Source organism: Megalobrama amblycephala, linkage group LG15 (genome assembly GCF_018812025.1).
Source record: "Megalobrama amblycephala isolate DHTTF-2021 linkage group LG15, ASM1881202v1, whole genome shotgun sequence".
Classification (NCBI taxonomy): domain Eukaryota; kingdom Metazoa; phylum Chordata; class Actinopteri; order Cypriniformes; family Xenocyprididae; genus Megalobrama; species Megalobrama amblycephala.
In genome coordinates this window covers 17,275,997-17,406,284 of record NC_063058.1, presented here as the reverse complement: position 1 = coordinate 17,406,284, position 130,288 = coordinate 17,275,997, and the positions used below count along the sequence as shown (strand labels likewise).

At 36.8% G+C, this 130,288-nt stretch overlaps 1 protein-coding gene across 2 annotated transcripts; it reads right to left on the bottom strand.

Moving 5' to 3' along the window:
- Positions 1-17,901: 17,901 nt before the first annotated feature.
- Positions 17,902-130,082, bottom strand: spon1b (spondin 1b). 2 transcript variants are annotated; one of them, XM_048157700.1, is made up of 16 exons: positions 130,037-130,082; positions 109,541-109,647; positions 99,467-99,600; positions 93,559-93,632; positions 93,161-93,277; positions 89,629-89,777; positions 43,095-43,159; positions 39,119-39,320; positions 37,575-37,715; positions 35,295-35,370; positions 34,528-34,713; positions 26,319-26,489; positions 26,043-26,210; positions 22,845-23,009; positions 22,488-22,751; positions 17,902-19,297 (listed from the first exon to the last, which is right to left on the bottom strand). In XM_048157700.1, exons 1-16 carry the CDS (start codon positions 130,065-130,067, stop codon positions 19,134-19,136), a joined length of 2,214 nt encoding a protein of 737 aa, XP_048013657.1. In that variant the 5' UTR covers positions 130,068-130,082; the 3' UTR covers positions 17,902-19,133. The 2 variants fall into 2 exon arrangements, with proteins under 2 accessions (XP_048013657.1, XP_048013656.1); XM_048157699.1 differs by lacking the exon at positions 130,037-130,082 and adding an exon at positions 111,061-111,812.
- Between the last annotated feature and the right edge of the window lie 206 nt (positions 130,083-130,288).

Here is a 130,288-nt window from a genome sequence, read left to right as displayed (position 1 = left end):
CCGGTATTTTTCCGTAGAAACAACAGGATTTTTTTTACAGTGTACTAGTTCATTTATAACATCAAATAAACATGAATGAACATGAGAAGGAATGTTGTTTCTAACACGGAAAGACGTCAGTACACACCATTTTTCAAGTTCAAGTCCACCAAGGTTAATCTTCTAACTCCTGACTGCTTTGTCGGACAAAATTACAGATTCTGCGTTCTGATTGGTTAGCTCGCTTGTCAATCAAACTCCCGGAGAAGGGTCAATTGAGTTAGCATGACTGCACTCCAAAACAAATTTGAAAGTTTTTAGAATACAATTTTTAATATCTGTTTTATTATTTTATTCTGTTGTGAATATGTTAAACCCCTCAGTAAATAGATTTAAATCTAATTTAAATATCAAAGATTGCTGCGTAACACACAAGAATGAACCTCATTGGTTCTCGCACATCAAGCAAGCACGGTTGAGTTTCCGTTTACCACAACTTATGTGTGCGTTGATGAATGTTAAAGCCTAAATTCAATCTGTTCATCATATAAAGTGGTCGTGTCTCTTCAGAATATAAAGACTCAATTCATATGGATTAGTTTTACAATCTCTTTATGAACATTTTGAAGTGTGAAAATGGTAGTTGCATAGACTGTCAATGGAGAGACACAAATCTCTCAGATTTCATTAAAAATATCTTAATTCGTGTTCTGAAGATGACTGAAAGTCTTACATGTTTGGAACGACACGAGGGTGAGTAAATGATGGCAGAATCGTCATTTTTGGGTGAACTAACCCTTTAATGCAACCTCATAAAATGATATCTGAAACCAGATATTACGCACATATTTTCCATACTCTTTGGAGTATAAATTAGTGATGGAAACATTTTGTTTTGTTGCATTTGAAACTTTTTAAACTTAGTTTGGAGCCCTGACTAATGGTGTTTTGCAGGACGGTATTAAAAATGAATACATTGCTGTCTGTGTTTGTTAATGAGAAAGTTTGGAATGACTGTCTGGAGATATGCTTAAAAGTGCTTCAAGATCAAGTCGATTTCTTTAAAACGGCATACATTACTGAACACATTTTGATCTTAAAGTATGACAAAAACTATTCTGAGCTGTGATTTCATGAACGTTGGCAGCAGCAGGCTATTCCTCCACTATTCCCCTATACCATCAATAGTATGAAGCAATACCAACCATGGGGTCCTTGGAGGTTCAAATAAGTCTCTAATGTTGGACATGTTGATGCCAATGGGCATTACATATTATTCAAGTGAGTTATATGCTGGCTGAAGCAAAAAGTGGCCTCACAGCCATTGCGTATTTATCAGTGGCCACAAGACGTAATATCGGGGCTTGATTAGATTCGCTTTTATTAAAGAGCGTTCAAAAAGGGCTTTGACAGAACACACTTACGTAACATGAAATGCTCTACTTGTTTGAAGACTATGTGGAATGTTCTGGCAGCATCACCTTGACCATTATATTGATAGATGTTGTATAAGCACAGTGAAATACTGTGATTTCCTCTTTTATTTCACTTGATGTTTTCAGCCTTGCTTGTACAGTAATGTTCGTAAAGTTGTTAAGACAGATCATCTATTCCGTCTTAGTTCCGTTTTTGTTTTTATTTCCATTTAGTAATTTTATTGCTTTGATTTAAACTAATAAGCATATTTTATTTCAGCTTTATTTGAATTAATACAAATGTTTTTAATAGTTTTAGTTAGCCCTTCTTTTACACTGTAAAAAGTAATGCTCTATATCTACTCCATAAAATTTTGGCAACCGATTACAAGCAAAATTATTAACTAAATTCAACAAATAGAATTGAGTTAGAATTAATCAAATTAATTCCTTAAATGTCAACCATTTAAAACGAGTAAAATTTAAACAAAAATATCTGAATAACAGACAGACGTCAAAGATGAATTAAGAACTCTTTATTTTTTATTGCCAGCATTGAAGACACCTGATGATAACAAGCAGAATCACTGACGGAAAGAGAAACACAAGAAATAACAGAGGTTGAAAATATGTGGTCACCACTATGGTGATCAGTGTTGCATTTAGTTGGGCGGTTTGACTCTTTGCTTTTTATGCCAGTTTGTGGTTTTTGTAATGTTGTTTGCTAATTTACACATTTTAAATGGTTGACTTTTAAGGAATTCATTTGATTAATTCTAACTCAATTCTTATATGTTGAATTTAATTAATAATATTGCTTGTAATCTGTTGCTACAATTTTATTGAGTAGATAGAGCTTATTACTTTTTACAGAGTAGCGCAACAGTGAACTTGTAAACCATGTATGTTTATGTAATGCTTTGAATCAGATAGCAATCCAATCAAAATGCATGAAGTGACCAAGTGTAAACATTCACTAAAGTTCAATCAAGGCCAGTCATTACTGCTCATTCCCACACACACACAGTCAGCAAATCCCTGTATTGGACAACGCCCTGTGAACTCCAATATGCTACTTTCTCACACACAGAGCACTGTGGGATATATTTGATGAAGTCTTCTGTGTTTGTCATGTGCTACAATCACATTTGTTCCTTTGGTACTATTCACTCACTGAATAACAGTGAGTTGTCAATGATAAAGCTGAAATACAAGGACAAAACCTAGAAGTGTTGGATGGAAAGTGTCATTTCAGTTTTATGTGGTTTGCACTTTCTCCTGTTTCTTATTCTGAATAAAATACTTTGTTTGCTGAATTCTATCGTTGAGCGTGCTACACATATAAATAACCTATAGAAAAATATATGTTCAGCTATTTCATCAGCATCTGTGACAAGATTACCACAGAGAAAAATGTATGACTCCTCCCTCAGTTATACATGGTTATGGTTTATTTCTTACACGTTAAGTAGTATTTTTGAAAAATATGTTTAAAATGATGTAAACTCATGTCATACAGTATACTCCACTCACACTGTATCAATAGTCTAATAAATCCTGTGGCTTGCTTATTTGGGGATACTTAATATTCAGCAGTATTATTGATTTACTGACACTATCAGAGGAGAATGGAGCTGGATAATGACGTCACTGCTTTATAGCTGTACTGAACTCAGTTGATCTCGCATCCACATTGACTACAATAGTAGGAAAACAAATACTATGGTTGTCAATGGGGGCGAGATCTGTTTGGTTACAAACATTCTTCCAAATATCTTCCTTTGTGATCAGCAGAACAAAGAAATTTATACAGGTTTGGAACAACTTGAGGGGGACTAAATGATGACAGAACTTTCATTTTTGGGCGAACTATCCCTTTAAGGGTGCCATCGAACGTTTTTTTACAAGATGTAATATAAGTCTAAGGTGTCCCCTGAATGTGTCTGTGAAGTTTCAGCTCAAAATACCCCATAGATTTTTTTAAATTCATTTTTTAACTCCCTATTTTGGGGCATCATTAACTATGCACCGATTCAGGGGCTGCTGGCCCTTTAAATCTCATGCTCCCTGCCCATCGAGCTCGCGACTCTATAATACAGTGCATTTACAAAGTTCACACAGCTAATATAACCCTCAAATGGATCTTTGCAAGATGTTCGTCATGCATACTGCATGCATGCTTCGGATCATGTGAGTATAGTATTTATTTGGGTATTTACATTTGATTCTGAATGAGTTTGAGACTAAAGCTAACATTACACACTGTTGGAGAGATTTATAAAGACTGAAGTTGTGTTTATGAATTATACAGACTGCAAGTGTTTAAAAATGAAAATAGCGACGGCTCTCTTGTCTCCGTGAATACAGTAAGAAACGATGGTAACTTTAACCACATTTAACAGTACATTAGCAACATGCTAATGAAACATTTAGAAAGACAATTTACAAATATCACTAAAAATATCATGATATCATGGATCATGTCAGTTATTATTGCTCCATCTGTCATTTTTCGCTGTTGTTCTTGCTTGCTTACCTTGTCTGATGATTCAGCTGTGCACATCCAGACGTTAATACTGGCTGCCCTTGTCTAATGCCTTTCATAATGTTGGGAACATGGGCTGGCATATGCAAATATTGCGGCGTACACCCCGACTGTTACGTAACAGTCGGTGTTATGTTGAGATTCGCCTGTTCTTCGGAGGTCTTTTAAACAAATGAGATTTACATAAGAAGGAGGAAACAATGGAGTTTGAGACTCATATGTCATTTCCATATACTGAACTCTTGTTATTTTCTTATGCCAATATAAATTGAATTTTTAATTCTAGGGCACCTTTAAGAGCTGGTAGCCTCATGGTGGCCGCCATATTGAGATCACATGACTTAATTGGTAACTGGAATTGGACACTTTTGCTCGCATTTTGATTGATAACGACAGTTATACGTAACAGTTATACGACAGACCTAACATGACATTGTCATTATTTTTACACCCGCTAAAGGGCGCATGACTTTAAATATAAGCCGTAATAGAGTGCCTCAGGGATGACGCATTTTTGTAGGCCAACCTGGAAGTTAGCGGCGCACAGGTTCCCTCGGTTGAAAGCCTATGCATTTTTCCCATAGACTTTTGGAAAATCGCAGAAAATAAGCTCTGTGTTTAACAAAGTGTTATGACACTTACACGTTTTGTCTATCAAGATAATCTTTACAAGTTAAAGCAACATAAATACATTTTGAAGCCTAAATAAAGTGGTCAGATATAAAAAGCTAACAGTAGGCTATAAACAGACTACAGCACACCATGGTCGCGGATCAACGTCACCACCACCACCTTCCTCAAACTTTATTTAGAAAACAACTTTATTTAAAAACATGCTCGCTGATTATTATCTGCGCTGTGTATGAATACTTATACACTTTTTTTCATGAGAAATGCTGTCCAAATGTCCTGTTTGTCATGATGACGTCTAAAGTCCCCGCCAAAGGAAGTAGTCCATTTTAGCAACTTGTTAGCAACCGCCGTTTTTAAGACACGGTAAAGGTTTAAAAAATCACAAGCGGGTTATAACTGGTGTGTTTTATGTCATAGATCAAAACGTGAAAATATTTAGAGGCTTTGTTAACCACAGACCTTATTTCAGGCGATTTAGCAAAAACCCATTCAAAAAACCCATAGACTTTACGGCGTTGGAACTCGCTTCCGAGTTTTGCCTACAAAAATGCGTCATCCCTGGGGTACTCTATAAGGTGCTTGAAAAACGACCTATAGGGTTGTTTTTTTTCTGAAGGACAGTCATATTGGCCATACTTACAACTACCATATTTCACTTGTATTGAACCCAAAACCTTCCTGATTTTCTTTCACAATTTACAACTTTTAGCACAATTGTTGATTTTTATTTCCAGGGAGGAAAGATTTCTTTCTCTTGAAAGATTTCACATATATGACACTGATTGAGTCAAACGCTCAGTAGTGCTCCTCTGATCTCTGTGCGCTTGATCATCTTTCATAGCACAGTACGTCCAAATGGAATTTATGATGTAATTGAGATTTCTTTGAGATTGCAGCTCCACAGGCACAAATGCAGTAGGCTTAAGAAACACTGTGTGAGTTTATGGCACAGTATCCCATCAATCCACTGCAGTAAATAATATGCTTACTCTGTTGTATCAAGGCTTAAGTGAGCAGTTACAGGAATTTCAGTTGAGCTTTGTTAAACTCAATTGGATTAATAACACTTTTTTTCACTTTTAAAGGGATAGTTCACTCAAAAATGAAAACTCTGTCCTGTTCCAAACCTTAGTTCTTTTATTCATATCTTTTATTTTAATTTAACCCTAAAACACAACACAGTATTAGCACAATATTAGCACAATTCAAAATATGGGTAATACACCAGGTTTGTGTGAAAGGATTAGTTCACTCTAAAATGAAAATTTTGTCATTAATTACCCTTTCCTCAAGTCTTTGTGAGATTTTTGTTAATCTTCAAAACACAAATGAAGATATTTTAATGAAATCTGAGCGCTTTCTGTCCCTCCATTGACAGTATACGCAACTACCAATTTGACACTTCAAAAAGTTCATAGAGAGGTTGTAAAACTTGAATTGAGTGGTTTAGTAAAAATTTTTTGAAGAGACACAATCACTTTATTTGATGAACAGATTGGATTTAGGCTTTTATTCACAAACATTCATCAGCTCATCATGTTCGCATGACGTGTGAGAACCAATGAGGTTCATTCTCATTTGTTAAAGGGTTAGTTCACCCAAAAATTAAAATTCTGTCATTAATTACTCACCCTCACGCCGTTCCACACCTGTAAGACCTTCGCTGATCTTCAGAACACAAATTAAGATATTTTAGTTGAAATCCGATGGCTCTGTGAGGCCTCCATAGGGAGCAATGACATTTCCTCTCTCAAGATCCATTAATGTACTAAAACATATTTAAATCGGTTCATGTGAGTACAGTGGTTCAATATTAATATTATAAAGCGACGAGAATATTTTTGGAGCACCAAAAAAACAAAATAACGACTTATTTAGTGATGGCCGATTTCAAATCACTGCTTCAGAAAGATTCAGAGCACAAATGAATCAGTGTATCGAATCTGCGGAGCGCCAAATTCATGTGATTTCAGCAGTTGCCGGTTTGACACGCGATCCAAATCATTATTCGACACACTGATACATTTACGCTCCGAATCTTCATGAAGCAGTGTTTTGAAATCGGCCATCACTAAATAAGTCGTTATTTCGTTTTTTTTGGCACACCAAAAATATTCTCGTCGCTTTATAATATTAATATTGTACGGAAGAGGATAATAAACTTGTTAAATTATGAGAAAAAAGTCGTTAAATTTCGAGAAAAAAGTCGAGATAAAATGTTGAGAATAAAGTCAATAAATTACGAGAAAAAAGTCGTTAAATTACGATAACAAATTCATTAAATTATGAGAAAAATTTTAAATTTCGAGAAAAAAAAACGAGATAAAATGTTGAGAATAAACTCTTTAAATTACGAGAACAAAGTCGAATTTGTTCTGGTAATTTAATTACATTTTCTCATATTTTAATGAATTTGTTCTCGTAATTTAACGAATTTGTTCTGGTAATTTAACAACATTTTTCTCATAATTTAATGAGTTTATTCTCAATATTTTATCTCAACTTTTTTCTCGAAATTTAACAACTTTAATCTCGAGATGGTTTTATTTTTTTATTATTGCTTGGCCCTAATCCTCTTCCGTAATATTGAACCACTGTACTCACATGAACCGATTTAAATATGTTTTTAGTACCTTTATGGATCTTGAGAGAGAGGAAGTGTCATTGCTCCCTATCGAGGCCTCACTGAGCCATCGGATTTCAACTAAAATATCTTAATTTGTGTTCCGAAGATCAACGAAGGTCTTACAGGTGTAGAACGACATGAGGGTGAGTAATTAATGACAGAATTTCATTTTTGGGTGAACCCTTTAAGCAGGACGTTTGAGCTTCCGCAAGAACCAATGAGGTTTGTTCTCACGCATCAAGCAGGTTCGGTTGAGCTTCTAGTCATGTTCGCTGATCAATATTTAAATGTGAATAAAAGCCTAAATTCAATCTGTTCATCAAATAAAGTGATTGAGTCTCTTCAGAAAATTTGTACTAAACCGCTCAATTCATATGGATTAGTTTTACGATCTCTTTATAAACTTTTTGAAGCGCCAAAGTGTCAGTTGTGTAGCTGTCAAAGGAGGGACAGAAAGCTCTCAGATATCTTTAAAAATACCTTAATTTGTGTTCCGAAGGCAAAGAGCATTTTATACATTCCCCTAAAAATGGCTTCCTTTGTAGAAAAAGAACTTCAAATGATGGTGCGTAAAAGATAATTGAATTTTCATTTTTGGATGAACTGTCCCTTTGAGGTTCTTCTACTGGAACAGTTATCAGATTATAAGCAGGTCCAGATCAATCTTTATCTTGGTCAAAAGTACTTTTAAATGAACAACAGGAGCCACACTTTTCTCAGAATGCCAGCGGGCTCCTTGTTTATCATCACTAAAATCCAAGGTGCCTGACTGTCACACGATTATGGCCTTTGGCTCTGTCTTGAAACTCGCCACACTGTTTCTCATTACAGTCGCGCCCCCTGAAGAACAAATAAAGATGGTAACACTGTGTCTGTATATTCCATCACTTGATGAATCACACATGCCAGAGCGAACGGTTTCTCAGGCAGCAGTCCCTCGAAGAGCAAATTCTGTCTTTCTGCTATCACTGACCAATGACATCATGTCGCCGATACCCTGACATATTACATCACGTAGGCCGCTTGTCCACGGTGATTGGTTGACCATGTGTATAACGGAATAAAAACTTAGAAAGGGCATGTCCCATAAGGGGTCAATGTGCCACTGCTGCACTCTGTTACTATGGCAACAGCCCCTCTGCTGAAGGAGACGTTTGTGTCATCCGTAATGAGGTTAAAAAATAAATAATCACTGCTGAAATCTGTCAGAGCAGCTGGGTTTACTCAGGTGGGAGGCTGTGTCCACTGCAATATGACATAATTAATATAAGCTTTTGTAGGAGTCAATATGTCGATGCTTGTATGGTTTGTTTTCGAAATAAAATGCTAAAAATAATTATTTTGAAAGAGACTTCTAGGAGTACTTATGAGGAATGATGATTTTTCTCCTCTTGTTCCTATAGGAGAATTGTCATTGTCTCTAAAAATGGTGTAACTATTAAAAGATTTAATGTACCTATGACTACAATTCTTTACAGTATATTTCTATGGCAACTTGTTAAATATGCTCTGAGATTCTTACCTTGGTTCCTCAAAAACAACCCCTCTTTAATTGTGTGTCCTAAAATATCAATTTTTCAAACCGATGCGGTTCCCTTTTAAAATGTCACCTCAGCATCAGTACTGTGGCATATGTTGGCATTTGCAAAATCTTTCAAGGATGCGGCATAGAATGCATGCTATTTTTGGTTACACTGTTATGGCTTAGTCAACAAAAATGAGTGATAGAATAATTTACGAAGCTACCAGGTGATGATTGCATTAATTAAAAAAAATAAATAAAAAATAGTATGGTTGATAATGTGGTATGAACAAAAAAAATCTAATTGGAAAAGAAGAAAAACAGCCAGACTGACTTGGAAATGTAATCTCCAAATATCCCCATACAAATCCATCTTGATGCATTTGAGGTGAGGACCAAACCACATTTATATTAAAATTCAGCCTTGAGTTCAACTTACTCTAAATTCACTCAGACCATAAGTGAGAGTTTTGTGACTTTTAGTCAATTTCTGTTAGCTTCAAGGTCATCTTTCTGTTTTGAGTTTGCATTTTCTCTGTGTCTGTGATGCAAAACATGCAGTAGGGTGAATTCAGGTTGATTGGGACATTTTTTTCCCAGTCATCTCAATGGCAAAATGTGTCCCAATCACCCTGAATTCACCCTATATGTGAATTAGAGATGCTAAATTGCGCATAGGTGTGGGTCCGTGTACAAATCCCAAGCCATGTAATGGGGAGGGCTAGGGAAAGATCTGGCGACCCACCCTGGAAAAAATAATTGCCAAGAAAATTCATGGACAGTCTCTTGCGCATGGCGATTGAATCACCAGGGCCCGGTTTTTCAAAAGTAATCTGATCGGATTTCGGCCATTGGATTGGATCAAATCTTGAAAATGGCTTGTTCGAAAGGAAAAAGGGATTCTGAAATCAGATTAGATCACGGAATCCAATCCTAGTTTTAATCTGGATCAAACCTTCAGTTTGTGTTGTTCAAAACTTGTCAGTAGGATTTGGATAACTTTGATCCAAGAAAACAGGATTATCCTGATCCCAACAGGGGGTAGGATTTCAAGGTGGATTCCAGGAGGAAAATGTAGTAAAACTTTAAAACTGGTCAAAAATACAACATTTATATCATGCAATATACATACACATTTTTTTTTATTTTGCTCTTGATTAGTTTAACTGTTAAATAAATTAGAAGTAGACATTAACCTACATATTTAGCCTTTCGGTAACCTGCTGTAAAGTAAAAAAAAGATTTTGGTGCCATAAAACAATCCCCAAACAGCTGTAAATATCCAACAAAAATATTATATTTAATTCAAAACCCATATTCTCTCTATCATCATGTCCCTTTAGGGGCTCCGTAGAGCACTGGTAATCCAGATTTGGTAATCTGGAAAAGTGTGTATCTGGATCATGACGATCCACTCCAATTTGTCTTTGAAAAACCAGCACAAAAGTAAGATGGATTACCTGATCCTGGATAGCAAAACATGGGATTTCCAAATCCAGATCATTCTGATCCAGATTAAACTTTTTGAACAACTGGCCCCAGAGAATCACCAAGAGTTGGATACAACTGAAATGGCTAATGAATGAATGATACGCTAACATGCTCATGAAAGTTGACAAAATTCAAACATTCAAAAATGTGTGATGCAGGGCAGTGTAATGACCGCAAAGGTCTAGAGGTGCGTTTTTTAAAAGTTAAACTTTTTTAAAAGTACTTTTGTCCATTCAGTATAGTACAGTCGGCAATACAAGGATGCGCAATGCTTCACATAATGTGAAAAGCACTTGTGTCATGCGTGAGATGTTGAAATATAGACGAGAGACACAAGAGCAATGGTCAAACACACCCGTATAGTGCATTTTTACATAGAAAAACAATGGAAAAGCACTGCAATGGTATGCAGAAAAGTGTTCTGTGTGAACAGCAATTTTCTCTTCTGGGAAAATGAAGCAAAAATGTTGATGACTCATCCTGTACTAAATGGCTTTTGTTCAGTCAAATGCTCTAAAATGAGAAAGTCCCTCCATCAAGCAGCATGTTGCATATCATAGTAAAAAACAGGCCCTTTGATAAGTCCTCCTCTTTATATATGTTTATGACAGTTTAACAGTAAATCTGAATCTTGAGTGGAGTAGCCGGTGATGGTGAGGCTCAGTGGGATTTGATATAATGGAGTACAAAGAAGCGCTAGAAAAGTCAACGCATGAATAAAAGATGCATAACTACGGTGGCATTCACAGAGAAGAGCAGCAGGAAGACTTGATTGTCCCCCGCCTCCTTTAGAACACTTACTTATTAAACTTTAATAGAGGGCAATGCCATACAGTGACCTGTAAAAACACGAGGATGTGTCGATGATAGAAATGCACGGTTACACATGCACATTTAAACACGTGGGTCTTTATGTAGGCTATACACCAATCAGATATAACATTATGACCACCTTCCTAATATTGTGTTGGTCCAAAACAGCACCCGGCCATCCACGTGATGTCAAAGGAAACGTGATTCATCAGACCAGGCCACCTTCTCTTCCATTGCAGGACAAAAGAACATCAACAAAAAAAAAAAAAGCAAACAAAACCAAAACAAAAATAGAAAATAAAAACCAAAAAACTGAGCCAAAATAAAGTAGAATAGAATGGAACGAACAAAATTGGAACATAATGGAACAAAATGGAACGTGTCATAACTACACATAGAATAAAACAAAGTGTAATGGAACAAATGGAACCGGAAAAAACTAACAAACCCAGAACAGAACAAAGAATGTTAATATTCAGAAATATATGTGTAATTTGTTGTATAGCTCCTATGGTGCAATTACACTCACAGTGCTTAAGATATAATGATGTTCTGTGCCTTTGATCAAGGATGCAACTGAAGCCACTAAAATCACTTAAGTGTAAATATCACTGGCCATGTGGGAGACGGATTGTATGCATATGAATTTGAATAAACAAAAACACAAAGAAAGATTTGCAGTCATCTTAAAGTGAGAATATCCCCCTTCTGCTTTCCTGTGCCAAAAATAAATGTCCTCCTCTGTGCTTGATTCAAAGGCCAGCAGCTGGTTGAGGGAAATAAAACAGCTGAGTCCTGCACCAGCAAACATGTCTCGCCATGTCTGGACATGACATTGATTTTTCTGCATTTCTTATCAGATTTGTAAAGACTGAAGTCTTCAAGAGCATCAGCTTGAGATCCAAGGACAAGATAGAACAATGAAGGTTAACTGACTTATAAATCATGGAGTAGAATACAGGAGACTAGAGAATTTATACCACAAAGACCTTATTAGATGTTCATGTTCAGATCTTTTTAATAAACGACTCGATCAGATTCACAAAAAAAGTTTTATTGATTAATTCACTCAAGTCATTCTAAGCGGGTTTTGGGTTACCAATTATTGATGTTACGCTCGACTTGGAAACTTGTGTTGTGTCAATAATGTATTAGGCTAGAGCTTCATATGTTTTGGGCAAAAACATGTGATGTCCAAAGCTTGATTTGCCTAAGTGTGGTCAAATTAGTGCTATTTAGTTGACATTTTGTGTCATATATTAAGCCCACATTTATTTTGTTTGTTTGACCTAGGCTATTTTAGTGCCATTACACTTAAATGACTTAAAGGATTAGTTCACTTTCTAATTAAAATTTCCTGATAATTTACTCACCCCCATGTCATCCAAAATGTTCATGTCTTTCTTTCTTCAGTCGAAAAGAAATTAAGGTTTTTGATGAAAACATTCCAGGATTTTTCTCCATATAGTGGACTTCAGTGGAGCCCCAACAGTTGAAGGTCAAAATTACAGTTTACAGCGATCCCAGATGAGGAATAAGGGTCTTATCTAGAGAAACCATCGCTCATTTTCTAAAAAAAATTACAATTTTATACATTTTAACCATAAATGCTTATCTTGAACTAGCTCTCTTCTTCTTCTCTATTAGAATTCCTGTATAATAGTATTACTGCCCTCCAAAGGTCAAATTTTGAACTAAATTGTCATATATAATATTCTAGTGCAAGTATATAACAACTAGTTCAAATTTGAACAGTAATTCACTTAGCAGTGTCTACACTGCTGGAATTCAAATAGAAGAAGAAGAAGAAGAAGAAGAAGAAGAGAGCTAGTTCAAGATGAGCATTTATTGTTGAAACTTATTTAATTAATAAATTTATTTTTAAGAAAATGAGCGATGGTTTGTCTAGATAAGACCCTTATTCCTTGTCTGGGATCATGTAGAACCTTTGAAGCTGCACTGAAACTGTAATTTTGACCTTCAACCATTTTGGCTCCACTGAAGTCCACTATATGGAGAAAAATCCTGGAATGTTTTCATCAAAAACCTTAATTTCTTTTCGACTGAAGAAAGAAAGACATGAACATCTTGGATGACATGGGGGTGAGTAAATTATCCGAAAATTTTAATTTGAAAGTGAACTAATCCTTTAAGGCCTGTTCACAGCAAGGACGATAACTATAATGATATATTTCTAAAAATCGTTCCATAACTATAAAGATAACAGCAAAGAGAAACTATATCGTTGAAATCACTTTCAGAGCAATTTTTTTTACAGCTAATGAACGATAAATACATTGACAGCCAATCAGAATCCATCCTGCTTTAAAGAGCTTGAACATATAAAGTTGCAGATGACAAAAAATACAGTGCATGCTTATAATAAACAGAATGATATCATAAGTTGGTGTGGACACTAGTTATCATTCTGGGTGTGAACATGCCTTTAGTCTCATCAATAATACCTTTTATTGCTTCTTTATAAAACGGTTAGTTCCTGTCCTTGATTCTGATTGGCCGATAGCTGTGTTTTATTCATGATAAAACATGGCTATGACCGCTTCACCCAACGGTTCTGTGTATCACTACACAACACCCTTAGCAACCACTCTTAGCAACGTAAACTGTATGTTCTCAATTGATATTGTTCATTGAAGCTTATTGTATTATGTAGAAAAGTGTTGTGAGAAAAAGATTGAGTGAGCAAGTTTATTACCTGCATTCAGATTTTGCTTTTTTCTTCAGGTCAGTCCTGTGTTCATAATAAAAAATCTGTTTTATGCCCGATGTATTATCCTGTCCTTTAAACAGTTAACAGCGCTAGTCAAAGCATTTGTCAGTTGCGTCTTGTTCCGTGTTCACAACAATTCAGTCTTTTCAATTTAAAAGTCTTCGCTACTGACTGACACACCTATAAAGACAGTCTTTGCCGCCATCTAATGCCGCAATAATGTAACTTCTGTTGCTGTTCACGGTCAGGGACTATTTTTTCCAGCGGAAGGAAGGCTTTTAGTGAAAGTTTACTTCATGAAAGTTGCATTGATACATATTTGTGGCTTTAATATTTGTTTTGTGTGGTAACCGTTTTATAAAAGCAATAAGGTACTCGAGGCTAGTGCTGTATCGTGAATAAGTCACGGCTGAAGGGGTTGCTTCGCTTCGCGTCGTGCCTAACAACACCCTTCAGCTGTGACTTATTCACGGTACAGCACAACCTCGAGTACCTTATTGCTTACAAATAAAATAATATATTCACGAAGAACCAGTTAAACTAGACCACCAGATGGCTACAACAGTACACAGTATTGAAAAGCTTTGTGTAATGAACTAGTTACGATTCAGTTGAAAAGAGCCCCAGTGCTTCACAAAGGACAAAGAGTCATCAGCTTACTGACTCACTGAACATAAACGTCTATGTTCATTAAATGTTCCTTTTGTAGTTCTCAAGAGAAACTAAAACCAAAAGAGCCTGAATTCCCCTCACACATGATCACAGAACATAAAGCTGTCAGCATTGTTTTACTGGCCACTTTCATCACAGGTAAAGGCGCAAACATTCAAGGATAGTTTGTGCAGAATACAAAGAAAAATCAACCTGAATAGTCAACATCCATATATTTAAAGACAAAATCCACATAATTTCCTTTTTCGCTTTGGGCTGTTTGTGGCACTTATGAATTGCTTAAAAGCAGAAATGCATTTTGTTGTTCTCAAGAGATTGAACGGCCTTCTATCCAACGTCTGAAAGATTAACATTTCAAATTCTCTTTTTGTGAAATGCGTTGTGACATTTGAAAACCCACAATACTAATTGTGCTATTCTCTATTCCTTGCAATTGAGCATTCACTTCACAAAAGGCTCTAGGAAACATCTTTTATGTACATACAGATGCACATAATGTCTTTCTAAAATGTGTTTCATTGGTTACCAACATCTGAAAACCTTGTACCCAGCACATTATTCACTGCTTCATGGTCTTCCAAAGTAGGACCATTATGTTACCATGGTTTCCACCACTGACAGTAACATGCTCTTTAATGTTAGGGTCGCAACCTCTGGAAAACCTTTAAGAAAAAATCGAATGTAGAGGAGGCATCGCTGAAAGAAATCAGTTTCACCGAAAACCTTGTAAAGAATGTGTAGCATTTAACAATGTCAGGCAACCTGAACTGACTCACCTTAAGAGACAATAGAGCGGACATTGTTCTCCTGACATCATAGTGCATGATGTCAAAACATCTGTGAAGTAAAAGTACACTTGAGTGCTTCATTAAACATGTAGGCTACAAATATAGTTTCCCAAAAGTTCTGCTGTACTTCTAAAGTTGAGAATCTTATTCAGAATGGGTTTTCAGGGCAACCATGTCAAGATTCACCAGGGTTAAAACTGTGAATCCGAAATGTGAATGTGAAAACCGTTTTGTGGCTCTTTAATGTGTCCTGACAGATCGCCTCAGCTCAAGCGGCTCGTGAACCGATCATCTCTTCTTACTGGTTAATTTATAGCATCAAATAAACATGAATGAACATGTTAAGGAATGTTGTTTAAAACGCGGAAAGACGTCAGTACACACCATTTTTCAAGTTCAAGTCCACCGAGGTTAATCTTTTAACTCCTGACTGCTTTGACGGACAAAATGGTGGATTCGGTGTTATGACTGGTTAGAACGCTTGTCAATCAAACTCCCAGCGAAGGGTCAATTTAATGAATCGCCTCATTAACTGAACCTATCTTTGCAGACAGTGATTATTATTACAGTAGGCATATATTATTTGCAATAGACTATTATAATATTTTTACAAAAAATATATATATTAAAGGTGCCCTAGAATCAAAAATTGAAATTACCTCAGCATAGTTGAATAATAAGAGTTCAGTACATGGAAAAAACATACGTTGAGTTTCAAACTCCATTGTTTCCTCCTTCTTATATAAATCTCATTTGTTAAAAAGGCCTCCAGAAAACAGGCGAATCTCAACATAACACCGACTGTTACGTAACAGTCGGGATCATTAATATGTATGACCCCAATATTTGCATATGCCAGCTCATGATCGAGGCATTACACAAGGGCAGCCAGTATTAATGTCTGGATCTGTGCACAGCTGAATCATCAGAGTAGGTAAGCAAGCAAGAACAATAGCGGCAGATGGAGCGATAATAACTGACATGATCCATGATTACATGATATTTTTTGTGATATTTGTAAATTGTCTTTCTAAATGTTTCGTTAGCATGTTGCTAATGTACTGTTAAATGTGGTTAAAGTTACCATCGTTTCTTACTGTATTCGCGGAGACAAGAGCCGTCGCTATTTTCATTTTTAAACACTTGCAGTCTGTATAATGCATAAACACAACTTCATTCTTTGTAAATCTCCACGGAGCATATAGCCTCAAACTCATTCAGAATCAAATGTAAACATCCAAATAAATACTATACTCACAGGAATCGATGCATGCATGCAGCATGAATGACAAACATCTTGTAAAGATCCAGTTGAGGGTTTTATTAGCTGTGTGAACTTTGTTTATGCACTATATATCTGCACTTATAGTCGAGAGCTCGGGGGGGCAGGGAGCGAGAGATTTAAAGGGGCCGCGCAGCCTGAATCGGTGCATAGTTAATGATGCCCCAAAATAGGCAGTAAAAAAATTAATTAAAAAAAATCTATGGGGTATTTTGAGCTGAAACTTCACAGACACATTCAGGGGACACCTTAGACTTATATTACATCTTTTGAAAAGACGTTCTACGGCACATTTAAAAATTTTACCTGAAAGCTGCTGTTCACATCTAGGGCCTGTGTTTTTGTCCCATAGAGTATGGAATTATTTTACTGATAAACTAGACTACTTCAAATCTTTGAGATGAAAACTGTGAAAACGTCACACAGTCGTATTAATATTCATATGCCAAACTTTCATTGTAGGATTCTTAAATCCACTGCCCGGTCCTTCTTTCATCAGCACGTGTTACCATGACTACCAAGCTGCTGTGTTTGGCCCAGTTTAATTAATTTCTGTGCTCAGCGCTAGCCGAGACATGATGCGTTCTAACAATAAATTGCTCCTATCATGTTTAGGAAGAGAGGAAAATCTCCTGTGTTTGAAGTATAATGCCTCTGGGCCGTTTACCCCACACTTGTCAAGCCAAATAACCGTGGGAGTTTTCATAAAAGGTTTAAAAGGCACGCGGTGTAAAGTTCAAAGCTAAATAAAAGTATGATATGCGATCGCCGTGTAACAGCTCAGCACTTGAGCTCGATGCTTGTGCTTTTACCAGTGTAATAGGCTACACCTCCCTAAAACATTTTACTAAAAATGACATACCCTTGCTTGATAGAGTCATCAAACTATTTCAGGCAGCTGTCCATGGCTACAAACTACTTTAATCCAGTAAAACACTCAAGACATTTCTTAAAATCCTAAGATAAGAAAAGATATAGCCTACACAGAAAGTGTACTTCAATATTAAGAATGTTCCAAACCCACATAGCTTTCTTTCATCTGTGAAACACAATAAAGACTAGGATTCAGTGAAAAAAAAGACAGGCCTACAATGAAAGTGAATGGACTGTCAGTCCCCAATTCTGCCCAACAACATGAGGGTGATAAATTATGACAGAATTTTCATTTTTTGGCTGACCTATTCCTCATCCTGCAGCCGAGTTTGTCGAGAAACTGAAATGTAAAGGCACGATGCCACTTGGTGACGAACTGTGGCATTTACGACTTAATTATGTAGAGCAACTCCAGTCTCTGTCTCCCCCTAGTGGTTACACAAAATAACTGTCCTAAATCAACAAAGAATATGTTCATAAAAAAAAAAAAAAGATTTTTTTTTTTTTTTTTCCAATAAGAAATCCAAAATATGTAGTCACATAAACTTTTATTGTAAAGATTTATTCCAAAATAGCAGAATATTGCAGAGGAAGGGATGAGTGAAAAGAAAAAAAGAGGGGAGAGAGAGAGTGAGAGAGAAATGAAAATCCACACTTGACTTTGGCAAGACTTTTTGAAGCTAAATATACCAAAATTCCACAATAAAAGTAAGAAAATGTCTAATTTAAATGCCTTCTGTCCCTACAGATGAGTTAATATTTCACATTAGCCTCTTATACATCTAATAATGCAATGAAAAGTCACAATCTATTTTCAACTCCAAGTTAATATATAACGATTTATAAAATAAAACCAAAAAAAAGTTGAATGGTTATGCTTACCTGTGCTTTTTAGTTCAGGAATACAATGTTAAACTATCCATAGGCCATCCCTAAGCCTGTATTCACCTAGATTTTCCGACTAATCGAGGGAAAAAAATCCTCCGTCCTCGCCAAACACTTGCTGTCTGAATCAATTGGGCATTGATTGTGGGTGACCCACCTTGATATCGTTCAATAGAGGTGGCCTCGGATAAGAAACTGTAATGCTGGCTGTAAACTCCCTGTTTTCCTTTATAAACTAATATGAGATTTCATCCAAATGCTTAATTGGATGCAGAAAACCATGGCTGTGTCAGAAATCACATGCTCTCTTGAGTAGGTACTTATTTTGAACAAGTACACTCTTGTGTAGGTGTTTTTGCAGCAATGCCACAGAAGAACCATTTTTAGTTCCCAAAATTTGGAATACTTCTTTTGTCACATACTGTTTTCGCCTACTATAAAGTAGGGAAGTATGCGATTTCGGATGCAGCCCATGTTTTTTTTTTGTTTTTTTTTACAGGAATGCTACATATCTGTTTTGACATCTGACCTTTACCCCAAAAGAATTTGGTTGTGCATAATGAATGAAAGGAAAATGAAATTATTGTTAAAAAAGAAGTGCACACTGATGTTTTAGTGAAGTGTCGGTTATACATTGATACAGTATATACGCCCGCTAAGAAGGCATCTAAAACTAATCACGGATAACAGGCCTGGTCCACGTGTGTGTTACTCTAAAATCCTACAAGCTGTAACTGGAACACACATCCCTCTCTGGTCCCGCTTCTGGAAACCCTGGGTTAAAACTACTCTGTTTCTGCCCTATTCAGCCTCTTTAAAGGCCGAGTCTGTGTGTGTTGGGGGGTGTGTGTGTGTATTACAGTGATAGAGAGTCTCTTCTAGCACGGGTGCACGTTGCACGCGCGAATCTCCCTCTTGTTTTTGCAGTTGTTGGGCTGTGAGGATTTGCCTTTCTTCTTTACGTTCATTACACGTTCTTGGACCCCCCCGCCGCACGACTTGGTACACTCCGTCCAGCTGGACCACGGGCGTATCGGACAGGCTGTTGGAAGAGAATAAAAGAAAATCAAGGTGGGGTTTTAAACAACGGCCCTTAACTGATAACTGTCAGTGTCCTGGTAGCGGGACACTTTGTACGCTCTGCATTTATTGCCTTTTTTCCCCTAACACCAGTGTTTGGGTAACGCATTACAAGTAATGCGAGTTATGTAATCAGATTACTTTTTTCAAGTAACTAGTAAAGTAACACATTACTTTGAAATTTACAGAACTTTTTTTTGCTATAAAACAAACAAACAGCCCAGCCCAGATGAGAAAAAGTAATGCAAAAGTAACGTAATGCATTACTTTCCATAAAAGTAACTAAGTAACGCAATTAGTTACTTTTTTAGGGAGTAATGCAATATTGTAATGCATTACTTTTAAAAGTAACTTTCCCCAACATTGCATATCACATATTTTAAGGGGCTTTCACACCGAATAGTTCTAGGAACTTAGTTATAGGAACTAGCCACTAGGATAGTTCCTCGAGAACTAATGTTCCTGGTTGCATTCGCACCGGGAATAGAAACTCTGAAGCAGGCGACATCTTTTAGCACAGCATTTACAAACGCTAAAAAGCGGTGGATGGAGGATGCCGTGATCGGAGCTGTGTTTGTTGTGTGTCGTGGGTTTCACGATAACGGAGATAGAATGTAAACGCACAATTTACGCGACTAGAAGCAAAAAGTGGGGGTAAGAGACAAAATCTCCTACGACAACTTTCAGTCTTACATATCATCGAGGCGGAGAAAAGAACAAAAGGCTGTTATTGCCGTTTTCCACAGATTTTTAAAAATGGCAGGTGCCGGTGTTTGACGTGTTTGACCAATCAATGTACACTCGTGTCACTAATAGTTCCTATAGTGCTGGTTTAGACCCTACTCTGAAGTAGGAGCTAATTTAGTTCCCCTAAAAGGAGTTCCTAGAACTAAAATCGTTCCTTGTTCCTGCAGTGCAAACACGGCAAAATCCGGGTACTTCAGCCAATAGTTCTAGGAACTATGAAAAGGTTCCTCCGGTGCAAAAGCCTCTCTGGTGATCATCATAAATTAGGTATCATTCGAAATCTTGAACACTCAAATTCATCCTGTGAAAACCATTTTAAAATTAGACATTGTGTTACAATGGAAACAGTACTTTAAATCCTTTTAGTGGCCTCCTCCCCCTAGTAGGCAGTCTCATGTTTCAAATTGTACAAAATTTACTGCAATATTTCATAATCAAATCTTTTTCTAATCTTGACAAAACACATATTTTTGAAAGGTATAAGACTCAAGGTTTCACCTGTTTTGTGATAGGAGTGATATTGTGACAGAAAAGTATTACTTTGCAACAGGAGAACGCATCCTAAAAATTTCAATGGACTGTGAGTGTCACATGGTGTCATTTTTGGTATAGCGCCTAAACAAAATGTCACATCAACCTCAATTTTTGTGATATCAACTTCAAATTTGGAACACAACTTGGTAAGACATTTTCTAGCAATTGTAGAGTCCAAATAGTTTTGTAAAATATATATTTTGTATTAAGTACAAAATGTGTAGTGCAGTATATTTGCTTTACAGCAAACAAACTAATCTAACTTTTTTTATACTTTCTGCTTTGACTTTAGCAATAATCTGCTGAGTTAATTTGCTTCTTTAAAAAGAGACCAACCTTAGGTCTGTATTCCAAAGCATTCATGAATTACAACCATTTAAGTTTGGATAGTGCATTTTCAAGTCTATGCCCAAAAAGGGGAGGTGGCAGTTATCAAGAACGCTTAACTTCCTCTTGAGAAGGTGGCGACTAAAATAAAGTGTCAAGAATGAAGATTACCAGTGTCCTCCACAGATCATGGGGACAGCACAGTTAAAGGTGATGTATGAGTGTGTGTGTGTGTGTTAGAAATAAGCAGCAAGACCAGAGAGACTTTCCTTGTACAATGAGCCTGGGACATCCTCTACATCACCATCTGTGGCTGTACTGAATCACTTCATCATATGCTGACAATACGACGTGTGTGTGCGTGTATGTGTGTGTGTGTAAGAGATACTCTGGCTCAGAGAGAGTGGCAGAGCTTTAAAATATGTGATGTGTTGATTGCTTCATGTAGGAGCAATACGGAGGATTTACAGGGAGCTTAGGAGAACAATTTGATCAAAAACAAAAATAGTAGCTCTGTTCCCTGCCTTAATGTCTACATACAGCATTTTAAGATACATCCTATTTGTCATGGCACCTCATGAGTGACTGTTTTGGAACATTGTTCAAATATCATTGGGGTGAGTACGTTTTTTTTTTTTTAATTAATACTTTCATTATTCAGCAATGTGTATTAAATTGATCAAAAGTGACAGTAAAGACATTTTGTTACAAAAGGTTTCTATTTCAAATAAATGCTGATCTTTTGAACTTTCTATTCTATTCTTGATTAAATCAGCATATTACAATGATTTCTGATGCTAAGTAATGAGTAATGATGCTGAAAATTTCGCTTTGCCGTCAGGAATCAATTACATTTTAAAATATATTACAATTTAATAATTAATTTTAAATTCTAATAATATTTACAAAATTATTGTGCATTATTATTAATCTGCCTTTTGGAACAGGCCTTTGAATTAAGAGTGCATTTAGGATGCCTTAAAATACTAACTCTGTGTAGGGAGCTTACTAGGTTTTGGAACAGAGGAATTACCAGTTTCCAGGAACAATATACAAAGGAAATTAACATTTAGTTAAGATGGCAACAAGAAATGACATTTGCAACTCATTTTACTACCATAATGTAACATATTTCTGTGTAAAATGGAATATTTAAATGAAAAAAAAAAATTAGGTCGAGACTTGATTTTATTCTTTGGTAATAGATTAGATTAGAAAAAAACTGGCATTTCATATCATCTTTACGTATTCATATGGTAACTTTAAAAACAAAACTTATCTGAAAATGAGATGAGACAAAAACGATTTTCAATACTTTTGATCACAAAATTTTGGCATTCCCCAGAGAAACTCTGCGTTCACTTGCAAAAGCATTAAAAACAGTTTCTCTACCCACCTCATATCAGCTATTAGCACTTCAGGTTGACTTTAAAGTCAGATTCAGTTGCACAATCTATGTGCAATTAACATAAATCCTGCTTCCAGGAATGATCTGTTGACAGAGAGCTAAATTTGCAACAAGTAAATACTAAATAATTCTAGACCTGAGCTCTCCTCTGCCACAGACTCCCTGCTCTGTTTTGCTCTCCTCCTGTCTGAAGCTTCCTGTCTCTTCCTCTTGTCGCTGGCGCGGGATCCTCTCGTGCATTTGCGGATTTTGCATTTCTTCCTCTGGACCGTCTCGGGGCAGGGCAGGCCCCCGAACTGAGGCTCTAGCTTGACCATTCGTGAGCGGATCATGTGACCCTTCCCGCAAGACTTATTGCATTCGGACCACCCTGACCACTCCGACAGCATGCAGTCTGTGGCTAGAGGAGGATTGGAATTCATTAAAAAGACAGCTTTTCACCAATCTGTGTATTTCTGTGTATTTTCTGTGTGTGTGTGTGTGTGTTACTTACGGCATTCAGGAAGCATGCACTTTTCAACCTGCTCGAGCTCATCTGGGCACAGGCTGGGCTCTACGGGCGTCTTCAGCATGCGCTGACGGGAACGCATGCCTACACCGCAGGACACACTGCATTCTCCCCAGTCTGACCACGGAGACAGCATACACACCACTGCGTCTACACACACATGGTTAATAGAGTCTTACTACTTTTTTATATTTTTATTAGTGCTGTCAATCGATTAAAATTTTTTTACTACTTAATTGCAAATTTTTCTGTAATTAATTGCACCTAACATTAAAGACCTGCTGCACATGACGCAGTCACACAGATCTGCATCCTATTTTCTCACAACATTTTTTAACTTTAGTTAGTGTGTAATGTTGCTGTTAGAGCATAAACAACATCTGCAAAGTTACGACACTCAAAGTTTAATGCAAAGGGAGAAATTTTCTTTTAAGGAATTCCCTGTATAAGGACTACAACAAACAGCTGCTAGGGACTACAACAAGCTTCTTACCAGGTTAATGACTTCACTAACCCTAAAATTTACATAAAATGCTGGATTTGCACAAAAGATGGCACATGCTAGTCGATGAGTTGAATCGACTCCACAGCAACTACATAAATTTATCCACTAACCGTTCAGAAACGTCCAGTTGCATTCTAAACGTTGTAACTTCTTCCTGAATCTCTCCATTAGTGTCTGACTCCAGTTTGAACAATGTCAGGTTGAATACCACTACTGACAATTGTCATTTTGACTGCGTGAGATTGTTCTGCTTTGTTGTTGTTGAGCAACCAAAGCGCGAGCTGTTAAAGCTCCGCCCTCTCCTGGAAAGGGGGCAGGGAGCAGCAGCTCATTTGCATTTAAAGAAACACACAAAAACAGTGTGTTTTTGCTCACATCCAAATAGGGGCAAATTTGATAAGCTATACTGATCTGTGTGGTATTTTGAGCTGAAACATTACAGACACATTTTGGAGACACCAGAGACTTATATTACATCTTGTAAAAGGGGCATTATAGAAACCCTTTAAGACTTTATTGAACTCATTTAAGAATGTGCTTATGAGGATACTCTACAAAATGGGCATTTTGGCATAATTTTGTGTGTTTTTGTGAACTCAATGCGGATGTTGTTAGTAGGAAGTACAAAAAATGACAGCAAAAAATGCTACTGTACCTATCAGATTGTGCTACCAGCATCGTAATTATTATGTGGTTTGAGGCTTTATTAACATCCTTATCTGCCCCTACCCTAAACCTGCCCTTAAAACAATGCAAATATAGTGTTGCTAGCACAACCTAATAGGTAGCATTATTTGTCAGAACACCAGCGAAGTGGCTTTCTGTGCGCACGAGTTGTGTGTCACAGACAGGAGATTCACAGACAGCTTGTGCCAGAACCGCACTGCCTTATCGCACTTGAATGGTTTAAAAGCATAAGAGTGTGATCATATAATGTAACGCTAGCTAAAGGATGACGGGAAAAAAAGGATGCTGTGTTAATTGTGTTAAATATTTTTAACAAGTACTGAATTTTTTATCTGAACTGATAAGTATATTAAATGTATTTTAGAGCATATTTTACATTTTTACTGTATAGCCAAAGAAATTATATTTAAAATATTTCTAAAACTAAGAGCATTCAATACAAAACTTTTCCATGATGCTTACTTTTTCTCACCCACTACAGATCAATAATATATAGGTAAAAAACAATTTTGATTCGCCAGTTACATTTACCACTCAGAAAAATTATTATTATTATTGTTGTTGTTGTGGTTGTAAAATTATACAATATTATAATTAACATCAAATCTAATATTTAATATGTAATTTATAAAAGGGTTAGTTCACCCAAAAATGAAAATTCTGTCATTTATTACTCACCCTCATGCCGTTCCACACCCGTAAGACCTTCGTTAATCTTCAGAACACAAATTGAGATATTTTTGTTGAAATCCGATGGCTCAGTGAGGCCTCCATAGGGAGCAATGACATTTCCTCTCTCAAGATCCATAAAGGTACTAAAAACATATTTAAATCAGTTCATGTAAGTACAGTGGTTCAATATTAATATTATAAAGCAACGAGAATATTTTTGTTGCGCCAAAAAACAAAACAAAATAACGACTTATTTAGTGATGGCCGATTTCAAAACACTGCTTCAGGAAGCTTCGGAGCACAAATGAATCAGTGTATTGAATCATGATTCAGATCGCGTGTCAAACAGCCAAACTGCTGAAATCACGTGACTGGTGCTCTGAACTGCTGATTCGACACGCTGATTCATAACGCTCCAAAGCTTCCTGAAGCAGTGTTTTGAAATCGGCCATCACTAAATAAGTCGTTATTTTGTTTTTTTTGGTGCACCAAAAATATTCTTGTCGCTTTATAATATTAATATTGAACCACTGTACTCACATGAACTGATTTAAATATGTTTTTAGTACATTAATGGATCTTGATAGAGGAAGTGACATTGCTCCCTATGGGGGCCTCACTGAGCCATCAGATTTCAACAAAAATATCTTAATTTGCGTTCCGAAGATTAATGAAGGTCCTATGGGTGTGGAACGGCATGAGGGTGAGTAATAAATTACATTATTTTCATTTTTGGGTGAACTAACCCTTTAATAAAAGTGAATGAATGAATGAAACATCTTTCCAGTCTGTTGTATTGGTATTGTCCCAATTTAACATATTTAAATCTACTATTTATTATATTTTATTTATGATTACTTATTATAATATTTATTTATTATTCCAGTTTGAATTATGTTCAGTTTGAAGCATCAACCGTTACGAGTTAAATCTAAAATATACAGCCTTTAACTTATTCTATGTACAAATTTGACGTATTGATTATTGCATGAATAAAAGTCACATAATGTGACTATTCATTACTTTACAGAGAATTTACAACCTGCTATATCTTGCCTTAAGAACAAATGATGCAGCCAAATGAAGTACTGACTTAACAAAGAGTCGTTTCTTGACGCCTCAATTTAAATGAGACTTTATGAACGGCTGGTGCAGCCCGACTCGGGGCAAGTGACAAGCAAGTCTAATTAGAAATCGACTAGCACCAAAGAGGAATTCTGGTAATGAATCAAGCTTGGTGAAGCAGGGCATCTTGCCTGGCCCATAAGAGGTTGTTGGATTGAGTTGACTGAATTGACATTTCGTGGCTTCATACTTACTGCACTCAGGCATCATGCACTTCTCTGCCTCAGCCAGCTGCGCTCGACAGGGCGAGCCGTCCGAGGCTTCCATCTTCATCATGCGCTCTCTCCTCCTCATCCCCACTCCACAGCTCACGCTGCAGGGCTCCCACTCACCCCACTCGGTCACCACACAGCTACTGGGTGCTAAAACACACACATACATGTGTCTAATATTACTGGTGTAGATTTTAGGATAGTTATTTGACACTGAATGTCCATAAAACATGAACACAACATATATGTATAACTTACAACAGTCCTCGTTGACAGCACACTTCTCGGTCTCCTCAGTTGGCAGTGTACAGCTGGAGCCGTCCTCTGGGAACTGCTTGACATATCTCTCTCTGGATCTCATGCCCATGCCACATGAGGCACTGCACGGAGACCAGCTGATCCACTCTGACATCATACATGTGGAAGCCTCTAGAGAACAGAACGCAGCCATATGCTATAGTGAGGTACAGTATGTCACAAAACTTTCTTAAAAGTATACTCTGAGATCTGGTGATGAATGAATGGACACATTTGACTCAATGTACTGAATTTTTACACAATTGACTGACTTTAAAAAGCTTTTGATTGAAAGATGTATATGCTTTAATATTTGTTATTTATTTTGTGGACAAAAATTATTAGTAATTCAATCGTTTTTACATGGATGAGCCAAAAGGTGCCAAACATACAGTAAAATTATAAATGATATGCAACAGGCTAATAAACTAAATTACTTGTCAACAAATTTGCTTTATTATAATAATAATAATAATAATAATAATAATAATAATAATAATTATTATTGTTACATTATACACAACATTTGATGTTAAATAATAATAAATTATATTACTGTGTCAGGAAAATGTTTTATTGTGGTTATCATTTTTATTTTTTTTATATACAATATTTATAATTAACATCAAATTAAGTCTTTAATGTGTATAATTTATTAATAATAATAATGAACTATATTATTTGCCACATTTGTTTATTGTATTTATTGTGTAATAATAATAAATTACACAATACTATAATTAACAACCAATTTAATATCTAATGTGCAGAATGTAATAATAATATACTTAGCCTATTAAGTTTGCAATATAGTAATGAACTATATTGTCAGAAAAACTGCTTATTGTAATTTTTATTATTATTATCATTAAATTATACAATATTATAATTAACATAAAATTTAATATTTGATGTGTAGAATTAAATATAAAAAATACAAACCCGATTCCAAAAAAGTTGGGACACTGTACAAATTGTGAATAAAAACAGAATGCAATGATGTGGAAGTTTCAAATTTCAATATTTTATTCAGAATACAACATAGATGACATATCAAATGTTTAAACTGAGAAAATGTATAATTTTAAGGGAAAAATAAGTTGATTTTAAATTTCATGGCATCAACACATCTCAAAAAAGTTGGGACAAGGCCATGTTTACCACTGTGTGGCATCCCCTCTTCTTTTTATAACAGTCTGCAAACGTCTGGGGACTGAGGAGACAAGTTGCTCAAGTTTAGGAACAGGAATGTTGTCCCATTCTTGTCTAATACAGGCTTCTAGTTGCTCAGCTGTCTTAGGTCTTCTTTGTCGCATCTTCCTCTTTATGATGCGCCAAATGTTTTCTGGACTGGATCTGGACTGCAGGCTGGCCATTTCAGTACCCGGATCCTTCTTCTACACAGCCATGATGTTGTAATTGATGCAGTATGTGGTCTGGCATTGTCATGTTGGAAAATGCAAGGTCTTCCCTGAAAGAGACGACGTCTGGATGGGAGCATATGTTGTTCTAGAACTTGGATGTACCTTTCAGCATTGATGGTGCCTTTCCAGATGTGTAAGCTGCCCATGCCACACGCACTCATGAAACCCCATACCATCAGAGATGCAGGCTTCTGAACTGAGCGCTGATAACAACTTGGGTTGTCCTTGTCCTCTTTAGTCCGGATGATATGGCGTCCCAGTTTTCCAAAAAGAACTTCAAATTTTGATTCGTCTGACCACAGAACAGTTTTCCACTTTGCCACAGTCCATTTTAAATGAGCCTTGGCCCAGAGAAAACGCCTGCGCTTCTGGATCATGTTTAGATAATGCTTCTTTTTTGACCTATAGAGTTTTAGCCAACAACGGCGAATGGCACAGTGGATTGTGTTCACCGACAGTGTTTTCTGGAAGTATTCCTGAGCCCATGTTGTGATTTCCATTACAGTAGCATTCCTGTATGTGATGCAGTGCTGTCTAAGGGCCCGAAGATCACGGGCATCCAGTATGGTTTTCCGGCCTTGACCCTTACGCACAGAGATTGTTCCAGATTCTCTGAATCTTTGGATGATATTATTATGCACTGTAGATGATGATAACTTCAAACTCTTTGCAATTTTTCTCTGAGAAACTCCTTTCTGATGTTGCTCCACTATTTTTTCGCCACAGCATTGGGGGAATTGGTGATCCTCTGCCCATCTTGACTTCTGAGAGACACTGCCACTCTGAGAGGCTCTTTTTATACCCAATCATGTTGCCAATTGACCTAATAAGTTGCAAATTGGTCCTCCAGCTGTTCCTTATATGTACATTTAACTTTTCCGGCCTCTTATTGCTACCTGTCCCAACTTTTTTGGAATGTGTAGCTCTCATGAAATCCAAAATGAGCCAATATTTGGCATGACATTTCAAAATGTCTCACTTTCAACATTTGATATGTTATCTATATTCTATTGTGAATAAAATATAAGTTTATGAGATTTGTAAATTATTGCATTCCTTTTTTATTCACAATTTGTACAGTGTCCCAACTTTTTTGAAATCGGGTTTGTAATAATAATAATGAACTATAGTACTTGCCACAAATTTGTTTATTGTGATTATTATTATTATTATTATTAATAATACATTATGCAATATTATAATTAACAACAAATTTAATATCTAAAGAATCTAATAATATACTTAGTCTATTAAGTTTGCAATAAGGTAATGAACTATATTGTCAGAAAAACTGTTCTGATATATTTTTTCATTATTATTATTATTAATAAAATATACAATATTATAATTAACATAAAATATAATATTTAATGTGTAGAATGTAATAATAATAATTAAGCATATTGTGATTATTATTATTAAATTGTACAATATTATAATAAACATCAAATATAATAATTAATTTGCTGAATTTAATACTAATATTCATTATATTAATAATAATAGGACTATTAATAATAATTTAAGTTTTGAAAACTGGAGTCTCTGATATTGCTGGCCACGACTTACAAACAGCCCACGTCCAGCAGCCCAGACCTTTTTATTTTATTATGATAAAGAAAAAATATGTAAAATATTCAATCTTCACTATATACAACAATATGATGCAGTGAGCTTCTCCTATAATCCTCTTTCTTTATGTATGACGGACTGTAAGATTACAATCCTCCTTCAATGCTGCTGTGCTCTACAGTTCATCTTTCATATCTTCCACCTTTCTCCCCTTATAAAGTGCTGACAGATGTGATCAAATTGACCGATCCAGCCATGCTTTATCTCACCTCAGCCGTTCCAATTATCTCTAAGGCAGAGCTTGTAAATAGATTTGTTATCAGACGGGATGGATGAACTTGGGGCGACTCTCCATAGATTTGTCTCCAGTGCAGAATTGCAGACCCCATTTGGGACGAGCATCGAGCACTACCTAATAAAGCAGAACTAAGTGAATCATTAATAAGAGCTGTAAATAAACGTGGCCCTGATGGGGCCCCCAGAGGCCCCAGTGCCAGCCTGTCAACGGGATGGTGGATTATCAATCAATGCAGGCCCTTAACGGCCTATTAATTAAAAACAAAGGAGCGTCTACGCAAAGCAATGCTGGTTCTATTAATCAATAGCAAGCACTGGCGAGAAACAACAGCCTTCAGAGTCTTTAAAAGCCTCACGTCAGGGTTGACAGGATGAAGACGTGATGTGGAAAAACAGACAGATCAGAGGATGGAGAGGTACAGATGAAGTAGATGGATGGGTTGATGCAGATATGTTGACAGACAGAGGGAAAAAAAGAGAGAAAGTCACCATCAAGCCAGATGGCGAGACAGAGCGACAGATAAAAAACATCACAGGTGCTGCACAACTTAGTCTAAGAATCTTATTGTGGTCATTTTTGCGTATTGATATTGCGATTTTAACTGCAATGTGTTAGAACATCTCACATTTCTGTTTGATATCAAGATTAAAAGAACAAGAATAACTCAAACTAAAACAGCAGCTCTCATGCAGAACAACAAAAACTACAAACTATGCCTTTTGTCTCCAAGTTAAAATAGTTTTGCAAAACAAAACGTTCTGCTGCTAATAGAAAAAGTTAGTCTTGAAGGACATCCATGCTTCTTCTCTTTAAAAGTATCAAAATACAGACCTTTTTTAGAGCCAAAAATGAATGGATTTCAAAGCAATCTGGTTCTCATTGGATTCACATTGTACTTCAAAGTGGACTCAGACCTATTTTTGATCCATTTTAAGGCTAATTCTCACCGCACAGACAAACAACAACAAACACGTTTGTTGTGTTTTGTCGGATCAGTGTGTTAAAGGGTTAGTTCACCCAAAAATGAACACAAATTCCACCCATCTTCGGAACACAAATTAAGATATTTTTGATAAAATCCGATGGCTCAACACTTCCAAATGCCCAAAAAGCTACTAAAAGCATTTTTAAAACAGTTCATGTGACTACAGTGGTTCAACCCCACACAGCAAAAGGACTCTGCGATTAAAACCTTACCTCTGCGCGGGTCCGTTTGGGACCCGTAAATTGATACAACTGTTACAGTAAAGGCGCGTGCGCGTCCACGGATCCGACATGGGTCTGCTCAGGATCCGCTGATTGACAGTAGAATTTATAGCGCCGCCCGGAGGCGCCCATCCTCTGGGCGGCACCAAAACGAATGTGACAGTCACGCGGGTTTGGCGACTTGAATGCGGATCCGCCTAGGAGTCTCCTGCTGTGTGGGACCTTAATGTTTTGAAGTGACGAGAATACTTTTGTGCGCCAAAAAACAAAACAAAATAACGACTTTATTCAACATTACCTAGTGATGGGCGATTTCAAACACTGCTTCATGAAGCTTCGAAGCTTTACAAATCTTTTTTTTTGAATCAGTGGTTCAGAGCGTGTATCAAACTGCCAAAGTCACGTGATTTCAGTAAATGAGGCTTTGTTACGTCAAGTGTTTCGAATTGTTTCGAAATTTCAATGGTTCACCACTGGAGGGCATGACTTTGGTAGTTTGATACACACTCTGATCCACTGATTTGAAACAAAAGATTTGTAAAGCTTCGAAGCTTCATGAAGCAGTGTTTTGAAATCGCCCATCACTAGATATTGTTCAATAAAGTCGTTATTTTGTTTTTTTTTGGCACACAAAAAGTATTCTCTTCACTTCATAACATTAAAGTTGAAACACAAAGCTTGTGTAAAAAATTTCCCATTTCGCTGCGTTCCAAAGTTAAAGTTTGGTGAACTCTGACCTGCGAATTCACATCACGTGAAGACGTGTGACTAGTAGAAGATCGATATGTCACAGCATGACCTCTTGGCTGAATTAAAAGAATAATATTTTTGCGGTAAAGTTAAGCAGGTTGTATATTTTTACATTTTGAATGTATTACTATATGTTATATGTTAAATTCATGTTTACAAAAAAAGACGCTGTAGACTATTACGACTGTTCCGCGATAGCTCGTACATCTTGGAGACGTCTATTTGATATTCGTGTTTACATCTAGAAGACGTATTTTTTAGAGTGTTTGCTCATCTGCAATATGTCTAAAGGATGTTTCCTGTCAGATGTCAAATAGACGTTTAGAAAATGTCTTTAAGATGTTTATGATTTAGAATGTATGTAAAACTGACACCTTAAAGACATCTATCAGATGTTTGTAAACAGCAGATGCTTTCTCCAGATGAAGTGATCTTTAACAGACATCTTGCAGATGAACGTGTGCTATCTGGGTTGCAGCATCCAATGAAATTTTCGTAAAGTCTAGTGTGACCGCGGCTTCACCCCGTCGGCGTCTGTTGGCACTGGTCGGGGTTTGTTTTCACTCAACTGAACATGTTGAGTCAGTGTTTGTTGGTGTCTGTTGGGGCAGTGTGAAAATGACAGCTATTTTTCATAAAATTCTAAATCCAGTGGCCAGCTTGTTTGTTGGCGTTTGTCTGTGTGGTGTGAATCGGCCTTTAGTTGTGATTATTTTCATTCAGATTGATTTTTTGCAACTCTGTCTACTTGAACATCATATTATTTTTACATATTACTACTACTAATATTAATAGTTGTTAAATTAGATATTTTAAATTATTATAAAACTACAATTTTTTTTTTTTAAATAGTACATCATACAGTGCTTCCCACAGGTTTGAAATATACTTGCGGTGGTAGCCGGGCGAAAAATCCTCCTATTTCCCACGGCACAAAAATGGTCTACTACATGTGACAAACAAATAATGTGTGATTTTTAACAGTATTTTTATTTATTGAAATTCATTTTAATTACATATTACATTTAATTACATACTAATATTATGCATTATTATGCATTGTAAATTATGCAAAATTACAGCATTTAAATGGTTCACCTTTTCCTATGTTCTCCTTGCTGTCATATAGTGTCTCTCTCAGTGAATGGGACACAGATTTTACTAGTAAAATTTATAAAATGAATAATATGTGTCAAATAATGTTCTTAGTCTTTTCTTCCTGTGGGGGAGACTACAATAATTTACTATGAATTAAATGGAAATCAAATTAAATACAATTTGTGTAACCAAAATACCAATAATGCCCAAAAGAAAAAGAAAAAACTTAGCGTGTGACTTTTCATTATAAACAAATACACCGGGGCTCTTATTTTGAAATGTCTGTACTATTGCAGGCTGATCCTTCAGATTCTTACAATCGTCTAAAACATTTTATATAAAGGCCATGAAGTAGACATTGTAATAATTCATCAACTTGAGTTCATTAGCAATCGCTTGGCATAAATCTGCGCTTTTCATTGTTTGAGAATAACTTTGAAGCAGTCTGAAGCGCTGTCGCGTGAGCTTGTAGAACGTGCAACAGCGCCCCCTTGTGACTTTGCAAAATGCAGCGCCCGTTTGAATGTCAGCGGGAGTAAACAATTCTGACGCACACATAATGAGCAGGTACGAAACAACTAGTTAATCGATCGCGGATGGTTTCATAATCTTGCGCGGATATAAAAGTGTAAGAGGATAAAAATAATAAAAGCAAAAATGTGTCTCCGAATATACTTGGGCGGCCGTTATTATATGTGGGCGGCCCGCCCAAGTAAAGTCTATGTGTGGGAAGCACTGTCATATATTAAACACATTGGGATATTTTGACTATTTAGAACATTTTAATACTGTATATTAAAAAATATTTTAAAATATTAAAAAATAAAATATGTATATATGATAGTATATTGTATCTTATACAAAATAATTGAATATTTAGAATATTTTAGAAATTAAATTTTTTCAATAGTATAAAAATTATACCAAAAACATAAACATGAATATTTTAGAACATTTTAATATATTGTAAAATTTGATTATTTGACACTATTTTAAAATTGAATGCAAATTTTTTTAAATTTGATATTCGATTAAAAATATTTTTTCATCATAAAGTTTCCATCACGCCGCAAAGTGGTTTGTTAAACATTCAAATGTAGCCTTTATTTTGCGGAAAAGTAAAGACCTGTTTCTGCCACACTGAAGAATAATGCCTATTGTAGAGCATCCAGCACATGGAGACTATATTTATTTAATTAAAGTCACAGAAGGCCATACAGCAATTTTGACTTTAATTTGATTAATTCTGCAGCCATACATACACAGACCTAAGTAAAGACAGCCAACAACTCAAACGTGAAGATATTATTTGCAGTTTAACTTACCAAGATTTTACACTCTGACCCAAATGGCCAACCAACCAAAGTGCAAATGTCCTATTGATTCTTTTAAACGATAAACCGCAATTTATAGTTTACGGTTATGGTTTATAGCGTCTACCTCTCCAACGAGAGAATCGATACCTTGGTCTGCTCAAGCAGATTGCGGGCATAAAACTCCACAGCAGCAGTTTGAGGTCGGATAAGATTTTCTTAACCTTGAAATCAGAGGCCTTGCATTTCTCTACTCTACTCTCTGTAACAAGACTATCAATTAATAATGTGCTCCACTCAGACCTGACTAAAAGAAAAGAAAAATCAATGCTTTTTATGCATGGATTTCAGCACAACATTTTTATTCCTTACTCCTCCATTTTTTTGTCTTTCCCTTATTCCATGCACCTTCCTTCCTGGCACGCTCTGAGATAGCGATCTCTAAATCCGTCAGCCTCAAAGGCTTTTATATGCACTGGAGAGCTGGAGACCAGCATTATCTTGCTCACCCTCCTCGCTGCAGCCCGGACCCATGCAGGGCTCAAAGTCTTGGGTGTGCAGACAGGGCATGATGGGGTCCAGCTGCGCTTTTAGCATCCTCTGCCTCATCCTCCGACCCTTATCGCAGGTGGAGGAGCTACAGGCCGACCACGGAGACCAGTTTGAGTAGATGCACGTCTCTGGAGTGTTGTCTCCTGCAGAAAAATAAGCAGACAGACTCATTAGGGGAAATGGCATGGTCAATGAAAAGCAGAGACACTTTAGCAGGGCATTTAATGGGGAAGACATTGACTTTTCTTTGTGTCTTCGTATCTTTCTGTCCTTGTCTCTTTTTTATTCCTCTCAGTAGTGCTATCAAAACATTCCCTGACCAGCCAGACAGTAACACTGGTTAAGTTCTGGACTAATGGCTGCTAGTAGTGCAGAAATGATGCTCTTTAGCTTCAAAAAAAAAAAAAAGAAGTAAGTCTAGCACCGCTCCACATTGTTCATTCCAGTCCTCACCTCCCAATCCTGAAACTCACAAAAAAACCAGAGGGAAACCACAGGTAATTATCTGGCGCGGTGCATTAGCCAACAAACATAATTGAAGTGCACCATGATAAAGCATATTGTTCTTCTTCATCTTCCTGTTGTTTGACTTAACCATGACAGAAGGGACATTGGGAGGTTTACTCTAAGATACCTGCTGGCCGCCTTGTTCATTAAACTGTCCTGTGGCTATGTTTTTAAATGAGGTGCTACAAATTGGATAAGATAGCGTAGCCATACGCACCTTCCTCCTTCTCCTCCTGAGCAATATCAGCGACGATATCGTCTATGGTGTCGGGCACGGTATTGCACTGCTCTCCCTGCAGATTGGAAGAACATGGATCAACATCACAGCGCCTGATAAGATCCACCATTTGCCATCTGATCACTATCATGCTAAGCCCGGCGAAAAAAAAAATTCTCCAGGGGCAGATGATTGTAAACTAGCTGGCTGGAGGCAATCCCACGCTTTACCCCACTCAAAAGCCTTGAGATGAGATTCTTCCCAGCTGTGAGATAGAGATGAAACATCTGGTGTGGAATATTAAGTGTTCTGGATCATGCCGATAAGTTCCAGAATGGATTATTTTAGAATCGAATCCTCCAAACACTGTCATTTGAAGAATAACAGATGTGTTATGAGCGTTGCTGTGCTTTTTTGCATCACGACTCTTTGCCTTGACATATTTTTGTAAGCAATTGCTTTAGTTTGTTTAGCAAATGGGTTTTTATGATTCAGCAATTCAGGGTCAGTTACTATATTAAATAACACAGCTGTTCATGGTGAATGTTTAAAAAAAAAAAAAAAAAACGGTCCCATTTTGCTAAAAAAACAGGGAATAGACATGAATACATCCTTAAAAAAACATACGGCCAATAACCAACAAAAAAAATGGCCAATAGTAAAATGTTATATTATTTTGTCTAAATAAATTACATATAAAACAGTTTAGGCATCACAATTTACACTATGACAAATAAATATTTATTTTGATATTTGCTAATGATTACATTTAACAGTATTAGTGTTATAAAACAAATACAAGTGTTTTAAAGATTAATTAACAAGTTAAAATAATTGCTTTCTATTTTAATCTATTTTAAAATGTAATTTATTCTTGTGATGGCAAAGCTGAATTTTCAGCATCATTACTCCAGTCTTCAGTGTCACATGATCCTTCAGAAATCATTCTAATATGCTGATTTCCTGCTCAAGTAACATTTCTTATTATTATCAATGTAGAAAACGGTTGTGCTGCTTAATATTTTTAACATTTTTACAGGATTCTTTGATGAATAGAAAGTTCAAAAGGATAGCATTTATTTATTTGTGTAACAATGTAAAAACTTTTTCTGTCACATTTGATCAATTTAATGAATAAAAGTATTAATTTCTTTAAACTTTGATGAAATTATTTTCATTTGATTTTTAGGACTTTTAAGACAGATGTGAATAATACCTAGTTCTGTCATGAAACTCTAGATGGCACAGGCTGATAGGTCATTAATTTAACCTGCTGACAATTACATCATAAACTCCATGGTACACGCTGATTGGCTCCTGTTGCATCTGCAGCCAATGAGCTTGCTTCTCAACATAATTAAATATTTGGTCACTGTTTGCTGTAGCAGTTTGAAGTGCGCAGACAGAGGCTACGTTTACACGTGGGCGGCTATTTTCATAAACGGACATTTCAATCTATTCAAAAATAACATCGTGCACACGTCAGTTTTCAGAAAAGTGTTAATTTACACGTACCCGTGTATATATGCCGTCAAGAGCATGCCAAACCTGTAGGTGGCGGTGTAACGAGAAGCTCAAGCCCACGTAAGCCAATCAGAATCCCGAAAATAGCAACGAATAATACACGAGAAGAGTTTGCACCAACATAAATGCATAAATAGCAACGAATAACAACATAAATAGCAACGAATAACATAAACATAAATGCGACTGCTACTCTAAACGCTTCCATGATCACATGTAAACATAGGTCGCACTTTTGACGTAGGTGCGAGTTCTGGCGCATACTGTGACGTTGGCTGCCTAAACAACCGTTTGTCTCAGTTTACATGCAAACGTGCAAACGAAGATTTTCAAAACCTCCACTCTGGCCGGAGTTTTTAGAAAGACTCGTTTTCAGAGGCGAATTCTCCGTTTGCGTGTAAAAGAAGGGTGCAAACGAAGGGAAATGTCTCCGTTTTTCAAAATAACCATGTACGTGTAAACGGGGCCAAAGTTCCTATGAAACCCTCCACCTTCACCAGCTCCACCTGTAAAAATCTGCTACGGATAAATTGTGCAGCAGCAGTATGTCTTATTTGCTCACAACAGCGAGTCTATGTATGTATTGGCAGTAGCAAGTCTCTGTATCATCAGCAGCAGCGTAGCACATCTATTCCTCCAAGACCAAATACATTGCCATATCCATTTCCATGCTAAACTCTTCTGAGAGATGTCATGATAGATCTATAATTATAAACAAAAAAGACATGAAACGAACATGTTAGCTTTTAAAATCACCTTTCTTGCGATTCTCTCCACCACCACCCGGGCGAGGGGTGCCATGGGGCCACCGGAAGGGTCATAAAAGGGACTCTGCGGGTGATCCAAACTGGTGAGGGGTCGAATCCGCTCCTGGGGATTGCTGGGTTTATTGGGAGACTTGGATATAAATATGAAGTGGAGGGTGACAGGAGAGAGAGAGGAGGGAGGGAGAAAAAAAAAGAGAGGTAGAGTATGTGACTTTTGGATGCCATCTGCCAGGGCCTCCCAACTTTCATCTCCATATACATCATTCATTCACTCTGTAATATTCCCTTTATGAGTGATTTATGGCCTTGTTTCCTGCCTCTGCACTTTGGGTCACCTGACAGTTATTTGCGTTCCACTCCGACGCCTTCAGAGAAACGCTGCAAAACAAAGACCAACTGCTGCTCCAACTGCTCGGTTAAGCTGAGTTCAACTTCTAAAGCTGACTTTTTATTTCTTTAAAGGAACAACTCAGGACTGTCTTGTACCAGCAGGGGGCAGCGTGTCAAGCGCTGGTTCCACTCAGCATTTGGCATGTCCAAAGACTTAATACTGTTTCCACTGAAGGGCTCTTGAGTAAATATTAAGACGTTATTGACACTAGAAGCAACATAGGACACTGCCTTATTTGCACACTGTTTTTTTTTCTTTGCTGTATTTATTTATCTAGTGTAGCCTTGGATTATGTCTATTCATGAGCAGTAAACTAAAAATATGCTCTACAAAGTAGCTTTTGCTTTGTTTATATAACAATTTAATTTCCACATTAAACCTCCAGGGCAAAACAAAATATTATTCCATTATAATTAAGGTTGTCAAAGTTAATGTGTTAATGCAGGTGATTAAACATTTTTAACACATTTTTTTTAAATGCCATTAAAACTTTTATTTAATTTGACATTATACCTTGCATTCTGTTATGTGATTTTTTTTATTATAATTATTGTTTTAATATTATTATTATTATTATGCTGCAAACTGTGCATACATAGACCTCAATGCAAATGTGCAATAATTTAATAATGAAACGTATATTATTATTATTATTATATTTAATTATTTAAGTATTGCACATTTGCACTTAGGTCCGTGTTTGCATGCAGTTTGCAAAATCTGTTATTTTTTTGTGCAAGAGCAGATTTTAATTATCTGAATAATTTGAGAAATGTATTATTTAGTTTTCTTGAAACTGAATGCATTAACATGTTAACTACAAAAAATATTTAAAATGTGATTAAATATTTTAAATACTAAATAATCTATTGATAGCCCAACTTATAACAAAAATTCAATGTATATAAGACAAACCAAGCAACTGACTTGAAGTCTTGTCATAAAGAGTTTGTGAAGACAAGCTCTCAGATTAACATACAGTAGAAGAGATGCGATTTATCCCTTCGATTGTTCAACCTAGCTTCAATCCACACAGAGTTATCCACAATGACTCGCGTTGACCGACTGTATATGGATTCCATTTTGAAAGATCTCACGGTATGTTCTAAATGTAATTATGTAATCACTCTATGAAAGCTGACCTCATAAGTAACCCCGCTGTCAGTACCGGCGTCCCATGGCACTAAATCCTTCACCAGTCTCTGGACCCAGCCGCAATCCCTGGTGCAGAGGTCCTCTCCAGACAATCCCACATTCCAGTCAGGGCTGGGGCCCAACATGGTAAGGAATGACATTAGATGACGGGCTCGATCCACCGAGAACTCTGCCGAGGGGGCGGCACGCCTGAGAGAAGACGAAGGAAAAGGTGAAGTTGTTTCAAAGGAAGGACTGTACACAAACATAGCGCCACTTACAAGAAGTCTGTGTCATGTATTATTCGCTGAGGCATAATTTGTTAGAATCCATGCAGATGGTAATTAATCAAACTAATTGCCCTGATAACAAACCATCACCAAAGCAACTGTTGCCATTTGAGCAGAGCAGGCTGCGCGTTTGAAGATGTTACTTGGATCTATTGATTAACACATATTAAATATTCATCATGAAACCAGCACCTTATGACTCTCACAGCCCACACTTGAGAGCAGAAGAAAGAGGAAGAGAAAGCCATGCACTCCAGGCAGATGAGAATTAAATTCATGTTTTGAAATCAAAACCGAGGACTATGCCAAATGACAAGCACAATGTCTGCAAAAATAAAATAAAATCAGAGGATGAATGGGGCTTAAAGGCACAAACACAAACCAATGATACTCAGTTGAGACGACTACAATATAACTGGATAAGAGAACTTATTTAACCCCTGTAAGATTAAATAAATTGAACCCTAATATCCTTGACCTATATGTTTTAAATGCAACAAGCCTCAATGATTTTTATTTCACTACATGTGGGAATGTGAAGAGGTGCAAAAGTTTTAGGGTGGGGTGACTCAATGATTCTCAAATTACTTCTTCTCCAGGTCCTCTAAACCCAGAACTGTGTAACTGAGTATCTATGCATACTGTTCTCTGTCTATTAAAGAAAGAAAACAGTGGACTTATGTCTACAAACCAGACGTTCAATTGCCCTATATTGGAAGAATGTTAGCTGCCCTTCCTTAAAGACCCCCTGTAGTGAAAATCAAGTTTTTAATGTTGTTTATGTCTATGTGGTGTTTTAAATATGCTTTAAGACAAACCATGTGCAAATTCATTCAATTGCTGAGTATTTTCTCTTTAAAAATCCAGTTATCAAAAACGTGGTTTGAAATCGCTGGCGTCTGTGACGTCACAAACTGCCTTGTAACCAATCACGTCAATGTGCCGGAGGGCTTTAGCATATCATTAACTGACCACTCTAAGCAAAGGAGCCTCAAGATAAGCATTAGCAATATCAAGATTTAGCAATATGGCGGGTGTATGATGTTTATTACAATGTTATGATGAAGTATATGCCTTTCTCCACCAACGTTCTGAGTTGTTCAAAGCGTTTGTAAGGATGCTGATTGTAAGAAGGCAGTAGCCTGACTCTGAGATGTCAAACGGGAATATGGTTTGTGTAACATTAGCAACACATTATTAGCAGCTGTTTGATAATGTAGTCAACAAAAAGGCTAATCATATTAATTACTGTCATGTGTCCGACTTTGTAAAGAGTGATACCATTGTGCAGCGTTTACCTCAGTAAGTTGACCGAGTGGATCTCTGAGCTGGCGTGAGCGAGTGGAGGCGGGGCTAATTAGCATATTCATAGGTCTGCGTATACTAAATGAAGCAAGGGTGTAGAGTTACATTAAAGGGTTAGTTCACCCAAAAATGAAAATTATGTCATTAATGACTCACCCTCATGTCATTCCAAACCCGTAAGACCTCCATTCATCTTCAGAACACAGTTTAGTCTGAGAGCTTTCTGTCCCTCCATTGAAAATGTATGTACGGTAGACTGTCCATGTCCAGAAACGTAATAAAAACATCATCAAAGTAGTCCATGTGACATCAGTGGGTTAGTTAGAAGTTTTTAAAGCATCGAAAATACATTTTGGTCCAAAAATAACAAAAACTACGACTTTATTCAGCATTGTATTCTCTTCCGGGTCTGTTGTTCATCCGGGTTCACGACTCAGGTTCAGTGAACCGCAGCGCACTGCTTACGTAAGACGCTGCTGACGTGTTATCTGGTGCGCCAGAGTTTCGTTTACAGTCTGAGGGAGACGCATGCTGTATTCAAGCTATTTTTTAAAATGGTGCGTAAGTGTGCATGTCGCAGATGTCCTAATCGGCAAAAACAACGACGTAAAAGTGCATTACCAACACCGAGAGATGAAAGGATTCAATGGAATCAATTCAGTGGAATCAATTCAACGGAATCAATTCAATGGAAAGGATTCCGGAAGAGAATACAATGCTGAAAAAAGTCACATTTTTTATTATTTTTGGATCAAAATCTATATAAGATGCTTCAAAAACTTCTAACTAACCTACTGATGTCACATGGACTACTTTGATGATGTTTTTATTACCTTTATGGACATGGACAGTATACTGCACATCCATTTTCAATAGAGGGACAGAAAGCTCTCGGACTAAACTGTGTTCCGAAGATGAACGGAGGTCTTACGGGTTTGGAATGACATGAGGGTGAGTCATTAATGACATAATTTTCATTTTTGGGTGAACTAACCCTTTAAAGCTATTTTAAGACACGAAGACGAGTTTTAAGGGATAAAATTACTACAGGGGGACTTTAATATCAAATTTTAAATTCATTTTATTTTATAAGAGTTCATCAAACATATCTAATACATCTCACACACACAAAAAAAAAAGTGATTTATGCCTCTAATGCTTTAAAAAAAAGTTATGGGACACCACAGTGAGTCCTATAGGTGGAAAGTACCTTGTACGTTTGACTTATGGTTAGAAATAATTAGCGTCTGCCATTCCATTCCCTCTTCATGGGGTAAATTGGTTGTGGTAATTGACAGTCTGATGTTAAAATAGGTCAAGAGAATGTCCTGATGTATTGGAGCTGGAGGGAGGCCATTAACCTCAATCGCAAAAGCACCGCGGGGGAAATGCTACTCTCATCAAAAAACGGAAGCCTTCGCTAAACAAAACCGCACATAAAATATTAACCGCCTCGTTAGTGAGCGGGAAAGAAACATCTACATACCCAGCAGGTGCTAAAGAGAGGGTTTTTTTTTTTTTATGAACCAGACCTTGTTGTTTTCCACTAAAAAATACTCAGGAGAAAGAAGACAATGGGAAGATTCGGAAACTTACACTACCGTTTAAAAGTACGGGAAAATTGAGGGAACGAAGTTGTACAACGTAGTCATGATTTAACTAATTACCAAGTCAAGGGAATGAATTCTTAATTCGTGGCTACAATATGTTTTATTTTTCTCCTGCATGTCATGTCTGGGGCTCCGTACAAACGTTTGGGGTTAGTACGTTTTTTTTTGAAAATCTCTTATGCTTACCAAGACTGCATTTATTTGTCCAAAAATAAAGTAAAACTGCCTATTCCTGTGACGGGAAAGCTGAATTTTCAGTCTTCAGTGTCACATGATCCTTCAGAAATCATTCTAATATGCAGATTTGGTAGTCCGTAAATAATTCTTATTATTATCAATGTTGAAGACAGTTGTACTGCTTTATATTTTTTGGAAGATGAAAATAGATATTTGTATTATGTATTACTGTCACTTTTGAACAATTTAGTGCATCCTCGCTGAATAAAAGTACTGTAATAATATCTTACTGTAGCCAAACTTTTGAATTGTAGTTTAAATAAAATTCACTGGATATTTTATGGGGTTTTCAAAATCTCATGTTTCATGTACAAGACACAATACCTTTTGTGGATATGGAGATTCTTTGGTTCTTCAATAACATATTTAATATATTCAGCTGCCCCCATTAAATTTGGACACTTTAAGTCACACTTGGTTTTATATTTTGTCATGTGGTCTAATGCAATGACATTCCTACATTTTTAAGTGTGGCTAAAGTGTCAAAATACTTTCCGAGGCCTCAGTATAAATGTAAAAGTACAAAAGAGATGGAAACTTACACATTAAGAGGCTGCCAGGCGGGCCACTGGGCTTTGGTTTTGATAACTGTCATAACATCATCACCCTGAGAGAGACAGACGGAGAGAAACAGACAGAAAAAAATAGAATTTGAATTTTTATTACATCCTATATATAGAACGACAAGTGTGCTGAGACAAAACAGCAAGGATTTTGTGTTCTACTTTCTTCAATTTGTCTATCTTTCCACCACTGCAAAAAGAAAAGTTTCTTTTCTATTCTTTATTTCTTTCCCTAAACCTCTGAAAATATTATATTCATGACAATACTTCACTTCTGGTTGTGTGTTTAAGATTTCTGCTATTGTTTGGAGCATTGATCCATTTGTTGTTGTTGTTATATGATACCTGGACCCAAGGGAAAAAAGACACCACGCTTTAACAATACTTTATTGAGAACCAAAAGAAACAGCTATAATAAAACCACATTAGTAAAGAACAGTCAAAGACACGTACAAAGAAAGTGAGAGCGTGATTGAGACAAAAGCAACAGACAGAGATCGACAGGCACAGAAAGAGTAAGAAAGGCAGGCTCTGTGCGTATTCATCAGGGGATGCTAGGGGCTGAAAGAAGTGTTCCAACATTCAGACAGGATCCTGAAGGTACAAGTTACCGCTGACAGTTTCAGGTGCAATACTCAAGCATAATGGAGCTTGTGCCTTACCGGCTCATTATGTAGACCTCTGTCTGATAATGCACTGCACTTTAAAATCATGTTTTCCTTTTGTCCCAAAGTGACCAGTATGTTCACAGGCATCTTATAAGCAGTGTTGGGGTAACGCATTACAAGTAATTGAGTTACGTAATCGGATTACTTTTTTTTCAAGTAACTAGTGAAGTAACACATTACTTTTGACTTTACAACAAAATATCTAAGTTACTTTTTCAAATATGTAACGCAAGTTACTTTGTTTTCCCATGTATAGTCTGACAGCTCTCCTGTAAACATATGGAGTGAAATTGTGAGTAAGTGTTGTGCGCGCTGTGTGAATATGACGGTTATTGTAGTTCTAGACTAAATGTGAGCATTTACTAATCCCACTTGCACAAAAACAGATTCAGTATTCATCAAAATGAATAAAAACAGTGAAATGCAATCTCAGAATATTGCACAAACCTACCATAATTAAACATAGTGAATTAAACAAATATACTTTATGTATTTAATCTCACTTTATTAACCAATGTCTTTGCTGCTGCCCTTTGATGATCCAATTTATTAATAATAATAGCAAGCAAAAACTACTTTAGATAAACATTACATTTGTGTATTCACATTTGTGTATTGTGTATTATATTTGTATATACATTTGTCCTTCTCCTGTATCCTTTTCTTCTTCAATCTAGAAGCCCTCTGCTGTACAGGAGTAAATATGCATTTCCTTCAGCCTGAGGCTTATTCATTTCACTTTTGGTGTGAAAGGGCCTTTACATTTGCCAAAAATAGAACTTTTTGTTGTTATTAAAAAACAAACAAACAAGCCCAGCTCAGGTGAGAAAAAGTAATGGCAAAATAATGTAACACATTACTTTCCATTAGGGATGCACCGATGTATCGGCCAATTTTTGCTCAATTTACAACCATCGGCATATCGGCTGTAGCAGGAAAAAGGCCAATATAACAAACTGATGGTTTATAAATGAACTGTTTTAGTGAAGGCACTGAGCTTTATAATGACTGTTGTGTAATCCTAGCACTGCTGTCTGCACTTTAACTCTCTGAGGTCTGAAAACGCGCTGGCGCGTTTTGCAGGGTTTTTTTCACATTGCAGCAAAACAGACTTAAAATACTCCGTCATTTCTTGTCATAGAGACATAAGTAAAATATCAATTGAAACTATAGAATATCTTTTATTTGTGTACACTCAGAGTAAAAACACAATGTTGTGCTTTTTGTAAAATGAAGAAAACTAACATGATGCGTGATCTCTCCTCTCCCTCTGAACGAAGTCCAATCTGATAGTTCTCAGAAAATGAACTGTAACTTATGAATACTAATGACAAAAAAAATGACACTTACGTCTAAAGAAATGTTGAAATGTCAGGTTTTAAATCATGCAAGTCGAATCGAAAACAAACATTCTGTGTTTATGTAATCTGTATGAAAAGAGAGCCATGTCAGAAGTCTGTGATTCAGCTCATTATCCGCTAATGCGGCCACGCCCACGGAGCCAGCGCTATTCAGACGCAAATTCAGAGGCAATAAATGCATTCATCGTCTCAATCGTGTATTTATTGTCTTGAAAAGTGTTTATTTGGATGTTAAAGCAATGGTTAGCGATCTCTAGAAGACATGCCGTTAGTTCCTAGTTCCTTTTCTTCTTTATATTATGAATTTGTGGACTAAAGGTGTAAAGAGCGCCCTCCGGCTGCAAGTATGAATTAAAAACACAGTATCCAGCACTCATAGTGATGACAATAAATATTATTTCTCAGTATAGAAAATTTACATAAATATATAAGAATCCATCAATATTTCTCCAAATGTGCATGCTTTTAAGCTAAAAGCCAATATGAAATGCCATAGAGGTAACATAATTGTTCAGACACTTTGCACCACAGAAATACATTATATTTTAAAGAATATAATAGAATACCATTATTTTAAATTGTAATAATATTTCACAGTATTGCTGTTTATGATGAGCTGAGACATTATTACAGAGGGTTTTTTTCACAGCCTACCTGACGGAAAGGCCTCATTAATATGCAAGTCATTTCAGATCATTACTATGTGATTCCTTTGTCTTCTCAGGTGTAAATGGCCCATTATTCATGCAGATTCAAGTCCCCATGCATACTGTGTTTCTTGACAAAAAGTGTCTTACAAAAACTAAATCTCTCTATTGTTTTATATAAACGAGTAGGCAGCATAATTTTTACATAATTCTGAAGCAAAAACTCTAGTCTACAACCTCCAATACCCAAAAGTCTTGTGAACATAGATTTAATATACTTTTTTTGGCCTTATTTCAGTGACTTAAGTTTTTGTTTTTTCAATAACCACGCATAAACATTATTCCTTCAAAAATACAAATATGTACATACATGTTCCTCACATATTATGGTAGCCTAGTTTGTGCTGAATACAGTGTAATGACACTTTTGTCATTTATATGTTTATGAACAACTGAAAAAAGCACAAATGTCAGGGCATGTCAAAACTTCTCCAAGCCCCAAATCAGCCTCAGACTCCAGAGGGTTAAATAACAAAAGATCGCACACTATTCTTGACTAAACTTTTGTAGCTTTCATAAGTGTAGAGGACCCCATCCGAATGATGACCAAAACTTTACTTATGTTTTATTAAGTTTATTGCATCCGTTTTCATTCCAATAAAATCACCACAAAAGCTAAACAATACAGAGCACAAGAAGTGCGCATTAAACTCTCTCTCTCTCCATTGCTTTATCATCAACATACAGCGAATTACTCATAACACTGATTACAACTAACAGTTAACAAATACATACAGATATTATGCCTTTTTGGGAGATGCTTAATAAACGGACAAATTTTAAATCTGCAAAATAACTCTGAAGAAATGCATGCTCTCGTTGTCAATCCGTAGACTAGAACACCCGTCAAAATAAGAGTCCCACCTTAGTAAAGAAGATCTCATACATATTTAAACTTACAAAAAATGTATACAAAAACAAATTAGAAGATTAATCACAATAAAGTCTGTTAAAATAAAGTAGGATTAATATGTATATAATTTATACAGTGAAGAATATGCAGTGCTATTTTACATATGTTTACTTTATTTCTGTACCTGAAAACTTTTAAATCTACCTAAAAAGCACAGTTTATTTCATATGCATCTTTGTTCTGTTGTCTTTATGTAGGCCTGCTGAATGTTAAATGGATCCAAACCATGATCATTAAAAATTATTTGATGATGCAGCAATAAACCTAGTATATTTTAATGCAGGTGTTTTTGAACTTTGCTTATTTAAAACAATCTATTTTGATGACAAAATTACAAATAAGAGAGGACGTGACAAATATCAGTATCAGTATCGGCCAATAATTGTTTCGTTAAAATCGGTATCGGTCCCAAAAAATCATATCGGTGCATCCCTACTTTCCATAAATGTAACTAAGTACCGCAATTAGTTACTTTTTAGGGAGTAATGCAATATTGTAATGTATTACTGCTTATAAGTTAATACGTTTATCTTATATGGCATCATATAACTGGTGTGAGGCCATTTCAAACAAAATCAGGCCAAAATGAAGTTTGTTTGGTGTTCATTTCAGGAGTGTGAAACAGCATGCCAAAGTGAACTTTTCGGAAAAATTCACTCCGGCTGGTAAACACCTTCAAACTACCATTGGTCTGTGGTGCTTGCGTAATAGGAAGGTGTGCTCTGGGCTCCGCCTACTTTGACGTGGAAATCTTCTCTGGTTCATTTCTTCTGTTCAGTCCATTGAGGTCAGATGTTCGCGAGTAAAAACATGATTATAATTTTTCATATATTATGAATATGTCATATTGATAATAAAGAAAGCATATACTTATAATATGGCCTGTGAAGTGTCTTTGAGACCCCTGACTTAAATTCAATCTACTGGCAGCAAGCGACCCGTCATTACAAATGTCCTCACAAAATCTCTTCCGTCAGATCAATGAAAGTGAGACTACTGAAAAATTAACATGCTGGTGGCAAACGCTCTTTTGATGCAGAGCTGAGTGAGGAAAGTATCCACACTCACAGTTTGCCGCCCAACATCAAACAGACGTACAAAGTGAGTTTGTACATTCCTAATGGCCTGCGTGAATTACATTAACGCAAAGACATCTGATACAAAGCACCATAAAAATCAATATTCACTTGCTTACTCAATGCTTATTGGATCGTTTCATGCAGATTTAGTTTGGGAGTTTAAAAACAGCCATCAGTTTAGGTCAAGTGCACTGAAAGTAAATTTGCTGTTACTGCATTTATCCTCAGAAATAGCACACACAGGCCACATTGGTCAACAAAGACATATTGTTGTGCATTCAACTTCTATATTTATCGACACACTAACTGGTTCAACAATAGACCCACTTTGCAACAGAAATTCAGTAACAGCTGCTACCAAACAAAGACTTCTGGAGGAAGTAAGATTGTGAAACGGCCTCCAAGACTTCTTTCTGGCATTGTTGGCATTTTTGTGAGAAATACACAGCTGCCTTGAAGTAATTAAGCAATTAATCTGCTAATTGGCCAAATTGATGAATATATTTCAAAGAGGCAGATGGTGCCGCACATGCTTGAGGATATTAATTTACGGTCCACCACTCTGGAAGTTTTTCGCATTTGAACCAAAAAGAAATATAGCGGCTGAAATGGGCCAAATGGACATCACTTCTGCTTATTCTGAGGATTTATCAAGTGTACTTAGGTTGACAACCTGGGAGCGAAATCTCAAAGTAAATCGCCAAACCGCTGAACCAAGAAACAAACCGGTCCAGTGCTCCGAACATGAACATCGATTGTGGTGCGAAATAATAACAATACATCAGTGCCAAACCATGGGCCAGAAACTAAGTTCTTCTGAAGCTTTTTGACCTCCTTGAGGGTTTTAAGGACGGATGTACAAGAGAAGCTTCAAGAAAACAGAAAGACATTTTGTTCAAGGCAGACTGGCGATTTTTCAACCTTTGAGAGAGCCTACAGCTCCCTAAAGGCTCCTGTAAAGAAAACGTCTCCAATTCAACTCATATCACCTTGAGGCAACTGCACTTTTAGTTTTGCTTTGGTGTTTTGGTCACAAACTTATTCTCAATTCTTCGGGTTGCTCGCTCGCATTCACATACAGGTCACACGCATTGGCCTGGTGTTTGTTTTGCGGATGCAGATATCCCGTGTATCGCTGTATGAATGCTAATGACAGTATTTATTTACAATGTTTAAAGGGACAGTTCGCCCAAAATTTGGTCACCATTTACTCACCCTTTTGTCCTTCCAAACTTCTATGATTTTTCTTCTGTGAAACACAATAGTAGATATTTTGAAAAACAATGAACGTCAATGGGGTCCAAAACAACAATGGAGACATTTCAAAATATCTTCTTTTATGTTCCACAGAAGAAAAAGTCATACAGGTTGGTAACAACCTGAGGGTGAGTAAACAATGACAATGTAAACAATGCGAGAATTAGGTAAATTATTACATTAAAGCAAGACATTACAGGCAAAACCAGTGTTTTTTGGACACTGGTCATTTGTGAGATTTTGGGCTATTTTCCTTCAATAACTTCAATGACTAGTGGAAAGAAAACTAAACCAAAATCTAAGTGTTTATTTTATTACACTTTATCTATTTGCAACTGTAGATTTCAATTTCAATACATATATAAAGGCTGTTTTCTCGAAATGAGTTTTTTTCTGAGTCAGAAATCTCAACTTCAGTAACAAACCAAAACTATAGACCAAACCTTTCAGTTTTATTCCTATCTCTAAAGTTTTTGTTCAAATGACATTCGCCTGATTTATATAACATGTTATTCCTAAATATATGGGGAATTTTTTGACAGTATTTTCAGATTTATGGAGTGATAAATGAGATATCCAAAAAACCCCTCTGTAAAAACCTTTAACTAATATGTCAACATAATGAATTTTGAAACTAGCTTTCTAAAATGTTAAAATTGATTTACATAATACCTCATTTGCATATGTAAACATTTTTTTTTCTTTCAAAAAAAGCATGTAATGCAAAAAAAATTGTCTTAATGTATTGTGATTGATCAACTGGGGAAAGTATGGTGATATCTATTTGTTTTTTTTTTTTATGCTGTTCACCTGTAGTTTTTTACATTTTCCAGGACGTCAGATAAGAAGGACAACTGTTGACTTTCACTTGCACATACTGAATTTGCTTGTGGGCCATCCTTGCTGTGCAGCAAATGAGAACTGTGTCACTCCGGGTCCCTGGCTGCTGTTTCTGAAAACGGGTTTTACACTTCACAGACTGTCGCCCCAAACTGACCTCGACCAAATTGCCGGGGGGATGGAGCAAGACGAAGAAGAGGAGAGGAACAAAGGATGAGAGGTAGAAGAGTGTGACTGCCGAGAAGCCAAAGGGTCTCAGAGGGTTCTTTGAGAAATGCCTCGGGGAAGGTCATATACACCTTTCCATTTCTTCAGGCTTCAAAAGAGTCTCATATAAGCACACGGCACAACCGACTGACAAGGCATGCAGCTCACATACTACCAAAGGCTGCTGTTGAATGGCTGTCACTGGAGAAAGATGCCTTTTGCACCATAATGGTGTAGTTATGGCATCTGAGACAATGATAAATAAGATAAAGAAAGTTTAAAATTATGTGCCAAGTAGTGTTGGGTGATGTCTACCAAATTGGCATTGGACGATGTCTACAGTGAAACATAGCGATGGCCGATGACATTAGGGTGGGGGGATTTCATTCACTGGAACTACAATTTTCAACAAAAGTTTATATTTAATGACTATAAAAAATGTCATGGTGTAACCATTCAGTAAAAATATTATCAAAAATATCATACAGTACAGTCCAAAAGTTTGGAACCACTAAGATTTTTAATGTTTTTAAAAGAAGTTTCATCTGCTCACCAAGGCTACATTTATTTAATTAAAAATACAGTAAAAAACAGTAATATTGTGAAATTTTATTACAATTTAAAATAACTGTGTGCTATTTAAATATATTTGACAAAGTAATTTATTCCTGTGATGCAAAGCTGAATTTTCAGCATCGTTACTCCAGTCTTCAGTGTCACATGATCCTTCAGAAATCATTCTAATATGCTGATTTGCTGCTCAATAAACATTTATGATTATTTTCAATGTTGAAAACAGTTGTGTACTTTTTTTTTTTCAGGATTCCTTGATGAATAGAAAGTTCAAAAGAACAGCATTTATCTGAAATACAAAGCTTCTGTAGCATTATACACTACCGTTCAAAAGTTTGGGGTCAGTAAGAATTTTTATTTTTATTTTTTTGAAAAGAAATTAAAGAAATGAATACTTTTATTCAGCAAGGATGCATTAAATCAATCAAAAGTGGCAGTAAAGACATTTATAATGTTACAAAAGATTAGATTTCAGATAAACACTGTTCTTTTGAACTTTCTATTCATCAAATAATCCTGAAAAAAAATATTGTACACAACTATTTTGTACAATTGTACACATTAAATGTTTCTTGAGCAGCAGATCAGCATATTAGAATGATTTCTGAAGGATCATGTGACACTGAAGACTGGAGTAATGATGCTGAAAATTCAGCTTTGCCATCACAGGAATAAATTACTTTGTGAAATATATTCAAATAGAAAACAGTTATTTTAAATTGTAATAATATTTCACAATATTACTGTTTTTACTGTATTTTTAATTAAATAAATGTAGCCTTGGTGAGCAGACGAAACTTCTTTTAAAAACATTAAAAATCTTAGTGGTTCCAAACTTTTGGACTGTACTGTATATTATAAATTATTAAAATGTATTTTTGTATTTTTGTGTTTTTTTCATACAGTAAATATCAGTACATTTATAGAGGGTTATAACATGACTTTGTACAATCTAAACTAACCTTGCCTTCTTTTTAGAATATTTAGAATGTTTTGTTTATTTTATTTATTTATTTTTGTTTGAATTTGAAATAATAATATAATTAATTATGTTATTAATAATATAATTACTTAAGGCTTTCCCTAAATATACGAATTAATTTTTAAATAATTCATCATAGAAGATATGTATTGAAGTCATATTATTCACAAATGGCATTTTTTATGTTTTTTTGAAAACAAAAATGAGAGTCATGTCATTGATCTACTAGCTAACCGGACCATGCTACACAAAGAAATGAGAGTAGATAGAGAGTGACAACGAAAAATATTGAGTTTTCTGGAAGTGCCACTCATTTGGCAAACAGCAATTACCAGTCGTCCAGAGCTCGGCAAGCGTGTACTGAAGTTCTCTTCTGAATCACTTTTTCCAATCTTCACCTCTTCTTTCAGAGTCACTGCTACTTATCACCCAATAACCTCCATTCAGAATAATCCTTCAACAGTCCTAGTACATTACCGGCACTTTTGTGTTGCCTTTTAGTTCTGAATCATCGGTAATCTTGACCTTGATCGGACCATTGTGCCCTGTGCCGCCCGTGACCGCAATCCCCGCGGGACGTGTCCATCAGCTGCTGCCAAAACAAGTGCGGCGTGGTGGCAGTAATTGAGTTGTGCTCAGAGTAGTGTCAGTCAGAGCTAACAACTCAGTCTCACACTTGCAAGGCTTCTGCACTTTTTATTTTCACATCTAAATGATCTCTGCCTTAAAGAGTTCTTAGCATAGAGGTTCTATAAAAACATATAAAAACATTATTGTGTAGATGTTCTGTATTTTAGGAACGTTCGAGTTCTAGTCTTTGTTGTTTTTTACTCCAGTGGCAAAAGTTTTAAATGAATAGCATTAGAAACACACTGGCATAAAGAAAAATGCTTTATTTAATTGGAAGCTGTCTTTGGGTTACAGTATTTTATATATAACAATTATTTTCCTATAGTTTGGCATTGTTAAAATGTATGAATCATTTTTGGCTGTCTTTTTGGCACACATTATTTTTAATTGGCCCTACTCAATAACAAGTCCCTGTAATTCCCTATAGGCTATTGTTCACTGATTCACAATCTTCTGTATGGATCTGCTGAAAGGTGCGCGATTTCATACTAGCACAAAAAGTCCACCGTTCTTTCAAGTCCATTACAAAAAGGCTCACTTAATCAGCAACAGATCTGAAATTGTTAAAAAGAAGAGAAAAGTATAATGAGAATGCTATTTTCTGTAACTTTGCTGGTTAATGACTTATGCGACTTTCAAAATCAAGATAAGGCTAAATCGATAGCAGCCAACTGCATTGTAAGAAACACTAAAAATAAACGTGACACAGAGTCATGATGAATTGGGCACTGTATGCAGACAGTCCAGCAAGTCCAAACTATACTGAAGATGTATATACACCTCAAATCATTCCAGAACCATTTTTGCTTCGTGGCAGGGCGCATTCTCCTGCTGAAAGAGGCCACAGCCACCAGGGAATACTGTTTCCATGAAAGGGTGTACATGGTCTGCAACAATGCTTAGGTAGGTGGTACGTGTCAAAGTAACATCCACATGGATGGCAGGACCCAAGGTTTCCCAGCAGAACATTGCCCAAAGCATCACACTGCCTCCGCCGGCTTACCTTCTTCCCATAGCGCATCCTGGTGCCATGTGTTCCCCAGGTAAGCAACGCACCCGGCCATCCACGTGATGTAAACGAAAACGTGATTCATCAGACCAGGCCACCTTCTTCCATTGCTCCGTGGTCCAGTTCTGATGCCCACTGTTGCCTCTTTCGGCAGTGGACAGGGGTCAGCATGGGCACCCTGACTGGTTTGCGTCTATGCAGCCCCATACGCAACAAACTGTGATGCACTGTGTATTCTGACACCTTTCTATCAGAACCAGCATTAACTTCTTGAGCAATCTGAGCTACAGTAGCTCATCTGTTGGATCGGACCACAAGGGCCAGCCTTCACTCCCCACGTGCATCAATGAGCCTTGGCCGCCCATGACCCTGTCGTCGGTTCACCACTGTTCCTTCCTTGGACCACTTTTGATAGATACTGACCACTGCAGACCGGGAACACCCCACAAGAGCTGCAGTTTTGGAGATGCTCTGAACCAGTCATCCAGCCATCACAATTTGGCCCTTTTCAAACTCTCTCAAATCCTTACGCTTGCCCATTTTTCCTGCTTCTAACACATCAACTTTGAGGACAAAATTTTCACTTGCTGCCTAATATATCCCACCCACTAACAGGTGCCGTGATGAAGAGATAATCAATGTTATTCACTTCACCTGTCAGTGCTCATAATATTGATGAACAGGTTAAGTAAAAAATACAATGAATATGCAATATAGTGCATATATTTATAAACATGCTCCTCTAGTGTTAATTTTTCTAGCTGACTAACGACATATGGACATTGAATGTCTTTTCTGAGGTAAATGTAACATTACGTGACATTGTTTACAAGCTGTTTTATTGACGTCTTTCTGCGGTTGAAACACTGATTGAGCGATTACATGAGACCTGATGCAGATTTTGGTAAGTTGTACTGTATGTTCAGTCATGAAACTCTAGCGGGCGCTTGCTGATAGGTCCTTTACATGCAATCTGCAAGCAATCACATCATTACCGCATGGCACAAGCTGATTGGCCTCTGCTGATCCTGCAGCCAATGATATTGCTTGCTCATCATGTTTGCTATCAGAGTTCCTCTGAACCCCTCCACCTCCCCCAGCTCCACCTGCCTAGATCTGCTACAGGATTTATGTATGTCTATTTATGCAGAAGCAGCATATCATACATGCTCACAGCATTATTCTTATTTAAGGAGGTTTCGAACTATTTAAATAATAATTAAAAAAACAAAATACAAAATCACTGCTAGAGTCAGCAAGCTTTTCTGTAATTGAACCTTTGTCTGAAAATACTGAATATATATAGACCTTGTGAAATATATAACTTCCTGTGTGACAATTACCCCAGTTCTCCTGTGAGCCCACAGCCAAGTGACTGTGATGTTAAGTTCTAAATAAAATCATAACAATAGCAGGAAAAAAAAATATACAGGTGAAGACAATTAATAATTCTGACATGAAAGGGATGCCAAGCAACACACCAACGATTCAGATCAAACGAACAAAAACAAAGCTTGATAGTCCCTTTTTATCAGGCTCAAGATTGCTACATCAAAAGAGCTCATAATTTCATCCAGGGTTGGGAGCCCTTTGTTACTGCGTTTACAGTGAGAGAAGAGTTGACTGTGTTTATGGTAATACTGCTAAAACGCAAGAGGGAACTGAGCTAATAATAACCAACTCTTACTGGATCCCCATCCAGGCTTTAATGTAATCCCGGGAAATGCAAGACAGGAGAAAATGAGATAACATTCAGCCTCTCGCTCTTGCTTTCTTCCTCGCTCTCTCTTTCTCACACTGTATAGGGCTGCCTTATGGATTTTTGTCAATCCTACAGTACTTCTAAAATAAGAAAACAAGACATTTATATAACAAATGTATTTTCAAATTCTCTTTTTTGTGTGTGCAATTTTGGCTATAACAACCTTTCAATCGGGGCCAAAGCGTCGTTTCAGCCCAAAGTCTTTATATAAAATTCTCAGTCGTTCATTCTGTCAGTGATGAAGGAGAGGTGAGGCCAACAGCCAGCAGGCATCGGGAAAATGTCACAACTCAATGGCATTTATAATATCTGAGCAATCCCACACAGAAACTTGTGTGAAACTTGAACTTTTCTTTAACTTTTAATGTACAAGTTTCAAACAGTCTCTTAAAAATAGATTCAGTGACTTGGGCTTTATAAAAGTTTCTATAGGTTCCATCTGTGTGTTTGTTCATGTGTTCTTTAAAGTCCCAGTATGAATGTTTTCCACAGAATTAGAGAATAAAGCAGTCTTAAATGGAGGTTCATATGGTTTCAGGCTAAAAACTTTTGCCATTTTTAAGATTGTATAACCAATAACTCAGAATAAAAGAGAGATTTACCTTCAACTAAACACAACAAATTTTTAATCAGACTCTTCCAAGATAAAATCATCTTAGCTATGCTAACCACAATCATTTTATAGCTCTATAATCATCTTCTGAGTGTTCACTGAAAGCTATACCACTCTACCAGATAATTCGTGCCAGAAAGTGCTTTGCTAAGCTTCATTAATCAATGGTTTCGGCCATAAGTGTGCAGAGATATGACTGTCCACACTTAAATTCTCTCTCACTCCTGCAGGGAAAGGGGGAAAAAATGTTCAGAATTAAAGGTGCCGTTTACATGACACTATGTTTCAACTAAAAACAGAAAGCTTGTATGAGTTTTGGCCATTCATTTACACAACAACAAGATTTTTGGGGCCTGAAAAGACAAACTTTCGAAAACGGGTTTTGAAAACTATACCATTATTGCCTCGTGTAAACACCCAAAGAAACATTCATAGGGCCCTATAATACACCCGGCGCAATGCGACGCAAGGCGCAGCGCAAGTGTGTTTCCTAGTTTGCGTCCGGCGCCGTTCGCGTTTTCCCGTTCAGCACCACGTCCTTAAATTAGTAAATGCATTTGCGCCAGTTAGTGCGCCCATGGGCGTGCTGGTCTAAAAAAGAGGTGTGTTCAGGCGCATTGCTATTTTAAGCAACTGAAAATAGACTGCGCCATAAACCAACTCAAACCTGGTCTAAAGTCTAAAGTCAATGGCGCAATATTTTTTTGTTAGAGCGCGTTGGTAGAAACTGCGCCTCTGGGCACGCGCCCAGTGCACAGACGCCCACAGTGCGCGTCGACTTTGCTTATTACACACAGGGATGCGCATCACACAAACATGCCAAATATTAAAAACAAAAGGATTACAGTGTAAAAGAATATTATTGTGTAGGCTACATAAATATAAAAATGTAATGATGAATAGGCATTGCGTGTATTAGAATTAGGCTACCCATTTTCAATTCAGCCTATTACTACTTATAATGATGAACGAAATTGGCTAATTAATTGAACAATCGTGCTATTTGAAAGCCTGCATCCAACGCAGACGACTGAAAGATTGACTGGCCACTTAACAGGTAATTTCAGCAAAACATCTGATGCCAGAAGACGAGGACACAATCACTGCTAATTCATCCCATACCTTCTTCATCTCGGGAAGCTTTGGTGGATTCCGCTTTAACTTCGCGCACGAGCAGATCGGTTTCTTCGCTTGAAAAGCGTTCAGCTTTTGCGCCAACAAATTCCGCCATGTAAATAGCAATCCGCCATGGCGCGAGCGCATCTCGCTCTTAAAGGGAATGGGAGATGACACTCTGATTGGTTTATTGAACGTTACGCCCATTACTCATTAAGAGAATAGGGACAACCCATTTCAAAAATGCGCCCCGGCGCACGGACCGTTTTTCCGTCGTTAAAATAGCAAAAGTGGATTTGGACACGCCCTGAGTGCACCTGCGCCGTGCGCTTTACACTTTGCGTTTAGATCGTTAAAATAGGGCCCATAAAGTTGGCTAAAACATTAGCATAATCCAACAACTAGTTTAACCACAGCATGTCAAATTTTGTCAAATTCCGAATCACCAAGTCTGACTTTTTGTGGAGTGGACAATCAGCCATGAACTATTGACTGATTAAGTCAATCAACCTTGAATTTCATATCCTGGTATAATATATTATCTAGAAATGCATTATGAAAAAAAAAACAACTAAAAAAAAACTAATTTTCTCTCTGTTTGCTTTGGAAGCACCGCCTGTCAAAAGAGTCTCTGGATGAATGAGATCATTAAACATAAGGGTCATTCTATGCCTTTTCTAGTTTGTAAACATACTTTAACAGATTAATTAAATATTAATTCAATAGACCGTGATTTTTAAAAAAAAGTAGGTTGTCATGACAATTGACAACATCAAATATAAAATCCTAGCTTATTTTTCCTACTGAAAAATAAATTATAATTGTTATAATTCTTCTGAAATTTTAGATTTTTGTGTCAGAATGTGAATAATGGGGGGAAAAAAATCATTCATTTTTGAAAGTGTACATGAGGGACACAAACGGCACTTGTTTTATAGAACGAACAATAAATGCAAATTCATTTCGAATTCCATTTGTATTCAAATTGCGAAAACAGAAAACAATCTTCAATTTTTTCAGGCCACTTGAATTTAATTGAGAGACAATCATGTTTGTTTACTCTTGTTGTGGTTGAAATTAATTTTAACAGATGTGTAATTAAACAAAACACAGATGCTAATATGTTTAGAGATTGAAAAAAGCTTAATTGGCTCTAAAAAGCCAGATCCATTATCATCTGTCCTTCCAATTACACCTTATTATTTGAAGACGACACGCCGGCATGTATCACTTGATTTCCAGCCATTGTTCCTACACTCATTAGCTCTTGGACTTAAACTCAATCCAATTAGACAAACAAAAAATTGGAATAACTGCAGATGTTGCCATGTAGCTTAGCAACATGAACCTTGGTTCTCATTTGTGCATCATAATGACAAGTCCAGATGGCAAAAATTCATAGGATGATCAGTTGCTAATTGGGCAGCTGCCACTTTAAAATCTATAAACCTTTAAAAGTCACCAATTTCTGCATCTTGGTTGGCGCATTTATACACAGGTCACTGTGTTACATAACATAATTGGTCTATTAGGCTTTAGGAGACATATTCCAAGCTTATGTTATCATATTGCGGGTTACAAGTGTGTATTTTGAGTGTGTGTGTTGACACAAAGAGGTATTGTATAAAGTGCAACAAGCTTTATTTGACAAATCCATTATGACAAAAGTGTATCCGTCAATGTCCGTTGCTATACCGACATGCTGAAGTGCAACTACCAATAAGGAGGTGGAAGAAAATGAGTTGACTTTTCCTTGCCCTGTGCTCTGTAATTAGTTTCCGACCTCCCGCCAGCCCAGGGAATAGACCTACTTGGCAGGGAAATAGACCTGCTGACCTCAGCAAGCTTGAAGACTTACGACAAAGTTCCTCTGAAAGACTTGTAGCACATCTGCAATATGAGAACACGCTGGAGTTCATGTTATCTTGATTTGGACATGGGTGGAGGCGAGACCCAGTCAAAGCAATGAATAATAACAAATGCACTTCCAATAAACTCTTCAGAAAATGCTGCAGTGCCAAAAAGTTTGTTTCTTCAAGAGCTTCCAAAACAAATTTTGTGACAGAGAGATACATTTGATATGCTGTTCTGAACACTGAAATTATATTTAAATTTAATGGATCACTAAAAAGTACGTTAGCCTCTCTAACAAGTGATTTTTGGCTTTATTATGATAAGATAGTATAAAGTGGACAGGAAACGAGGTGTGAGAGAGAGAGGGGGACGGGATCGGGAAAGGTCCACGAGCCAGGAATTGAACTCGGGTCGTCCGAATGGCGCTATATGTTGGCACTGCCCATGAGGCTATCGGCGCCAATGAGCCTCTCTAATAACATTGTTCAAAGCTTGTCTAAATATATTTATTATTTTATATATAATATTAAATAAATGAACATTACTCTATTATTTCATATTTAATATTTTGTGTTTATATGAATGCACACACACACACACACACACACACACACACAGATTAGATATATGCCCTCATACCTTTCCAGTGCAATTACACTGCATTCAATCTTTTTTTACTTCCTATTTGAATTCATGCAGTATCCGCTTGGGAGTTTAGCTAGGAAAGTACAGCTTGCATGTCTAACTCAAGCTAAACGCATTAGCAGTACATTCAGACGTGACACTTTGTAGCTCTATGGCAGTCAGGCTCCATACAGATGCAAATAACCTTTCCTCTATGTTGTGCACTACCCAAGCCATCTCACCGTAATTATCTTGTCTTCCGCACATTACACATCCAAATGCCGCTAATAGGAAGTGACACGTGAGGTAACCAAGTCAAGCAATTAAGATGGAGGATTAATGAAAACACCAGTGAACCCTTATGCCTCCCAAAAAATGTCATTCAGAAGCTGAGGACAATGAAACCCCAATGGTGGGACATTCCACTTTTTGAAAGCCTCGGGTAAACAAAACAATGTCAGAAAACAAAAAAATAGGGTTAAATTTCAAGCCACACATTCATTTGTTTTCAAACGGCAAACATTGAAAAATAGCTTTAAAGTTGGACGGCTTTGATGTTAATTTTCTCTGAATCTGAGCATAGTTGAGCCAAACAATTCTGTCACAGGACATACAAGGAGTCTATGAGACCTTATTTTGCAAATTTCCACAGCAGTACATTCAAGTTACCATTTCAAAAATGTTGCTAACTATTTTAAAGCTATTTAAAGGCACAATATGCATTTTTTTTTTCTCGCCGCTAGAGGTTGCTTATTCAAAACAAAAGGCGTAGCTTGATGATGCCTTGATTTTGTGGAATCATGGGAGATGTTGTCTTCATGTCTGAAGCCGGTGGAAAGGAATCCGACGGTACTCAGGAATGATTGATAGGCGACTCACAGACACGGTCCCTGTCCTGGTTTAAATTGCTTATATCTCTGGATTTAAACATTAACCACACTTGCACACTTGAAAGTAAGCACACTTGCACACTTGAAAGTAAGCACACTTGGAAGTAAGCACACTTGCAAATAAGTACACTTGCACACTTGGAAGTAAGCACACTTGCAAGTAAGCACACTTGTACACTTGGAAGTAAGCACACTTGGAAGTAAGCACACTTGGAAGTAAGCACACTTGGAAGTAAGCACACTTGGAAGTAAGCACACTTGGAAGTAAGCACACTTGGAAGTAAGCACACTTGGAAGTAAGCACACTTGGAAGTAAGCACACTTGGAAGTAAGCACACTTGCACACTTGAAAGTAAGCACACTTGGAAGTAAGCACACTTGCAAATAAGTACACTTGCACACTTGGAAGTAAGCACACTTGCAAGTAAGCACACTTGCACACTTTGAAGTAAGCACACTTGCACACTTGGAAGTAAGCACACTTGGAAGTAAGCACACTTGAGAGTAAGCACACCTGCACACTTGAAAGTAAGCACACTTGAGAGTAAGCACACTTGAACACTTGAAAGTAAGCACACTTGAACACTTGAAAGTAAGCACACTTGAACACTTGAAAGTAAGCACACTTGAAAGTAAGCACACTTGAACACTTGAAAGTAAGCACACTTGAAAGTAAGCACACTTGGAAGTAAGCACACCTGCACACTTGAAAGTAAGCACACTTGAGAGTAAGCACACTTGAACACTTGAAAGTAAGCACATTTGAACACTTGAAAGTAAGCACGCTTGAAAGTAAGCACACCTGCACACTTGAAAGTAAGCACACTTGAGAGTAAGCACACTTGAACACTTGAAAGCAAGCACACTTGGAAGTAAGCACACCTGCACACTTGAAAGTAAGCACACTTGAGAGTAAGCACACTTGAACACTTGAAAGTAAGCACATTTGAACACTTGAAAGTAAGCACACTTGGAAGTAAGCACACTTGCACACTTGGAAGTATGCACACTTGGAAGTAAGCACACTTGGAAGGAATGGCTCAGTTGTGGCAATCATCTTGGGTGAGGGCTCAGGAAGATCTACTAAGACATGACACGGCTCTAAAAAAATCAACTTGGACATGACATGGTTCTTGAAGACGTGCTGAAACGTGACAAGTTTCTTCCTCCAATATCAAACAGTGAACATAGAACCACTCAATAATAAAGCCCGTTCAACTGTTTCATCTAATGTCCCAACATAGGATTTTTTCGAAGGCTCATTCAGAGCACGATAAAAAAGCAGCAAGCACTTTATCAGGAAAATCAGACAGGTATGCAAGGTCCAGGAAATCTTGAGTATGGTCTTCTATGGAACGGTTATCTTGGTGTAACAGAAGAAGTTGAGCTCCAGGAGGAAAAACTGCTGCTAGATCCATCGCAAATGGGTTGGTTATTCTACGTTTGCTGTGTTGTCTCAAATGAACAAGGGCGATGATCAAAATGCAAGCAGTTTATTCCACACTAAAACAGTCACATGAATACAAACTTGGTTCCAGACATGGCAATAACATGAACTCCAGACAAGGCATGAACACCATGGGAGAACAACACACAAACACTAAGTTGAGGAACTCAAACAATAACCCACAAACTTAGACAGAATCAGGGATCTATTTATACAGAGGCAGACTAACAAGATAAATAGGAAACGAGGGAAACTAACAAGGGTATGGCAATAAACAAGGCAGTGAAAGCAGGCACATGGTGAAGTAATGATAAAAGTCCTGAACTCAGGCACCTACTCGCAGAGTTCCTTACAATAACTCTTACATATTGTCCCTTTAAGGGGGAAACTATTTATAAGTACATAAAAAAATCACATATGTAAAAAATATATTCAATTTATCTGGCAAAAAATTAGCATGGCAGCATTAAAATTAACTTAATTTTGCAATAATTAAACTAACGCAAGTATGGCAGAAAAGCAAACTAATTTACATAACAGAAGCAAAAAAGATCCAGTGTTAAAATGAATAAGTAAATCATTTATTTGATCAGTAAACTGCTCATCTGAATGAACTGTTCAAACAGACCAATTCAGAACATGGATTGAACAGTCAAACGATAGAATCGAATGCATTTGATGATCACCTCATGTTAAAATATGATGCAAAATACAGCAGTGCAGTGTTTTGTTAAGCTACAACTATTTTTTATGTGTTTACTTACTTCACAGCAATGTATAAATCCAGAGATAAAAAGCAGGTATGCTGAACAAAGACAAGACATTATAAAGAAGCCAGTTTTGCTGCGAAATGGAGGATAAGACCGATAAGATATCACTTTCTTTATGTGCCACAGTGACAACCAGTGAATCTGCTTTGACGTGAAGAAGCCATAACTGTCTCCATCATGCTTATAAAAGCAGCCATGATAATGTACATATACCGCAGGCTAGATTAACCCAGATGGGAATGCATTCTCTTGGATTTTGAGGACATTAATCCAAAGATTACAATCAAGAATGTGGAAAACAAATCATCTACTATGCACAAAGCATTTGCCCGAACAGGTAAATAATCATCAGATTTCATGTCCTAAAACCCCACAGACTTTCATTTTCTATGGGTGTTTTTGTATCTTGTTTGTAATTAGTTTCTCTTGTATGAGAGCAGTCTGAGACCTCCCACTTTTAAAACGTACGTTCAATAAAATGATTAAACAAAAATGAAAAGAAAGGCTATACTGGGAGAAAAAAAAGCGATGTTTAATCATTTTGTTTTTCAAATGCCATGCCACAGAGCCCCCGAGCGAAAAGTTCAGACGTAATTGCTAATTCATATGGCTGGCGTGATATTGATTGCATACGTGTTGGACCAGAGGGCAATTCATTTGGAATTTTGTCACATTTAACAAACAACAGGTGTGTGGTGTTGGGTTTTGGTGTGCTGTTGTCATTTGGGGGTTGAGGTAAAGGTTATTAAAATAAACGTTTAACACTGGAATGCATTTTTATGAATCGCCCTCAGGGCTGTGTGATGCATATTCATTGTTTTATCTTGTTAAGGAAGTGATCCATCGCCATGTAATGAGCATGCAGATCAGATATCTAATCGTGCGGCTTATCGCCAGCTCCTCTGAGGCAATTCTTTATTGTCAGGCCAGCGAATATCCCACAGATTAGCTGCAGGCTAAGAAGTATGATGTCCAGTTTTGCTAAAGAAAATATGAATGCAGGACACAAAAAGGTGACATGGTCAGTGATAAAAGAAAGGCATGCAGATTTTTTTGCTTTTATAGACCTTATACACCAGAGAAACAAGCGCGCATCCATCTTTAGAATTTTGTCTTTGAACTTCCGTTTTTGCGGTAGCTCTGTAAATTTCTATGGCATCACTGTCGAAGAGCAATTAGCTGGTGAAGTGGATTTACTTATTGTAGTGTTAACGAAAGTTATCATGAGCATTGTAATGTCTGAAGTGGTTGCCATAACGAACATCAGTAGACTTAGAAGATTTAAAACCGAGCGGTTCATTCATAAATCCGTAAGATCTTACCTTCATGCTGTAGAAATACAAACCAGAAGTCAATGCAACAAGCTCAGAAAAGGGGCAGGGCTACATAAGGTCTATAATGTGCAGAATTTGAATGTGTAAGTCATCAGTAAAGTAAGCAGAGGTGCATTTAGGCCATTACCACAAAGAGTGTTCTAAATAGGGAATGAAAATAAAATCAAATAAAAATCTAATTCAATCAATACTATAATACTATGTTTTTAATTATGTTTATATGTCTATGTGGTGTTTTTAAAGGGATAGTTCACCCAAAAATGAAAATTTGATGTTTATCTGCTTACCCCCAGCACATCCAAGGTGTAGGTGTCTTTGTTTCTTCAGTAGAACACAAATGATGATTTTTAACTGCAACTGTTGCCGTCTGTCAGTCAAATAATGCTAGTGGATGGGAACTTCTACTATAAGAGTAAATAAAACACGACAGACAAATCCAAATTAAACCCTGCGGCTCGTGATGACACATTGATGTCCTAAGACACGAAACGATCGGTTTGTGCGAGAAACCGAGCAGTATTTATATCATTTTTTACCTCTAATACACCACTATGTCCAACTGCATTCATCACTCGATTCGTTTGGTCTGATCGCGCTCGGACAGCGGCAGTGATGTCTCGCACATATACTTCAATGAGAGCGAGACATCACTGCCGCTGTCAGAGCGCGATCAGACCTTACTAACGAGTGCTGCACGTGGTTGGACATAGTGGTGTATTAGAGTTAAAAAATGATATAAATACTGCTCGGTTTCTCGCACAAACCGATTGTTTCGTGTCTTAGGACATCAATGTGTCGTCACAAGCCGCAGGGTTTAATTTGGACTTGTCTATGGAAGTTTTATTTACTCTTATAGTAGAAGTTCCCATCCATAGCATTATTTGACTGACAAACGGCAACGGTTGGAGTTAAAAATCATAATTTGTGTTCTGCTGAAGAAGCAAAGTTACCTACATCTTGGATGCGCTGGGGGTAAGCAGATAAACATCAAATTTTCATTTTTGGGTGAACTATCCCTTTAATATGCTTTAAGACAAACCATGTGCAATTTCATATGTCAAACTGCAGTGAAAAACCCGCTGTTTTAAATCGCTGGTGTCTGTGACATCACAAACTACCTTGTAACCAATCATGTCAACGTGCCGGCGGGCTTTAGCATATCATTAACAGCGAACTAGCAGGGGATTCTTTATATAGGGTATATTTTTCTGTTGATTTAAAAAAATGTGTCGATTTACCAATATGGCGGGTGTATGATGTATATTACGATCTTGCGATGAACTATATGCCTTTCTCCACCGACGTTCTGAATTGTTAAAGCATTTGTATTAAGGCTACTGAATGTTAGAACGCAGCTGTCTGACTGGTAAAAGTGGTTTGTGTAACATTAGCTTCACATTATTAGCGGTTTGATAACATGGTCAAGCAAAAGCTAATCATATTATTGTCTGATGTTGTAAAGAGTGATACCATTGTGCAGCGTTTACCTCAGTAAGTTGGCCGAGTGGATCTCTGAGCTGGCGTGAGCGAGTGGAGGCAGGGCTAATTTGCATATTCATTGATCCACGTACACTCACCTAAAGGATTATTAGGAACACCATACTAATACTGTGTTTGACCCCCTTTCGCCTTCAGAACTGCCTTAATTCTACGTGGCATTGATGCAACAAGGTGCTGAAAGCATTCTTTAGAAATGTTGGCCCATATTGATAGGATAGCATCTTGCAGTTGATGGAGATTTGTGGGATGCACATCCAGGGCACGAAGCTCCCGTTCCACCACATCCCAAAGATGCTCTATTGGGTTGAGATCTGGTGACTGTGGGGGCCATTTTAGTACAGTGAACTCATTGTCATGTTCAAGAAACCAATTTGAAATGATTCGAGCTTTGTGACATGGTGCATTATCCTGCTGGAAGTAGCCATCAGAGGATGGGTACATGGTGGTCATAAAGGGATGGACATGGTCAGAAACAATGCTCAGGTAGGCCGTGGCATTTAAACGATGCCCAATTGGCACTAAGGGGCCTAAAGTGTGCCAAGAAAACATCCCCCACACCATTACACCACCACCACCAGCCTGCACAGTGGTAACAAGGCATGATGGATCCATGTTCTCATTCTGTTTACGCCAAATTCTGACTCTACCATCTGAATTTCTCAACAGAAATCGAGACTCATCAGACCAGGCAACATTTTTCCAGTCTTCAACTGTCCAATTTTGGTGAGCTTGTGCAAACTGTAGCCTCTTTTTCCTATTTGTAGTGGAGATGAGTGGTACCCGGTGGGGTCTTCTGCTGTTGTAGCTCATCCGCCTCAAGGTTGTGCGTGTTGTGGCTTCACAAATGCTTTGCTGCATACCTCGGTTGTAACAAGTGGTTATTTCAGTCAAAGTTGCTCTTCTATCAGCTTGAATCAGTTGGCCCATTCTCCTCTGACCTCTAGCATCAACAAGGCATTTTCGCCCACAGGACTGCCGCATACTGGATGTTTTTCCCTTTTCACACCATTCTTTGTAAACCCTAGAAATGGTTGTGCGTGAAAATCCCAGTAACTGAACAGATTGTGAAATACTCAGACCGGCCCGTCTAGCAACAACAACCATGCCATGCTCAAAATTGCTTAAATCACCTTTCTTTCCCATTCTGACATTCAGTTTGGAGTTCAGGAGATTGTCTTGACCAGGACCACACCCCTAAATGCATTGAAGCAACTGCCATGTGACTGGTTGATTAGATAATTGCATTAATGAGAAATTGAACAGGTGTTCCTAATAATCCTTTAGGTGAGTGTATATTAAATGAGGCAAGGGTGTAGAGTTACATTAAAGCTATTTTAAGGCATGAAGACATTTTTTTCACAGGAAAAAACATTTAAATATGTCATTTTGGTGATCAAAGATGAGTTTTAAGGGATAAAATTATTGACTACAGGGGGAATTTAAATTATCATATGATTTAAAAACAAAAGTCCTATCAAGTCCCTTCAAGTTTATGCATTTTGTTATAAAATAAATTATAAAATAAATAAATAAATAAATAAATAATATTAAGTAGATAAAAAGTATAACATTTAAAAATATATATATTTAACTGAAAAACAACTGGGTTACAGGGTTGCAAATAATAAGGCTGCAAATGTAGCCTAAATTAAGCTGTCATTCCCCCTTTGGATGAAGTTATATTTCCCATAAATATAAAGAAAAATATCAGCATTATCTCCTCTCAAATCACATTTCTATCATGACGAGATCAGTGAAATAGGGCTGACTGATATATCGCATGCGATTGTCACGCGCATTTCGTTAGTAAAGCCGGTTCCCTGATTGCCGCTAAATCGCCATCACCTGCTTTCAAATGGAGCGGCATTTAAAGGGGTACTTCACCCCTGGAAAGATGAATGTGTATTTAAAATTGGTCATTTATGTAGTAGAAATGTGAAATTATTTTTGAATTTGGAGCTTTCTAGACTGAGAAAAGGCAGAAAATGTATTTTTGACTAATGTGGATGAAAGACAACAACTCCCAGAATGCACTTGTTTTGCTGCCCTTGCGAGGCCACGCCCAAACCACGCCTATCGGTTACAGGCGGCATTACCAGGAAAATTCAAACAACTAGGCTTGCTTTGTTACATATTAATTATATAAATCGTTAGTTAGTTCATACATTTACAGCGAAATGGTGCTAAATTGCTTTGTACCTGGATGTACACCCAAAACCAGGAAAGGACAAGTAAGTTTCCATCATTTTCCGATTAAGTTAAAGATTTGGAGCGATGTAAACAGTGGCTGCGGGCCATCAAACACCCGAAGTTTGGAGATGACACCGTTATAGAAAACCTAAAAAAACGCAGAATATGTAGTCTCCATTTCAAGCACGGGGACTACGAACCAAATATCCTTGCAATGAAGAGAACCATTCTGAAGGACATCGCGATACCATCGATATTCACTTTCCCAGAGGACGAACAGCCTGGGCATCTGGTACTAAGCGTATTCGCCTAGAGGTAAGACTCGCTGATACTAGACTGATAACACAGTAGCCTATATGTAGTGTTGTAGGTAGCAGTAAAACTGCAAACTTAGCAAAGTAACGTTAGATAGACAATTACATATAAGTTGCATATAAGTTGACTGTTATCAAAGTAAAGCCACTGTTCTGTAAAACTGAAGTCGATTTATCTATTTATGCTAACGTTACCACAAAAGCCTGTTGCTGTATTGGTTGAGATGACTGCAGAAACCGATAAATTTGCGAGATGAACCACTGATGTAGTGCAGACAAAATAAAGTTAATTACTGTAAGCTTAAAAATATAATTGACACCCACTTTTGATAAAATCTTTGATCTATGTCCGTGAGTAACCTCAAACGCGCATATGTATGGGCGTGGTGAAAAAATGCGGAACTACCTGCTATTACTGGCTGTAGTTTTAAGCCTCTGGCCAAAAAAGCCTCCGATGACGCAAAATGACGATTTTTGCGTCATCAGAGGCTTTTTTACAGAATAAAAATGCATAAATCTCTCATCTCGGGCTGATATGAAGGGGGAAAGCACGGTAATTCGAAAATACTAGTGGTATTCTACTAATACAAAGCTTAATGCTAAATCCTGAAGTAACCCTTTAATAGACAGAGCCGTAGTTCACTGACAAGCCACGCAATATCGCGTTCATTAGCGAAGGCGATTACCTCAGTACCTCACATCTGCGATATGAACGCGATATTGCGTGGCTTGTCAGTGATCTACGGCTCTGTCTATTAAATGCCGCTTCATTTGAAAGCAGGTGATGGCGATTTAGCGGTAATCAGGGAACCGGCTTTACTGGCGAAATTGCGCGTGACAATTGCATGCGATATATCGGTCAGCCCTACAGTGAAACAAAACTTTTTTCAATATTATAAACAGGGAAGATAGAACTATTTGTTTGTGATTATGCAAAAAACTGTTTAAATGTATTAGCTTGGAACCAACAACCTTTTATCCCTGATTATTTACACAACTAACATCTCTTACTTCACAAACTAACACAAAAACTTCATTTGCACAGCATTTTTTTTTTTTTCAAGAAAGGCAATACTTGACTTGTATCTAGCACTGTGACTGAATCAGCACTTTGTTTGTAATTGCATTACCCTCTCATTCGTACGTGGGATTAAGCCATTTAACCTTAGCTACCTGCTCTGGTAATTGCCACTTATGTAATACAAACTTTCTTTTCTCAAAGTCACTTTGGTAAGAAAACTGTTTGCCAAAAAAAAAAAAAAACCTTCATGTCCAGCTAATGTGCTTCTATACCACTCTATATGCTTGAGCTAAAATTTTCAGAAGAGCCAATTAGCATAAATTGCTATTTAAATACCTTGATTATTCCTTGAGTAAATTAATAAGGAAAGTCACGAGCCATTGTTGTATCTCCTGCATAACTCTGCCAATTGGCCTTTTAGAGTTTCCTCACTGTCGCCGTCATTATCTCCGAATGATTCATGTCATCTGGATCATTGCTCAAGCACTTATTTCATGAATATGAATTATTTAAAACTTGATCTCTGACGCCTATTTGAATATGCACACCAAAGACTCATTTTCATTGAATTTAAAGGGATAGTTCACCCAAAAATTACAATTCTGTCATTTACTCAACCTGAATTTTAGTACCAAAACATTTTGGTTAACACTGAAAAAATGTTGCTTTATTTTACTATCCTCACTTACATAAATGAACTATAGTGTCCTAGAAAAAATATATCAAAAATGTCTGAATAATTTCTGGTTTGACTGTACTGTTCTCAACTGTTCTTAGGTTTCAAATCGACAACCTATACTGGAAAAATTTGAATTAACTTATCTGCTTGAATGACACACATAAATAATGAAACCAGACGCACATAAATCAGCCGATGTCTGTTCACAAATTACCCTAATGTGTTCAGAGCTGAGAGAGAGAGCGATCTAGGATCCAACAGCTCAGAAGAAAGTATCTGCCAACAGGCCCACCAGTGGATGCTGACAATATCTGTCTGTTCCTGACCACAAAGAGCACCCCAGGACAACACGCACGCAAACAAATACACTCCGGTCTGTCCTAGGTGCTTCATTAACACCTGTGCAAATCAGAGCAAAATCAGTTCACACAGTACACATTCAGGTTACAAGTAGTATTCTTACTAAAAAAGTAGTAGCTGGTTTCCTTCTACTAGTTGAGATCCTAGTTATGTTCGTAGCACTGAAGTTTCCATCCTAGCATCTGGCATGGCTCAAAATGAGAAGACAGAACAGCACAACTAAAGTGTCATCACTACCTCGAAGACATGTGACACCTCCGGGAAAGTCTGTTTCTTTGACATGCAGGTTTTGTTCCTCACGCTTTTCGAGACAGGATGAAAAAAGAGATGCGATGGACCTCCTGACCTGACAGATGTGGCTCGGCACAAACCAAGCTGCCCAGTCTGCCCTGAACCTTGATTTAAGATTGAATCAATTCATCAATTCATTCATTTTGACTTTTATTTAGAATGGCACACTTGATTTAGTGTTAATGTACCTTTTCACTCGCTAAATTGTCTATATGTCTTCTCCAGTTATTTAATTTCTGATTTGGACATTTTCACTACCCAGCCATTTGTAAGACTAATATTATAGCTTTCATCAGCTGTCGTAGCTTGACTCAGAAGTGTCTAGTCCCTCTCCCTCCATTACTCTCAGTAAAGAATCTAGTGAAGCATGTTTCAAAACTCTGCAAATGAAAGACCTTTACAATCTCCTCTGTCCACATCTTCCCCTTTCATGGAGTTGAAGTCTGTCTTCCACCTCCTGTCACTCTCCCCCTCATTCGTCTTGAATCTCTACAGCCAATCATCTCTCAGTCTGACAGGGCCGCAGTGGGACTATTAAGGGAACGGCTGTGAGTTTCTGCTAGAAGGCAAAAACTGCTGAAAGCCTGATCTGTAATGTTCGATACAGCTTAGACTAACAATGTACAAAAAGTACCATGTTTTTTTTAATGGTACTATAGAAATACCCTGTTTTTTTTTGTTTTTTTGGACAAATACCATTATACATATAAACAGTATCATGGTATAATGTTGTAATGTTCTGTAACTGTAATGTTCGATACAGCTTAGACTAACAATGTACAAAAAGTACCATGTTTTTTTAATGGTACTATAGAAATACCCTGTTTTTTTTTTGTTTTTTTGGACAAATACCATTATACATATAAACAGTATCATGGTATAATGTCAATATACCATGGTGCATGAAATTATGACCAATTTTTTTCAAACCAGAACGCAAAAAATTCAAATTCAGGCCAATATAGATTATTCTTGTTTATGTAAATTATGGCCAATACATTGGTGTACAAATATTATACAATTTTGACTAAATAATAAAAAATAATAATACAAATAATAATAATAATGCTATTAAAGGATAAGTTCACCCAAAAATGAATTAATTACTCACCCTCATGTCGTTCTACACCCATAAGACCTTCGTTCATCTTCGGAAAACAAATTAAGATATTTTTGATAAAATCTGATGCCAGCAAAAAAAAAAAAACTTTCAAATGCCCAGAAAGCGTGTATCAAACTGCCAAAGTCATGTGATTTCAGTAAACGAGGCTTCGTTACGTCATAAGTGTTTCGAAAGGTTTCGAAATGTCAATGGTTCACGTGACTTTGGCAGTTTGATACGCGCTCCAAACCACTGATTCGAAACAAAAGATTCATAAAGCTTCGACGCTTCATGAAGCAGTGTTTTGAAATCACCCATCACTAGATATTATTGAATATAGACGTTATTTTAGGGTTTTTTTTGGTGCACAAAAAGCATTCTTGTCACTTCATAACATTAAGGTTGAACCACTGTAGTCACATGACCTGTTTTAAATATGTTTTTAGTAGCTTTCTGGGCATTGAAAGTGTCAATCGTCTTGCTGGAAATAGAGGCCTCGCTGAGCCATCGGATTTTATCCGAAATATTTTAATTTGTGTTCTGAAGATGAACGAAGGTCTTACAGTGTGGAACGACATGAGGGTGAGTAATTAATGACAGAATTTTAACTTTTGGGTGAACAAACCCTTTAATGTAATTGAATTACTTTTAAATTAAATAATTAGAACAACAAATGTAATTTATTTAAATTTAAGTCATTTTTATATAAAAAAAAATATATATATATAAACTATATAGTAAAAATGAGCATGATCAATTAAATATCCAAAAATACTGACCAAGATATATAAACACACTGAAACACACACACAATATCAACAAATTACTGATAAAAAATACCAATAAATAAAAAAATCTAATATCGGCCAATAATCAATACTATATTGTGAATTTCCTTCTATTTTTATAATTTGCACCAATATATCATCCAAAAGGGACTGGGATACTCTTCATTTTATTATGACTCTATTTTTGATAAAAACAATAAATAATATAAGATAAGCACTTTTCCATTTCAAATTCTTAAAGGTGAAATTGAACTCGAAGCAATACAACCATGAGGCTTAATTGTTTCAAAACTACTCAAAATTTAGGAATGACGACAGTGTGTAACAGGTGTGTAGACCTGCCATCAATCAAAAAGACAGACCATTCAAATGAGCATCAGAGCTTCAGACTCACGCTAGAATCGTAACAGGTTTTTTTTTTTTTTTTTTTATCGTTCGCTGTCTTCGCTGGCCTTTTGAGTATGCAGGCTTCTCAGCTGTCAGTCAGGCAGTGTGAGTGAGCTTTGGCCTTGTCAGTTTGTTTTGTGCACTGTCTGACCTCCCTCTGAATGATATGTGTTCTTTCAGGCCTCCCAGAGCGCTACCACAGAGCCGCGCAAACCAAATTACGGAAGATTACTGTCAGTCGGCCCTTTGCTGCCGAGGTCTCATTTACATAGGGAAAACAAGGCAGGGAAAAGGGGCCATTATTGAAAACGGATTTATGAGGGATCCCTCATGAATTAAAGAAAGTGCATCGCATAATGTGGCTTTATTGTGTTTTGTCCAAGTGCCGGGTTATGAAGACTGTACTGACATAGAGGGTGTCGAGGGACCTGGACGTAGCCTCTGAATCTCAATATGGGAAAGCTAGCCATTCTTTTACATTCTTTGGATGCTGGAATGAAGGGTCTAGCTCTTGTTCCTCTAGGGAATGAACATTGTGAAACACCATGTGTGTCCACTGAATCCTGAAATATCACCAGTCAGTCTTTTATATACATCTATACTCCTCTGCTATGGCTCACAGCATGCTAATTTCTGCAAGAACAATGGGGATATACTATGGTAATTCACAGCAGCTCTAGTTTGACCCTTTATATTGATTGCGCTCTAATAATTAGGTGTGCATAAAACAAAAAATACTGAAGGCAACCATTTGAATGGCTTTTTGAGTTGAGAATAGAGGTTATGCATTATCTGATTATCTGTATTACCTTCAAACTACTTAAAACTTCAAACTTTTAAAACTTCTTCAAACTTTCTGGTCTGGCTTTCTCAAGCCAGCTTCAAAGTTTTGTCTTAACTTTTTTTTACCTAGTTTAATTTATCATAACATTTAATTTATATTTAATATTTTTTCTGAATTTACCTTTTTGTAAATAAGTTTCATGCAAACTGTTTCCTTCATTTACATAATACGTTTAAATATTCAATATTATGCATTTTTTTTTCAACAATGTCATGGAGAGAGAAAAGTGCTCATTGACTTAAACTATTGACATTAATGTAATGTGATTATTAACACCGCATTAATAATCACAACATGATTACTGACAAATCTTGTAGTTCGGTTCATTTGGTTCGTTTGGTCCGGACCAAAAAAAAAAAAAAAAACATTTAGTCCTTCCTATTAGCGTTCAGATTGGCAATTTTATCACTGAACCAAAAGATACCGAACCTAAAGGCATTAAGGACACGTTCACAACCTGATTGGTCGGATTTTATGACGTATTGCCTATTTTGAGACGGAACTTAATACCAAACATCCAAAACAATGCTGTGTGCTGAGATAAATGCGCTTGTTGTGTGTGCTTAGCCTGCATGATGGTATTTTGGCCAGCTGGGAACTCATGAAGAGCTTATAAAATGTGTAAAGGAGTCAAAACAGCAGCGGGAATCCATCCGTATCATCTTCCTATTTTTGGTTCGTTTACATTTCTTTGGTCTGTGTTGCGTTCATATATAATTCAAACCGCACCAGAATTCGTTTGGAAACAGACCGAGACCCATCTTTTCAGCTTGTTTGGTGCGCACCAGGGTTCGGATGGCAGCGTTCATACATGTTCAAATGAACCGCACTAACAGAGCAATCGCACCAGGGTTCATTTTAATCAAACCAAATATGACAAGTGTGAACACACCCTTAAAGGGTCACATACAGACCTCAAGATTTGACATGAATCCCAACGTCAATCAGTTAACTAATTTTGACTAGAACAAAGTCATCCTGATACTACAAGACAAGAACGTACTCATTGTAAATGCACTGAGTAAGCATCAACAACTACAGCATAAAACAAACCATATTAATTAATGCACCAATACATGCTGGGAACAGGGTGAATGGGACTATTTGCAGAGGACTATTTGAACCCAAAAACACGCATTAATTCACCTCACTTTGACTTTAAAAAGTATTTAGTAATAAAGGATCCATTTCTTGCATTCCAGAAAGTTGTAAACTTTGGAATAGTAAGTAAACCAAAAAAATCTGAAATGATGTTCCCAATATTATTTGTCTCTTTTTTTCTGTTTTTTCTTTAAAGCATGGTAACTGCTGGAGCCATGTTTTAGATGTCTATTTTCAATTCAAGTAGTCAAAGAGAGGCTGTAGGCTTTGAGGTAGCTAAGATTCCTTTTAAAGTCTGTTGCCTCAGAGATGGAAAAAAAATGAGAGCACATCCTGTAACATGTCAGATGTGAGTGCTTAGCGTTTGCTTTTCTCACTTGACAGACCTGGGAGACTTGGGGCTGAGTGGTTCGCAGCAATTTCCTCTGAAACGGAGATGTGGGGTTCAGACGAAAGTGAAAGGGGACGTGGTGGGCGGCCCTGCCTCATCTTACGCGAAGAGGCCTGACAGTCTCTTAATGGATCACCCAACAACCAACTAGTTGAGATATATTAGGGGTGTAACAGTTCTCTGTAAAAAATGTAACTGTACCATTCTCCACCCAAGGTTCGGCACACATTTGCACCGCAGATAATCTCAAACCTGACAAAGCAGCTATGATACGTTTTTTTTTAAAAATACAACAACAACAATGCATAAAACAGACCGCTAATGTATCTTTCTGTCAATGGATACACTCTGCATGCGTTTCACGCGAGAGCAGCTGTCCTATCATCTGTTAATATGTAAATCTATTGCTGACATCACAGTTCCCTGCGTGTTGGTGCGTTGCAGTTCAGCATGGCAAGTGTGGGAGACAAGCCACTGATAGAGCTGCTGCCTGCATCATATAAATCTCCTGTCTGGGAACATTCTGGCTTTCCAATACATTACAATGATGGTCAAAAAAAAAAAGAGTCACTCTTTGTAAACTTTGTTCGATGTGAATGCCGTATGCTCTAATATGACCAGTCATTTATGTTGTCATCACCTGGATGTTGAGCGGAGGTGAGACCAAAACAGCATGTATTGCCTTCTGTGTTTAAACAGGCACTCTGTGCTAATTCGGACAGGTACAAAACAATAATGAAAGCTCTGGGCACAAGAATGAAAGCTGCCCAATGGCCCGGGGCCAGTGCTGCATTGTCACAAAAGTTGATCAATTGCGTGTGTTTTAAAGGGTAAGTTCACCCAAAAAAGAAAATTCTGCATTAATCACTCACCCTCATATCGTTCTACACCCGTAAAACCTTCGTTCATCTTTGGAACACAAATTAAAATATTTTTGATAAAATCCGATGGCTCATTGAGGCCTCCATTGACAGCAAGATAATTAACACTTTCAATGCCCAGAAAGGTACTAAAGACATATTTAAAACAGTTCATATGACTACTGTGGTTCAACCTTAATGTTATGAAGCGACGAGAATACTTTTTGTGCGCCAAAAAAACAAAATAACGTCTTTATTCAACAATATCTAGTGATGGGCGATTTCAAAACACTGCTTCATGAAGCTTTGAAGCTTTACAAATCTTTGGTTTTGAATCAGTGGTTCGGAGCCAGTGTTAATTTCATTGATGAATAATTTTCGTCATAATTTTCATCAAACGAGACAATGACTAAATAAAAATGCGTTTTGAATGACTAAAACTATTACTAAAATCTACTCTAATTTTCGTCAACAAATAAAAACGAGACGAAAATGAAAGAGAGGGGCGATTTGGCAAGATATCCAGTCAGGACTGCTGTCCTGTGTGGAAGATTTGAAGTGTAACGCGCTGATCTAACCGCGGGAAACGCGGCACTCTTGCGCGCTCTACAGGCTCGTGCAGCAGCAGCACTTCAGACTGCTGCGCAATTAATGAATAGCGCACATTTATGCCAAGCGATTGCTTATAAGCTAATATTGATGAATTATGAAAATGTTTACTACACAATGTTTATATGGTAGTATGTTTTAGGCGGTTGTAAGAATGCATATTTATCACCCTCATGAGCACAAACTGTATTTAATTTAATTTCTATTTAATTCATAGTAAACTACTGTATCTTCTTTCACAGGAAGGAAAGACTAAGAACATTATTGGACACATTATTCAATATATTTTACAAGTATAAGGGTTATTATAGTTAACTAAACCTAAAACCAAAGAAATCTTCATTACTTGACATAAACGTTAACTGAAATAAAAAATAAATATACAAAAAAAGTAAACTTATTTTATTTCATCTAGTTTCTAAGCTTTAGCTTCACCTGAGGTATTAAAATAACAAACAGAAATAAAAACCTATAGACATTTAAAAGCAAAAACTAAAAGACATAAACACACAAAAAATACTAAAACTTTTAACTAAAATTACAATGAAAGCAGAAAAACTAAAAATCAAATCTAATAAAACTTTTAAACGAAAACTATAATAGTACCTCAATGAAAAGTGTGTCAATCCCTGAAAAGTACTGAATTTTGCTCTTTTGTGTCTTTTTGCACTTGAACAGTCAAAAAACATCCGCTTTGCGAGCAAAGTACAGTTGGGTGAAAATAAACAGTTTGGGGAATATCAGATGTGCCTATATTAGTGTATAGGATCTGTGTATTGTTAGAGAAATGCTTAATGCATTAAAATTTAACTAAATTAGATTTTAGTCGGCTAACTCTACTGTAGATTTAATCGACTAAAATCTTATGATATTTAGTCGACTAAAACTAGACTAAAACTAAAACAATTTCCGATGACTAAAATATGACTAAAACTAAATAAAAATTTGCTGTCAAAATTAACACTGTTCGGAGCATGTATCAAACTGCCAAAGTCATGTGAACCATTGAAATTTCGAAACACTTATGACGTAACGAAGCCTTGTTTACTTCAAAGTGTTTGAAAGTGTAAATTAACTTGCTGCCAATGCATTCCTGACTGATCCATCAGATTTGATCAAAAATTTGTGTTCCGAAGATGAATGAAGGTCTTACGGTTTGGAACGACATGAGGGTGAGTAATTAATGACAGAATTTTTGGGTGAACTAACCCTTTAAGCTTTACTAATTTAAACATTCAAGCGCAAGAAGACACAAAAGAGAACAAGTGCATGCTGTGAAGTTTTGTGTGCAAACTCATCCAAAGGGTGCAAATGTCTCAGATGAAGCACGTGAACACTAAATTGAGTTCGCTTTCAAGTCTTCTTGCCCTTGAATGGACAAATTCACACAAAAATAATGTCAACATACCCATCTTGGTCTTAAAATTAGGTAAATACAACCTCAGATGAACAACATGACATATTACACCATGTCATGGTTTATTTAACAAAAACTAGGCCAAAATGGAGAAGCCATGTGTGATGAACTAAGTACACCTTTACTGTTTCAATAGGAATTAACAGGGTAAGTATCAGTCAGGCACTGCTAATCAAATACCTTTGATTAATTGATCATCAGTTTAAATAGTGTGGCCAACTCCACAAAAGCATAAGTTTTGGCAGTTTCGCTGGTCTGGAACCTTCAGGTGTGTGTTAACACAATGCCAAAGAGGAAAGACATCAGCAATGATCTTAAGAGAAGCAATTGTTGCTGCCCATCAATCTAGGAAAGGTTATATGGCCATTTCCAAACAATTTAAAGTCCATCATTCTACAGTGTGGAAGATTATTCACGAGTGGAAGACATTCAAAACAGACACCAATCTTCCAATGAGTGGACGTCCGAGCAAATTCACCCCAAGGTCAGACCGTGCAATGCTCAGAGAAATTGCAAAAAACCCAAGAACTACACCTCAGACTCTACAGGCCTCAGTTAACATGTTAAAATTTAAACTTCATGACAGTACAATTACAGTAGACAAAGACTGGACAAGTATGGCATGTTTGGAAGGAGAAGGAGCTTCTTCTCTCTAAAAAGAACATGGCAGCACAGCTTAGGTTTGCAAAGTTGCATCTGAACAAACCACAAGACTTCTGGAACAATGTCCTTTGGACAGATAAGACCAAAGTGGAGATGTTTGGCCATAATGCACAGCGCCACGTTTGGCGAAAACCAAACAAAGCATACCAACTGTCAAGCATGGTGGTGGAGGGGTGATGATTTGGGCTTGTTTTGTACCCACAGGACCTGGGCATCTTGCAGTCTTTGAGTCGACCATGAACTCCTCTGTATACTAAAGTATTTTAGAGTTGAATGTAAGGCTATCTGTCCAACAGCTAAAGCTTGGCTGAAATGCAACATGACAATGATCTGAAGATCACCAGCAAATCTACAACAGAATGGAAAAGAATCAAGGTGTTGCAAAGGCCCAGTCAAAGTCCAGACCTCAACCGGATTGAAATGCTGTGGCGGGTCCTTAAGAAAGCTGTGCATAAACAGATGGCTGCAAACCTCAATGAACTGAAGCAACAAAAAATCCTCCAGAACAATGTGAATCCTCCAGAATCCTTTCCATTAGTTCACTTGCCATCTCCTCTCATTTTTGCTACAGGTTCTCATTTTATCTGAAGGTCGGACTTAATTATCACCTGGTAATAATGAACTGGAATCAGTATCTCTATCTATATCACACAATCATCTTTCTTCCTCTCTCTTGTCCATTCTTTAATTTACACAGGAAATTAGTAAAGTCAAATTTCATCTATACATGCAGCCACCAGGAGCGGCTCAAGGGATAATCTTTTCCTGAGCCGCAGCAAGGTATCACATCACTGTCAAAGAAAGCACAGCTCCATATCCATGTAATACACCCAATCAGCACTGCTCCACTGACCTCTACATCCAGAGTGTGTCACTGTTAATTACATATCCAGAAACATCTCTATTGCCACAAAATGCTTGTTTATGCACTCTAATTGGAAGAAATAAAAGAATAAGAATTACTTTTTTTATATTCTGGCAAAGCAAAAAGTCTCCTCATACGAACTCTCACACAGGATGAATCAGTTTACTCAAATAAAATGTTTTAATGGGTTATAGCTGGTGCTAGGAAGTCTGATTCATTTGGTGAATCATTTTGATCAGATGATTCATTCTTTTGTAAATCTTTTTTCCAAACATGATTCACGGATCCATTAATATATTAATTAAATCATTAAATTATTAAAAATAATAACTAAATCATTCAAATAAAACTTTATAATACATGGGGACAGATTTACTAACAGCTTGCACCAGCAAAAACTCTCTTTTGGCGTTAAAAAACTACTGTTGGGATTTACTAAAGACACGCAGTGCAAAATTAGCACTGAAAAGGCGTGAACTGAGTTGTTTTTAAGGCTGACCTTATTGCATATGCATTTGTAGGAGTTTCCCTTTCAGACGCAAAATTATTGGAGGAGAGTATTTAAATGAATCACGCAACACGATTTACTAATGTTTGCGCTCATCAATTTACTGGTATTTGAGCCATTATTTAACACCCTAAAAAACATGTCTTAACCCATTTTGCGACATGGCTGCAATTGTTGCTGCTAGGACGAGACATTGCACAGAACAAAGAGCGCAAAAATATTTTCCACTCATATTAATTCTTTGCAATGCCAGAGGAAGATGTTATCCGTATATTACATGTAACAAGTTGCGCCTGTGTCGACCCGCACCTGATGAGCATCAGCTCTGCTTATTTGGACCCAACGCTAATTTGCACTCCTTTTGGAAGATTGCATAGGTCATTATGTAAATGATTTGACTGTGTCTGTTTTTTTAATTTGCGCGTCAGCAGTAGATCACCAACTCCCATCGGCGAATTGCGCTTTCATGCTAATTTGCCCTGTTTAGTAAATCTGGCCCTTGTATTTTAATTATTTCATGAATACATTATGTTTATTTTATATTTAAATAAATTTTACTATGAAATACACAATCAAAGCCAAAGAAGAGTTAATGATTCCACTTATCCAAGCAACGCACAGTAGTGAGGCTTAGTTTTGAAGTAATCAGTGTTTTTGAACAAATCAGTTGAATGAATGATTCAATGACTCACTCATAAGCAGGCACTTGATTTGTTTCTAATTAAATCAGAATACTTGAACATATCGGTTGAATTAATAAATCAATGACTCACTCATAAAGACAGTCACTCATCACCAGCTACTGGCGTAAGAATGTAGCTTGCAGAAAAAGTCACTAAAAAAATACTCTCGACTAATGTACAGATTGCACAAACATTGGCTGAACTGTGTCCAACAACACTCCATTTGTGCATCAAATTTGAGGACTGCATATATATATACACACATGCAAAAATGGTATTACACTTTAATCGAAATACTTTAAAATATAAATAGCTTTAGCCTATAGCTTGAAAAAACTCTGTTTTCCCCAACACTTATAGGTGTTTTCAGTGAGGTTGTTGGGAACGAGCGTTGGAGGTCCTTAGGATTAGAAGAGGAGCTTTGGAAGCACCTGGGGGTGCTTGGAAGACTCTGTGCCAATCCTAAGCCGCGTCACAGAGCTTTGTATGGAGATCTTAGGCTTTGAGTCCCTGCTATCACAGCAAAGTCCACCCCAGATGTTTCACATTCCGTCATGATCCTAAGGATTACCGGAACACATGACCTGGGCACCTTTGGACCGCAGTGCTTACGCAGGGTGCCACACACACATCAACGAGGAGATGACAGAAGTTTTGTGCACAATAGACGGTTCATTTTGTGCTTGCACAGCCAACGTCCCAACTTAAGGCTCCTAAACCCTCAAAATACTAGGGTTATAAAAACAACTGGTGTGTATTAATAGCCTGCTTTATGAAAATAAAGCTTTGATGTCGAACATGCCAAAATCTGAAGGACACATAAACGTTCCTCTTCCATTACAAAAACCGAAGGAAACTGTTGTTTCACAGCTTTTCTATACTGCGAGAACTGTGTCCCTTGAGCTGTGAGATTCCCATTAGCTACTACAAACCCAATTCTTCTTCCTCAGCTAGATGCAAAAAACAACACGGCAGCTGGAAACAAATTGTAGTGCTACTCCTCTAGCCGATTATTAAGGTCTTCTCGGGCACTAAAAACACATTAAAGGACTTTTATGCTGCTCACTGAGTAGCATATCTGCTCCCAAAAGGCCTTAAAACAATTCGCAGGACCTACTTGTTCTTTTTTACATCAGTAATGCCTATTGGAACCACCGCCAGAAGAAGCATTAGCTTTGTTTTTCATACGCCGATGTCTCTGTGCAGCATCCAAAGCAAAGCTGACAGGCAACCCGAAACCTGCCAGTCGGCTGAAACAAGACAATTGTTCTCAGCTAAAGCACTGAAACATCTTTCTAAACAGTGCGAGGGCCAGGTCGGGCTAGAACGGACAATGGGCCCAGCGAGCAGAAGTTTTGGGACGGTGTGGAAGAATCCGATGGATACCATCCAAAGCCCCACAAGCTCAGCCTGCGGGAATTAGGCATTAGGAATGTCGTCATCGCAGCTCAAGATTGAGACAGGCACAAAACGGCGAGCCTAAGCTGACTCTTTACGGTCCCTTTGGCGCTTTTTACTCTAAAGTGGACTTCCGTTGGATCTGGCAGGACACATCCAAGAGAGAAATGAGAAGTTAAATCACAGAAATAAGCAAAAATGAGTCTCTACTCTAAATATAGTTTCCATGGGGACTGACTTCATCTTTAATTGCTACTTTGAACACCGCAATGGAAGGAAGAAATTTGTTGTTTTGTTGATGACTTGCAATGCTAATGAGGAACTCTGAGGGTTTCTGTGCTAGAAACTTATCTCAGGCTAACACAATGTGCATACGTTCAAATTCAAAATTGCTGTCATTAAGACTTTCAAAAGAATGCAAATTAGTTGCAATTCTTTTTTTGTGGACCTCAAGAGTAAAATATAATGTCTTTATTAAGAATTAGCATCAAATGAATTAATTAGTTGAAGCTGAATGGTGTAATTTTTTCAATGTTAAAATGCTTTCTCCATTCCAGCACAACAATAATACATATATATGAAATTAAAATTGATGATACATATATATGCAATTAAAGTGACTTGCACACACATTTACATACATACATTTGGGGTCAGTAAGATTTTTTTTTTTTTTTTTTTTAAAGAAATCAGTACTTTTATTAAGTGTGGATGTATTAACTGGATCAAAAGTGACATTGAAGACATTTATTTCAAATAAATGTTCTATTAAATCAAAGACTCCTGAAAAAATATATCATGGTTTCAACAACAACATTAAGCATCACAACTGTTTTCAACATTGATCATAATAAGAAATGAGCAGCAAATCTGTATATTAGAATGATTTCTTAAAGGTCCCGTTTTTCGTGGTTTTTTGAAGCTTTGATTGTGTTTATAGTGTGCAATATAACATGTGTTCATGTTTCGCGTGTAAAAAAACACAGTATTTTTCACATAATTTACTTATCTGTATACCGCTGTTTCCACTGTCATAAAAACGGGCTGATGACTTCCTTGTTCTATGAAGTCCCTCCTTCAGAAATACGTAACGAGTTCTGATTGTGCCAGCGGTTCCTGTGTTGTGATTCGACAGCAGCTTAGCGAACCTTGCCCGGAAAGGTCACGCCTCTTACCATAACGTGGAGATGCACGCGCTCAGTGTTATTGTAAACATGTCTTTAATTTTACCCTATCAATTTGAGCCGGAATCAGACCCGGTGATTGGACTGCGGGATGAAAATAACAGCGTTTTGATGACATGGCGACAAACACACTCTACAAACGCAACTCTTGTGTATTCCTGTGGGCGGAGGTTAGTCAAAAAACTATTTTAATGACGTCATTAAAGAAGGAAGTAGAGGGATGTAGTCCAAACTGGCCGTTCGATGTAGGCGACTTCTGTTAAATAAAATATCACGCTTGGCATTGAACTTTGAGCTTTAAAATTTTACAGATTTTATTTATACTCTAACAACAACATTACACACTAACTAAAGTTTGAAACATGGGATCACGAAGAACGGGACTTTTAAGGATCATGTGACACTGAAGACCGGAGTAATGATGCTGAAAATTCATCACAGGAATAATTACATTTTTAAAATATATTCAAATAGAAAAAAAAAAATCCTGCTCACCCAAAACTCTTTGAACGGTAGTATATATTATTATGATTATATTCCATTTGTATGACACTAGAGGCACATAAATTACACAATTCAGCTTTAAATGATGTAAAATTACTCAATGATAGATTCACAAACGAAATACAGTGTTTTGGCGGCAGCACTATATATCATAGGGATATAGACCAAAAACCAAAAGATGCTTGGCAGCTTTAGCTGATAATTAACAAAAGGAAAGAGGCACATCATGTTCAGTGGGTCAGCAAAAACTAAACATCAAATTCATATCAATGCTGCAATGTTTAATTAGCACATACAGACACTAATTAACTGAGACTGCTAAGAGGCACAAGCAAACACCCACCTAAACATCACAATACAGATTCTCGTGGCGTATTTAGCATGTAAATAGAGAGCTCCCATACTGTTAGCATAAATGGAAATTTCACAGTTATGTACATCGTAGTGCTCCAAAAGCACTAAACATCCTGTCCTGCTTCATTCCAAAGCACATTTCATTCACTTTCCCATTTGCCTCACACTGTGTTTTTGATAGATTGAGGAATAAATATATCATCACCGAGATGAGATGATAATAAGATTCATAATGACATAACAGCTAAGTTGGGATAACAAATGTTAAGAAATTGCCTCAGAACCTCCTGACTTATTGTGTTTGCTGAGATCTTCCAAAGGCTTGCCTCGGATAAAAACCGTATGACCTTCATAGAGTCGGTTTTACGACACCTCGGTAATCATGACATCTACCTCATTAACTAACTGAAGCATGTTATAATGCTATTCCAAATTTTTATTCCAAGTTAAAGGTGTCTGTGGAAATGTGGACCGTAAGCTCAAGGTCAAAACTCACCAGGGGACTCTGGGAGAAACGAAAATTACATATTTTAATCATCATAAAAAAGAGGGGAAAAGATGATTTGAATTCCATGGCCTGGCAATATTAAAAAAAAGACTAGAAACAGATTACATCTCTGTCCATGCACCAGCTATGGGAAAAGCTTTTAAAAGCCCTTTTGACTTTGTGGTACTCCAGTACCTGAAGTTTTAAAGGTAGAACCATTGTGCAAGCAGTGGTAAACAAGATAATAGTATAATTTATCACTAGCTTAATGCAAAGCTGTTTTGTTTTAGCCTATTATAAGCATTAGCTCATTATAGGATTATTTTCCCCCCATTTTAAGGTCAGGATTTGAGATTTCAATGAAAAACAGAGGGAGAGTGTGCTAGTCCATACTTACAATAGAAAACTAGTGAACGTCTCTGCAATGGTGTTGAATACGCATGTATTATTGTGCTCCTGTCTATTGTCGCATTTTTGCATTCAGAAGAGACTACAACTGAAATATTTATCCGCACGGCTCTTTTCTGCTGAGAATGTTCTGCGATTGCCTTCCCGAAAGCAATGTGCCTAATGGTGAAATGATGTCTGCCAAAAATGACAGTAAATGACTGTGATGGTTTTTGGAAAAGGCTTTGATGACTGATTTTACAGTAGGATGCTCGTAGCGCTGCAATGTTTCTGCTTCCTCTTGGCATATAGCAGGGAAAATTATATGCTAAAAAAGTCTGAAATACCATTTTATGCTAAAAGCTTTAAAATGATCAGAAGTATTCTACAATACAAATTTAAACATGTTAAAGAAATAGTGCACCCAAAAATGAAAAATGTTCGTAATGCTCTTTTCGTTTCGAAGTAAATGGTGACCAGTGGCTGTCATGAAGTACCAAAAAGTACCATAAATGACCATTTTATGGTGATTTTGTAGCTTGACAGCCTCTACTCACCATTCACTTACATTGAGCAGCATGAACATTGTGCTAATCATCTGAATTTTACACTTCAAAGGTTTGGATCAATATGAGGGTGTGAATGACAACAGAGTTTTAATTTTTTTTTTGAGTGAACGGTCTCTTTAAAGTCAAACAGCATAGTGCACATCAAATCTTTTGAGATTTTCCAATTTGCCAAAAGCTGAAAAACTAAGTAAAAAACAGAGCTGCAAAGCGTATCAGTTCAAAGGGCCCCTGTAGACAGATTCACCCTCACTAGGGTTACAAAGTGTCCGCACCATCTGAAAAGATGAATGATCATGTCAGGTAAAACCAACCAACAGTATCAGAACGTAGATCAAGCATGTGGAAAAAGCCCTGAAAGCACAAAAGAGCTGTAAAATAAATGGACAAGACAGAAGAAAACAAAATCAATTTTGGAATATGACAGACACTTGACAGCTTCAAGAAAAAAGTAGCTCTATTGGAAGGTGGCTTCGTGTACTGCACTCTTGTATTGTGTCTTGAACTATGTGTCTTTGTTTCTCATTTTGATATTGCTGATGCAGAAGTGTACTTGATTTAGTAAAATATCATATATATTGTTTATATACACACATTTGCTTAGCGATCTAAATAGGGAGATTAAACTTGCTGCATTTTTACAATAAAACAAACAAACAAACAAACAAACAAACAAACAAACAAACAAACAAACTATTTACTTTATTTTTATGCCGTTTCTACATATGAGGATGCCCCCAAAAGGAGGTTTTGGGAGTTTTTGTCAGGTTTAACTCACTTCTGGGTACAAATTTGTCTCCAAAATATGGTTGTATAGAATATTTATTGATATACAAATCTTGTATAAATAAAAAATAATTCAATTTTATTTTGTAAATGTCGTGTTCTGTCTTTTTTTCATGGACTTTGTTTCTTCAATTACCTGTTTCCTTTGTTCTAGTTTCACACCAGTCTTTAGTTACCATGGACAGTCATGCAATCAATACACCTGTTCGTCATTTAGTTCATTGTCATTATATATTTAAGTTCAGTTCAGTTTAGGGTTGGGTATTGTTTGCGCGTTACACGCTATATCGTTTGTTCATAACCTTTGGATGTACCTGTGTTTGTTTTATTTAATAAAGACTGTTGTTATGGGAATCAGACAGTAATGTTACAGTAATACTTTGGAATACTAATACTTTATTATATACATTATACATTTATTTGAAATGATTTATTATACATACATACACAAACATGCATACATACAGTACATGTTTGTAAAATTATATATATATACAGTCGGTACAGAAAGTATTCAGACCCCCTTAAATTTTTCACTCTTTGTTATATTGCAGCCATTTGCTAAAATCATTTAAGTTCATTTTTTTCCTCATTAATGTACACACAGCACCCCATATTGACAGAAAAACACAGAATTGTTGACATTTTTGCAGATTTATTAAAAAAGAAAAACTGAAATATCACATGGTCCTAAGTATTCAGACCCTTTGCTGTGACACTCATATATTTAACTCAGGTGCTGTCCATTTCTTCTGATCATCCTTAAGATGGTTCTACACCTTCATTTGAGTCCAGCTGTGTTTGATTATACTGATTGGACTTGATTAGGAAAGCCACACACCTGTCTATATAAGACCTTACAGCTCACAGTGCATGTAAGAGCAAATGAGAATCATGAGGTCAAAGGAACTGCCTGAAGAGCTCAGAGACAGAATTGTGGCAAGGCACAGATCTGTCCAAGGTTACAAAACAATTTCTGCTGCACTTAAGGTTCCTAAGAGCACAGTGGCCTCCATAATCCTTAAATGGAAGACGTTTGGGACGACCAGAACCCTTCCTAGAGCTGGCCGCCCGGCCAAACTGAGCTATCGGGGGAGAAGAGCCTTGGTGAGAGAGGTAAAGAAGAACCCAAAGATCACTGTGGCTGAGCTCCAGAGATGCAGTCGGGAGATGGAAAGTTGTAGAAAGTCAACCATCACTGCAGCCCTCCACCAGTCGGGGCTTTATGGCAGAGTGGCCCGACGGAAGCCTCTCCTCAGTGCAAGACACATGAAAGCCCACATGGAGTTTGCTAAAAAACACCTCCAAGATAGTGAGAAATAAGATTCTCTGGTCTGATGAGACCAAGATAGAACTTTTTGGCCTTAATTCTAAGCGGTATGTGTGGAGAAAACCAGGCACTGCTCATCACCTGTCCAATACAGTCCCAACAGTGAAGCATGGTGGTGGCAGCATCATGCTGTGGGGGTGTTTTTCAGCTGCAGGGACAGGACGACTGGTTGCAATCGAGGGAAAGATGAATGCGGCCAAATACAGGGATATCCTGGAGGAAAACCTTCTCCAGAGTGCTCAGGACCTCAGACTGGGCCGAAGGTTTACCTTCCAACAAGACAATGACCCTAAGCACACAGCTAAAATATCGAAGGAGTGGCTTCACAACAACTCTGTGACTGTTCTTGAATGGCCCAGCCAGAGCCCTGACTTAAACCCAATTGAGCATCTCTGGAGAGACCTAAAAATGGCTGTCCACCAACATTTACCATCCAACCTGACAGAACTGGAGAGGATCTGCAAGGAGGAATGGCAGAGGATCCCCAAATCCAGGTGTGAAAAACTTGTTGCATCTTTCCCAAAAAGACTCATGGCTGTATTAGATCAAAAGGGTGCTTCTACTAAATACTGAGCAAATGATCTGAATACTTAGGACCATGTGATATTTCAGTTTTTCTTTTTTAATAAATCTGCAAAAATGTCAACAATTCTGTGTTTTTCTGTCAATATGGGGTGCTGTGTGTACATTAATGAGGAAAAAAATGAACTTAAATGATTTTAGCAAATGGCTGCAATATAACAAAGAGTGAAAAATTTAAGGGGGTCTGAATACTTTCCGTACCCACTGTATATATATATATATATATATATGGGTGCAGGACAAAGTAAAAGTAAAAGTAAACTGTGACATATTATACCCAAAAATTCTTCATACAGTGGATTACCAGTAAAATTGATACAAATTTGGAACCAAAATGTATTCACTTTGACCTGACCATGTTTTCTTAAGTGTTATCTGATAATTAAGATTAATCTGAGATCTTATCATATATCACATATTTTTAAACTATAGTGAATAAACTGTATTAATGAATTAAATTTTCAAGGTGTCTGAATAAATTTTGGTTTGACTGTATATATTTACATATATATATATATATAGAAATAGAAAAGATTCCGTGTTCAATCTGAGATGTGTCAAGATGTGCACTTCAAATCCACCTACGGTGCATTGTGTAAAAGACAAATGGGAACATTTAGGGTATGAACCTTTCCCAGGCGACCTTTAAAATCCTCATGGAGAGAGACCGTCACGTTAGTACTAAATTATACTGCACACACCTCCCTAACAAAGCTGCTAAATGACCTTCAGTCTCAGACATGCAATTGTTAACGTGTCTTTCAAAAGGCGGAAATGAACATTAAATTACAGCAATGTGAGGATTAGCTGATACTGACTAATGTGTTTAATTAAGATGCTCGACAGAACCCTCCGTTAACTGATCAACCTTTGACATGTTATTTCCGACACCGTGAGTGCGTGCGAAACTTCAGAAACGTAAAATGAGTGCCAAGCAACTTTTGATAGAGTGAAAGCAATAAGTCAGCTAATGGAATTTGATTTTGTGGGTGCTGACAAAACTTCAGATCAATTATTAGAGATGAAAAATTTCAGCAAGGGCATTGCGTCTAGTGCAGGAGAATTTGATTCATCCCAGTGACTCAAATCTTTTGATTCCCTTCACCAATAAGATTCATTCCTTCTGTGGATTATATCATTAGTCTGGGACAAATGACTTTTTGTCTATTATGAGTCACTAAATCAATCGCTGAGTCATTCACGACCAAAACAAGTCTTATTATGCCTTATTAAACTTTGCATGTCTTCAAATCTGCTAAATGACAAAGAAATAGTTTTTAAGACCAATAAGCTCTTTCTCCACAAAAGACAATACAATTAACTGATTAGTTTTTCCTCCATTTTATCGACTAAGGTCGACTTTTATGAAGCAACCAAAGCACTCATACATGGGAGATTCAAAAGAATCGTTCAAAAACACTGATTTGTTTGCTTAAAAAAAAGATTTGTTCATTTACCTAAAAGATTCATTCAGATTCGTCCCTTTTGGCTAGTTTGTCAAGGTTTAAAATAATTCTAAACAAACAGCATCTTGAGAAATGCATCAGAAAATGTAATGAGCCTAATCCTGGCCAACAAAGAATTTTTAAAAAACAATCAATGGGTAAATAGCTGATAATCCCAAGAAAAAGACTTGGTCTGAAAGCTGAGCAATTACTTAAACATTAGCTTTTAAGTTAATTTAATCAGTTTAATTTAATCCTGATATCTCAGCTCGTTGCATTACCTTTTGTCGAATCTCCTCCTCCATTTTGACAGGCGAGCCATACTCAGCCACCTGCTTGACTCCTTCACTGGCGAAACCTCCGTACTCCCATAACACGTAGCTTCTTGAGTGAGAAGCACCAATGAGAGCCGACCAATGATTAGCACGTCCTTTGGGGCAGAAACAACAGTGGTGAATAAATAACTGATCTTTCAAGCTGCAGCTTTATACAATGCTAAATCCAACATCGCCTACCAGTTAATTGCTCTTCTGAAGTAACTTGTTCTCTAGCATGTATCTTCACACATCTAAGCTTCTACACTTCTCTCTCTTTAAAGAGCCTACCACATACATCAATGTCTTTTACCACAAACCTATTAACTAGAAGCAGTGCGCTCTGTGACAACATCCGCCCAAGCATCTCTTATCTCACAAAGTATCGTGGCCCAGGCAGTCGTCTTGCCTGTTTGCCAGACAGTAAATAACAGATTGGATCATTGCTGCCACACACATAGGTAATGAACCAGCTCTCCTGCTGACTGCTATATTAGCAAACCAGCCCTGAGAGCTAAAGCTGTAGGAAAGAGATATTGCTGCCCACCTCTGCCCACGCTTTCTGCAATGCACTTTGCTCAAATCGTTAAGTTTGAAATGTAAAATCAATGTGGCATCAAAATTAGTAAAAAACAATGTTTTATTATAGACAAATTATACTGTACAAATTATTGTACAGCAATAAATGTGTTTTAAGGTACAGTTCACCAAAAATGAAAATTATCCCATGATTTATTCACCCTCGAGCCATCCTAGGTATATTTGACTATCTTCTCTTAGACGAACACAATTGGATTTATAATTAAAATATCCTTGCTCTTCCAGCTTTATAATAGTAGTGAATGGCGCTTCTGATTTTGAAGTCCAAAACAGTGCATCCATCCATCATAAAAGTAATCCACATGGCTCCAGGGAGTTAATAAAGGCCTTCTGAAGTGACACAATGGGTTTTTGCAAGAAAAATATCCATATTCAAATCTTTATAAACTAAAATAACTAGCTTCCAGCAGCCTACACAAATCGACTTACGGCCAAAGAGTTAACCTCTGACCCAATGCATGACGCATTGACGAATGCGGAAGCACAGAGGATAGAGCAAAACAAAACACCGATCACGAATTAGAAGTCTAAAACAAGCTACGCTTACGTTACTCCTACATCCTACGTCATACATCGCGACAGAAGTTACTCTTTTGGCGCAAGTCAAGTTGCAATGGCCGTCTTCTGGAAGCTAGTTGTTTTCGTTTATGAAGTTTTAAATATAGATATTTTTCTTATAAAAAACCCATTGCTTTGCTTCAGAAGGCCTTTATTAACCCCTGGAGCCGTATGGATTATTTTTATGATGAATGGATGCATTTTTTTTGGGCTTCAAAATTGCGCACCCCCAGTTCAATATCATTATAAAGCTTGGAAGTGCCAGAACATTTTTAAATGTATCTCAGATTGTGTAATGGCTTGGGGATGGCTTGAGGGTGAGTAAATCATGGGATAATTTCATTTTTGGGTGAACTAACCCTTTAAAGGTGCCCTAGAACTTCTTTTTAAAAGATGTAATATAAGTCTAAGGTGTCCCCTGAATGTGTCTGTGAAGTTTCAGCTCAAAATACCCCATAGATTTTTTTTTTATTCATTTTTTTAACTGCCTATTTTGGGGCATCATTAACTATGCACCGATATATAGGTTGCGGCCCCTTTAATTCTCGTGCTCCCCCGCCCCCGGAGCTCACGCTTGCCTTGAACAGCATAAATACAGTTCACACAGCTAATATAACCCTCAAAATGGATCTTTACAAGATGTTCGTCATGCATGCTGCATCAAAGACTATAGAATAACACAAGACGTGTCACTCGTATTGTTTTGAATGGGAGAAAGTGTAACGCGCAATATGGCGGAATAAGTCCCGCCTTCTAGATAAGAGCCAATCGCCGACTGGTAAAGTCATCGCATCACTTTAGCAGTCGTTATAATCACCGGTTTCTATAGAAACAGTCAGACGCGCTCTTCCGAAGAGACGCGCATTTAGGTCTGTGCATGCGCATTAGCTTGATCCAGCCTGAAAAATACAGTTTTTTGTCATGATTCAAGCATTTAGAAACTAAATGTATGAGTCGGTTGTTGTTAGATTTCATTGATGATTTCAAATATGAAATTTAATCGTCAGGTTGGCGAACAGTTTTGGAGAATTTGATGTTTCCCCATTCAAAGAGATAGAAGCTGCATGATGCCCAGAATGCCCGAGAGGCGTTTCAAAGATGGCCGCCGAGTGAAATGACTTGTCTTAAAGGGACTTTGGCTGCTTGCATACATCGGATCATGTGAGTATAGTATTTATTTGGATGTTTACATTGATTCTGAATGAGTTTGAGGCTATGCTCCGTGGCTAACGGCTAATGCTACACTGTTGGAGAGATTTATAAAGAATGAAGTTGTGTTTATGAATTATACAGACTGCAAGTGTTTAAAAATGAAAATAGCGACGGCTCTTGTCTCCGTGAATACAGTAATAAACGATGGTAACATTTAACAGTACATTAGCAACATGCTAACGGAACATTTAGAAAGACAATTTACAAATATCACTAAAAATATCATGATATCATGGATCATGTCAGTTATTATTGCTCCATCTGCCATTTTTCGCTGTTGTTATTGCTTGCTTACCTAGTCTGATGATTCAGCTGTGCACATCCAGACGTTCTGCCCTTGTCTAATGGCTTGAACATGAGCTAGCATATGCAAATATTGGGGGCGTACACCCCGACTGTTACGTAACAGTCGGTGTTATGTTGAGATTTGCCTGTTCTTCAGAGATCTTTTAAACAAATGAGATTTATATAAGAAGGGGGAAACAATGGAGTTTGAAACTCAGTGTATGTCTTTTCCATGTACTGAACTCTTGTTATTTAACTATGCCAAGATAAATTCAATATTTAATTCTAGGGCACCTTTAAGAAAAGTTTTGATGGCATTTTCTTTTCATCTTCTTCCCTCTGTGTAATGCATAGTGTTTATAAGTACAGCGTTGCTTTGTTTACAGAGCTTACCGGGGAAACAGCTCTATTTCTGCTGTTCCATAAGCGCCACCTTCTGACAGAAAGTGGATTTACATTTTCATTCTGCCTAACTGCGATTTTTGTTTGTGAGACCACATTTTTATGTATTGTTGTAAATTTTAACAAGTTCATGGAAAATAAGCTAATGTGCATTCTAAAAATCTAAACAATTCAGATAATAAGGTATCTAGAATTATTCACTGAGCTTTTTGACTCATCCTGTTTCTTAAAAATGGTTAAGGATCATTAAAAATCGTTAAGGATTTTGAATGTTAAATTTTCTTCGAGAAAAGGTTCGGAACCACTGCAATACAGGGTAAGGTAGCGAATTTGCAAAATGATCTTCAGCAATAAATGTGTTTTAAAGCCAGTACCCTGGCACAATGTACCTCACAATAATGTTTTATGGCAATATAATATGTCACAAATGGCTTGTTCTTACTTGGGTAGTCTTTGGGATGCACCTTCTCAGACCAGTTTCCATAGAAAGTGACTCTATACTTGGCTGTTCCACAAGCACAGCATTCTTGAATGGGTTTTTCAGTAGCCGCAACTGGATCTGCAAAGCCGTTCAGAAGAAGATAGTTATTTAACTTCCATGTCACAAATCAATGCACATGTGCATTTAACTTATGCACACTCTATGCTAAAATTACACAAACACAAATTTACACGGCATGCATAAACACAACCATTTACAATGCATATAGAAACATCAAAAACAGATGAAAGGAAAAAAAGGTCTGTTTACTTAGCATGCCAAGAGGGGGAAAAACAGATTTTGTAGATGTAAAAATGTTTTCATAGAGATGTGCATGAGAAACCCAGCTTTAAAATTACCTTTCTCGCACAGTCTTTTGGTAAGTGAGCCCTCATCTTGAAAGAAAATGATTCTTCGCTGCACAACACTGGCCCTGTAATGAAGACATTAAAATGTTCACCCAACTTTTTGTGCCTTTTATCTGTCTTTTAGATATAGTTCTGTGTGTTTTACATTTACTGTACCACCATTATCGCATTCAAAATTGTTTTGTAGTGGGAACAGGCGATGCATCTTTTAACAAAAGCTTCAGCGCATAATGCTACATACATTTCCATAATGCTGCTATCTGAGAGTATATTTCAATGATCTCAGTCAACATGCTGAATGCTTTAAACAGTTCGGCTTTTAAAATGTAGACATATAGAGACATCTACTGATGTCAATATGTTTAACAAGAGCCAGAGAAAAAGCAAATGTATTCAAGAGTGGGTCGGTGAAGGTTTGAATCTCCTTTAAACCTGCTGCTGATGGAGTACCCCAGAGACCTAACATCACTCGGCTTAGATCGACCTATGTGGAATATCAATGGTGAGTCCTGGTACTGTCCCACTAGAGTCTATTGCCGTTGCTGTCAGTCAAGGATATGACATGTGGTAGATCTGTCTATAATGCTATGCCCTTCTGAGAATAAACCCACATGTTTTACGTGGGTGGCTTACAAGAGAATCTGGTGCTGGCCTTATCAAAATGTGAAGGTGTTTGCAATATGATGGATTCTGGGCTCATTTGGGCTTTGCAAAGTGCTTTTTGAGAAACCGAGTAACATCCTATTTGACATACAATGCTGTTCCGCTTCATGGCCCTTTCACAGCAAATGCGATGCGAGATAAAATTAATTTCAAACAAATTTCATTGTTAGGTTGATAGCAAAAAATGTAATGGGAAAGTAAATGGGATTGAATCATAACGTGTATTTGCACTTCTGAAGTGGTGATAAATATTGTGAAAGAATGTTGATTGAGGAAATAAATGGTCTCTTGCAGAGAAAAAGTATGTGTGTTTGTAGAATATTTTGCATTTCGCTAATCACAGATTTTGCCTGTATTCAAAAGGGTTCATAAACTTCAAACATTTAATTTAGAGGCATTTTCAGGATTCTACTCTAATGTGGGGAGTGAAAGTTTCAATGCGCTTGTGCCACCAAATACGAATATTCAGGTTTGGTGTGAAAGTGTCTTAACAGTGGTCAACAAAGTGTGACTGCTCAAGACTTGATCCATTATTCTGAAAACTTCTTAAGACGTCTCCTATGTTGTTATTTGGTCTTGATCATCTCATTTGAACACCTGTAAGTCATTTATCTCCAGAGTCCCAAAGCTCAACAAAACCATCATTTTTGCAGCATCTTATCTGCCTTCCACAGCTTGATGGCACCAAAGAATCAAATGAAACAAAATGCAGATCAAAACTTCCTTCCAATCCCTGGTCTGTTTGACATTTCACTAGAAAAGTGCTGGAGGGATTCCAGAAGTAATTGCACTTTTATTTGATGTTCATTGGATGCTGTTGCCAGTTGTGCTTCGAGCCTGAGCTCTGGCATTCGGCCCGGTGCTACAAGGTGCAATGTCTCCACGGTTCTGACATGCCAAGGCGAAGTGACAGCAGATCCACCACGTTGGCACAGCAGATGCTTCCCAGCAAATGTTTATTAGAAAAACAGACATCCCTGCCTTTTTAAGATAGATGGATAAATTAAAATCTACAATAATAATTCTTTGAAAAAAAAAAAAAAAGGACAGGAGAAAAGACAGGGGGAGAGAGACAGGACAAAAGAGATGAATGTGTAAGTGACAGAAAGAGGAGAGAATGAGATAACTGCCAGGAGGACGAGCTCATAAATACTCCCACTGTGAAGGTTTTAATTGTCTCTACATCAATTTAATTTCACAATTGCTACACAAATAGAGTTTGCTTTACTCAAGAAAAAACACATTTGGGGGCTCATTTAAGCAGTTGTATCACTTTAGGATGCATTATTTTAAATGGAAAAAAAACATTTTTTATTCACAAAGCACCTGCAAACCAGATGAAATAGTGCGAGAGTATTCAAAATAAGGACTACTCAACTGTGCTTAAACAAAGGATTTAAAGGGATAGTTCCAACCCAATCTCATGGCAAAATGTAACTATTTTATGAGGTGGTGATTTTGTATGAATTCGTACGATGTGACAGAAACTTACAATTTTTAGAAAAAGTAAGCATGATCCACCCGTAAACATAACAGTCACTATTTATGTTTCCATCCACCTATTTTTATGCACATTTTGGGATATCGCATAAAAAATGCCAAGATGCGCATACATTCTAAAACTGTGAATAAAAAAAAGCATGCACTCATTTTTTTATCTGACAAGAAAACATGCGCATAAACTACGATGGAAACATATGTATCGAATAAATCCTTTGACGTGTATCAAAAAAATCATGTGACTGTGCAGTGGGATGGCATAACTGGACCAACCAGCGGACCGATATCGTTGCGCAGAATCTGAAATGCTGTTTTGGTTGTTCTGAAATGCCTGAGAAAAGCCTATCATCAAAGTGACTACCCTCCAGAACCGTCTTACAGGACTGCATTCCACAGCAGGCATCCGCCTCTGAAAACAAGACAACTTTATGGTGTTTCATCTGCGCAATAATTTACTATATACAAAATTATTATATACAGTGGCTTCTCCTACTTTTCTTGATATTTAGCACCAGTTTACTCACTGGATGGAAACGCTGCTTTATTTTCAAATGTTTTATGTGATATTCCAATTTTGCGCACAAGTTAAATTCGCAACTTTGGATGGAAACAAACCTACTGATTGTATGAAAACCTATGAATGAGATCGTACAACTTCATACAAATTAACCACCAATTAGTTATGAATTGCCATGAGATTGTGTTGGAAGTTCACCCAAAAATATAAAGTCATCAATTACTGACCCTCATGTCATTCCAAACCCATAAGACTTTCATTCATCTTCGAAACACAAATGAAGATATTTTTCATGAAACCTGAGAGATTTCAGTCCCTCCACTGAAAGTCCATTCCACCAAAACCTAGACAACTGTTCAAAAAGTTCATAAAGACATTGTAAAAATAATCTACAGGTGCTGGTCATATAATTAGAATATCATTAAAAAGTTGATTTATTTCACTAATTCCATTCAAAAAGTGAAACTTGTATATTATATTCATTCATTACACACAGACTGATATATTTCAAATGTTTATTTCTTTTAATTTTGATGATTATAACTGACAACTAAGGAAAATCCCACATTCAGTATCTCAGAAAATTAGAATATTACTTAAGATCAATACAAAGAAAGGATTTTTAGAAATCTTGGCCAACTGAAAAGTATGAGCATGTACAGCACTCAATACTTAGTTGGGGCTCCTTTTGCCTGAATTACTGCAGCAATGCGGTGTGGCATGGAGTCGATCAGTCTGTGGCACTGCTCAGGTGTTATGAGAGCCCAGGTTGCTCTGATAGTGGCCTTCAGCTCTTCTGCATTGTTGGGTCTGGCATATCGCATCTTCCTCTTCACAATACCCCATAGATTTTCTATGGGGTTAAGGTCAGGCGAGTTTGCTGGCCAATTAAGAACAGGGATACCATGGTCCTTAAACCAGGTACTGGTAGCTTTGGCACTGTGTGCAGGTGCCAAGTCCTGTTGGAAAATGAAATCTGCATCTCCATAATGTTGGTCAGCAGCAGGAAGCAGGAAATGCTCTAAAACTTCCTGGTATATGGCTGCGTTGACCTTGGACCTCAGAAAACACAGTGGACCAACACCAGCAGATGACATGGCACCCCAAACCATCACTGACTGTGGAAACTTTACACTGGACCTCAATCAACGTGGATTGTGTGCCTCTCCTCTCTTCCTCCAGACTCTGGGACCCTGATTTCCAAAGGAAATGCAAAGTTTACTTTCATGAGAGAACATAACTTTGGACCTTTTTGTCTTTAGCCCAGACGAGACGCTTCTGACGCTGTCTGTTGTTCAAGAGTGGCTTGACACAAGGAATGCGACAGCATGTCTTGCATACATCTGTGCGTAGTGGTTCTTGAAGCACTGACTCCAGCTGCAGTCCACTCTTTGTGAATCTCCCCCACATTTTTGAATGGGTTTTGTTTCACAATCCTCTCCAGGGTGCGGTTATCCCTATTGCTTGTACACTTTTTTTCTACCACATCTTTTCCTTCCCTTCGCCTCTCTATTAATTTGCTTGGACACAGAGCTCTGTGAACAGCCAGCTTCTTTTCCAATGACCTTTTGTGTCTTGCCCTCCTTGTTCAAGGTGTCAATGGTCATCTTTTGGACAACTGTCAAGTCAGCAGTCTTCCCCATGATTGTGTAGCCCACAGAACTAGACTGAGAGACCATTTAAAGGCCTTTGCAGGTGTTTTGAGTTAATTAGTTGATTAGAGTGTGGCACCAGGTGTCTTCAATATTGAACCTTTTCACAATATTCTAATTTTCTGAGATACTGAATTTGGGATTTTCCTTAGTTGTCAGTTATAATCATCAAAATTAAAAGAAATAAACATTTGAAATATATCAGTCTGTGTGTAATGAATGAATATAATATACAAGTTTCACTTTATGAATGGAATTAGTGAAATAAATCAACTTTTTGATGATATTCTAATTATATGACCAGCACCTGTAGATGAATCGAACGGTTTAATAAAAGTCTTCTGAAGAAACACAATCACATGATTGTACTTGCTAGACGTGCAAGAACAAACCTCACTGGTTCTTGCGAAACGTCAAATGTGCTTGAATGACATGCGAGAGCAAAATTCATTGGTTCTTGCGAAACCTCAAACCTGCTTGCATGACATGCAAGAACAAAACTCTTTGTGTTTGAGTTTTACCATATTTGAAGCCATTTAAGGGTAAGAGCTCGGGTGATTGGCTCAAAAACAAATATTTGATTGAGTGTCCATGAGCAAAAGTGGCAGATTTCAAATGCATACTTCCCATTAAAATGAACTAGAATGCTAATGGATGACTTTCTCCAGGTATTACAGACCTCAGTGGTTCAGACCAGGTGTAAACAGGCCAGAGTGGCACAGAGAGACTTCCAGAAAGTCATAGTTGTTGGAAAGTTTTTTGAGGGTAGGCACCCATAATGTGGAAAATGCATAAATGCACTGCACCATGTACAGCTAGAGCGAGAGAGAGACTTTCAGATGTCTTTAATGCATCAAACGCACTTAAAGTTGTTTATGTCCTCAAAAGAAGTGGGAGAAAGAGAGATAAAGATACAAAGACAGCATGAAAGCATGAGGGGGTGGAGTGGAAACACTGACACCACAACACTGACAGATCATTCATATTTTGTTTGGTTAAAGACCACTGTAGAATGCTTGTGCGCTTACTGTATGCAAAGGAAACTCAAATGGGAGGATGTTGTTTGAATGCTCAGAAGGTGTAAAAACTTTTAAAGATTCTGAATTTTCATAATCGTCTTTGATCCGCAGCCTACAATAGATGAAGGGAACTCTCAAGGGCGATTTCAATGGCTCAATATTAATATACAATAACCGCCCAACATCAATCAATCGTAATCACTTCTTCTATGAATGGTCCTAAATTCATTTATGTGTACTCAGCTTCAAATATGATCGAAAAAGACTTTGTTTTCCTTTTTCAATACTTTCCAAGAAGGTGACTGATAAAACACTGACTAAATGAGACAAGTGCTTAGACTCAGTATTGTATTCTAGACACTAAACTCGGCATAGAGGCTGAGACTGTACCCTGTTTTCTCTATGTTCCTTTCCATTTATTCAACAAAATATCAATTCAGTACTACGAACGTTCATCTATCAGCCCAAATTCATGGATTTTCATTTATTTATTGCTATCCAAGCCCAGGATAATGGTAAAAATAAAAGACAAACAATACATAACTCACTTGAGAGTGACACAGCCACTGCCAGAAGGTGGCGCTGTCCAGAACACTTGTATCCTTGTGCGTCTTCTGGGAATGCTCTCTGTGACGGCCGGGGGGCAGTTAGTCATGAACTGCGTGTCAGTTTCATCGATGATCTGTGGAACATTGAACAATGAAACCACACATGAGGGAGGGGGGGAGCTAGTCCTTTATCAGCTAACAAAAACAGCAAGAGTCTGACTGATTTCGGGAGTTTTTTTAGACTAATGACACAACAGTTTCAAACTAAACAGCAAACTAGTACTGTAAAAGAGCATAGGGATGACTATAGGATCAAATTTCATTTGTGGGCCAAGATGACTAACTGTACATGACAGCCTTTTCAAGCACAAAAGACAAATATTTGTAACTGATGGTTCTGTGCTTCTTAAACCTGGAGTTCATGTTAACCCATGAGGCAACATTTTGACATGCTTAACATCTATGATCACCAACTTCTTGGAAAAAAGGACTACAATCCATATACATGAATTGGCTTTTTAAAATGTTGAATGTATGCCTGATTATAATGCTCTTCTATGTCATTTGGTCATCATTTGATGAATTACTTTTTCCATGATAACTAAAAAAGTAATTTAAACATCCATTTTTAATATAATTGTTTAATTAATTGCTTTCCCCACATGCAGTAATAGCGCAAAGTTAACTGCACCAAGCAAATAGTGCCGAGTTTTGTGAAAAGAAGTGATACAATTAGCCTAATTTAAAAAGAAAATGGTTAGTTTATGCATTTCACAAGTTCGCCTGCCCATTCAGTCTAAATGGTTAATGGTAAAACAAACTTGGCGGAAAAATTATGATAATTGACAGGACTGAATGTTTAGGCTCCTCCAGAACCTATGTTTTGAACTACATTAAAAAGAATGCTAGCAAATTTAAATACTCACAATGTCTGGTTAAATTAGATTTCAAAAGGTTAGTAAATAAGGTGCAGGTTTTTATGGAAGCTTGGTTCCGCCACTAAATAAAAAAATAAAAAAGGTAATTGCGACTTTTTATCTCACAATTTTGACTTTATTTCTCAGAATTCTGACTATATCTCGTAATTCTGACTTTATAACTCGCAATTCTGACTTTATATCTCACAATTCTGACTTTATTTCTCAGAATTCTGACTATATCTCGCAATTCTGACTTTATAACTCGCAATTCTGACTTTATATCTCACAATTCTGACTTTATAACTCACAATTCTGACTTGATATCTCGCAATTCTTACTTTATATCTCGCAATTCTGACTTTATAACTCGCAATTCTGACTTTATATCTCGCACTTCTGACTTTATATCTCACAATTCTGACTTTATTTCTCAGAATTCTGACTATATCTCGCAATTCTGACTTTATAACTCGCAATTCTGACTTTATATCTCACAATTCTGACTTTATATCTCGCAATTCTGACTTTATAACTCGCAATTCTGACTTTATATCTCGCAATTCTGACTTTATATCTCGCATTTCTGACTTTATATCTCACAATTCTGACTTTATATAATGCAATTCTGACTTTATAACCTGCAATTCTGACTTTATAACCTGCAATTCTGACTTCATATCTCACAATTCTGACTTTATAACTCACAATTCTGACTTCATATCTCACAATTCTGACTTTATAACTCGCAATTCTGACTTTATAACTCGCAATTCTTATTTTATATCTCGCAATTCTTACTTTATATCTCGCAATTCTGACTATATCTCACAATTCTGACTTTATAACTCAATTCTGACTTTATAACTCGCAATTCTGACTTTATATCACATTTCTGACTTTATAACTCGCAATTCTGACTTTATAACTTGCAGTTCTGACTTTATATCTCACAATTCTGACTTTATAACTCACAATTCTGACTTTATATCTCACAATTCTGACTTTATATAATGCAATTCTGACTTTATATAATGCAATTCTGACTTTATAACCTGCAATTCTGACTTTATAACCTGCAATTCTGACTTCATATCTCACAATTCTGACTTTATAACTCACAATTCTGACTTTATAACTCGCAATTCTTACTTTATATCTCGCAATTCTTACTTTATATCTCGCAATTCTGACTATATATCTCACAATTCTGACTTTATATAATGCAATTCTGACTTTATATAATGCAATTCTGACTTTATAACCTGCAATTCTGACTTTATAACCTGCAATTCTGACTTCATATCTCACAATTCTGACTTTATAACTCGCAATTCTGACTTTATATCTCGCAATTCTGACTTTATATAATGCAATTCTGACTTTATATAATGCAATTCTGACTTTATAACCTGCAATTCTGACTTTATAACCTGCAATTCTGACTTCATATCTCACAATTCTGACTTTATAACTCGCAATTCTGACTTTATAACTCGCAATTCTTACTTTATATCTCGCAATTCTTACTTTATATCTCGCAATTCTGACTATATCTCGCAATTCTGACTTTATAACTCGCAATTCTTACTTTATATCTCGCAATTCTTACTTTATATCTCGCAATTCTGACTATATCTCGCAATTCTGACTTTATAACTCCCAATTCTGACTTTATAACTCGCAATTCTGACTTTATATCACATTTCTGACTTTATAACTCACAATTCTGACTTTATAACTTGCAGTTCTGACTTTATATCTCACAATTCTGACTTTATAACTCGCAATTCTGACTTTATATCTCACAATTCTGACTTTATATCTCGCATTTCTGACTTTATATCTCACAATTCTGACTTTATATAATGCAATTCTGACTTTATATAATGCAATTCTGACTTTATAACCTGCAATTCTGACTTTATAACCTGCAATTCTGACTTCATATCTCACAATTCTGACTTTATAACTCACAATTCTGACTTTATAACTAGCAATTCTGACTTTATAACTCTCAATTCTGACTTTATAACTCGCAATTCTGACTTTATAACTTGCAGTTCTGACTTTATATCTCACAATTCTGACTTTATATCTCGCAATTCTTACTTTATATCTCGCAATTCTGACTATATCTCACAATTCTGACTTTATAACTCTCAATTCTGACTTTATAACTCTCAATTCTGACTTTATAACTCGCAATTCTGACTTTATATCTCGCATTTCTGACTTTATAACTCGCAATTCTGACTTTATATCACAATTCTGACTTTATATCTCACAATTCTGACTTTATATCACAATTCTGACTTTATATCTCGCAATTCTTACTTTATATCTCGCAATTCTGACTATATCTCACAATTCTGACTTTATAACTCTCAATTCTGACTTTATAACTCGCAATTCTGACTTTATAACTTGCAGTTCTGACTTTATATCTCACAATTCTGACTTTATATCTCGCAATTCTTACTTTATATCTCGCAATTCTGACTATATCTCACAATTCTGACTTTATAACTCTCAATTCTGACTTTATAACTCACAATTCTGACTTTATAACTTGCAGTTCTGACTTTATATCTCACAATTCTGACTTTATAACTCGCAATTCTGACTTTATATCTCACAATTCTGACTTTATATCTCGCATTTCTGACTTTATATCTCACAATTCTGACTTTATATAATGCAATTCTGACTTTATATAATGCAATTCTGACTTTATAACCTGCAATTCTGACTTTATAACCTGCAATTCTGACTTCATATCTCACAATTCTGACTTTATAACTCACAATTCTGACTTTATAACTAGCAATTCTGACTTTATAACTCGCAATTCTGACTTTATATCTCGCATTTCTGACTTTATAACTCGCAATTCTGACTTTATATCACAATTCTGACTTTATATCTCACAATTCTGACTTTATATCACAATTCTGACTTTATATCTCGCAATTCTTACTTTATATCTCGCAATTCTGACTATATCTCACAATTCTGACTTTATAACTCTCAATTCTGACTTTATAACTCGCAATTCTGACTTTATAACTCGCAATTCCAAGAAAAAAGTCAGAATTGTGAGATGTAAACTCACAATTGCGAGAAAAAAAGTCAGAATTGTGAGATAAAAAGTTGCAATTACCTTTTTTATTTTTAGTTCATGTGCATAAACAAGATTTCATAGGTTTTTGCACTGAAATACCATATATAAATAAATATTCAAAAAATAATGAGCACTTCTTCCTCCCCTCTTTACTACCTGTCACATATGTACTTTTGCAAATTTTTATACCTATAAGTAAAAAATACACAAAAGTACATGAAAAGTCTTCCAGATATATATTGCTCCTACTGTTTGTAAAATAACGTAGTCCAAGTGATGGAAAATTCCACTGGGAATGGAAAAGTACATTTTGTTTGCATGTTTCAAAATGAAATCGCTGCCAAATGTCCATCGAAGAGTAAAATCCATCCTCGTGGTGCATTAAGTTCTTCCTCCCTCTTTCTCACTCTCTCTCTCTCTCTCTCGTTCTCTCCATTTCCACTTCCCACTCTTTCACACACTCTCATGCAAACCCAAAGCTGCACACAGTATCCTCTGGTTCTGTACTTCATTTCTGTAAAAAAGCTGCAGTTTTGGCTACTCAAGCAACCTTGTCGCAACCATGTTCAGACTGAGAAAAAAAAAAAAAAACAGTGAACCGGAAACTTCTGAATTGATAGGGAAACTAGGCTAAACTTTGTACAGATATGCTTGAGCTGTAGGACTGTGCAACAGTCGCTCTCCAAGTGTTTATTTTAAAAGAGGCCATGCGGGCCAAGCAGCCGGGTGCATTGTTTCCTGGGTAAAAAGGGGCTGTAAGTGGCTGTCTCAGAAATGCTGCGAACCAGCTGGGGGAAAGCTGTAGGAAACAGAGGAGAGGCATTTGTTTTAATTGTGGCTCCTGGCGAGGCTGTGTGGCCCTGCTCCTGAGGGACAGTGAAAGCCGTTTTCTGTTTGCCCTTTTAAACTCTGCCTCATTCAGTTTGTCTCTCTCGCACGCACAAAACTCCGTGGCCTGAGTGAATAACCGCATCTCCTGAAGGAATTGAGGATGTTTTATCTTCCAGGGAGTTCCTTGGAGAGATTAAGTGAAACGAATGGCGAGATGTCACGATGTTTATTTCAACCACGCTGGTTTGGCCTGAGAGTTGTTTGTCAATTTGTGCTAGCATAAGAAGTGCACCAGCATTGTATATTATGAACTGTCATGATGACTGATGAATATGAATATTTTGAAAGGCACAGTTAACAGACACGGGTAGTAAACATCTTGGAATGAGGTTACGTCTGAAACTGAAAACTTTTCTAAAACACCTATTAAAAACCATAATACAGCAAACATATATAAAAAAAACCGTTTTATTCTGCAGATAACGCAGGTCATGGTCAGGGTCACTGATCAAATCACTAAGCTAAAGTAGATTGAACTTAGATTTCACCCAGTAAATGTGTTTGCAATCATTTTCAATGGGCAAAAATTACATTACACAAGAGCACCCTAATAAATGGGTCAAGCTCCCTGCTAAACTTGGGCTTGTAAAAATAGATTCCCATGTTATAAATGGTGTCATTATACTACAGAGGACACATTAATGTTTCTCTCAGACATTATATCACACAATGTAATGTATTAAATTGTATACATAAATACTAGAAAATGGATATGGGTCACTGAGATGAAGCTCATTTTTAAAAAAAAAAAAATTAAAAACTGCAATATAAACAGCCTATGACTGGAATACACAACTTGAATCATGAACATTTTAAATTTATGAATTCAAACTCATTTTGAAGTAAAATATGTTTCTCAAAAAATGTAAATTCATCTTTCTCTCTCTCTCTCTCTCTCTCTCTCTCTATATAGATATACACACACAGGGCTTGACATGAACTTTTTTGCTCACCAGCCAATGTGGCTAGTGGTTTTCCAAAGATATTAGCAACTCAGCATTTACACAAGCGTCAATTTTGTTATTGTGAAATTACGATTTATTTGGGATATGACGAAGTAGCTCATGAGACGAGACAATGCACGATACTGGGTTCACGAGAACAAGACAATATTTTAACACTATTTTTAAGAAAGCTTCAATAACAAAATATATGACTGGAAAAATAGTCTTTTATTTGACTGAAAGTGCAAAACAATACAAAATACAAAACAATGCAAGTGGATTTTTATATCTAGGGCTGTTACTAACAATTATTTTGGTAATTGAGTAATCAGACAATTATTTTGACAATTAATCAGATCCCTTTTTTGTGGTAATAAAAATAGTGAAATCAAAAAAAGTGAATCATAACCTTTAAAATGACTTAAAATACATGTATAATAACAATAAGGCACTTATAATTGGTTCAAATAAAAAAATAAAAAATCATTTGGTTTTATTGAACGACAGTTAAAATACATTATGTATTATAACAAATGCCTGCATAGGGCAACAACAGCCTGGTGATTGTTGTTGTTACACTTTACAGCAGATCAAATCCTTGTTTAATATTGGCCAAAAAGCATTTCAATTCAAATGTCCACTTAAAGGGGTACTTCACCCCTGGAAAGATGAATGTGTATTTAAAATTGGTCATTTATGTAGTAGAAATGTGAAATTATTTTTGAATTTGGAGCTTTCTAGACTGAGAAAAGGCAGAAAATGTATGACTGACTAATGTGGATGAAAGACAACAACTCCCAGAATGCACTTGTTTTGCTGCCCTTGCGAGGCCACGCCCAAACCACGCCTATCGGTTACAGGCGGCATTACCAGGAAAATTCAAACAACTAGGCTTGCTTTGTTACATATTAATTCTATAAATCGTGAGTTAGTTCATACATTTACAGCGAAATGGTGCTAAATTGCTTTGTACCTGGATGTACACCCAAAACCAGGAAAGGACAAGTAAGTTTCCATCATTTTCCGATTAAGTTAAAGATTTGGAGCGATGTAAACAGTGGCTGCGGGCCATCAAACACCCGAAGTTTGGAGATGACACCGTTATAGAAAACCTAAAAAAACGCAGAATATGTAGTCTCCATTTCAAGCACGAGGACTACGAACCAAATATCCTTGCAATGAAGAGAACCATTCTGAAGGACATCGCGATACCATCGATATTCACTTTCCCAGAGGACGAACAGCCTGGGCATCTGGTACTAAGCGTATTCGCCTAGAGGTAAGACTCGCTGATACTAGACTCTATTTCTGATAACACAGTAGCCTATATGTAGTGTTGTAGGTAGCAGTAAAACTGCAAACTTAGTAAAGTAACATTAGATAGACAATTACATATAAGCTACGCAATATCGCGTTCATTATCGAAGATGAATCGCCTTCGATAATGAACGCGATATTGCGTGGCTTGTCAGTGAACTACGGCTCTGTCTATTAAATGCCGCTCCATTTGAAAGCAGGTGATGGCGATTTAGCGGTAATCAGGGAACCGGCTTTACTTACGAAATGCGCGTGACAATCGCATACGATATATCGCCCAGCCCTAATCTATGTCCGTGAGTAACCTCAAACGCGCATATGTATTTTTGCATCATCGGAGGCTTTTTTACAGAATAAAAATGCATAAATCTCTCATCTCGGACTGATATGAAGGGGGAAAGCACGGTAATTCGAAAATACTAGTGGTATTCTACTAATACAAAGCTTAATGCTAAATCCTGAAGTAACCCTTTAATCTTTAATATTTGGCCCCTTCGTTATGATAGAAATGCTACAGCCACTGTAATTTCTTGAACTATAACATGTGGACATCAAAACATGCAAACTCACAGCAAGGGTTTAAACTTTTATTTTGAAATCGCAGTGACCAACAATTTGCATATTTAGAAACATACCGATGTTTTCTTCTGTGTTGGCATAGGTTAAATGATTTACGTTACAAACACGTTGTGTATCCAGATGAACATTATAAGCAAACCAAACTCACAGCATATTCAGAGATGGAGTTTGTTAACCGTGTGTGTAAATAATGTATATATTATAGTCTTATTTTGACAAAAGCATTAGATAACAAAAAATACCAAGAACAATGCGCTTGAAAGCCACTTTTTAGAGTCAAAAGTATAAATCTCAAAAATGTATGAAGCCAAAAAGAACACAAAGATCACATTTCTAAAAACTAAATTTTTAGAAAGATTTCTCCTATTCAACATCTCCAACATCATTATTTGTCATTGCTTCATAAGTGTTTAAGACAAAACCACAGCCTTTTCTCATTTTGTCTTGTCTTTTTGTAGTTGCTTTTATTGTGTTTTTTCGTTCGTTCAATTTAATCTGTCAAGACGAAAAAATCCCCAGTTAAAGACCTCAACAGAGGACGTCTGCTAACATCCGCCAGGCAATCTGAGCGCTGAAAAACACAGCGGTAAGAAGTGCAGAGCGGCAACCACAGCTAATGAGATCTGGGGGGAGAGATGCCGCGCTAACAGCCTTCCTGCTTCAGTTTGGGAAGCACTGTGGCTTGATGTGGAGAGCACTAAATGATAGGGGTCCTGTCTTTCAGAGAGGACACGGCTCTGAGACGGTCAGTGCGTTACCAATGAGGAGCAGCATGTCTGAGACAACTTCAGCTTTGCTTTCTGGCAAAAGATGGATTTGAAATCCTTAAAGGGATAGTTCACCTAAAAATGAAAATTCTGTAATTAATTACTGTCGTTCCTAACCCGTAAGACCCTTCGTTCATCTTCGGAACACAAATTAAGATATTTTTGATGAAATCTGAGAGCTTTCTGAACCACCCACAGGCAGCAACGTCATTGCAACTTTCAAGACTCAGAAAGGTACTAAAGACATTGTTAAAATAGTCAATGTGACTGCAGTGGTTCAATCTTAATGTTATGAAGTAAATACTTACAATATCGAGCTGCCGTTCCAACGTAGAACCCGGAAGTGCTGCACTGTGTTAACTGTTTTTTTTTGCACAAAATGTATTGTCAACGCTCCATAAAATCACATGGATTATTTTAACAATCTCTTTACTACCTTTCTGTGAAAGTGGTTATGACATTGCTGTCTATAGGGGGTCAAAAAGCTCTCGGATTTCATAAAAAATATTTTAATTTTTGTTCCAAAGATGAACGAAGGTCTTATGAGTTTGAAGCAACATTAGAGTGAGTAATTAATGACAGAAATTTCATTTTTGGGTGTACTAACCCTTTAAAACACTATAGGTGTGGTCGTTCAGCAAGTTTTTGCAGGTGAAATCCAGTCATTTCAACAGGAATCCACATGATTGGAAATTTTGTGTGAGGGCGAATGATTTTGCAATTTGGATTCGCTGCGCTGACCAACAGAAAGTGACTTCTGTATGAAGTGGTGCTTCATACATCACTACACTATAGATAATGTACCTTTTTGCCTATGAAAATTGAAATGTGAAATGTGACCGTACCTTTAACCCTCTGATGTATAACATTCACTACAGCCATTTTTAAAGTCAACATGAAATCAAAATTGACAATTCTTGTTTTTTTATGGAATAATGCGGTATTTATTTTTAACGATGTGTCCTCGTAATCTTTCATCAAGATAACTTCTCCCGTTTGCAGCGACATCTCTTCTCTGATGATGTGTTCACTGGCGTGAGGGCGGAGCAACCTGTCACTCACATGACATCACAGCAGTAGCAAACCACAATCATCCAATCAATTCTCAAAGGATAAAGTCCCACACTACATTTTTTCTTGTTCGAGAAGCTGTTTCACTCATACATCACAATAGGGAAGAAAAGACTATTGCAACTTTTGTTTCGTGCTGACTTTAACTAACTAATGTTTTTTATTCATGACAACAAAAATGAAATCTTCTGTATCACTGTATTTATTTATAAAATCCATATTTTTTTCAGAAAAGAAGATGATTACATTCTTGTTTTTAAATCAAATGTGTTTTTTATGATTTAATATTTCATGCATCAAAGGGTTAATGATCATTTTCTTCCTAAAATGTACCACGTCTAAATACAGACATGCAGACGCAACCCAACATAAACTGCAAATCATTTTGCAGAGACTGCAATTATACTGTCATCTTTGATTGCCACAGTTCAAGGCAGTTATACGGGGTCACTGCAATCCCTCACCTTGAAAGTGCCGGCATAATCGTCAGGAGTGACGCCCTCCCGTCCTTCCTTCAGAGCAATGAGGGTAAAGCCACGAAAGTAAGATGGGCTGGAGGCATACAAACTCACTAGAGAGAGAGAGAGAGAGAGAGAAAGAAAGAGAGAGAGAACAAAATATAAGTCAGAGGTACCAGAAAAGATCTTAACAGTAGGTCAGATCTCAACAGTGTGCCAGGGCAAGTCGCAAACTGCTCTCGCATTTGGCACATACGTTTGCGTGTAAGCGTGTGGGTTGTGCGAGTGCTTTTCACATGAAGCAGTGAATACATATGCATGTACAAACACGCCGGGCATAAAACCCTCATAAAAAGGCATCTGCTGCTTAATGAAGGCCACTTTCATGAATCCAAATGTCAGAAAATATCAGGTTATGGAGCGTTTTGATGTTAAAATCAATATTACACTTATCCTGACAGGTAAATTATTGTGGAAACATTCAAATATACACCAGGTTATACTGCAAATAGTTTTTCAAAATCAGTCACAATGTTTTCTAACAGATCCTCACTTGTAGGGTTTGTAGATTTGTAACAGTTAATATATGGCCATAAATGACTGCCATCCTCCTATGGTGACAGTAAATGTTGTAAAGTGTGTAAAAACAAAGGATTTAAAGGACAAAAACATTCTGAAATCATAAAAATGGATGAACTGGCAGAACTTGCATCATCTGAATCAGCAGGGTGTCTTGTTTTGGCATATGACACAATTCATTATTTCTAGTAAATAAAATAAATATAATGACTTACCAAACAAGGAGGTTGTAACACACTTTGTAGTACTGGTGCCACAAAATGGGACAAAAGTATAGACTAATTTGCAACAGTTGTTAAGAGTTATTTGCTTATTGCTTATTTCTATTTTTGTTACACAATTCTGTTGTTTTGAATAAAATATTAGCTATATAGTTTGAATTAAAATGTTTTAAATAAAACAGCAGTGATTTCTTAACACATAAATGTGATTGCCACATAAAATTAATGCTCACAATATCCATGTAGTGTTACAGTAGTTTAGCGTAGGTTGTAAATACGGCACTTTTTATGCTTGACACAAATGTACACTTTAAAGTTTTACGTTGTAAATGTCTAACCTACTTTAATTTGTAGCAGACAAGTATGTGAATATTATATCGCAATTTGAGACACCTAACAGACACACAAACTCACACGAAGCGACTTTTGAACAAAACGTGCTACTAAAATCCCACTCTCCCCTATCCAAATATCCTCTTCGGTAAACATTCTAGGTTTTAGTACTGCAAAAAGCAGGTTTTCTAAACTCTTTTTCAATAATTACACACATTTCCCACACTGTTCAGCATTTTAGTGTCAACCAACTTGGTTTACCTGCAGAAGATGCAACTAAAGACGACACTTTACGCACCAATATTTACAATACTCCACACATGCTGTCTTTGCACAGGCGTGCATTAGAAGCCTTTTAAACTAGCCGTTAAAGAACATTTTGTGACCTCTAACCTCTGTAAGTGCTCTCGGGTTGGTAAGTTTCTGGGTCTCCTTCAACTCTGAGGCGAAACTCGTTCTGTCCGTCTCTCCGAGCGGTCCGCGTCTGCGTCCGCAAAATCCGACAGAAACCACCCTCGGATCTCGACTGTCTCTCTGCGGTATCTCTTCTGAACGCATCCGTATGGATGAAAAAGACATTTAAGAAAACTAACAGCACAACCAGTCCGTCTTTGTCCATCATTTCCCCTTCTTTGCCTGTCCAAACACAAGTTTGCAGTCTAGTACCAGCAAGAAAACGCAGAATTGGAAAAGACGGTGAAAACAAACAGACGCATAAATCGACCAAACTTGTCTATTTTGGGGTCCATTCACGAATAAAAGAGAGCAAAGACACCGTATCCATTCCCACTGAGAGGATTGCGGACGGTTGATAGTCCCGTGCCCGCGGTGCGCGAGATTGATTGAAGGCGAGCGCAGAGACAAGACTCAGATGTTGACTTTACTGAAAGGATATTCAAACTGAGAAATACCTATTTGGTCTCCTTGATAACCGAGCTCAGACTTAAAGAGAATAGATTCAGACTTTAAACAAAACCTAGACATAGACGGCTGACATTCTTGGTGAGAGACGCTCTGAGGAGAGAGAGATCGCGAATGTTTGAACAGCCGCGAGCTGCAGCAGCAGGAGAAAAGAATCACAGGGAGCTGCGCACTGAGGAGACATGGAGGATGATTTTGGGAACTCCTCCGTCTGTTATGCTTGTTTATGCAAGGGAATGATTTGGAGGCACATATTTTTAATGCGAGGAATTAACTGCATTGTTTATTTCCGGTCTAACAGACTTTTTTTTTTTTAATTAGCCTACATCACACTGTGTTGATGTACTGATTAGCTTTATGTAGTCACAACCGTGCTTGTCTACAGTACTACAACATACATTTAATGTACAATAGTTCTATTAAAGTAATTTTTATAAAGTAACTTATTTTTCAGACAAAAACTGGCCAACATACAGAGTGTAAACCGGACTAAGTGGAACGGAGTGATTTCCTCTCCCTGCTCAAACGCTCTGTAATCACGCTCCAGTTCCATTTCGGGTTTTCCCTTTCACAATAGTGAGAGAAACCCGGGGCGAGAAAACAAACACTGATGCTTCGATTTCTAAAAGTCAGTGAACTCATTTTGAAATTATAAAAATGTATATATGTATATTTCTGAGTTAATGAAGAAATGACCGAGCCTGCATTTATTTATATTGAGCCCCTAAAGGGACTCGGAGATGGCGGGAAAAATATTTCAATGCTTTTGAGTTCCCTTGCAAAAGTTTTGCGTTCCCCCAGGAAACTTTGCGTTCGCTGTCAAAATGTTTGTGTTCCTGCAAGAAACTTCAATTGAAAACGTTCTTTACGACCGAACACAAAGTTTCTTTAGGGAATACAAAATATTTTGCAAGTGAATGCAAAGTTTCTCGGGGGGGGGGGGGGGGGGGGGACTGGGGGAACACAAAAATTTACTTAGTTTCTAACATATATGAGAGAATGCAAAAGCATTAAAGGATTAGTTCGCTTCTGAATTAAAATTTCCTAATAATTTACTCACCTCCATGTCATCCAAGATGTTTGTGTCTTTCTTTTTTCTTTTGAAAAGAAATTAAGGTTTTTGAGGAAAACATTCCAGGATTTTTCTCCATATAGTGGACTTCAACAGTTACCAAGGTCTAGATTGCAATTTCAGTGCAGCTTCAAAGGGTTCTACATGATCCTAGATGAGGAATAAGGGTCTTATTTAACAAAACATCTAAAATCTATATACGTTTTAACCACAAATGCTTGTCTTGCACTAGTAATCACTTTGGAAAGACCACGCATGGCGTAGGCGGAAGTAATGCAGTAGGGCGAAAAACTCCATCTCATTTTCTCCTCCAACTTCAAAATCATCCGACATTGTTGTTTTACCTTTTTTGTAAAGGGCATTTGACTTAGTCTTTGCACGATTGCTTTGTAAACGCTTTGGTACTTCCGCCTGCGTGACCTTTCCAACGTGATTATGTAATGCGTGGCGCATCGCAGAGCAGTGCAAGAGGAGCATTTGAGGTTAAAAATTATATAATTATACGACTGTTTCACTAAACAAGACCCTTATTCCTCAGCTGGGATCATGTAGAGCCCTTTGAAGCTGCATTGAAACTGCAATTTGGACCTTCAACCTGTTGAAGTCCTCTATATGGAGAAAAATCCTGGAATATTTTCTTAATTTCTTTTCAACTGAAGAAAGAAAGACATAAACATCTTGAATGACATGGGGGTGAGTAAATTATCAGCAGATTTTAATTCTGAAGTGAACTAATCCTTTAAAGGTGCCCTAGAACTTTTTTTTTAAAAGATGTAATATAAGTCTAAGGTGTCCACTGAATGTGTCTGTGAAGTTTCAGCTCAAAATACCCCATATATTGTTTTTAATTCATTTTTTAACTGCCTATTTTGGGGCATAATTAGAAATGAGCCAATTCAGGGTGTGTGGCCCTTTAAATCTGGTGTTCCACGCCCACAGAGTTCGCGCTTGCCTTAAACAACATAAAAAAAGTTCACACAGCTAATATAACCCTCAAAATGGATCTTTACAAAGTGTTCATCATGCAGCATGTCTAATCGCGTAAGTACAGTGTTTATTTTGATGTTTACATTGATTCTGAATGAGTTTGAGGCTGTGCTCCGTGGCTAAAGCTAACATTACACACTGTTGGAGAGATTTATAAAGGATGAAGTTGTGTTTATGAATTATACAGACTGCAAGTGTTTAAAAAATTAAAATAGCGACGGCTCTTGTCTCCATGAATACAGTAAGAAACGATGGTAACTTTAACCACATTTAACAGTACATTAGCAACATGCTAACGAAACATTTAGAAAGACAATTTACAAATATCACTAAAAATATCATGTTATCATGAATCATGTCAGTTATTATTGCTCCATCTGCCATTTTTTGCTATTGTCCTTGTTTGCTTACCTAGTCTGTTGATTCGGCTGTGCACAGATCCAGATGTTAACTGGATGCCCTTGTCTAATGCCTTTCATAATGTTGGGATCATGGGCTGGCATATGCAAATATTGGGGGCATACACCCCGAATGTTACGTAACAGTCGGTGTTATGTTGAGATTCGCCTGTTCTTCAGAGGTCTTTTAAACAAATGAGATTTATATAAGAAGGAGGAAACAATGGTGTTTGAGACTCACTGTATGTCATTTCCATGTACTGAACTCTTGTTATTTAACTATGCCGAGGTAAATTAAATTTTTGAATCTAGGGCACCTTTAACATATAATTTTCCCTTCCATCTCATATTTTGTTCCTTTTAGGGGCTCCTTAGATTTCATAGTAAAATTCAGAATAAAAATTAATCATCACAATATTTTACAGTGTTGTAATACTAAATATCGTAATAGTACATTTCTAAGCATGTATATAAACTTAAGATATCATTAGCAACTTGGTACTATTTGTAAACATATTTTATCAAAATAATTTTTGAGTTTGCACCACTTTCACCAGTCTCAGCATCACCAGTCTCAGCATATTATTTTTATAGAACGCCCAGGCAGTTTTTCATTTCAAATCATTTTGTGGCCTCCATTAAAATTTGTTGAGGCCCCCTAGCGGACGCTGACCCCCTGGTTAACAATCACTAATCTACAAGAATATCTTTTGAACGACTGCATACGCTGTATATCTGTCTGTTCAGAGGGAAGTTAGAGAAACGCACCAGCAGATGTCATTAACACATTCTAAGTGACTGCACTGGAAAAATGCCATAATAATTAATGAAAATGATTTCCCATACTTCCACACACCATTCAATTAGCTTAAAAATGCGGTTATTTTAATCTATAGAAAAGAGTCAGCTTAAAATACACCCTCTTTGCATCGAACATTTTTTATATCTTAATATTTCTTAGGTTTATTAAAAAGCCTTTTATTTAACTCAAGATTTCATAATAGAAAAAAATAGATAGAAAAGAAAAGGAGTACAAATAATACAATTATCTATTATGAAATATCCACTTAAATAATGAGTGTGCCTAGTACATTTTTATTGCAATTTTTCCCTACCAAGCTTTGAGTCTCTCTCACTGAAGGACAAAACAGCATGCTTCACCAAAAGGGCAAATCAAAGTAGTCACTTTCTAGCAATACAAAGACCAAATCTGCTCATAAATGTCTATAGAAGACGACCTTCCAGGCTGAGTTGTTAGTTTGACACCTCACACATTCACTAACCTGTGTGTGATCTTGTCACCCAACCTATTGATCTGCCTGGGGTTGCGACAACTCAAGAGGCTGTGAAATATGCCAGAAGGTTTGTTTGACTGTATTGCCCTAGTAAGCTCAGTGCTTGTGTGAGAGAAACACACCAGAAGCATTCGAGCTTGTTAATGCTTCAGTTCATCTTTGGCACAGGCTGTGCAACTCTGGAGAGAGATGAGAAAAGAAAGTTTAGAGGGGGTATACGGATGGGGAATGGCAAGCGGACTGACATTTCTTTTCTTTTTTTCTGTTTCGTCCAGTTTTTCATCCACAGAATCCAAGTTCAGAATTAGTTAAATATAGAGAAAGAAGTGAAACACTTCAGCTCAACCACACAAATCATAGACTTTGTCTGTGGTGTGACTGATTGCTAGCCGTTTAAATATGGTAGTCATCTTAAAGGGATAGTTCACTACATTTTTTTATTATTTGGTCACCCTCATGTCATTCCAAAATATCTGAATATGTATAGCTTAAAAGCACCATTTATTGTTTTTTTTAGAAAAGCAGTTCATACAACTGCATTATATTTCAAGCCTCCTGAGATATTTTGAAGACTTTTTATGCTGGTCTTTTCCATATGAGCAATATCAGTAGCCGTGCAATATGGCTGTATATCAGCACGGCTGTGATTTGGCTAAAGGCACGAGTGCCGTAGGACCCTTAATGGACCCTTTCACAATATGAAATACAACATTATTTATATAAAATAATATTTATTGAACAACAATATTTAAATTAACAACAGTAGCCATTATAATAGACAATAGGAAATAAACAATTGTACAATAAGTCAAACGTACAAAAGCAGAGCTCTTCTGGGTGCAAGTTAAATATAGCCTAATTTTAGTTATTAAATTTAACATAGCCCAATTTGATTGCTGTTTTATGTACCAAAAATGAACTATATCTTGGGTTCAACCACTATAAGAGCCAGCGGCAAATCCGCGAAGCACTGGGAGAGATGAGGCTGTTCTCAGCGGGTACACGAGCTCTGAATGGCCGCTGACGGCCTGGAGCTCGCATCTCCGAAAACATCTAAACAAATCTCTCAACTGTCTAAACAACTACATTAGGGTCTAAAAAAACAAACAAACAAACTGTATATTGCTTCAAAATATCTCCTTTTGTGTTCCACAAACAAAAATAAAAGCATACATGTTTAGAAAAACATGAGGGTGAAAATATCAATTTTTGGGTGAACTATCCCTTTAAGTAACTATTGCAGTATGAAACTGCTTAACGTCCAGATGTCATTTTGGTAACACTGACTTGAGTTAAACCTATCGGTGATTAAGCCAGATGGCAATTTAATGTCTCACTGAGACAGCTTTTACTACTTAAGGAAATGGTTGAGGTCGCCAGGACGCTCTCTTTTAAGTGCTGAAAAAGTTCCATGACAGTTCTGATATCCAACGAGGTCATGGAGTTCATCAGCACACATCATATGATGTTTCTGTTTATCCCAAGACATCACAGTGAATTGTAAAGCTGCAACACTAAATTTGTTTTGGCCATATGCGGCACAGAGAAATGCTGTTTAAAAGCTCAGGTGTGAAACACCTCTCATGTATATGTTAATCACATGCTGCGTCAGCAGACTTTAAGACAGCTGGAGACCAGGGCAGGAGTGGACCTGCAGAGCTAAAAGCCACACAGTGCTTTTCAAGTCAAAGTGTTTTAGTCAGTTCTAGTCAGCATTATGAATAGCATATTATAAGGTTGTGGTGCTTGTTTTCATGTTGAAGCACTACTGTAATCCCAAAAGATGCAGACACAGGAGAAGTTTCTGCCTATGACTGACAGCTGTCTGAAAAGTGCTACAAAGCTTTTAGTTCTGCATTTTGCTGCTTATTTTTTATGCAAAAGAACACTAAGTGCCTCATAATTAGTTGAAAATAAGAAGTAAAGTCACAATTACGATATAGTTGCAAAAGTGAGATACAGAGAGAAATTGTGAGAAATAGCCACAATTGTGAGATAAAAATTCACAATGTGAAAAATAGTTACAACTGTGAGATATATTCACAATTGTGAGATCATATAATTGTGAGAAATAGTCACAAATGTAAGATACAGTCACAATTTTTAGAAAGTCACAAATGTAAAATATAAATTCAAAATGGGTAGAAATAGTCGCAGATGTGAGATATAGTCAAAATTGTAATATATAAATGTAATATAGTCAACATGAGATATAAATTCGAAGTCGGTAGAAATAGTCACAAATATAATATATAAATTCGCAATTGTGAGAAATAGATGCAAATATAAGATACAGTCACAATTGTGAAAAGTAGTCGGAAATATAAGATATAAACTCGCAATTTGTAGAAATAGTCGCAGATGTGAGATATAAATTTACAATTGTGAGATATAGTCGCAAATGAGATATTCAGTAGTCGTAATTGTGAGAAATAGTCGCAAATTTAAGATAGTCGCAATTTTTAGGAATATATTTACAAATGTGAAATATAAATTCAAAAACTGGTAGAAATAGTCACAAATGAGAGATATTGTCATTATTGTTAGAAATAATCGCAAATGTGAGATATAGTTATAATTGTGAAAAACAGATGCAAATGTAAGATACAGTCACAAGTTTTAGAAATAGTCACAAATGTGAAATATAAATTTAAAATTGGTAGAAATAGTCGCAAATGAGAGATATAGTCGTTATTGATAGAAATAATCACAAATGTGAGATATAGTCGTTATTGATAGAAATAATCGCAAATGTGAGATATAGTCGTTATTGGTAGAAATAATCGCAAATGTGAGATATAGTCGTAATTGTGAGAAATTGTCGCAAATTTAAGATAGTGACAATTTTTAGAAATAGTCGGAAATCTGAAATATAAATTCAAAAGTGGTAGAAATAGTCACAAATGAGAAATATAAATTCAAAATTGGTAGAAATAGTCACAAATGTGAGATATAGTTGTAATTGTGAGAAAACGTTGCAAATGTGATATAGTCGCAATTGTGAGAAATAGTCACAAATGAGAGAAATAGTCTTAAGATATAAATGTTATATGATCAACATGAGATATAAATTCACAATCATTAGAAATAGTCACAAATATAATATATAAATTCGCAATTGTGAGAAATAGATGCAAATATGAGATACAGTCACAATTGTGAAAAATAGTCGCAAATATAAGATATAAACTCGCAATTTGTAGAAATAGTCACAAATGTGAGATATAAATTTGCAATTGTGAGATATAGTCGCAAATAAGATATTCAGTAGTTGTAATTGTGAGAAATAGTTGCAAATTTAAGATAGTCATAATTTTTAGAAATAGTCACAAATGTGAAATATAAATTCAAAATTAGTAGAAATAGTCGCAAATGTGAGATATAGTTGTAATTGTGAGAAACAGCCGCAAATGTGATATAGTTGCAATTGTGAGAAATAGTCACAAATGAGAGAAATAGTTGTAAGATATAAATGTTATATAGTCAACATGAGATATAAATTCGCAATCATTAGAAATAGTCACAAATATAATATATAAATTTGCAATTGTGAGAAATAGATGCAAATATAAGATATAGTCACAATTGTGAAAAGTAGTCGCAAATATAAGATATAAACTCGTAATTGTGAGAAATAGTCACAAATTTAAGATAGTCGCAATTTTTAGGAATATTCACAAATGTGAAATATAAATTCAAAAACTGGTAGAAATAGTCACAAATGAGAGATATTGTTGTAAGATATAAATGTTATATAGTCAACATGTGATATAAATTTGCAATCATTAGAAATAATAATAACTAAATTTAAGATAGTCACAATTTTTAGAAATAGTCAGAAATGTGAAAAATAAATTCAAAAACTGGTAGAAATAGTCACAAATGTGAGATATAGTCATAATTGTGAGAAATAGTCACAAATTTAAGATAGTCACAATTTTTAGAAATAGTCACAAATGTGAAAAATAAATTCAAAATTGGTAGAAATAGTCGCAAATGTGAGATATTGTCATTATTTGTAGAAATAATGGCAAATGTGAGATGATATAGATATATTTGTTTTTCTATTCTGAAGCAGAAACATGCGAGATAAAACATAAACCTAAACAGATCTAACCAGCTCACGTCTTTAATGATACTACTTAATGTTACTCTGCAAGAAAGGAACATAAGCAGGCTTTTATTGGCTTTAAATTTTCACTGCCTGCACAAGATGAGCATAGGGGTGGTTATGTCTACATACAACACTGCGCTTGGCCCCCAAAGTGGTAAGGACCATTATGCAGGCAAGCGCAGTGGCCTCTTGTCCTAAAGTGATAAATGTTCAAATCACTGGCGGCTAATGTACTGTGCTGGGGACTTTTTCTCTTAGTAGCATTCTAATTGACTTAGAGGCAAGTGATGCAAAGAAAGTCCATATGCCCATTTCCCCTGAAACACCCTCCATTCTCGAACCCTCCCTTGATAATTAGTTGGCGTAGCTGTAAAGAATGACCATGAGGTCTGGGTTTTCTCTTACCTCAGTTGGCATATCATATAGGTGATGGTTTCAGACTTTCATTGTAGCTGATTTACAAGGTGTTTTGTACTTTCTGTCTTGAAATGTAAAGCCTGGCTCTACTCCTTTGATAAAGCCTCTGTCTGAGAAATGGCGCAGATAGACTATAGCTTGTACAACTGGAACACTTTAAACACAGATTACTAAAGCAGTTTTCAGAACCTGGAGACAAGATTTTATTTAAATAAAATGAACGGAAAATCTCGTCTCTCGTTGTAATGACTTATTCTCCTTGACCTTTCAAAGACTTTCAAAGGGAAACAATGAAACAGCTTGTTCCTAAGCAGCCTTAGAGCAATAAGTAGCATTTCCATTTGTCAGGATTCACCGCCTATTGTATTAAAACATTTTTTGTAATACTTATTTATAAAATCTGCAATGCTATCATAACTGACAGTATAATTTGTACATGCCACTGTCACTTTTAGCCAATTAGCTTTATATATATATATATATATATATCTTGCTCATATATATATATCTTGCTCATATATATATATATATATTAGGGCTGTCAATCGATTAAAAATTTTAATCTAATAAATTACATACTCTGTGATTAATTAATCTAAATTAATTGCATACATAATTTTTGCTGTGAAAGTATTAAATATTTCAATTCAAATGAATCAATGCAGGGTTTTTGCAGGGTCAAAAATGGTCTTCGGTGGTGACAGACATGGTCATCCACACAAACAGTAAAAAGTGCCCTACCCACGTGATCTGCGAGCCCAATAATGACAATAAGTAGCATTTAGAAGTTATATTAACTAATAATATACTTTTCTACCATATACAATTGAATGCACCTAGCTAACAACTCTTGCTTTGTTCTGGTTTCACCTCACTCCAGTCTAAACTAACTGATTTTATAGGTAGGCCTAATTTACTACACATTGTCATTTAAATAACCTGAAAATATTGTGGATTATTAAGGCTAATTTTAGTAACCACTCTTGCTAAATTTCAGAGTTGTTCGAGTAAATGATTCATTATAGACCATGTGGACAGATCAGTTGTTGTCATGATTCATTAAAATGAATCTGTTCAAACGAGTCATTAGGTCGCGAATCGGACATTAGCGGACGTTGACGCGTTGCGTGCGAATCGCGACTGTTATTAGGACATCGCAAAAGATTTGTCAACACAGAAAACACTTCACCACTGAATTTTCTTTTTGTTAACTGAAAGTGTGGTTTATGTCAGCTGCACGTGCAGGGCGCCTGTCAGAGAAGATGAGGTGACGTTCTTTTGAGCACTATTCACACCCAGCGGTTATTCAGGAAAAACATTCTCCGAATGCGCCTCGTGAAACATGGATTCGGTCTTACGAACTTTTAGCATTGTGTCAGTTGATTTAGATTATTATGTGTAAGGTAGAGAGAGTGCAAGACGGTGCTTACTTTGAAAGAGCTTGCGTGCACGAGAACGACTCCAGGTTCAAAGGTAAATACGGAATGGATTAATCTGCGTTATTTTTTTTAACGCATTATTTTTTTCTCAGATTAATTAATCGAAATTAACGCGTTATTTTGACAGCCCTAATATATATATATATATATGAGCAATATCACATGAGAGTAGTCGTGCGATATGATATAAATTAGCATGGCTGTGATTTGGCCGTAGGTAATCACAGCATGCTGACATACTGCCATATCACATGGCTACGAGTGTGATATTCCATTTATACAACAGTTCAACTGCATGAGTGTGTAAATAAACAAGAAATAACAATGTAGTGCCTTTAAAACCCTCTTTTGTGCAGAACTACTTCCTTCTGCCACAGATTCAAATATCTTGCACTAATGGACCCTTTCTCAATACCAAATACAACATATTATTTATATAAAATAATATTTATTGAACAACAATAGCCATTATACAATAGGAAATAAACCTAATTGTACAATTCAGTCAAACGTAGGCTACAAAAGCAGAGCTCTACAGGATGTAAGTTAAATATAGCCTTAATATTAAATTATTACATTTAACATAGCCCAATTCGATTTGCTCAGGAACAATAGATTAATGAGACCAAAGATTGTATCTACCCAAAATGAATTATATCTCATGTTTAACCACTATAAAAGCCAGCGGCAAATCCCCAAAGCACTGGCCGAGATGAAGCTGTTCTCGGCAGGTACACGAGCACTGAACCGCCACTGATGGCCTGGAGCTCGCATCTCCGAAAACGTCTAAACAAATTGCAAAACAAGTGCTATGATTAAATATTAGTCACATATTTCAGGTCTAAACAACTACATTCTTACATAAAAACTCTTAAAAATTCAATTTAAGGTACAACAAATGTAGTATTTGTTAAAAATATGGTATAAAATATATATATATATACACACACACACACACACACACTTTTTGCAGAATGTCTTGTAATCTCTTTGAAAAACACAACACCAATTATTGTTACTTTCTAAAACAATTTTTACTCTGAAATTCTGAGTAACTGTCCAGGGTAACACACCTAATTAAATGTGAAATGTTCTTGTAAAAAGTATTCCAATAATCTTTGTTTTATTTACAACTTTGAAAAATCATTTTTACAGTAGAGGAAAAAAAATTCTGAGATATTTTATGCCCATTTGTCTGGTCAAAAATGTGAACTATGTAAAAGGAAGGTAGTTACCTTGGTTCAGTGTTTCTGCACAAAAGTATCCACGCATGCTACTTTTTATTGGTCGAAAACTTTCCTGCAGTTATTTTGCAAGATATACCATGATATTCATAGATTTTGTTAACTGTGAATCATGAATGTATGAGAATAGCATTTGGGAAAAGGTTAGTGCAATTTGTGTCACAGATGGTGGTATTTGCCCTGACAAACAACATTAGACTCGAGTTCCAAAAAAATAGAAACATAATTTCCTCTTCCAGTGCATCAGATGGCCTTGTAAAACTGCAGTACAAGCATGCAACCATGCATGGCATAAATGTGCAGTGACAGATAGGGTCAATGTCTGCTGTTTCTCATCCAAATCATCATTTCAGACTGTCAACAACATGTACCGAGGTCAAAGCATGACAAAACTAATGTGCTTTGACAATGATAAATTCATCTATTTTAGAAAGAGAGTCATTCTTTTGATTTATCATGAATGGATGGACCCTTCTCTAAACGGTCTTTAAAATAAATTTCTAATCAAAGTTTGTCTGAAAAGTCATTTCAGTACACTGTCTGCACTCATGAAAAATGTCATGAGAAATTAATGTAGTTTTTAAACTATAAGCAGCTTTTAACTCCAAGCAAAGTTTCCATCCAAACAAACAGTTCTGAAGTAATTCTGACCCAAAAAGAATGTTAAAGGATTGATCACCCCCCAAAATTTTTTTCCTTAATTCAAGTGAAGTGTCAAGATCTTGAAAGACAAAAAAGCAGCATAAAAGGATCATTAAAATGTGATCTATTTATTATATTCCAAGTCATTCAATAGCTTTGTGTGAGAAAATTTAACTTATTCACTGCAAAACTTCCCCTTTAATGAGCTGTTAGCCACTGCAACTGGATCTTTGATCTTGTCTTCTATGAACTGAATCACCAATTCATTTAAAGGTGCAATGTGTAAATTTTAGCGGATTCTAGCGGTGAAGATGCGGAGAAGCTACGGTGGCCGCCTTTGACGATGCAAAGCTATCGTCGTCTGAGACAGCAGAGAGTACATTACCAGTTAAGCAATGAGGTTTCTCTGCTTCAAATAAACCAGACTACTACTACTACTACTTCATGCGTATTCAACATAGTGACGATGCAAGCTGCCTCTAAAAACACGAACAATTTAGAAGAACAACAACATAATGACTAAACACAATCTGTAGAGCAGTTTGTCCATTTAGGGCTGCTGTAGAAACATGCCGCCGCAAAATGACGACATGACATGGAGGGGGACCCGTGGTGTATGAGATAGAAATGGCTCATTCTAAGGTAATAAAAACATAACGGTTCATTATGTAAGGTCTTTATGTACCACTGAAAACATAGTTATGTATATTATATTACATTCCTGTCAATAGATCCTGCCAACTTTTACACATTGCACCTTTAAAAGCTCTGACTAAAAATGGTTCATGAATCAAACATGGCTACTTTTCTCATGAACTTAGTAATAAATCAAATTTCAATGTTTTCCTCACTATTGTTTTCAGAAGACTTGTGGTATAGTGGGTGAGTCATAATGTATGAATCACTTTTATGGTGATTGAATTGAATCAACATTGATTTAAAGTGAGTTGAATGATGACACTATTGTCTTTTAGAGCTGCTTTACAGCTGAAATTGTATTTGTTTCATAATTGAAGAACTTTGCAGCATATACTGTTATTTTCTTGTTTATTACTGTGCTGCTCTGAAGCAATCTGTATTGTATTAAAGCGCTATATAAATAAATTTGACTTGACTTGATTCATTCACTTTCATTACATGCCATAGAGTGGCCAGAATATTCCACGGAAGAAATAAAGTCAAACGGCTTTGGAACGACATGAGAGCAAACTATTCTTTTAATATGAAACAACAAAAGGGTGCGAGGAAACTACCGTAACAAGCCAATAAAAGGTTTAATACCGCATTTCCCTGCCAAAGTTATTTTTTTGTTATTTGCGAGAGTGCTTTTTATGGCGCTGCTAAAACATCTTTAAAAAGCTGCAAGCAATTTGAAGGCCCCATAAATCCAGTTTAATTGTTTTAAAATGGGCTGTAAATTCAAGCCTCTTTTGTTGATTTCTGATGTACAGAGCAACTCGAGTCCAAATGATGTCATAGCGAACAGCGCTAGATTTCGCCTTCCTGTTTTTATTGGGGCTTAATGTACTCATGCTATCACTGAGGAAACGGCTTCAGAAATTCCCTCTTGATGCAGCATGTGTCAGAATAATGAGCTCTGGATGTAATTTAACCATCATACTAGTGCTTTAAAAGCTAATAAACCTTGTTGCCTCCAGAAAGCTGGTTTTAAGAAAGGATGCAGCAGCTACCAAGCATTTAAAAGAACCAAAACAGGGGTTTTGAAACCCAAAGTCCACCCAAAATTGATGATAAAAGATCTTGGACATGTCAGAAGAAAAGAATGGGATGCAAGCTTGCTCTTTCCACTGTCAGAATACTTCATGAAACAATGCATCATCAAATAACGTGGTTATGTCCAAGACCACCTGTAATCTGAAATCCCAGTGGTGCTTTTGTGCATATTCTAATCTGCCCGTTTTGTGCTCTGAATTCGCCCGACAGTGCCGGCCTTGTCCAAACCACTGTAATTACCTCTCTTATCTGAAAAGAGAGGGCTTAGGCCATTTCCTTCTGCTAAAACAGCCACTTTGTATGTCACGTTACAAAAAAAGACGGGGTCTGCAGACACTGCTTTTGGTATTGTGTTCAGAAAGATTTAATATTCTGAATGAAACTAGACGTGCTGCCCTCGTTCGTTTCAGTCTGTGTTTGTGACTCCAAGCAGCAGAATACAATCAAAGTCCATTATGACTGGAACAGCAAATCGTATCTCTTGAATTTAAATGTGCTCTGGAGAGGAAATATGACTCAAATTAAATTGTATTAATTCTAAATAACTGCATAAGCCTGTGCAGATAAGGCAAGAACCGAAAAACTCTTGCTTTTTGAACTTTTACCAGATATATTAAGATTTACTGACTATTAGTGATACTTTTGCTTCGTAAAAATAAGTGTTGAGGGTAATGCATCACAAGTAACTTATTTAAATTATTATTTTCAATTTCAATTTACAACAAAATATCTAAGTTACTTTTTCACATTTATTGACTGACAGCTCTCTTGTCCTCATGTTGAGAGAAATAGGGTACGTTCAGAGGTGTTGTTTGCACTGCGTGAACATGATGCTTATTGTAATTCTAGACTAAATGTGAACATGCATTTACGAAAACATTCATTATTCCTCAAAATGAATAAAAACAATGAAATGCAATCTCAGAATTCTATACAAACCTGTAATTATTAACTATGTTAAATTAGGCAAATATACTTTATGTATTTAATCTTACTTTATTAAGATTAAGTCTTTTCTGCTGACCTTCAGTGTTCTAATTCAACCATACTAATTATGTTACTTTTTTTAAGGAGTTACTTAGTTACTTTTTTTTAGGGAGTGAGGCAATATTGTAATGCATTACATTTAAAAGTAACTTTCCCCAACACTGGAATAATACTGTAAACTATATTCGTATGACCTCATGATGGGTAGGTTTTAGAGATTTTCGATACCCCTTTTCCATTCCCGATACCGATTCCGATACCTGAGCTCAGGGTGTCGGCCGATACCGAGTACTGACCCGATACCAGGGTGCAGGGCTCTGAACCGGTTCAAGAAACGAAAACGAAAACCGTAAACGAACGAAATTTTGACCGGAACGTAACCAGAAATGGAAACTGAATCAGATTTAATCGTTTTGAACAGAAACGCTCGTTTGAAATGGCCATTAGCCGGTTAATAACGTTATTTTTTCGTTCTATTTAATATTTTACTGTGGCAGTCAACCAATCACGAATTCAAATAGTACAGCCTATGCAAATGTAACGCTGACGCATCCAACGTGAGTGAAATGCCCGCGCTCACACTCTAAAGTGAGATGCCCGCGCTGACGCACTCAGGCTCAGCTGTCGTGTCATCATAGGTTAGGTAAGTTACAATGGCAATGCCCTGGCATTAGTTTTTCCGATGATATATGTCACCATTAAGGCCTAAATTTAAGTGAAAATGAATGTCAAGTAGGCTAATATACAGCTTGTTGTCCATTTTGAAACCAGCGAAAATTACAGGATATGTAGAACATGAGTTCACACAACGCCATATCATGCACATGCAGCGGTTCGGTAAACAGAGAAAACAGAATAAAACTATAGGCTTACATAACACATATACAATAAAAGGGAATATTTAGGCCTATAGGCTACGCGAAATATTTCACCATATAATTAGGTCTACATATTAACAAATCGAAAGTGGTTCATTGTGGCGCACTCCAACGATCTAGGAAAGGAAACAGACATTCTGCTTGTTTTCGTTATTTAAATGTCTTTTGTAAATGTATGAATTATGTCTGGCACAAATTCTTGTATTGCTTACTTGATATCGCAGCTGTTAAATATTAAAATAAAATACAATCAACCAAACATATAAAACTTTACACTGCTCAATTCAATTCTGTAATACAATCTGCCATCCTGTGACCACCGCCTGACTGTGCTGTTATGTGAAGAATGATGTCGATAATGCGAGTGAAGTACAAAGCTTACATAATAAACAGCCTAATAGTTTAGCATTCCTCTCGAAAATGGAAACAGTGCCGAATGAGAAAGGTATGCTTCAGATTCACTTTAAATTAATTTGTGTAGCATCTTATTTAGTTTTATTTCTAATAAATAACCCTGTTTTTCACTTCTTCGCTGCTCTAAACAGTGGTTGCTTATGGCAACACAGCACAACTTCCTGTGTTTGCATTCTGAGAAGAATTGATTTCCGATTTGCTGCGTTAAGCAAAGTTAGCGGGCACAACTAGATATTGTTTAAGAAAATGGTATCGGATTGGTACATGAGTTTAATTACTCGCCGATAACGATGCTAGAATTTTTTCTGGTATCAGTGGTCTTTCCGATACTAGTATCGGAATCGGAACAACCCTAGGTTTAGGGCCGGGGTTAGGGGTAGTCCATTCACACGAATTCATACGAATTTGGCAACTCGTAAATTACATACAGTTTAGCAAAAAAATATGAATTCCTACGAGTGCATTTGTACAAATTCGTACGAATTAGCAACCTCGTAAAATACGTACCAATAGGTTGTTTGCACATGACGTCACAGCAGCACACGAATGAGTCTGGAGGGCAGGGAGTGATTTTTCTATATAGGAATCCTATCAAAAACTCAAAATTCGTATGTTTTGCGTCGTTTATGGTTGCTCAAATCGATAAAATCGAGAACCCAGAAGGTGTTTATATCGTTTACATAACTTATACCGGTTTTTATAACTTATATCGTTTTTTAATTTTAAAAGTTGTCGAGTTTTGCGTCTGCTGACACTGAAATGAATATTGATACCCATTTACCTTATTTGCTTTTGACTTGGTTAAATATCTACATTCTTCATGGTATCGTTTGCAGGGAAGAGAAGCTATTTTATCCCATTGAATGATAATTTGGTGTTTTCACTTCAGTTTTGTAGTATTCCGTTCACAATGTTGATCTGGTTACCATGCGAACAGTGTCACGCGCTGCTGCTTCAGCCATCATATGGTAGAAAATGCCCAAATAAATAAATGTTTAACAAGCTGACAGAAGTTGATTCAACATCAAAGACAACACTTTCAAAAACACTCAGCTATATGTGATTATTTTATCAGTGACATTATTAGATTTGATATACGGCGTCTCCCCGTCACCTCCTCAACCTGCTTCCCTTACTGTGTTTTCACACGTATAACGCAACAATTGTATTACAGCGTCCAGTTTTTTCTTTGAACGATGATGTGAGCTCCTGTTGCAATTCTCGATTCAGCATGACCTACAATGGCGACATTTTTCACAATCGCGACAGAAAATCAAAATACTCCCCTAACTTCACTAGCAGAAAGGCAGCGCGATATAAACAAACCCAGACTAACTGAACGCGCAGCTTCACATTCTCTATATCTACCTCCTCGATGCAGGAAAGTCTTTCAATTTAGTGGAAAAGTCACTCATCTTCATAACATAAAGATCACGTCCAACATATATTTTGATTTTCTGTTTATACCTTTCTAAACCAGCACAGAAAGGACTTTTCTCCATCTCTTACATTCTAATTTTCATTGCTTGCCCTCCACCGGGTATTTCGCGCGTCACCAGAACCACGTGATTGCAAGCAACCTATTGCCTTGAGATCAGGTTGGAAAATGTACATTTTAACAGCTCAATGGGAAAAAAGGCCATTTAAATGAACATTTGATACTGCTGGAGAATAGTAATGCAGAATTATGGTTCCAAGGTCAAACCACTCATGTTTGCTTGGATATAACATCTTGAATGGTTACAAAATAAATAGCTTTCAAAAAAACACGGGGTTTCAACTCCTATGCACACAGTAGTTCTACTGAGACCTTTTCCTGTCATAGTCTAGACTCTAGAGGACTCGAGGGTCAGTAGAACACAGGCGAAAGGATGACACTTAACTCAAAAGTGTGGCTTGGGTCCAACTGCAAACAACAAGGGAAAAGGAAATGAATGATCACTCAGCAGCTCGTGAAGTACACTTTGGTGCGGCCTTGATGCAAGACATACTTCTAACATGCAAGAGTAAAAGCTTAAGTGTTTATTTCATCAGACATCAGAGTGGATACTGACACCACAACAGAAACATGGAGTACCGGCCAGATCGGGTTGCCAGATCTTTACTCAATTTTCACCCTTTGAAAAAAAAGCAAGATATAAATTGTTTACTATATGTATGTGTATGTGTGTGTGTGTGTGTGTATTATATATATTAGTACACAAGGACGCTTATCTAATATACACGTTGCACTTCGTGTGATATGTACTGTCAGAGTCAGTTTGCATAATATTTTGGCTCATACATCATTTTTCTAAATGGTCTGCCATCTAATGGCAGTTCAGGGTGAGATGGAAAGATTCTTCAGAGAAATGAAGCGTCAAGGCAGTAATGCAAGCGATGTATGGCACGTACAAATGGCACAAATTGTGTTGAGAAGATAAGTGCAAGGAAAATCCACTGACAGCAGAAAGCGCACATACTTTGAAGAGCACATCACCTCCATTAGTAAATTTGATGAATTTTAACGCCAAGTTCCCTTGATTTGCAGTAGACCTACTTAGCAGCGCCCTATGGAAAATAATTTTTTTTAATTTTTTTTATTTAGTACTGTTTTTATTTAGAGAGACATTTTGTTCTTAAATTGCTTTTCCAAATTTGATGAATCAACTAAATTTTTAAAAAGTCAACATGAAATATACCCTTTCTGAAACAAATTTTTAAATGAGCTTTGAGCATGTCAGTGTTTTAGCGTTTTAACATTGTTATACTCAAAAAGCAAAACTAAAACATGCACACATACTTCATCATTTTAATCTAAATTCTGTAAGAGACAAAAACAAACTACCGGAACCTGAAGAAACAGCAGAATAATCCATCTCGAAGCATGGAATCATGCAGAAACAAACTGGATAGAAGACCAATCAAACCTGCAAACCAAACCGACATGGTTAAATGTGTATTGGATATCAGATGGAGAATAGACTTTTAATTAAATGTGGATTGTGGGCACTGGGCAGATTCCCAGAGGCACCGTCTTGTCCCTAAAGACAAAAAATAATTAATTCAAATTTATTATGCTATTAATTTGCATCAGTAT

What these genes read in the sequence shown, in the direction of transcription:
- spon1b (XM_048157699.1), bottom strand. Translation starts at nt 111,289, where the DNA reads ATGATGGACAAAGACGGACTGGTTGTGCTGTTAGTTTTCTTAAATGTC. An exon ending in AGGAGGAGATTCGACAAAAG is followed by an intron (nt 43,160 to 89,628) that starts GTAATGCAACGA and finishes TGTCTCTCTCAG; the next exon opens with GGTGATGATGTTATGACAGT. An exon ending in TGCTGTCAACGAGGACTGTT is followed by an intron (nt 26,211 to 26,318) that starts GTAAGTTATACA and finishes TGTGTGTTTTAG; the next exon opens with CACCCAGTAGCTGTGTGGTG.